The sequence below is a fragment of the Lygodium microphyllum genome, chromosome 29 (genome assembly GCF_053477565.2).
Source record: "Lygodium microphyllum isolate KBCC chromosome 29, Lygodium_microphyllum_v1.1.10, whole genome shotgun sequence".
NCBI classification, from domain to species: domain Eukaryota; kingdom Viridiplantae; phylum Streptophyta; class Polypodiopsida; order Schizaeales; family Lygodiaceae; genus Lygodium; species Lygodium microphyllum.
Window position 1 is genome coordinate 58173828 of NC_141163.1, and position 121896 is coordinate 58295723.

A 121896-nucleotide genomic window follows, 5' to 3' on the forward strand; every position below is an offset into this window, starting at 1 on the left:
ATTGTTGCCAAAGTAAGTTGTAGTTTCTGAAAGAATAGAAGTCCATCCAATGTCCCGATTGTTATGTGTTTAGCTCAACATTTTGGTTCCGTTGCCCAGACCAAGGACATTGTAACCATCGAGGTTCTCACACTCCTACCATGCAGTGGAATAGGAGGCTTGTGCATGGGCATGGATGGGATCGATGGGGTATTGATCGTTCACATTTATGGCTAGCATTTTGAAATCCATATGGCTAGGTTAAAAAGGTCGATTTGAAAGGAACTGGTTCGCTAGATTAAGATTGAAGAAATAGGAATTGTTAGGATAGGAAAAAATACAAAATTCAAACTAAAAAACACAACAAATCTATTTTTAAAAAAACACAACTCAAAACTCAAACTTTTCTTGCTTAAAATAAACCATGTGACATTTTTGTGGATTGAAGATGCATCACACTTGTCACATTTATTGGGTTATGTATATATTGAAGCAAAAGTAACACAAAAACACAAAACACAAAACTCAAAACTCAAAACTTGAACTTTTCTTGCGTAAACAAACCATGTGATATTTTTGTGGATTAAATATACATTATGCTTATCATGCTTGTTGGGTTGTGTGTGTATTGAAATGAAAGCAACACAAAAATGCAAAACTCAAAACTCAAAACTCAAACTTTTCTTTACTTAAATAGACTATGTAACATTTTTGTGGATTGAAGATATATCATGCTATCATGCTTGTTGGATTGTGTATGCATTGAAGCAAAAGCAACACAAAATGCAAAACGTAAAATGCAAAATGCAAAATGTAAAACTCCAAACGCAAAACTCAACTCTTTTTACTTGACCAATCCATCTATCAGTGTTGTAAATGCAACTTTCTTATTATGGATGATTGACAATGTGAGCATTGAAGGAAGAAGTGTGAGCAAACCTCAAAAAACTCCAAACTCAAGAAACACAAAATACAAAAGATAAGGCAAAAACTCAAAACTCAAACTTCCCTTACATGAACAATTTGTATCATATTATTGTGGATTGAACGCGCAATCATGATTTTCATTAGTTCTTTGGTTGTATGTGCTTTGAAGGAATGGACATTATCAAAACTCAAAAAACTCAAAACATACAATGCAAGAATCAAATACATGGCCATTGTTTCATTGTTTGGTTGGTTATTGCTTGTGGTGCCATTTGATAGTTAGGATCTTTGCACCTAGATTTAGAGTTTCTTTACACTAAAAGATCATCATCATCATAGTTCATACTCACACTCAAAGTTTACCCACATTCAAAGTTCACTCACAACCAAATTTCACTCACAATATTTAGTTCACTCACATTCAAATTTCATGGCCCACACATACATCACATTAATCCACTCACTCACACCACCATTTATTCGCACACCACGGCCTATCTTACACTACCTACCTTGCATCACTTAGCTTACACAACCTAGTTGCACCACCTCTCACAACTTGCACCACCCACAAACCTATGACTTGGACCACCCACTTGCACCACCTAGGTCACATTGCACTTGCACCACTAGGTTTGCACCACTTGCACTACCCTCATGATTTGCACCACCCACCTAGGACTTGCATTTGCACCACCTAGGATTACACTACCTACCTACACTTGCCACTTGTATCACCCACTTGCACCATTAGGTTTGCACCACTTGCATTACCCTCATCACAACTTGTACCATGCACTTAGGACTTGTACCACCTAGGGTTTGCATCATCTCATGTCTTGCATCACCTCACCTAGTACTTGTACTTGCACCACCTAGGCTCGCACCCTACACTTTGCACTTGCACTATCTACCTAGGACTTGCACCATTTGTCACTCCTACACATCAAACACTCACTCCCACACACATATACCTCCACTCCTCTAAGATTATCTCAACATGATTGTGATACTCTGAGGAATTATTGCACACATGCATATTGTTTGGACAAAAGAAAGTCTAATTTTGCACATCACACTCATACATTCAAAGTGTTTCGAGTGTCTTGAAGACTACATGTTTTGGAATGAATTTATTGGAAGAAGCATTTAAATGCCTTAGGAATTCACTAAGGTAGCCTAGGAAACACTTTGTCACATCATAAGGAACTGGCACACCTAGCACCAAGGTAGCACACGCTAGGCTAACATCACCTAGGGACATTTAGGATCTTAGTATAAAATCACAACAATCATTTCCATACCTTGACATAGAACACACAACAAGTTGAGGGGGAAAAATCATCCAAGCTACTACCAAGAGCTAAAGTCGAGTCATTACAACAAGAGCCCAATGAGAGAGAAGTTATTGACTAAGTTATCAAGAGTCCAAGATAAATTCACATCATTTTAGAGATTTAGAAGAATAAAAACACGCACAAGAAACCACGCAAGAACTTGAATTTGCAAGAAGAGTTGATAAGTTTTTAATTTGATATTTTAGAGCCTAAGACTTAGTTGATGTGCCTCATATCAGACTAGGCCATAGATCTACAAGTCCTAAAATCTTCATAATCAACACTAAAAGAGAAACCTTCCCATCCATCTATCCATTGGTAATATCCTTTCAAGAGAGATGGGATGGGAAGGAGGCATGGATGGAACACCTTGTTGAGCTCGAACTCTTATCGAAAACTCAGCTTCTAGCCACCCATATCCTAATATGCGAGAAGGCAAGATGTAAAAGTTGGTTTGACAAGCATGTCAAGCAGTGAAACTTTGAATAGGGAGATTTAGTACTATTGTACTCAGTCAAGGGACGTAAATAGAAAATGAAGTTTCGAGGGCTAGGTCCTTTTAGATTTTGAACCATTAGCCAAACTAGCAAAGTAGAACTTGGAACCCTAGAAGGTGAGGGCATAGGCTTCTTCAATGGCAAGCACATAAAGAAGTACTTCCCTCCCACGCACCCATTACACGAGCCTCCAATGCTATCATCCCCTATCAAAGTACAAGTAGCAACTATCACCAAGATGGACAATTAGGACGAGGACGCTATAGAACCAGCTTACCTAAGCATAACGGTCACTAACAAGCACACATGCACCATCAATGCATTGATAGATGAGGAAGCCGACGTTAATGTCTTAACTCATGATCGTTAGATCCAAATTGGCAAATTGCAGTTACAATCCACTAATGCTAAGCTCAGCCTGTGTGGGGGCCTATCATACGCACTCTTGGGAAAGTGCAGAAGCTCCAGTGCATTTAAAGCTAGTTAGGAGACCTCTCATGGAGGCTTTAGTAAATATGGGGTAACATAAGGATCAATGCAAGGTTAGAGCTCTAGGGAATTGGATGAAACATTATTTACTTTACTCACTTGTGAGATATTCATGCCGACATTGGAATTCAAATTGTTGAGGATAAGACACTCTTAGAAAGGCCTCTTACATGCAGAGTAATCAAAAATCTATTGGTGTTATCCAATAGTCATGGGAGAAGTAATGAAGAAAATAACCAAGGAAGAGCAAGCGAAGCATTGCTTGATTGGTATGTTCCACCTTGAGTAGTGCATGGCAAGCAAGAAAGACATTGTAGCATTAGACAAGAAAGCTTAAGGTCAAAGTGAGTTTGAAAGGAAATTGTATTCTAGTCAAGGTTTAGCTACAAGGTATGGCAACCATCTAATTACTATTATTGAGAAAAGAAGGGCACTTTGGACTTCCATACATGATCTGACATATGTAGCACCTATATCTCTAAGAGTGCTTGCAACTATCCACCATGTCAACATTTCTAAACTTGCTAAACTAGATCCCTTATGTGACAAACTCCTTTGAGAGGAAGCGTTACACATTGCAAGTCAATTGGAACAAAGCAACATGATGATTGATGTCATTAGATATATTTTCTACTTCACACATGACCCACAACTTCTTGATGGCCATGCTTCATTACTGTTCAATCCCAATTTCTTTGACTGGTTTATCCCAAGGCTGAATGATGCAACACATCATCTTTCATTTGCTTCTAATACCACACAGAATGACTCTTCATCCTATGATGTGAAGCAGAGTGAAGTACATAAAACTTCTACTAACACTAATATAGTGGCTAAAAGCAGTGTGCTTGAAATTCCAAATCCTAAGGCTGTAGCCACTAACATCCCTACTAATTCACACCACCATTTCAACTAAGTTGAGCCAGTCCAACCCCAAGATGCTCCAAAGGAGCTTGCTTAAACTCACCTCCAGATCAGCCCTACCAAACACATCCCTCCTTCTGGTCTCTAGCCTTTGCTTGTTTGTTGACCACTCAACATTATGGCTATTAATTTGGCCAAGAAATGCGATTCCTCTAAAATAGAATGCCTACTCTGATTTGATGCCATATTCACTACTAATGCCAAGCTATTTTTGCAATGATTGATTTAGGTCTTGTTGATGATGATATAATACAAGTTGCTTCCCAATGGAATCCTATTTGGGAGGAGAGTGAACACCTCTACCACAAAAGCCTCTTGGTTCAAGATGAATATGCTAAAACTCTTTCTAAGAAGTAATTCCAGTCATGTCAACTTATTCCCTCTTATGCTTCTATGACCAATCTCTAAAACCAATCAGCACTTGTTGATGAACTTAAGCAGAATTGCAATTCATCAAGTCTATTCTTGCAGAAATGGTTTTCTTATCAGCTTGAGATTGCTTGCCATGGCAATGACTGAGCAGCATTGTATAGTCAATATGCTTCATTATGATCCAACCTACTATGAGACTACTTCCTTACATTATATCATCTTGGCTCAGCATCTAGGCTTATCACAAAAGTTGAAATACCACCCATTGCTTGATAAGATCTGACTAAAGAGGAGTTGTAGATTACTAGTCGCTTTGCAAGACCATCCTTGCTTGATGATGTGATTACTTACATTTGTGGACTAGCTACAAAACCAACTGACTTGGATGCTTTTGCTAAATTGGAGTACAATGCAAATTTCTATGATTGGTGGATCCCAAAAACTACAAAATATTGACCCCTTGTATATAACTCACCCTTTTTCCCTTGTATATAATTTTCTTTTATTGCACGGACAAAAGCCAAAGACCCTCTAACTTTTGAAACAACGCATCTTCTGTGAGAGCAAGGTCAAGGTATGAGATCATAACTTTTGCTCATGGTACAATGGTGAAATGCAAAATAAAAGTTTTTTTAAATTCTTTATATCTTTTGACTTTTCATCCATTGCATGGTATTCTCAAGGTTTCACCAAGTGAATGCAAGCAAATAATAGGTGACACAGCACTTCATGTTTCAAGCCTACATAATCAATAATAGAGTCTTTTTTTGAAGATTCCAATATATGGAAACATCATGGCAACCAAATCACCTAAGAGACTCTCACAAAGACAAAGACATCAAAGCACCATCGATACCAACATCCCAATTTCTTCATCCATCACATCTCTTGCCTACAACATACAATGGTCATCTATTTCTTGAGGCAAAGTCACACTTGCTTCATCAATACTACAAGTCTTCATCACCTAGTACTAGTTCTTCTTCATTAACTCTATATCACTACTGAGACAAGGTGCTTTCAAGGTTCAAGGCTCTGTCTTCCATTTCCATGTCATCATCTTAACTTCTCCCAGCTTGCCAAAATCTGTGTAATCGTCACCATGACTACAATCAAAGCATCCCTACTTATTTCCCAATTCATTTCTACAACATCCTACATCTCAAAATCCTAGTTTGCATCATCCACAACCGATGAAGGAGTATTATATTTACTAGCTATATGCTACCAAAGATTGATGCATGCTTTAAAATCTTGATTAATAGGCCAAGTTCTTGACCCCAAATTGTTTAATCTTACTAGTTGCATTCACAACTTGATTCTTGATGAACACTCTCTACACTGTCAACAAGCATCTATATCCATTTTGTTGAGCTAAACCACTAAATCTAGCTCCTTGATTGCATTCTAGGAGTATGGACATCACCTCAATTGGCTCTTAGAAGTAGGAAAATATCCCAACTAGATTCATAAAGAGTCATCCAACATAGATAGGTCAATCCACAACATAAACAAGCTCTAGTGATCTATAAATCATCTCTAGTACAAGTTCAAATCATTTGCACTATCCCTAGAACACCTAGGGAGTGAGTGTTTGAGTAATGGACTCATCTTCCATTGAAAGAAGATTCATCACACAGGGGAAAATTGCTTAATTTGTGAGACAACTTAGGACCCACTTCATGGAGCTTTTTCCAAAACTTTACATGCATGTCTAAGCCTAGAGCTCGATCCCTAATTGCCTATCCATCTCGAACACTACTTACATATTTAGACCACTTAGATAGACCTTATTGTGAGTTTGGATATAATTTTCAGCTCACATTGAGTATTTTTGTGAACATTTTTGTACTTGGAGACTCATCATGATCCATTTTATGAAATTTGATTGGCTTCATGAGCATCCTAAGTTATCTACACCCTTTTTTGTGGAATTACCTTTAGGATTCAAATCATTAAGTCGAAATGAGTGCCTTTTACTCCAAACAAACCTAGATATGCCTAGCCCTACCTCAAATCATCAAACTCCAAAAGCAAACCCTATATTGAGTGTAAAAATCAATTCCTTGATCATGTTAACAGTTGCAATAAACTAGAAATTTGGTGGATGGTTCTTGTTGGGGGTTGCATGAGGAGAACCATCCACCAAATTTCATGGATGGTTCTTGTTGGATCAATATATTACCATCATGATGTAGGCTCTATGTAGTGGACTATTTCCTCTCCCTGTTGAAGCAACAAAGACGTGCATCTTGGTGGCAAACTATCTGGGAGAAAACTAAAGTGCAGAAACAGAGAGAATGATCATCCATGTGAGATTTAGCATTCATTGAGAAGTTTCCAAACATCATCAAGTGGGAGATCATGAAGAAGCTTCAAGAGTCGTGGTGCAGGACGTACCAAGAGAAAGAGAGATATTCACTTTCAATTGGAGGATGAATATGCACCAATGTTTAAAAGAACTGTGGAAAGGGATTATGCAATAAGATACAGGATGCAACAAGAAAGAAATGAAAGGAAAAAAAATGTGGACATTTGGGTTGATGGGTGTATTTATCCACTCGATCCACTCACTCAAAGGCCACCACAATTTGAAGGGCTTACATTGAGATCCAAGAGGCAAACCTTCTTTGTGGGGATTTGAGAGAGACTATCTTCTTATTGTTCCTAGATTATATTGTGGTGTGCTTGTTGTGAGAAGGAAAGTATGGTTCTGCCTCTTTCTCCCTTTCATCAAGGGATTCCCTAGACTACAAGTCAAGGTATCCATGAATAGCATAGTGGGTGGGAGAGTGTTGGGCTTGAAGCACAGTGTGAGCTAAACATCATTGATGATTGTGGATATCAAATTAGGTTCTAATAAAACAATGCATACCAAAATCTAAAAGCCATTGTAAGATAGGTTAATAATAGTAGAAAAAGAGAAATGGTAGAGCTAATTATAGTTAATTGTGTGTCCTTTGCTTATTCTTTTTCATTTTTAGTCTAAATGCTTTATCAAAATCTCAAAGCCATTGTAAGATAGGCTTATAAAAGTAGAAAAAGAGAAATGGTAGAACCAATTAGAGTTAATTCTATTTTCTTTTCTTATTCTTTTTCATTTTTAGTCTAAATTGTCATTATAGGTGAAGGCAATCTTGGGAAACTTATTATGTAAAGAAATAGGGTAAAGGGCCCAGTATAGTGGGCACCTAACGAGCCCCATTTTTAGAATTCAGTGCATCTCAAATTTTGTTGGAAAGAGCAACACAAGGTGAGAAAATAACTCTAATATTTTGCACTTCTCCAAGCAACAAGATCGAAGCTTAGGAAATTCCTTTATTGTTGTGAAAAAAGACTACTAAATAGTTGCAAAACTTTACCAATAAAGGAATAGTTCTCATGGTAGCAAGGAATTACTCAACACTTTCTCTTCTCCAATGAAATTCCTATATTCCTGACTCTTCACTCGCTCTCCAAGTCACTTGAAAAGGGGGTACATTGTTGTTGTACAAGGGGTCATTACTTTATTGACCCCCTTACCATATTGAGCAAAAGGGCCTAAGAGTGGAGAAATTAGCTCTCTATTTCAGCCTTAGAGTCACATTGTGATTGGATCCAAAAGTCCAATCCAAGTAGAGTTACACCATGCAATTAGTGTAAATAGGAACAATTGCATTGGTCATGTGACTGTAAGAGCAATCACAAGGTAGACTCTAGAGTCACGAGCATAGGAATAATGGTAGTGCAAATAAAGAAATGAGACTTGTATCACAAAAAATGAAAGGTCTTAGTAAAAGGATTGAGGACCAATTGTGTAGTGGGGAAGGTAAAGTAAGTCACTGTGGAAACACTTGCTTAGGCCACCGTAGTTGGATGCCCAAGGTAATGACTAAGGCATAGTCCTTGCCATTAGCTTGGAAAGTTTTGATAGCGAAGGATCCAAGGCACCAAGGCACCATGAACTTGGTGCCATAATGCGTAAAGGCTTGCTCAGGGGGGAGAGGAGGAGTTAGTGTGGTATAACTGCCAATATCAATGACAAAGAAAGATGAAACTCAACCGACTTTTCATTGTGACTCACATAACATCAAATTGGGAAACAAGTTGTATGTATCCAATCACCTTTACCTAGTTTACCATTTAGACGACCTCTTTCTTTTTGCCACAATTAGGAATATGGAGGAGAAGAAAGGGAGACTATCATGATACAAGGGAGAAACACACAAATGTGTGTTCTCCCAAAATTTTTAAAAGCAAGATGCAAAGAAGAGAGTAATGAGAGTTTTAATATTTTCTTAATGAATTGATTTAATCCTCTTCTATTGCTTAAATATGTGCTTGATAATACCTCTTAAATGGATGTTTAAGGCCTACATCTAGCTTTGCACTTATGTTCAAGCACTTTTTATGTAGGTTTGTCAAATAAGGGATGTACATGCTAGGTAGTTAAACATTTATTCTATTAAAACATATCAATACAAGAGAAAAGTACAAGCATTAAGATTACATAAATAACACTACACATTTATAAATGTCTAAATAAAGTGCCTCAAGGTTGGTATCATTGTGGAGGGAAGGGTGATACTTAGGGTGTCATTGCATGAAAATCCACTTCTAGGCTAGCCTTAGATATGAGGATCATCCAAGTAGCATTGCCAATAGGATTAATCATAGTTACTCAACACTTTTCATAGATTGAGTGGCATGTAAGCCATAATTGGGAAATGATCAATAACTTGATACCATAGCATGTTTTGGAAGGTTAGATTCACATAGGCAATTTGATAATTGAAGATTCCTTTGATAAAGAGAAACATAAATATTTAGCTTGATCATTCACATCTTAAGTGGCTATGAAGGAAAGCCAAGAAAAGTTTATTGAGATGTGTAATGAAGCATTCAACCAGGAAAATAAATCCAACTAAAACTGAAATAGACATGAAATAACAAAAGAACTATTGCACCAAGACATCTTGCCATGTATTAATGATGAGAATTCCAAAAATACATGATAGCCATGGTTGATGCTTTATCTAGCAAGAAGAAAGCTAACATCAAGAAAGTGAACAGTAAAACTTAGTGAATGAGCCAAAAGATGTCTTCTCTTAGCCTCTTGCCTTCTTTATCCTAACTCCTCATCTCCAAAGTTAAGGCCCATTTACATAGGCAAGGGCTGAATTTACAAGGGCTAGAAATTACAAGGTATGGAATTAGCATGATTCCAAAGTACAAAAATATCAAGGTATTTCATTTCATGACAAGATGCCTCCATGTGTGTTGAATAAAGCATGGAAGATTGAGTGGATTGTATGAGTCCAGTTGTGGTTATTCTCATCCCATCTTTCAAATAAGCATGCTACCCTTGAGAGCAAACGAGCTAGGAGAACTTCTTTACTCCTTGTTTTGTACTTGTATTAAGGAGTTCTAGTGGCCCTTTGGGCCTTTTATTGTATATGAAAAGGTTAGCCTTAGGTAATAGGAGGATTCCTATGTCGAAAGAAGAAAGCATTTATTAGTAGTCAACAAACAATGTAGAGAACTAGCCAATGGAGTCATGGCATAGTGGATCATGAGTGGGTTGAGTTCCTAGTGTGAGTGAGTTCAATCCTTGTGACACACTTCCCCTATTGCACAACTGAATTGGCATACATTTTATAAAAAAACAAAAGAAGTAAAAATGACACCTTCAATGAAACACATGGAAAGAATGCCATTAGCATTATCAAGAGACATTGATTGTAAACTCCATAAAAGCAAACATAAACTTAATTTTGGTTCTCACAACGATCCTTAAACAAGTCAAGGATGTTGATGTAAAGCACTCTCTTTGTGCACATGCCCTTATTTAGTAAGGTTGAAGGTCCACTTGCTATGGAGAGCAATTGATATTAGCAACAAAGGCAATACACATTCATGTGGTTTTTAATTGGCACATGTGTAGGCTTCATATATATTCAAACATCCTAGAAGCCTAATTGATATTCTCATATTTAGAAGTTTGCATAAGCAAATTTTGATGTTTCCCTGCCTTGGAATAGAGGGACATTAATGTTCATGCTCATTTCATGGAACTTTGCTTTCACCCTCTTACTCTCTCTCCCACCCTTTGTCATCTTTTGCTTGCAATATCTTGATCCATAGCAAGAATTTTCTAAATTGGTTGCATCAATGGTAAAGAAGCCATCATTTTTCAATGAAAATAATGGCAAAGAAGCACAAATGAGGAACCTTTAGAAAAAGCACACAATGAAGTTGAAGATGACAACCATGATGATGGTGACAACTTTAATGATGATGATGCTGAATAAGATGCATGGGTGACGAGGAGCCAAGGACTTGGGTTCAGATCTCCATGTATCATCGAGGGGAGGATGATCATCATGCATAAATCTTAACAAGAAACCTTGTTATAGTGCTATAATGTTGACAACAATGGTTTTTCAATAGATCCTAATAATTGTTATTCCCTCTCATACCACATACTAATGATGTAGCAAGCCTTTACTTTGAAGGATTGTAAAATGTATTAAATGTTAAAAAGAATACACATATTGTGCCTAAGAATGCTCTTTCCATTGAAATTGAAAAGAGATACATGATCTAAGACTAGAAGACTCCCCCCTTTAAACATAAAGATATCTATACTATGTAATATAATGTGGTTTAAGGGTAGGGTCATGTGGCACACTCCTTCCCCCTCCCCATGCAATTTGCGGTGACCTTGATACAACACTTGCAAACCCTCGCATGCACATATGCACGACCCCGCCTGACACCAATAACCCTTGCATGAACTTGCCCACAATCACACTCAACCCTACTCACATGATACCTGCATGTTGCTATAGAGAGAGAGAGAGAGAGAGAGAGAGAGAGAGAGAGTGTGTGTGTGTGTGTGTGTGAGAGAGAGAGAGAGAGAGAGTGAGTGAGCGTGTGTGTGTGTGTCACTAAATTGATTGCTTATTATGCATTCTCTATTTAATAAATTTATGTCAATAAATTAATGACTCACTTTTATTCAAGTGTTGATGATGATCTAGCATGGCCATGAGATCATTTAGAGACTAGTATTCCTAGTGTATCACTTAATGGGGTGATCAGAGCAATGTGATGGGGATATCTGGTACAGGTAGCAATACAAGTTATGAAGGGGGAAACAAGTGTCTGCCAAGTGTAAGAGTGTACACAAGAACCAAGGAGTTACACATAAATAAAGATGGATTGAGTTCTAAGAAGAGGAAGTGCATTAGCATTATGCATATGTATTTATGTGTGCATCCGAGGACACCAAGGAATGTTTACTTGTGTATAATGAGCATTGCATTCATTTGGGGTCATCCTCTCCCTTATAAGTCAAGGATTAAGGTCTTTTCTTTCATTAAGAAAGACGAGAGAGGTAATTCTCTCACTAAGAAAGACAAAGATATGATCCTTTGGAAGTGAGGAGAGAAGTGATTTTCTCTTTCTAAGGTCTAAAATGACACAAGCTTTTGTGTGGAAGTCAATCTTAAGGTTGAGGCCCAAGGCAATCTAATGAACTCTTCTTAAGGTGGTTGCATGGACCACAAGGTAAGAGTACAAGTTAAAATCTATTTTTCTTAAAATAGACATGGTGAATTCATTTTTAAAATAGCTCGTGATAGAAAGACAATCTCTAAAAATGACCCACGAGGGGTTATCAGAAACAATGAGATCTACAACTTTTGTGTTGAAAGTTTTTTTATCCAAGCAACGCATAGAGAGATATCTTGAAATTGATGAGCAGAGTAGATCATGGAACAACCACATCTTGCATGAAGTTCAACCTTTCCAATCTTGGTACTCAAGTCTCTTTCCAAGAAGAGAAGCTCTTGAAAGCCTATAAAAGAGGAGACTCTCCTTGGGTGTGGGAGAGGTGAAGGAAGCATCACTTTGCATACATCTAAGAGGAGAAGAGAAGGAGCAAGTGCTATGGAAGCCTTGCTGAAATCAAGTTCCAAGAGGAGGAGAGAAGGTGCAAATGCTATAGAAGCCTTGCTGAAATCAAGTTCCAAGAGGAGGAGAGAAGGTGCAAGTGTTGCGGAAGCTCTACTGAAATCAAGCTCCAAGAGGAGATCCCTACACATATTGTGTAGGAGAGAAGGAGAGACTCAAGAAGGATCAAAAGGTGCCAACTTCCAAGTTATGCAAGTGTTAGGCAATTGTATACCGTGCAAGAAACCGTGATCTTCCCAAGATCTACAAGTAAGAACTGGTTTATGTGTAAGGGAGGAGCTTGCTCCTTGTCAATAATATAACTCCACAAGGGGGGGGGACTGGCCCATCTTCCAGTCCCTAGTGTGTTGTCAATCTCTCTATCTCTATCTCTCTCTCTCTACATCTTTCTTTTCTCTCATATGTTCTGTCTCTATGCCAACATAATATTTACCATATATCTTTTAAGTATATAAGAAAGTCGAGCGTGTATATCGGATATTATAACAATGGTATCAAAGCAGGTCTCTTTGCTTTTCTCAAAGTAAAGGCGATCCTTGCAAGAAGAAGGTAAAGATGGCAATTGATGAAGCACCTACAAGTGAGCAATTACAGGCTCAATTGACAGAGTATCGTAGCTTGTCGGAGATTTCCAAAGTACGTCAATTGATTGACAACTTAAGGGTAAGAGAAGAAGCTACTTATGAAGGACCAAATCCTCCAAAAGATGGTGATACTGGAGGAAACACCATTGCGCCAATTGATGGTGAAGGTGCAAAGCATTCAATTGCTAAGAAGCTTCCTAGAAGGAAGAAGGACTCTCAGGTCAAGAAGAGTAAAAAGACCTCACCTCGAGTGAGACGGATAAGGAGGGAGCCATCTCCCTCAGCAACCATCTACTCCTCTGATTACTCAAGTTCCTCCTCCTCTTCATCAACTTCTAGTTCCTACTCTCTTGGTTCTAAGCCTAGAGCAATCCGCAAACGGACAAAGAGGGACCATAAGAGGAGCAAGCTTAAGAAGACTAAGTCTGACTCTAGCTCTGGCAAGAGAGATCCTGCTAAGGCATTAGCCTTTGTCAGGCAATTTGAAGTTGCTTTTTCTGATGGTAATTTCTCAAAAAAGTCCAAGCTCAAGCATGTAGGCATGCACTTGAAAGACACCGTTAGCAATTGGTGGTTGACTCTCATTTTGGAGGGAAGGAAACCTACAACTTGGGAAAAGTTCAAAAAGAAGTTTTATGCTTAATTTTTGCCTCTTGATTTTGAGAATGATATCAAGAAGGAGTGGGAATGGCTAGGCCAAAAAGAGCATGAGAAGGCCACTAGCTATGTGGACAAGTTTTGGTCTACTCTTCTCAAGGTTACTTCTTTCATGGAGATCATCGATGAAGAGAAGAAAAGGAAGTTTGAAGCTAGCCTACTGCCTCATTTACACAAAACCATGAAGGTGTATCACATGAAACCTTATCTCTCATGATGGAGTCTACCATCATAGGTGAAAGTTTGCATACACATGGTACATCTCAAAAGTTAGAGATGAGTTCTTATAGAGCTAGACAAGAGCAGTTCTATGATCAACCAAGCGATAGGACTAATCAAAGAAGACCTACCTCTACCCATGACCAATACTCAAAGCCAGAGGGTGATAAGAGGAAGCACAAGTATCTCTCCACCTCTGAGATACAAAAGAACAAAGAGGAAGGAAGGTACTTTCTTTGTGGTGAGTTAGGGCATATGAAGCCTGATTGTCCTCACAAAAGGAAGGAAGCAAATGTGATTAAAGATCATCCTCCGCCATCCTCAAATTCTATTCTGGATATGCAAGCTAACACTCGTTCAAATGAGAAGAAGAGACAACTCTTAAAGGGTTGGGGGACACTCAATAATCAACAAGTTTTGATACTCTTAGATCTAGGGTCTGCATATAATTTTGTGTTAGCAAATACTGCTGAAAGGTTACAAATTCCATCGGATTGATTGGGAATACCAATTGGATCAAATTTAGCATTTGAAGGACTTACAACCAATTCTACTTCTATCCAGGGAAAGTTGAATCTTAGAATTGGGGATTACCGCAACCAAGAATCTTTTCTACTTGCACCCATTGGTAAATGTGATGTTATCTTAGGTATACATTGGCATTACAAGATTAGACCTATTCTCAATTTTGTTAAGAAGACCCTTACATTTCAATTCAAGGGTCAGAACATAGTATGCATTGCTAATGTTGGAGATTGACATGTGGCAATGGTTAGTCATGTTAGCATTTCTAAAGAAATGAAGAAACTTTTGCGTACATGATTTTTGTGAGAGAGTCAAAATAAGCTAATGATTCACGAGCACTTGATGCCTCTAATGAACACACAATACCAACTAATGCTTCTAAGTCTCAAACTTTAAAAGAACCCCTCTCTTTAATTGATCAAGCCAGACATGATTTTGTTAAACAATATGAAGATTGTTTTAGTGATTCACTCCCAGGAGAGTTACCTCCTAAGCGTTCGAAAGATCACACAACTGATCTTATCCTAGGCAGTTCAACCACCTAACCAACCACCTTACCGAGTAAGTGCAAGTCAGCAAGAGGAGATCCCAAAACAAGTAAACAAACTATTGGAAAAAGGATTAGTTCAACCTAGCTCTTCTCCATACTGCTCTCCAGTCTTACTTGTTCAAAAGAAAGATGGTTCTTTCCGTATGTGCATAGACTACAGATCTTTGAACAAGATCAGAATCAAGAATCGTTTTCCTATCCCAAGGATAGATGATATCTTGGATAAGTTGCAAGGGGCTAGTATCTTTAGTCGCATTGATCTCAAGAGCGGCTATCACCAAATACGGATATAGAACCTGAAGATGTTCATAAGATAGCTTTTCGTACAACATTTGGACTATACGAGTTCGTAGTCATGCCATTTGGTTTGACTAATGCACTCGCCACATTCAATCGAATGATGGAGAGAATTTTCAGACCTCACTCAAAGTTCACAGGTGTATTTTTTGATGACATTCTAATATTTTCACGGTTTGAAGAGGAGCATAGAAAACATCTATCTATTGTTTTTCAAGAGCCTCGCAAGCATAGACTATAGGTCAATGCTAAGAAGAGTGAATTTTTCCTTTCGGAAATTCATTACTTGGGCCATATTGTTTCTCACAATCTGGTGAGAATGGATCCTGAGAAGATTCAAGCCATTGTTGATTGGCCTACACCTACTTCTGTACATGAAGTTAGAAGTTTCTTGGGCCTATGTTCATATTACAAAAGGTTCATACAAGGTTTTGCGTATGTTGCATCTCCTCTACATGACCTTACTAAGAAGCGAATGCCTTTTCGCTGGGGATCAAGGCAACTACAAGCCTTTGAAATAATTAAGTTTCTTGTGACTCAAGAACTAGTTCTCATAGATCCGAATCTTCAAAAACCTTTTGAAGTTCACTGCGATGCTTCTGGGGATTGCATTGGAGTTGTGCTTAACCAAGAGCATCATGCAATAGCATTTGAGAGCCGACGCCTCTAGGACCATGAGCTACATGCTCCAGTATATGAGAAATAGCTTATGGCAGTGGTACATGCTCTTCAAGTATGGGAACACTATTTGCTTGGTACAGATTTTGTTATTAAAATAGATAATCAAAGTCTAAGATACTTCCTCACTTAGAAGAATCTCTTAGAGAAACATATGTGCTGGGAAAATTTCTTATCTATGTTTCATTTTCAAATCCTTCACACATCTGGAATGAAGAATGTGGTAGTAGATGCTCTATCATGGCGACCTCAAGTGAATGCAATCACAACTGTTTACCATAACTAGTTCATGGATTTACCCAAAATGTATGCAAGTGATTCTGACTTCTCAACCATATGGGATCTGCTTGTCGATTACACCTTACTCAATTCGAGATGGTTATTTGTATCATCATCAAGCAATTTGTGTAGCACCACAGAGAGAGAGAGAGAGAGAGAGAGAGAGAGAGAGAGAGAGAGAGGGAGAGAGAGAATTATATATTATATATATTATTATGTAATGTTACTATTGTATTAGTATGTATGTAATTATATAAGAAAAAAAGATATATTATTATTATATAGTATTTTTATAATTATGACTTATTAATATTGATCAATTATTTATTAGATATAATAAATTTAGTTATTATTTTTTAATTTCAAGTGTGTCACAAGACGAGAGAGAGAGAGAGAGAGAGAGAGAGAGAGAGAGAGAATATATTAACGTCTCTAAAAGGCCAATGTGGCCTATGAGACCAAAGCAGTACATACAATGATGGTGTGTTTCACATCTGGAACGAGAAAAAAGATGAAAAACATGCCTATAAGACTGAAAAGGAAATGAAATAGTGTCCCATAAAAGGGAAACATGTCAGTGATCTGAAAGTGAGAGTAGAGAAAGGAAAACTCTCCATCAATGATATGTCTGTTCTCTAGGGAGGTGTATCTCTGCATGGCTGAGGCGTCTTGGCATCTGTCTCCTGTGGCGCTCAATGATGGCTTTAATTTGTTTGTGGTGTGGATGTCTAGGCCTTCGTCCGGGTGGACGTGGGCGCCTAGACCGGCTAAGTGCCACTGCTCTATCCAAAGGGACACCTACAGAAGATGAGGTCCAATGATGATGTACTCCTGTAGGCTGTGTGGCAGTAGTAGTGGTATCTGCCATACTCTGTCATGTATCAATGAAAAAGTCAGTGACTGCTCTCTGTCTATGTGAGCCGAGCTATGGGGGCCTCCTACTCCGTAGAATTGTTGCTCTGCGCCTCTGGAGCTCCAAGAGGAAAAATCCCAAGCATCTCTGATCCTCATACTGCATGATCCGTCTCAGGGGTCCAAAACCCTCTCGAAACAGACAGTGGTATCTAACTCGTATGTCGTAATATGCAGTGCATCGGCAGATATAGTGTTCCTCTGTCTCTGGCTCTCTGTCGCATAGTGGGCATATGCGTTCTTCTGTCTGTATACCCTCCCATCTGCCTATCTCAATCCTCAGGTGGTGGGATGAGGTGCGGATCTCACCAATAACTGTGCGTAGTCCATGAGGTAGCTGTGTGTCCATGTAATTGGGTCGGGTGATGAAACCATCCTCAATACTTGGAGGAAGTGGGTCTGGTAGTGTGCCATCCTCGTGCCATGGGGCGAGGGGGGTCGGATCTAGGTCTTCTCCGTATCTAACTTCAGTATGTTTGCTCTGATCACATGGTTTAGCTCTGATCGGCTTAGGTCAAGTGTAGGGCAATCCAGGCTATAGTCAAAGGGGGGTAGTCTGTCAATCTGCAGACCATGTAGACGCATCCATGTACTCATTTGAGCATACCAACAGTGTCTGTCACCGTCTGCTACTAGTTGTCTAGAAGAGGCCAGGGCTAGCCATGGGTATCTATCTTGGGGGAGCTCCCATAGTCTATGTATGAAAGTCACTGCCTGAACCAAGGCCTCAGTCACCATGGGTGATGCCCCCAACTCAGCTCTGATAATCTCATGTGGGGTCGAGCTCTTCGCTCGTATCATGCGTGAGATCATCATGACCAGTGGTCTTTCCATATGCTCCCATCCATCATAGTATTCCTTCTCTGGTCCATCCTGGTCTCCCAAAGGCTGTATCCTCGTGTGAAACAGACTCGGACCCCAAATAGCTGCCCCATATAGGAGTGTGGGTGTAACCAAGGTGTCAAAAAGCCATAGTTTGGTGCGCCGCTCATGAAATTGTATGTGAGCACATTGCCTCTCCAATGCACCTAAGGCTGCATATGCTTTTGCCAAACGAGCCTCTGATGTCTCTCTCCAAGAGAACTGTGGTCCCTTTAATGTGACCCCCAAATAAACATACTGCCTAACCATCTCCATTGGCTCTCCGTTCAAATAATACAAATGGAGAGAGAGAGAGAGAGAGAGAGAGAGAGAGAGAGAGAGAGAGAGAGAGAGAGAGAGAGAGAGAGAGAGAGAGAGAGAGAGAGAGAGAGAGAGAGAGAGAGAGATTACTAAAATAATAGTAATGCATTCTTATTATGCATATTATTATTATTATTTATACAATCATATTATACTTATATTATTATTATTATGTGTAATGTTATTATTCTATGTTAGTATGTATATAATTATTATAATAGTTTATTTAATAATAATAATAATATATTATATAATATTTCTATAATGATGACTTATTAATTTTAATCAATTATTTATTGGATATAACTATTATAACTAACTACTAATTATATTCCCCCTCCCCCCTCTCTCTCTCTCTCTCTCTCTCTCTCTCTCATCTATCATGGTGCTATTTTTACTATATTTAATATCAATATGTAATATAACATATGGTTGTCATGGAAATATTTTCTAATAAATTTTAAAATAATAGGTCATGATAATTTTAATTTATGTTTAGTTTAATTTTATTATGTAAGTTAACATCAAGTTGTCTTGGAAATCTTTTCATTTATACATTTTAAAATAATAGTTCTTGATCATTTTATGTTTATTATGTTATTATTATATAATTTAACATAATATTTTTAAAATAGTACTTATTAGTATTTGTTTATTATTAGTTTTAAAATTATAGCTCTCTCTCTCTCTCCATTTGTATTATTACTAAATATTAAATAATAATTAAAAAATACTAAATATTATAGAATATAAATTTTGTTAATATTTATGTTATTTAATATTTTATCACACCCAAAAAACACACATCTCTATGTGTGTGTGTGTGTTCGTCAATGAAGGCTAAATGTATGTGTTTCTTCTCTTTCATTTCTTGAAGGCTAAACATATGCATTTCTTCTCTTGCACGAGTTTTAACATTATACAATGTGTGTCTATTATATGTGGTAAGATTACATTATATGCATTTATCTTATATTACATGGAGTTTAACGTGATATAAAATAGAGTTTAGGTGTGTATGTGTGCACATTTATTATGTTATATTATATATTATATATGCGTATTATATTATTGTTATATTATTATATTATATAACCATTTTTTAGAAAAGGTTTTAGTAGTTCTCTCTCTCTCCCTCTCTCTCTTCACAATAACATTTAGTTATTACATAATCACCCATGAGCTTGTTGCCACATAAAATGTGCCTTAGGACATTAAGTGCCCTAATTATTTTTGACATCTATGCTTTGAACACACACAAGAAGTGCCTAGCATGTCTTGAAAGACTTAGTTTCAACATCATGATTATGATTGTAATCATAACTATTGCCTTTCAATGTGAAGATATGTAATGAGTAGAAACTTGATGATTTAGTCACATCTAGGAATGGCACTTGACTAAGGAATATCAAATTTCAACATCATCGACTCAAATTTGAACACTTTGTCATTTTTTCACAAGTAGAAATGACACTTAAATGTGAATATTAGTAATAGGTTTTGGATAGAATTGTAAGTTTCCAAATATCATATGAAATGCTTAATCAAAGGGTGCATTGCTTAAGATTCTGCAATATTATCAGTATCATAATTCTATTGAGATTTGAAATGCTCTTTAACTCATAATGACCACTACTATCAAATTACAATAATGCTCTATGAAAGGGTGCCTTGTAAGATTCTATGGAGTTGGAGATTTTACAGTAACTGCCAAAATACTCAGGAAGCAAGAATTGGATCTATCACCAAGGAGGAGAGAGGAGGAAGGAGAGGGAGCAGGAGGAAGAGGGCTAATTTCACAATCTGACATGTGATTACGCGACATCAGCCCACTGTCCATGGCTGCAATTGTTTTGACTATAGTGGTGCAATTAGTATTCATCATCACTCTGCTTCTCGGCCTCTCGTTCCATGGCCCTGCAGCAGCTGCTCCTTCATCTGATAAGCAATGGGTCCGCCTAACTGGCCAGAATTTCACTTCGGACATTGCTCAACATCGTTTTGTTCTCTGTATTGCTACTGTACCGTGTAAGTGCCTCTCTTATAACCAAAAAGAAACAAAAGAAGGGACTGTTTTGTTTGCATCAATTGGGGAGACTAAGCAGGGCGCATCGCATCTCTCGGGAAAATCAAGCAGGGAATTGTTTTGCTTTGCCCAAACCCAAAAAAGAAAAACGAGCTGCTATCCTGGCTGCTTTCAGCTAAAAACAATAATTTAATCTCCATGAGATCTCCTCGTGTTACAAATCTCAACTTGGTATTTGTGAGGCTTCGTTTCACGAGGCTTTTACATATTTAAAACATATCCCAGTAAATAGTTACTTCCAAGTACTGCAGCACTCATGCCAACGCGCCAATCGGAGAGATTATGGGCAGAACTAACTACTTCTTAGCAAGTGACATATAAAGGCCTAATGTTGGCAAGTATAGACACAGCCAATAAGCTGCTAGTCCTTCATGTGTAGGGATATAGACGTGTAGAACCTGAAGTATAACCAGCCATTGCATATGTAGTTTAGGGCTCAATGAATAGTCTAGTTTGAGCGAAAGATGCCATACTATACAACTTCCATGCCACAAAAATAATACAGAAACTTGAATTAGTCATCTCCATTGTCCTGCACACACAATGGCTTTCTGGAACGATAAGCTATCATCTATACCAGGAATCAGAAAGCCCTTCGGTTGGTCAATAGATATATCCTTTTAAAATCTCACCATTTAAGAATGTCCATTTCTAACCAGGAAAGCAAGAAGAACCATTATCGCGGTCGATAGATGTATCCTTTTAAAATCCCACCATTTAAGAATGTCCATTGCTAACCAGGAAAGCAAGAAGAACAGTTATCATGGGCATCCTATTGGCAATACAAAAGTCTCAATATAGTCAAATCCTGCTAGCTATACTTTGGGGCCATGAATATGGCCTTGTACATGTCCACAGTACCATTTGAAAGGAACTTCATCTTGAAGATTCAGTTTACTTCAATGGGCTCTTACCATCAAGGCTCAAGTGTGATTAAAATCACACAGAATTGTGCATGGCATGTCTCCACTCAAGTAGTAATAAAGCTTATTTTGATAAAGAAGAGACAATGGCATTTGGACATACATGATGCTAATGATCGATCTGCAACTCTTTGTGGTATTGTGGGACTTGCTAAAGTTCTCGTAGCTAAGTGTGGTACCATAACTCTTGGGAATTTTTCTTTGTGATGGGTAGAAGTTATGCAAAGTTGGGGGAGGGAAGAATGGCCATGCTTAGTTGGGATGGGATGCTCATGAATCGTCTTTCAAAGGGGGACAGCTCTACTTGCAATGAAAGTATAAGTATTAGCTGCCTCCAGCAAGGGGGCTAGTTCATCACAATGATCATTGTCTATTTCATAACTTATGATGTGGTATTTCCAAAGGAATTTATCCTTAGAAGCTCTACATGTCTTTTGGATTTGGTGTGTCCAACATCATTTTTACGTGTTTAGAAACATGAATTTGAGCATTACAACTAAATGCACAAACATGAGAAACTGAAGGCAGGCTTAATACTGAAGCAAGGCCATCATCAATCAACAACCTATGGTAAAGCTTGTGATTCATTTGGAAATTCCACTAGCCATCTCTACAACAATCCTGTTTTTCATTTTAGTACCATGCAACTAGGGATTGGTGATAGGTATTGGTGTCCCTATGAGTAGGACCATTCTAGTTCCCTCATGTTCTCCTTGCTTTTTGATTGTGTGTGACAATTTGTTTTCTACTACCCTTCAACATATTGAAGGCTGGTTTCATGGCTAGTCCTAGTCCATGGAAGAGATTTCAATCTCTCATGACATACGTCTTGACTCGCCCAATCAGAGGTAGATCACTACCAAGACACTGCACATATGGTCAAATCGATGCAGGTTAATCCACACTTGACTAACTTCGCTCCTATTAAAAAGAGCACGCTTTTGGTTGCTACTCCCAAGTAGACAACCAAACAAAATTTCAGATCAACTTTGGATGTGATACAAGAGATATTGAGAGACCAATACCACAATGCTCCCGAATGGTTGGAAAAGGAATGCCATATAAACCAGTTCAGCCTCGACCTATCCAGCATGGAATACTTGTAGTTTTACAACCTATGAAAAGAAGGGGGTTTTGAGACATTGAAATCAGGGCTTGCCTTTCATGCATTAATGCCTAATTTTGCTCCTCAAAAATTGCACCAAAAATTTTATTCATGTTAAAAGGCTTGATTTGTGCAAGGTGGACAAATGCCCAAAATCCCTTATAAAAGGACATGATGTTGGCATTCCAGACTCATTTACACTTACTCTCAAATCATTCACACCCCCCTTAGCCCTTGCCTTAGAGACATGGAAGCCTAAGGCCATTGTATCATCATTTGATTTCAATCATCATTCTTCCATTCTCTATGTTTTCAAGTCATTTTTTGCTAGTCTTTGTCATATTTACTCTGTTGTCTCCACTGCATTGTAAACGCCCCGAACAACGTAGTATGCTTAACAATTAGGATATTCGCTTGCTTTCAAGATTTAATATAAAAGAGAATGAACACTTAAAGCTGAAAATGAAAATTACTCACAAAATTACAGCCATGAAAATGTAAAAGTAATGGAGACAAGATTGAGGGTTGAAGATGGGCAACCCCCCCCGAAGGAATGTATTTCTGCTCAACCCAAGTCCCTTAGGGAAGAGCTCAGTTACAATCAACTGAGAGTGAGGAGAAGTAATTCTCACTCTCACAAGATCATGCAAAGATGTACAAACACACATGCATTATCTATTATGCAATGATAAGAACTGATTTCTTTACAGTATGAGAGAAGAAAGAGAGGAAATCAGCCTTTCTCCATCGTTGAACAGTAGTACATGGATAGGGCTTGCTTCTTGTTGCTAAAATCGAAGAAAGAGCTTGAGAAGGAGGTGCTGTAATGAATTTACAGGCTTGCTGCCCTGTAAAACAGCAGTGATAGAAGAGGGAATATGGAGAAATTTGATAATGGAGAAGTGGGGGATGATGATGGGGATGGATGGGGCCAGTTTCTGGCTATCTGTGGGTGCTGTACATGAGTTTACAGCAAAGAAAAATGATGCTGAATGAAGAAAAACGAGCTCTTATTTATAGGAGAGGGAAGAGCTAGTACAAAAGGGGAAAGTGGAGTAGCACAAGACAAGTGTCCAGCCACATGTCATGAGATGTGACAGGTGGTGGGACACTTGGAAACTTGTGTGACAAGTGTCTTGACACTTGTCTCTTCTCTATGGCCTTCCTTTTTGGGCTGAATACTGTCAAGAATAGAAACAACCAAATTTAGTAAGCACAGTCAGAGTACAGAACTTACTATTTTTAGAATGATATTCCTATTTTTTAGGACTAGCATTTTTAGGCTAATTCGAGGCTCCTAAAATTTAGGGACCCCCCCAATATGGGTGTCATATGAAAGCTTTTTCCGTGTACATCGCAAAAACGGTATCAGAATCTTCATGTGACTTTCCTATGCAAAGAAATGTGCATTTCAAGCTTTCAGCCCACACATGCACATTATACAAGCATTTCAGGATCATGCCATCTTGTTGATTGTAACTGTCTGTTCTGGTGGATCTAGCCCACACTTCAAGGCATCAATCCTTTTTGTGTGCAAGTCTAACCCTGATATGCGTGAGTTTTGGTCACACGCGCCCAATCGGGCCATATAGGTGGAAGTGTGAACTATCTTTTCTCTAAACCACCGCGTGGGTCCACCATAACCTGTGACCACTCATCAGTGGCCAGCTCCAATGCACTTTTCTTTATATCTAATTAGTGCAAAGAAAATAAATTTAATAAATCATTATATAGACAAATTAATGAAAAAGGATACAAATTCTGTTTCTATAGAGTTGTGACATGCACACCCTTCATTTTCATTACATGGTACTAGAGGAGAGGTGCTCTTAGAGCTAAAGCTTCTCATTCTCTATGAGAACACAAGTTCCAAGGAGTGACAAGACCACTGTCAATTCTGATATCATTCTATTCCGCTGCAACATTTAGGAGTGTGTTCCATACCGTCCCACCCTCCCATTATAGGTTTACCACATTGGTGCTATGGCTTCACTACAAAAAACACAAGTTCTAGGGAGTGACAAGACCATTGCCAAATCTGGTATCACTTTATTCCGCTGCAACATTTAGGAGTGTGTTTCACACCCTCCCATCCTCCCATTATAGGTTTACCACATTGGCGCTATGGCTTCTCTCCCTCAGGTCGGAGCACAAAACATTGCGTACAACTATTGTGGCAAGATAGGCAATTCCATCTTAGATTGTTGTCATTGACCATTGCTCCTACACAATTGGAGCACATGTATCTTCTTGAAGGCACTGGTTGTGCCACCTCGGCATTCTAGGTGATAGTTTGTTCTACATTGGCTTTTGGAATTCTATACTCAAGGTAGTAAGACGCCTATGATGTATGCTAAGCCCTTTCGAGCATCTTTAGGCCACGAGACCTCACGAGGCAATAAATCCTCTTGGAGATTGCTGCAATGAGCTACAAAGGTTTCCCCCATATTTATTTTGGGTTCATTGGCTTCCACAACTCTTGGCTAAGAAGGCGTTCCATCTAGGAATAGTGGTTGTTCGCCACCTTTGGCTTTGTAGTCCGCTCCATTGAGATAGGAATTGTCACCTATGCATGGTTTCATAGGAGCTGCACGTTCCCACTCCCTCATATAGCTGCATGGATACAACTTCCATCGTGAACATCCAGGAGATCATTTGTGATACCCCTCCCTCCAATCCCTCTTCTATTCAGCATTAGCAGGCCACCTCTAATACGTGCTTGGAGGATTGTGTTTTGCTTTCTCCATAGCTTCACTAGTCCTAGATACCTTTATCATCTCTCTTGGTAGGTATTCCCTTTTCTTCAAACTACTTGGAGGCCAACGAGTTACTACATTCCCTATTTCCTTCAAAGGGGATCTAAAGGGGTTCACATGTTGAGTAATGGTAGGGGTTTGTGGGGAGGAACACAGAGTAACATTATGACAAAGAATTTGGAAACATAGAAGAAGAGTGAAGCATTGTATTATATTGGCAGCACTTAATATGAGGATGCTCTATGGAGGGAGCGAAATGCAGTCCTTTGGGCAGGGGGATGTTGAAGAAGACATTGATTGCGAAGCACAACAATAGAGGAGAAAAACATGGTCCTTAGGAGCTGTCAGTACAATTGTGCAAGATGGAAGTCACTACACTATTAAACAACCAATCACAATTGTGCCAAAACATGGCTATCAAAGTGACTCTCATTGCTCTAGTGAATATCCAAAGAGAGCTATAGAAACACAAGTGTCTCCCACACTGATCATAGAATCTCAAACCTCACAATCTACAAGACAAAAGGGTACAACAAACCCAATAGCTTTATTTAGGCAATGCAAATTCTTTACGAAGCATCCATCTGTTGTCTCCAAGTTGGCCAAAAAAAGGCTTAATTGTTTTTTTAGTAGCACCAATACCTCGATGCCCTAAAATTATATGCCACAATTGCTTTTGACACCAAAGGCGACCATGCATTTTAGAGAATCCATCCCATTCAGTAGTCAAACTCAGCATAGTATATATGCTTTACTTGTTAGAGGTCCAAACACACTAAGCTATGACAATTAGAGACTCACCCACTCCCTTATTGACGATGTGATCATTATCAAAGCTCACACATACGATCAAATGTACCAAAACAGCCAATCAATATGTGCAAAAAGCCCTCAACACAAGTTCATGATTGAAGCTTGCAATGGATCCCTTATGTATCTGCAATGGAAAATTTGATGTATACTATGATAGCCACTTGTCCTGACATAGCATTTGCAGTGGGAGTTATGGTATGCTATATGGCTACATTTGGCAGGTGGCATTGGGATGCGGTGAAGGGTATCATCAAGTACCTTAAGGTGAACGTAAAGGCTTTGACAAGTTGTAACCAACTGCACAACAATACTTCATGCGTAATGCCATAGCTCTATCCTATGGCGATCCAAAACCATATTTTTTGTGATCAGGCATTCTCTAGTAACACAAATAGACGCAGTAACACAAATAGACACAATATTCTTAAATGCAGGCTCACAAGTAGGAGATGACTGTGCATGACACAAATGATTGCCAACAAGTTCATGCACGAAGGCTCTTAGTTGCATGACACAAAAGATTGCTAACAACTTTATGCTTGAAACCAAAGGGAAGTAGCTTTGATCCTTACCAAATGCATTCCATTAGATCATGCCTTGCATTTCCCTAGTATTCCTATGCATTTCCCATGATAGAAAGTCTACAATCTCACTTTTATATGCTCCAAATTAGTACAAATCATTGTGTTTCAACGATCTCACATGATCAACTGTTTCACAGGTGCTAAATGACCTTGTTGCCTTTGATGTCGGTCTCCAATCAACTTTAAAGTGCTCAAAAATGCAAACTAACACTTAAGCCTATCAAACCCTAAAAATGACATCCAACAGTCAAGTCCATTTTGATGGAGCATTTGCTTTCGCAATTGTCTTGCATAGTCCCCATGCAATCCCACCATGTCCTCTCATGAACATAGGGATTTCTTGCAATGTAATTTTGAGAGAATCACTTTCTTTGTGACAAAGTTGTCTAGAGGGTACATAAGGCTTGAGATCTGAGAGGGGAAGAGAGGATCTCAGCGTGTACTGCTGTAATAACTTGTTTAGATGAGAATCAGCTCAAAAATAGCATACCTTGTAGTAAATGGAGTTACAAAGCTGCCCAACAGATTCCCCATGTTGAGAGGTGAAGATTGTTGCTATTCCAATTCCATACATGTTGTTAGCTTATGATTTACGGTTGAAAGCTGCAATTTTTGCAATAAATAAGAGAAGAATGGCTGTCCTCAAACTTGGGCTACTTAAATGAAAGAGAAAGAGACCTCAAGTGGCCAAATCCATTTTTAAAATGAGTCATGAGTTGCTTCTTAATTAAGCTCAAATTTGATTAAGGGCTATTTAATAAATGGTTGATTAATCATAAGTGAACTGGTCATTGGATCAAACTTAAGCACTAGGCCTGCTTTATAACTTAAATGAGCTGTTTACTAGGTGAAACTTTTCAAGTGATCATTAATTCTAAGGTGCAAAGTTTCAATTTAATGAATGTTTTACATTGCATCTTGTTCCTTTAGGTGTGTCCTTGTACCACAAAGCTCGTACACGTGTCCATTACATGCCTGGTATGAAATCTGTCACTACCAATGCAATGGTCAGTGTGCCAAGAGCTAGGGTAGCAGAATTGAACTTCTTATCTTGACTAAATCATGAAGTCCATTTCTCAATCTGGTGATAGATCTCAAGTATGCATCTATCTTGGATCTTGTCTCAAAGCTTACAATATGCAATGTTTCATGTATGCAAACTTTTCTTATTGTGCCTTTTTTTCCTCTTTTGATACACATTTTTAGAATAAAATAGAATAAAAAGATGGAAAATTTTAAACTTATTAGATTTACCTGCAAACCTGCTCACATGCATAATTACAAACTTGCAGCACACAATTCTAGTTCCATGCCCTGATCTTGCCAAAATTATTGAGAGCCATTGTGAGAAACTTGAGTTAGTTTAGGTGCATGGTGGAAGGGTGCATGGGCAAATATCCTTGACTTGTGTGTCCATTGTTCAGATGTCTACTGTTTTTGAGGAATGTATGTTCAATGATTGTTGGTCAAATAGCTGCGTTTTTAGTTTGTGTGTTGAGAGTATGGGTACATGGGCTATCTCAGTTTGTGCTGCAGTTCTGGTGCATCTTCTGCATTTTAATATGCATAATTATTTGTATACTTGTAGGTGAGAGTTGGAGAATTGCATTATTGACCAAGTTTTCTTGCTGCAATAGCCACATTGCTTGCAGTTTTACTTTCTGCAGCATTTCAGGTTATCATGAAGTCAATGGTTGCAGCCAGCTTATGTTTCTGAGGTTGTTATGCAGGAAGCTGGTAGAGCTTTGTCAAGCTGTAACTTACGTTTGTGCATGAGATGATGTATCCAGTTTCAGTTGTGGCAGCATTTTCATGATCAGGCTGATTGCCTCTCTGCATGTGTTTTGGTAGTGCATGGATCAATGGTGACTAGCATTGAAGCACATGTGTGTGGGCTTGGTAAAGTTGTGTCTCAATTCAGCTAGGGTGTGTTGATCCTTTCACTTATGTTTCGTATTTGTTTTGCAAGTTTTCTCCATCTAGAAAAAAAAATTGCCTCCAGATGAAGTTTGCATCATTTATTCTAGTAAGAAGCAAATAGTCCTTCAATGTTGATCTCTCTGATTCTCTGTACTCTATACCATTCATTTCAGCATATCCAGTTAAAGTGCTGCTGTTTATGATGAAGTGGGTTCCTTGGTACCTACTACCCAGATAACTAGCCTTCCACGTGTAATCCGTATGAGGCATGGTGGGGCAGCACATGGCAGGTTGACATTAAAGACCTGGAAAAGGTTCAATATCTAGTATGAACTTGTGGGTGGTCCCATCAAAAGAGAAAGGGAGACAGACAGAGAGAGGAGGAGGAAGTGAGGACTTCTAACAATGAAGTTTTGGATTTTTCAGGGTGTGGAGAATCAAGAAGTATAATGAAGGAACTGCTGAGCTTTCTAGAAACAACAGATGACAATTTGAGTCATTCAATCCAATTACGAGTTCTTTATGTAAACTTTGACAGAGATTTAGGATTTATGCTTCATGGAGGAAAGAAAACTCCCACCTTTACTCTTTATTGTGATGCAATCCCCTACAAGTATACAGGAAGAATTAGAGTACATAACATCATAGCTGGGATTCGTTATGGAGTCTCTTTGCCCTCTAATGATTTACCTTTCAAAAGGCTAAGTTCATTTTCAGAAGTCCAAAGTTTTATAGAATTTACAGATAAGGCTATTGTACTTTTTGACTTTTGCAACTGGTCTGAGAAGTTAGGACACATACAACCTAAGCTTCAAACAGAAGGCACTAGCTGCAATAATGCTCTAGGATGCAGCGCAAGCCAAGTAGAAGTTGAGCAATTATTGGATGAATCAAATGTTTCTGAAGCGGCAGATGGCATTATAGAGAAACAGATGGCTGCAGGTGACATGGAGGGTAATGAAGCTGGTGAAACGAGGTCTCATAACATGGAAGGAAGCAAGCTTGTGTCTTCAAGTGCAGGTACGTCTGTAGAACCTGCAGGTGCAGATAAATCTGTATCACCAGTGATTTGTTGTGATATCTTTGCAGCTGTCATCTATAGGGTGTACTGAATTAATGCTTGTGTCTGTGTATGGTAGTATCCCTCAGACTTCTGAGATCAAGTTTAATGTATCAGAATCGGAAAAACCAGAGATGGCATATAATTCTGCTATGACTGGAGGCATTGAAGCATCTAGTTCAGGATTATATGGTGAGTCATCAACTGAGAGCCAAGTTGGTAGTGAAGATGCACTATCTACAGACTGTGAGCTCGATCCTTCCTGGTGGATGCCTCCAAATATGGAGAATCATGTCAGAACCGCATTGTTAATGAGGTCAAGCTATGGTGAGGGTCCATACCAAAGTAAATCTGGAAACAAAATTAAGGAGAATATTTTTAGCCATAATCAAGGCTGTAATCATACAGAGTACAAACGTTTCAGCATCTTGTATCGAAATCTGACAGTTATTGCCCAAGCACATGTTCTTACTCCTGAGCAGATGAAGTTTGGGGTAATAACAAAGAAATCTCTTCTTTTTGACTTGGACATTGTCAGGATGCAGAATCATCCTTGGTTTCTAATGAGTTTGATGGCAGATAGGACTGATGCTCCAAATTTCTACTTTGAAGTGGAAGGGGTTGACTATTTTCTTTCCAAAGCAGTGCAGCTTGTGCCTGAGGTGAATTCATGTCCTTCACAACTGCTAGCATGTACCATAATTAATACGAAATCTTGAACTATGCCAGAGAAATGTCACCATTGCTACAATATGTGGTGCCTGATGATGTTCATTGTGCTTGTTTGAGTGCAATTAAGGTTTTCTATTTTTAAGGATTAAACTCTAGGTGCTCATGCATAGATAAGTTATCATGTTGAAGGCCATAGATTGATTTTAGAACAATGAAATTGATTCAAATATATTTGATCTGATATAGAGAGTTTCTGAACCTCCTTGGTGGATCTTTTATGCAGTTTAAGCCAGTCCAAACTTGCACCGTTTCTTACTGAAAGCTTTTCTCTCACTCTCTTGTGTCTCCACCAGTGTTGCTTCTATGATTAAGAAACTAGGTTGTAAGAAAACCTGTTAAGAAAAAATCTCATATTTAAGCATTGAGTGAAATTGCATACTCAAGGCTAAAAAGTCCTTATGCTCACACTATTGAGAGGGGGAGTGTCAGGCTCATGACTTAAGTGCTTTTGAAGTGTGATACAGTTCTCTTTTTTAGAGAGCACTTTCAAAAAATAGTTCCAAACACATGGTGGTGTGGGCCATCTTGAACAGTTTTGACAATTGCTGAGAGTATTCCTCCTTGCACCCCTGCTAAAAAAGAAGAAAGACCACATGAACCCCTGCCCACACCACACCATTGGATACTCCCTTTGCTTCCCCTAGGGAGCACTTTGTATATGTGCTAAAGCCAACCAAGGGTGTGCTAATATGTGCTTCTTTGTTATCTGCCATTTACAGTGTTTGTTGCATCTAAAGGACTCTCATTTTGGAAATGAAAAAGATAGTTCAAAATCAAAAACATTGAACAGTCCCAATGCAACACTTAAATGAGTAATGTACAGTAGAGTTTGTCGCATCTGAAGGATGCTCATTTTGGAAATGAAAAATATAGTTCGAACTCAAAAAAATTAAATGGTCTGAATGCAACACTTACACTCAAATGAGTAATGTACAATATGCATGCATTTGCAAGGAAAACTTTAAAGACCGAGTCTAGAGTGAGAGGAGGGTATCCCTCACAAATGTTGTAGGTATTTGCAATGAGACAAATGAAATAACAGGCCAAAAAGTAGATGCTGAAACTGCTATGCATACAGAAGGTGCAAAAGAATAAACCCCCCTCTTGATGTATCCAACCCCAACACTGAGGAGTTGCTCCAAGGATGATGGGAAAAAAGAGTGATGAAGGCAAGAACACAAAATTGGAGGTAAGAACATATCTCCATAGTTGCACATGTATGTAGTAGAGACAGGTCCCTATGGTATGGTACCATTTGTATGAATATGGACTTGTACGTAAAACTGCATTCCCTGCCTGTTGGCCCATATCTGACCATTGAATTGGCCATTTTTTGACCTTTTTTTGCCTAATTTTTGCCCCTTCTTTTTATGTATCTACTCCTGGTCTATCTATTTGTAGTACATGTTGTGCATGTGGCATATCCCATAGGGGTTTTGGTTTGTTACTCTCTTGTATGCAGATTATACTGTAAGGGCGTTGCTATTTTGGCTTAAACATGTATTCTATCATCCGTAGTCCATCGTAATACCATTTAGTATCGTATTTTATTGTACCATGCTGTATCGTACATGTCATACTTAACAACTATGCATCTCTATAATGATGTGATAATGAAAATATACGTGGAACATCTATGAGACCAAAAATAAGGCATGCCTTGACACAATTATCATGCATTAATGCCTAATTTTGCTCTATTAAAACAGCCCCAAAAAGATTTATTTGTGAAAATGCATTAGTTTTATTCAATAGGACAAACATTCAAAATTCCCCTATAAAATGACATGTTGTGGGCATCTGGTTTCATCCTCAATTATCTATCATCATTGTTAGACCAGCCATCAGCCCCATCATGTAAATGCAGGGAAGAACGTGATAGTGACAATACTTTGAACAATTACCACCATGAAATTTGAGAGAGAGAGAGGAGAGAGATAGAGGGAGAGGATCGCGATGCCGGAGCTGAGATGGGATGCTGGTGGATCCCTGCCCTGCGCGGAGCCCTGACCTGCGCAGCCCTGCCCTGTGCGCCTGAACCCTGCCGTCGACCTGACCACCTGCAAGCCCCCGCGTGCACGACGACCTGCTGTGTCTGCACGACGACCTGCTGCGTCTGCACGATTCTTCCCTGGGTCGGTGCGCTGGAGAGAGAGAGAGATCCGTCAGGCGTCCCGTCCTGTCGTCACCTGAAGACTGCCGCCTGACGACTCCCACCTGACGCCTGCCGCCTGACGACTGCCTGCGCGCCTGACTGCCGCCTGACGCCTGACTGCCGCCTAACGCCTGTCTGCGCGCCTCAAGACTGCTTGACGACTGCCTGCGCGGCTGAAGACCCACCCGCCTGACGACCGCCTGAGGACTGCCTGCTCCTGCTTGCTTCTTTGTGCGTTTTAGGGTTTCGACCAGAGTCGCCTTTCGTCAAACGTGATGCTGTCCATGGCGCACTGTATACCTGCGGGCCTGTGAGGCGCCTTTCACATACAGTGCAGAGAGGAGCTGCCCTCTGTCCTACCGCGAGCCTTGGAAGGAGACGGCACAGTGCTGAGAGCACTGCTTGCTGCACCTGCTGTCCGTGGGTGTCTGCCCTCTGCAGTTTGTTGTGCCGAGTCAGAGTAAGAGAGCCATCACCTGGCAGCACGCGACTGCAACCCTGCACAGATCAGAGAGCTGATCTGTGCCTGCACACAGAGAGAGAGAGAGAAAGAGAGCGAGAGAGAGAGAGGGAGAGCGGCTTGTGCGTTTCTGCCTCCCGTGAGATCTTCACTTGGCCTCTGTCCGGTATACGCAGTGATACAATATGGCTGGTCTGGATCTGGATTTTATAGACCAAACGGTGGCAGCGCTTGGTCCGGATTCTGATACCGAGGAACCTGAGGATATGGTTCCGTGCACCGAAGAGATGCCCCCTGGTCCTGACATCCAGCCTGCAGGTAAACGCACCAAGCATACTTCGGAAGAGACAATGGATCATCAGGATCGTTCCTATGCTCAGGTTGCTTCGGATTCTGTGGACTCTCAGGATGTTGACTGGGAGCATTTGCTGGAATTTGCCAACACTCTGCTTGGCGATTATGTTCAACATAATCATGAAGTCTTTTCTGACTCTGCACCTGACGATGTTCTGGAAGCCACTGTGGACCCGAAAACTGTCTTGCGCTCCTTTTCAGTGTTTTATGATCGCGCTGTGATACTCTTCTTCACTGGTAGAATCCCACTGCTTTCCCGTATTCGCCAGTGGCTGCACAGTCTGCTACAAGGGGAATGTGTTGAAGAGATTTTTGTTGGGCCCCGAGGTTTTTTTGAGGTGCTGTTGAAATCTAAGACGCACCGTGCTGCTCTCCTGTCTAAACTGCCTTTGTTTTTTGATCGCCGTTTGGTCCATGTTGTACCATGGCGCCCAATGGCAAATTTTTAGCGTCTGCTGCAACGTGAATGCCCTGTGTGGGTTGAAGTGGAAAATTGTTCGGCTGTCTATTGGCCACTGTTGAAGGACGCTATGGCTGCTGTGGGCATTGTTCTGGTCCCTCCAAGTCTAAGGGCCGTGAATCGCAACCGGTTGTGTATGTTATGGGACATTGCAAGGAAAAGGCCTGCTTGGTTACGTCTCAATTGCTCTCGCATGCATCCTTTACACTTTCGTTTGAAATGGGACAATTTTGCAGGACATTGCTTTTCTTGTGGACAATTGGGGCATTTTATGGCCGAATGCCCAGAGCAGCAACACACTTCAGATGCTGGCCATGTTGCGCTGCCCATGGAAGATATGGTGTGTGATGCTCCGTCGCAGGATGCTATCCACCCACCTAAAGTTTTGGACAAAGGTAAACAACAGGTTTCGGGTCTGGATTTTCGTGCCACTGACTGGGTTGAAGTACGCGCAAAAAAAGGCAACAGGGTTGTTGCTGGCATCGAGAATACTGTGCCTACTACCTCACAAGATTCCATGCGTACCTATATGTGCAGGAAAGAAATGTTGTCTTTAGAGCGCTCTGCTCCTGCTATGGTTTCCTCTGCCCCGGGTCCTCAGCCCACTAGGAGAATGTATTCGGATCGTCCAAAGGGTCCACCTGCTAAGCTGGCGTTTGATACCAGAGGCAACGTCATTACCCCATGGGATCGTCGTTATCCCCGTTCCATCCCCAAGCCAGCAGATATGCCATCTATCTCCAAATCTGGTCCTCAGAACTCTTTTGCTGTGTTGGCGGATTTCTTGGATGAGGGAGTCCTGGACATTCTCGCAGAAAAAGTTAAATCGAGGCAAGCTGTGCCTCGTACCTGATTTTGTTTTGAATACACATGAAAATAGCCACGTGGAATGTGCGAGGAATTTGTTCTCGCACAAGCAACATGCCATGTGGACTGTATTGCATGGGAATCAGTGGGATGTCCTGTGTGTTGTTGAGCATAAGAGTCACGGAGAAGCCGGAAAAGTTGTGGATTGCCATGGCTTTCGTTTGTTCTATGCAGGGACACAGGCCATGCATTATTCGGGTGTGCTCATGATTGTACATGAAAAATATCAGCCTGTTCTTATTAAAAATGATGTACATGGCGGTTTTCTAGTGATTGAAATTTTATTCGAAGGGGAGATCTTATGGTTACTTGGCCTCTATGCTCCGAATGATCCTTTATCTCGCCGGGAGCTTTGGCAGACTTTGCAGACTTCCTTGTTACTTGGTAGACGGGGCTTCTTGATGGGGGATTTCAATATGTGTGTTGATTCTTCCCAGTCCACATCGGAGCATTCGGTAATGGACGCGCCGGAAAGTCATATGTGGCATGAGTTGGCTCTTGCTGTTCTTAAGCAAGATCTTTGGTCCTGGCTACACTCGTCTTCTACAGGGTTTACTTTCCATTTTGCCCAGTATGCAACAACATGGTCGTGGTTGGACCGCATATACATCATGCAGAATGATGATTTTCTTCGTGAGATGCTCGAAATGAAAGTGTTGCAGCAATATGCCTTGTCGGACCATTTCCCTCTGCAGCTTGAGCTGCTTCCACAACCCATTGCACCTTTTAAGCAATTTCTGGAGAGTCTCCCTTTGCGTTTCAACTTGTCTTACTTGAAGTATGCAATCTTTCAGGGCTATATGCAGCAATTGATTGATAGATTCTTATTGGACTTCTCCTCTCGGGGCATTGCTTCGTTTGAACGATTGCTCTCTAATGTGTAGCGGGTTGCTCGGCAGTATGAGATCCATCATGCCTCTCTTTGTCGGCTGCGTCGACAAGCAGCGGAGGACCTGCTAGCTTTGGTTCGTTCTCTGCTGGTGGACACTCCGGATGATGCATTTCTGCTAGCATTGGCAATGCGGGTGGCTGATCTTATTAAAGAGTTTCAGTTGAAATCGTATTAGCAGGCCAAATTGCAACATCTGACGGAGACTTTGCAAGATAGTGCGTGTGAGACTCATAAGTTCTTTCGAGCTCTCCATGCCTCTCTTGCTCAAGAGAATATGACCAGACTCGAGGATGCAGAAGGCCACCTGGTCCTTGATCCGCAGACTATTGTGCATATGTATAGGAATTATTTCCTCGACCTTCTTGGTTCCACTTCTCCACCTTCAGCCCAAACTACTCAGGCCCGTTTGGTTTTTTATGACTTGGTCCGCAATCAGGTTCCGCAGGACATGCAAGCTACTATGGAGTCAGATATTTGTGAGGCAGAGGTTATGGACGTTTTGTTACACTTGCCCAAGGATAAAAGTCCGGGTTGGGATGGTCTCACCAATGAGTTCTTTGAGGCTTTTGCTACCCAACTGGCGAAACCATTGAAGGCTTTGTTTCAGCAGGTGTGGGAAACGGGGATCATGCCTTCCTCATGGAAAGAAGAACTTATTAAACTGCTTCCAAAGGTTCCTTCGCCGTCTACGTTGAAACATTGGCGCCCAATTTCTTTGATGGGTTCTATGTATAAAATCTTTTCCAAAGTAATGGCGAATCGGCTCCATAAGCATCTCCCTGCCATTGTGCACCCTCTTCAATATGGTTTCATTAAGGGCCGAAACATTCTGCACAATGTATTAAATGCGCAACTGGCGATTGATTATGCAAGGCATTCTAATCAGGAGGTCGTACTGATTCAATTGGACTTGGAAAAGGCTTTTGACTATCTGGACTAGTCTTTCGTTGCTGAACTTATGTCTGCTATGGGCTTTGGTGCTCGGATGTCTCGTCTAATCTACACCATCAGTGCTGCGGCGTCTTCGCGAGTCATGCTGAATGGAGGCGTTACTGAGCCATTTGTCCTTGCCCGCTCTGTCAGATAGGGGTGCCCTTTGAGCCCTCTCTTCTTTGCCCTTGCGACTCATCCAGTTCTTTCGATGTTATCTCATATGGCAGCTTCTACTCAGTTGGATGGATTGTCGCTTCCTTCTGGACAACACTTCATTAGTCAATCCTTGGCTGATGACAGCTTTATGATTTTGCGTGCGGACAAGGATAACCTTCGAAAAGCATTGGATGTTTGGGCTTTCTTTGGTCAGGTGTCCGGACTTCGCATCAATGCGTTGAAATCAGCCATTCTCAGCTGCACGGAGTCGGATTTGCAGTCCTTGGACTGGCAGGGTATGGTTGTTCCTCGTGGCTCCATTGTCAGGCATCTTGGGTACCCTCCTGGCCCTTCCATGTTTGCCTCAAAGTAGCCCAGACAATTATGTTGCCAATGCTCACATATTTCTTGCAAATTCTGCCTTGGACTACTACGACTTCGAATGCTCTTACTCAGTCTATTCGTTTCATGCTATGGAAGAAGGATTCCTTGCATGCAGGTATTTCCTGGATTTCTTGGTCGCATGCGTGCACCCCCAAACGCATGGGTGAAGGGGCTATTTTAGATGCCCAAACTCACATGCTGGCACTCCGTTGGTCTCTTTTCCGCGCCATGTGCTCGGATCATCATCCGTGGGTCGTTATAGCCGGTTATTTCCTTGAGGATCATGGGCTTCTGCATGGCAATACCCAAATCCGGAGTTCTTGGTGGCATGTTCTTAATGCTGATTCGCGGTTCTGCAGTTCTTCTTCATTGCTGCTTACCCATTTGGTATGTTCCTGGAAATTGGTCCTTCGGAAGGCTCAGTGGCATCCAGCGGAGGATCGCTTAGCTACTAGTTCTTTTCAATTGGAATTGCTGGCAGTCTCGCGGTTACTTTCATGGGAAGGTAAACACGAGCTTAGACCACAATTCAACCGGATGGCACGTTTGGGATTAACTTCAGTCGCGGATGCCACCCTTGCCAGTCGCAATGTGCTAATATCGTTTCGTACAGCTAGGAGGCTTTTCAGGATCCCTCGTGGATATAGGCATTAATGGAAACAGCTTTTGATGGTGCTCCAGAGCAGACAACCCTTTCCTGCCCTTGCTTCGGATCATCCCTGGCAGGATTGGGACTTCGAAGGCCGGCTGAATTTAAGCAAAGCTTCCACTAACCAGGTGTATCATCTTCTGATTAAAGATCATCAATGGCTGGTTACTAAAGCGAATACTCTATGGGGATTGCGTAAATCCCGGTCATGGTGGAGGGCAACTGTGATGGAGGGCTGGTTGAACAAGATACCCTTCAAATATAAGGTCTTTCTTTGGAGGGTAATGATTGGTGGTCTTTCGCTTGCTTCAGCTCTTTCCAAGCGACGAATCTCCAACGGCAACTGTTTCTTTTGCACCACTACTGTGGAATCCGCCCGGCACCGATTTATTTATTGCCTCATCGCTAAGAAAGTCTGGTTATTCTTGTCAGCCGTTTGGCGAGTGGTGGTTGGTTTCTTGCTACGCCCCTTTGATTAGGTTTTTGGGCAGCCCAAATACCCCACTCCGGCACAGCCACATATGAAGCTCGTGTATCACTTTCTTCGATATTGGGGCTGTTGGCATAACTGGACCATTCGGAATGCTTTTCTTTTTGATTCCGCCTATATTGTTCAACAGTATATTGCTAGGCTTAAGGGCCTCTTGTATTGGTAGCTAGATCTTCTCCAGCATTCAGACATGCTCTCTAGGGAGGACTTATGCCCCTGGCATATGGCAATTTTCTCCGCGTCTTTGCCATGACTTTGTAACTCGTAGTACTGGAACCTCTTCACATGATGGCTTAGTGTCATCATGTATCTTGTAATCAAGTAATCTTGTATTTTTTCGTAATTAATACAATTACCTTTTACGAAAAGAGAGAGAGAGAGAGAGAGAGATGTCCCCTCCCCCTTTTCAAGCTTTTATTGGAACAAAACACAGGTACCAAGTGCTTGAACCATGTACGATGGTCCGATTTGCTGAAATTCTGAAAACTGGGGTTTTGAAACCATAGTTTCTACACAACCTAGGCAACACGTAGATTTTCTTCTCATAGCTTCTTAGATGAGTGCTAGATAAGTGTGAACAAATCATGTAGCTAGAATTTCAATATTAAAGCTTGTTGGAAGTGAAGAGAGAGAGGCCTTGAAGATATAGATGTGGGGTTTGGGTGGTCAAAAGTGGAAAGTGAAGGCTACAAGTGACAAGTGTATGTTTAAAATGACAAAGTAGAGACACTTGTTACTTTCAAAATGACACGTGCTATTCTAAATGCCACATGTCAATTAGATAGGATTGTTTCTTGCAAACTTTTAGAGCCTTTGACACAAACATAATTTCCATTTGAGTAATTTTCAAAAATAGTAATCTCCTAAAATTTAGGAGTCGATAAATTTGGATTTTTGAGAGCTTAATTGTATAGGTTCGTCGGTTCATGGTTTGTTTCTTTGATCATGAGCATTTGGTATCACCTTTTGAAACCACTCATCATGTGAACTTCTAGTCAATGTGACTAATCTGAGTGAAAAAGTCTCAATCATCTAGGCTTTCTAGTCAATCTAACCGTCTGACTTAACTTTTGATTCCTTTTGAGCATCTTGTCAATGATAACCCAAATATAATTATAGGGTGTTTTGGCCATTCGCTACCCTTCAACGAAAAGATGAGCATCAATTGTATTTTTTTGAAATACTCAAATAATACACAATTACGCTTCAATGTCTATGAGCATAAAAGTAATTTGAATCATTGAGATAGTACTCTTTTGACTCCAATACCACTCGCAGCTCACCTTTGCCATGGTCCTTGAGACATGAAGGTTTGAGGATTGGTTCGTGTCTATATTCCTATATACTCATCTTTTTTGAGTATTCACTAGATTGTGTTTATTCTATTGTCATATTGTTTGCATTCCTCTATATATGACTTAGTATTTCTTTATGTGGTATCAAAATTAGATGCTCTTGATTGACACCCCAGTCTTGATGAATGAAGCTTGGCATTTATGAGCATGTGAGAATACTCTCATAGATGTGTCAACCATCTTCACCAAAGTAGTCCCCCTCAAAGTCTATATTCTCCTCACTATAGGTTGTGAGGGAATAGAAGCTTGACTATCCTCCACAAACACAAGGGAATATATTGAAGATGTTGGAAATTGCGGATCTAGAGCATGACACAAGCTATGGGGGTTGAAAGATGGAGACCAAACTCATAATGACATGAATAAGTAGAGATAAATTATTACGCAAGTGAATTAGGTTCCAAGATAGATTAGCTTGGACTCATAAACACAATCTTGTGTAAGATCGACAATGAAACTACAGTTAATTGAAAGTACAAAGCATCATGACATTGTATTCATTTCATAGTCAAGTACAATACTTTATAGACTTTGAGCTGTTCCACTCTCCTCACTGTGCATATGGGATTTAGGACAACTCTTCTTGGAGCATACATCATTTGTCTATTTCTCAAACACCCCCCTCAAATGATGAGTCCCTACACTTGTTGGCTTTTGCCTCCCCTACATGATAACATGGCCCGGAAGACTAGCTCATAGGCAACCTAGTCAAGTTAAAGCTTGAGACTTTACATCTTTGGCAAGAGTTTTACAATCAAATCCACTAAGGGAAACATAGAGATCCACTATGGGAACAGATTTCTTAAAACAACCTGTTAGAGTTGATGGTAGCTGAAGTATCTTTTTCTTCTTTTTCATTCATAAATTGACTTTGGTGATGGTCATTCTGCATCTGTTGTGCTCTTTTCTTGTGGAAGCATTCACTAACAATATGGCGAGTTTTACCACAATACTGACATGTCATCCGACTCTTGTTGTCAGTGTTAAATCCTCGACCTCTTCCCTTGGGTCCAGTAGCTCCTCTAGTGTATAAGAGGTTTTCCCTTGAGCTGGTCTCTTTTACATCTTTGCTTTTAAATTTGCTTTCTCCATCAAGCAGTAAGTGCTCAATATCTTTGAGTGAGAGACTCGGAACATTACTTAGAGTGAACACAAGGTTCTCATATGGATCCTTGTTTACACTTGCAAGCGGTACGGCTATTGCTTCATCTTCATCAATATTCTTCTTAAGAGTTGCAAGTTGGGTTTTTAGGCTCTTGAACTTGTTAATGTGTGTGGTCATAGAAGCACTGTCTTTGATATTTAGTTTATAAAACTGCATGAGGAGTTTTATCTTTGAGTTCTTTGCTTGGATATCAAACATTCTGTCAAGTTCTTCCCAAGCGGTTCTAGCATTTCTAATGCCAGATATATGATGTAGTACATCATCACTTAGTCCCTAGGCAATGATGCCTAGTATCTTGTTATTCATTTTCTTCCATTCTTTGGTTTTGAGCTGGTATTCTTCAATGAATCCGTCTTCATCATCTTCCCCCTTGCTATCTGCATCATCTTCAAACAGGTCCCACAAGTCCTTTCGCATCAGGTGATACATGGTCTTCTCCTTCCATACATGAAATCCTTCACCATTGAATTTAGCTATTTGCTCAAGCTCTGCCATGTTGCTAAACTTTAGTTAACTAGCAAAAGTTTGTATTTTAATGTGTCAAGAGACACAAGAGAATCAGTGTCAAATTGACACTAGTTGAGTGTTAATGAATACTAGTCGGTACTTGATCTGCTTTCTCTCTCACAAACTTCTTGGATGGCTTCTGAGCATGCTTGGGCACTTCCAGAACAGTAATGAACTTCAGAGAATATTGCTCAGTGATTAAAATCACTGTTGATGACTTCAGTGAGAAGAACCTGTGAAGAATGTCAAATTTTGAAGCTTTGGCTATGGCTTCTTGGATTAGGGTTTCTGTAGCAGCCTGGTTTTTTGCTCTGTGTGGAATGCACACTTGATCATTCTTAAAACTTTTTACATGGCAATGAAGCTTATCTTATGGGCTACAAAAGCCCTATGGTGGCTGCGAGAATTGCGCTGTGTATTGTGAGCACAGTTGTATGAATCGTCACGCTGTTGCAGACTGCGCTGTTTCTGAAGATCACGCAATGCCGCCTTTTGTAGATGGTAATGTCGCCGTCCAATGTGATAGCAGGGAATGCCTTAAGCTAAGGAGTAACTTTGGTGAAGGAAGCAAGAGCTGACATAGCCTATATGGTGAGATCTGAATGCTCAACTGAAGGTAGGTGTAGTTTGGCTATGGCTGCCAAGCAGGGCATTGAGAAGGAGTAGGAACTGAGGCTCCAGACTTGTCCTGAGTTGATCTGAGCTCAAGTTGAGCTAGATAAGAGTGAAATGAAGTTGGAGGATTAGTGCTATGCCCGACTGGGCTCTGAAACCATGTTAGAAACTGCGGATCTAGAGCATGACACAAGCTATGGTGGTTGAAAGATGGAGACCAAACTCATAATGACATGAACAAGTATAGACAAACTGTTATACAAGTGAGTTAGGTTCCAAGATAGATTAGCTTGGACTCATAAACACAATCTTGTGTAAGATTGACAATGACACTACACTTAATTGAAAGTACAAAGCATCATGACATTGTATTGATTTCATAGTCAAGTACAATGCTTTATAGACTTTGAGTTATTCCACTCTCCTCACTGTGCATATGGGATTCAGGACAGCTTTTCTTGGAGCATACATCATTTGTCTATTTCTCAACAAAAGAGAAGGATTATTATTCTCTCTCTTGTGAAGTATACAATAAAATCTTGAGATGGAGGAAATTGAGATTGTTTGAAGATGTAGGTTTAAGTAATCCTCTGTGAAGATATGCTGGAGTTTGCATTGAGAAAACATAGCACGTATGACCGAGACTGAAACACAAAGACTCAGACAGAGACAAGCAAAACTCAAACCCTAAACGCAAAACGCAAAACACAAAACACAAAAGCTCAAAACTCAAACACAAAGATAAACAAAGAGAGAAGAAACTCTGAAGTGAATGAATGCTGTAAATGAATGTAAGAGTGTACAAAATGCCCAAGGGTGAGCAATGCAGTATTGGAGAGTGATGTCCACTGGAGATGGATCCCAAGTGCAACAACCACCAGTTGGAGATGAGAGAGTACTGAGTAATGAAGGACAATAGGCTGGTCACCAAAACACTTGGAGATTGAAATTTGGTAAATGTAGCAGTGTACCACCAAAGGAAGATTGAAAATTGATCACTCGAGGTAGAGAGTTGTCAGGCAACAACAGGAGAGGTGTTTGCTGATGTAGATGGCTTGCTAGATAGAAAAAACGCAGGTACCGCAGCAGTCGCATTGTGGGAGAGATGGTAGTAGTCTTTCGCCTAGCACCAGATACTGAAAACGCAGGTTGATAAGGCACTATCATGATGTAGTAGATGGAGACCTCCAAACAGTAGGGCGATGGCTGAAAACAGGCTGCCTAGGGCTAGATAGTGATGGGCTGTAGTTGGTGATGGCTGGACAGTAGATAATAGGTGGTTGATGGCTGAAATCTACATGGTAGAGTGAGAAACTTGCACAAAATGATTAGGCTAAATGGTGGGCAACCTGTTTATTTATAGATGTTGAAGGGCAACCCAAAAAATTAGGGTTTTGGGGGACCATTGAAACTCTCTTGAATTATGCACAAATTTTGTGTTTTTCATTAATTAAGCATGTTTTGGGGCTATTTAGAAATGCTAATCAACTATAAAGAGTGTTTTAGCCCAACATCCTCTTACCTCAAAATCCTTCTTGTAGTAGTTCTTTGATTCCTTCAGTATACCATCCTAGTGAACGATCCTAAAATACGGAGGGAGTGGCATAGGATATCTAGGTTGCAAAAGTGTATTGCATTGTCTACTACAGAGGCAGAATATGTGGCTGCCACTGAGGCATGCAAAGAGGCTTTATGGCTTTCACGCCTGGTGAGAGAGCTTGGTATTACAGAGGTTTCTATCCTTTACTGTGAGAGTGAGAGTGCTATCATGCTAGCATGAAATCCTGTCTTTCACGCAAAGACAAATCATACATGTGAAGTATCACTTTATCAAGGATATACTTGACAACAAGGGCATTGAGCTTGTCAAGGTATACATGAATGATAACCCTGTAGACCTTCTCATGAAGGGTTTTCTAGCCAAGTGGTTTGCTCATTGTCTCCAGATGATGGGGATTGGATAGTATATGTGTCTTCTTGGCCGCCATTGTGCCTCCCTCCTCCTGCCTGTTCGCCATTGTGCCTTCCCCCTTCCCTTCATTATGCTATGCGCCACCACCTTCTTGACGCGCTGTCCCCCTTGCTCGTCAGCTTCTTCTCCTCATGCTTCACCCCCCACACTCCCTCCTCCCCCGGTACGTTGCCCTTGCATCCCTCGTCTTGCGGCTCCGTCAGGCCCCCACCCGTGGGATTAGGCCACCAGTTGAGTCCAACACTTTTTCCACCGCTGGAAAATAGAATCCCCTCCCCCCCTGTTGCTCCCTCCATTTGTCACAACACTCTCCTTGCGACAGTACAAAAGTGTGATTGGCAAGTTCTCAATAGGGACGTGCAATGGAAGCCTCTGGTCAGATGCCGGTGCATTCTGCGAGTGCCCCCAATCAAACACCTTGCACGTCCTTCTCTCTGAGGAACAACTCTTAGCAGTTTGTGCCATAGAGCTGGAGCTAAAAGAAATAGGGATCTTTGGTCAAGTCGTAGGACACTCCCCATCCAGGGCCCAGCTTTGGGATTGGCTTCACTCCACATTACACATTCGCACTGCTTAGATCGTGGAGGCGGTTCTCATGGGGCAAGAGATCTTCATGGTACGACTTACCTTGGTAGATGCAGCCCGTGAGCTAGTGGCCAGTTCACCCTATGCTTCCATGAAGGGGGTCATCTACATGGTTCCCTGGTATAGTGGCTTCATAGTGGAGGACTTTGGACGGCTCTTCGGCACTGTCCTTCCCGCCTCCTTTGCAGACGTAGCGACAACAACAGGAGTCCCAAAGGTATGGGTGGCAGTGGAAGGGACAAAGAACATACCACAGTTTCTGGAGATTGAGACAGGCGGACACTCCTTCAGGCAGCAGGTTATTGTGATTGGGCAGCCAGGGCAGTGCCTGTGTTGCGATGACTTTGGGCATTAGGCAACAGATTGTACACGCTTCTCGGAGCCAAGGCAGCTTCGCCGACAGGCCCACAAGTGGACGCAGATGGCTTCACACGGGTCCAGAGATGATAGAGATGGAGGGAGGGGGGCCGCAGTCAGCCCCCCCTCAGACAACCATGACAGCAGGGAGTAGGAGGGCGAGCATTCCCCCCGGCAGAGCACCACGTGGCCCCCCCTGCTCGCCCCACCCGGTAGGATCACAGGCCTCCACATCCACCCCCCACGAAGGTGTCACACGCCACCTCACCCGAGAGTCCACATCCCCCACACCCTCCCCCCTCCCCTCCCCCCCACGGTCCCCCCCTGACCCTAGCCCACAACCTCCTCCCTTCCAGAGCCATCGGCCCCCCCCACACCCTCCTTGCGTCTTTGACCAGCCCACCATCTCTTGATCCTCCCCCTCACCACCATTCCCCCCGCCGATCAATTTCCTTGATCCCCATCTAGTACAGGTGGCCCCTTTTCCCCCCCTCCAGGAGGTGAGGAGCCCCATATGCCAACAACCTCCACTCACCAGTAGCCCAGTCTCCCCCCCCTGACCCTACCGCTCATCACACTTTCCTGAGATAGGCACAACTGTTACCACAGGAGTTTTTTTGCAGTGGTTCGTGGTCTTACCTGGGAGTTGTGAAGCGCGGAGAGTTCCCACTACCGCTGGAGGTGGGAATCTTCGTGGTTCGTAAGTCAAGGAGCGGCAAGGTCCATCTACTAGCACCACCGGTTGGACCAAACTATGTGTTCTTTCTTCAGACCTCTCATACAGGAGACTGGACGATGACATAGATGGAGGAGGTGAAGAATCAGGTGGCAGATCACATCTCCCAGTGGATGGGAGAAGGAGGACTAGCACTCTTCTCCCAGCAGTGGCCAAACAGGTTGCATGATAGACATAAATTGGTGGGCCGGGGCTGAGGTCCCACATCTGAGCATTATCTTTTGAGCCCCTCTGCAGTGGAGAGCTCCAATGGATGTGATCAAGTGGCCCTTGGCACAGGTGGCCCGTTTTTACCAGTGTACAGAGTCACGCCACTCAGCCTGGTTGATAGATGCCCTGGTGGTATCACTAGGTGCATCTATCACCCCCTAGAAGGCAACAACCCAGAGGCCTTAGAGGACCAGTAGGGCAGAGGCAGAAGCTACTAGGGCATGGCTAGGGAGGAGCGAGAGGCATGGGAGGTCTTGCTACTAGCAGTAGGAGCACGTGATGCTTGGAGAGACTCTGCTTTCCACAAGGGGGAGAGATCGTTGGATTTCTCTTGGGGATACAGGCGGCTAGGCGGAGTTTTGCTGGAGCGGCTGGACAGGTTTTATATGGGAGAGTGGGAAAGCTCTCACGGAGGCCAGGTAGGGTAGTTGGCAGGCACCACTTTGTCTGATCACTGTTCGGTTCTCCTGATACTTGATCCCCCAACCTTTGCAGTGGGCAGAAATGCCCGGGAGAGGATGGCCTTTCCAAGGTCTTCATCACTACCTATTGGGAGGTGGTGAAGGACCCCCTATTGTTGGCCTTCTAGGAGATCTTCAGCTCAAGATGGATGCCAGGGAGTCTATCGACAGGTCTTATTAATCTCCTCAGGGGAGATCGGTTGGAGCTATCCCAGTGGAGACCAATCACCTTGTTGTCAGTGGCCTATAAGGCACTGGCCAAGATGATTGGTAGACGACTCCATCCTATGCTTCTAGACATCATCCATGACACACAGACAGGCTTTGTCCAGGATAGGAGCGTCCTAGATAATGTCTTCACCTTCTTTGAGGCGACGGAGTGGGCCCAATATAGTGGTCAGGGATTGGCAATACTAGTCCTGGATTTTGAGAAAGCCTATGACAGGGTTGATTGGGACTTCTTAGAGGGTACCATGGTGAGGTTGGGCTTCCCCTAGGCATGGATCCGCGGGGTCTCTGCACTTTGGAGATCGGCTACTAGCAGGGTTCTCATAGATGGCAGGCGACGAGAGGAGTTTCGGCTGGGGAGATTGGTCTGGCAGGCCTGCACGCTAGCCCCGCATTTGTTCATACTCTTTGTAGAGGCGATGTCTTACTTCCTCGGGTCACGTGTGAGCGGGTTATGTGGCCTCTGACTTTTGGTGAGAGAGGAAATGGAGGTGCTAGTCTCGAAGTATGCAGATGATACAACACTCTACATAGAGGACAATGAGCTGATGCTAGAGAGAGTGAGACTAGCTCTTGAGATGTTTTGCACTGCAGCGGGAGTGAAAATCAATTGGCGAAAGTCGGTTGGTTTCCTTACAGACCCGGATTCTAGCACGGAGTGGGGCATCCACTTGGGATTTAGATGGGTGTGTAGAGGGCAGACCATCCGTTACCTAGGGTTCCAGGTGTGCGGGAGTTAGCGAAAGTCGGTTGGTTTCCTTACAGACCCGGATTCTAGCACGGAGTGGGGCATCCACTTGGGATTTAGATGGGTGTGTAGAGGGCAGACCATCCGTTACCTAGGGTTCCAGGTGTGACTCGACATCATTGTGGCCCAGTAGTTTCGTCTAGTCCTTAACACTATTCGGCGAAAGCTGACTTACTGGAGCACTGTTCGCCTTTCCCTGGCGGGCCGAGCCCTGGTGGTTAACGAGGTCCTCCTAGCGATGGCTTGGTACATTGCCTCGTTTGGTACTTTTCCTTGTTCTGTGTAGTTCAACTTTGCTGCCTCGTGCGGAATTTTCTTTGGGCAAGGTCTGACGGTTCCAGGGACTCCCGGGCCAAGGTGGCATAGGCGACCATCATCCGGCATTGGTCAGAGGGAGAGCTTGGGATCGTAGACCCAGAGTATCAAAGTCTAGCCCTTTTGGGCAAGCTAGTAGTCTGCGGTCTCACACTAGGAGGATAGACATGGAAGGTCCTATTGCAGGAGGGCCTCCAGGAGTGCAGACGGAGGCTTGGCGGTGATTGGAGGCCGTCTTTGAGGTGGCTCTACGATTGCCCATATCACGCCCCCCTCAGATCCTCCTTCCTCCGTAGCCTACTTCATGTGTGGTAGGGCCTCCGTAAGGCCCTTATTCAGAGCCCCTCAGGTTGTCAGGAGGAGATAGACTGGCCGTCGGTGATCTGGAATCCCTAGGTTAGAGATCAGGAGGGGGTACAGATTGGCGAGTACCGCCACATCTAGTGGGTTGGTTGGGAGGCCGGCCCAGCTCGTACCATCAGGACATGGCAGGAGGTGTAAAGGATGGCAGACCAGGAGGTGTTGCAGCGGGCATCAGGATGCCAGAGAGTAGTTGAGTTGAGGAGAAGGGAGATTGACGCTACGGTACCTCAGGAGTGGCTTGACCCCCCGATACGAGAGTCGGTAGAGCTTGGGGAGGTATGGGCTGCTAGGTTTTCACCAACAGGTATCCCCCTATAGGTGGTAGGTAGAGTGGGCGGCGCCACACATGGGACATTCTTCACTGTGCAGGAGGGGGGGGCGTTTGGTTCTTGATAGTGGGCAGCAGGATAAGGGGATAGTTGTCCTTGCGTGGAGGAGGATTCGGATGGTTGGTCTTTAGGGGAAGACATGGCATCTGGACCCTTATGTGTTCTGGGAGAAGTTCCGGGAGTGACGCCTTTGGATATGGGAGAGTAGGCCCCTTGATGAGCTCGAGTAGGACCCTGGAGAGTGGCTATGGCCGGCCATTGCGGTTGCCAAGAAGCCACTGAGGTTCCTAGAATACACAGCCAAGATTGGTAGACACGTACTGATGCAGGAGGACATGGACTGGGCATCGTTGCGTAGCAGGTATTGGGCGGAGTATAGCTTCATGAATGCTTTTCGGCAGATTTTTTGGCACCGCCTATGGGACAGCTGGAGGCCGAGGAGGGTATTGCATTTCTTATGGTTGTTGGCACATGGAGGCCTGGCGGTGGGGAGTTGGCTAGCCCAGATGTAGAAGGATGGAGATTGTAAACGCTGCCCATAGCAGTCTCTGGAAACTCCAAAGCACTGCCTTTGGATGTGTGGAGAGGAGCATGCCGCATTCTCAACTGTATAGTAGCCAGCCTTGGATGTATCTCATGGGGAGCTTTCTGCTAGTAGGCAGTCAGCCAGGGCTGTCACCTTTTGTATGAGGCTGGGATGTAGGACACAATCTTCATCATTGAGACTAGGTTGTGCATAGTGGTCAGCTTGGAGCCACTACATCAAGCACTAAACCAGTAGTGGTTTTACCTTACTTTCCCTTATTATCATCCTTATTATCATTCTTTTCAGCTTGCTATTTATTAGGACAGCTACGCGCCATGTGCCCTTCCTGTTCACAAATATAGCATTTATTTGCAGCCATCAGCTCCTTACATCGTGCATCACTTTTCCCACTCTCTCTCTGCGATCTGTTCCTCTTTCCAGCCTTGTTCTCAGATCTGCCCTGATTTTCAGCTTTATTTTCAGATTTACCCTTTTTCTCAGCCTTTGCCTCTTTGACATGTGACTTGGCATCATCATCGTGAAATCCTGCATGGGGGGCAGGGAGGGGGGGATCCCATTGGGGGGGGATGTCATGGGGGGGGGGGGGGGGGGGGGCGCGTCGCGTCGTGTCGTGTCATGGGTGGGGGGGGGGGGGGGGGGGGGCGCGGCACGTCGCGACATGGTGTGGTGTGTGTTGAGGGGGGAAGGGGGAGGGGGGGGGCGCCCCGTCACCCTACTTTTTCCCGGAGTGGCGATAGAGTATCGTAGTTAGTGGAGGACTTTGGACGACTCTTCGGCACTGTCCTCCCTGCCTCCTTCACGAGCGTAGTGACGGCTGCAAGAGTCCCAAAGGTACGGGTGGCAATGAAAGAGACAAAGAATATACCACAGTTTCTAAAGATTGAGGCAGGAGGAAACTCCTTCAAGCAACAGGTTATTGTGATTGGGCAGCTAAGGCAGTGTCTGCGTTGCCATGACTTTGGGCATTAGGCAGCAGATTGCATGTGCTTTGGAGCCAAGACGGCTTAGTCGACAGGCCCATAGGTGGATCGGATGGCTTTACACGGGTCCAAAGAAGACAAAGAAGGAGACGACAAGGGGGGCCGCAACCAGCCCCTCAGATAGAGCCGCGACAACAGGGAGCAGGAGGGCAAGCGTCCCCACTCGATAGAGTACCATGCAACCCTTCTCCCCCCCCCCTCTCCCCCCCTCTCGCCCCATCCGACAGGACCACAGGCCTCCACATCCACCCCCAACGGAGGTGTCATAGGCCACCTCACCCGAGGGCCCACATCACCCACTCCCTCCTCCCCTCCCCCCATCCTCTCCACAGTTCTCCCCCCGACCCTAGCCCATAGCCCCCCCTCCAGAGCCACCGGCCCCCCCCCACATCCGCCTTGTGCTTTCGACCACCCCACCATCCCTCGATCACCCCCCTCCTCACCATCCCCCCCGCCGATTAGCCCCCCTAATCCCCACCCAGTTCAGGTGATCCCCCCCCCCCCCCCCCCCCCCCCCAATTGGAGGTGAGGGGCCCCATATGCTGACATCCTCCACTCACCAGCATCCTAGCCCTCCCTCTTCCCACAGCCACCAGCTCATCCGTCCATGCCGCCCGTCACACTTTCCCGAGACAGGTGCAACTACTATCACATGAGTTTTTTTGCAGTGGTCTGTGGTCTTACCTGCGAGTTGCGGAGCGTGGAGAGTTTCCACTACCTTTGGAGGTGGAAATCTTCGTGGTATGCAAGTCAAGGAGCAGCAAGGTCCATCTACTAGCACCATCGGATGGACCAAACTACGCTTTCTTCCTTCAGACCTCTCACACAGGAGATTGGACGATGACACAAATAGAGGAGGAGGTGAAGAGCTAGGTGGTAGACCACATCTCCTAGTGGATGGGAGGAGGAGGACTAGCACTCTTCTCCCAGTAGTGGCCTGGTTGCATGATGTACATTAACTAGTGGGCTAGGGCAAAGGTCCCACATCTGAGCATTATCTTTCGTGCCTCTCCGTAGTGGAGAGCTCCGATGGATGTGATCGAGTGGTCCCTAGCACAGGCGGCCCGCTTCTACCAGTGTACAGAGTCACGCCTCTCAGCCTGCTGATAGATACCCTGGTGGTATCATTAGGTGCATCTATCACCCCCATGGTACCATGGGGGAATGGAGTTCACCCCCTAGGTCTACAGCAAAGCGTATGTGCATGCCTCATAGCTCTTCTTCCTCGTCAGTAGCTTCCACGTCGAACAAATGCGTGTTCGATCAATCACAAGTTTCCCCATGAGTTTACATCTTGCATATTGGAATGTGAATAGCCTCCACTACGGTGGGACACGTGGTTCTAGGAAGTTGATTGTTCGGCAGGAGCTGCAGTCTGTTGCCCTTGCCAGATGGATCGACATCTTACTTTTATAGGAGTACAAGCTCATGCCCACCCAAGCCCAGTGGGTAGGAAAGGTACTCCCAAGTAGTTCACACACCTACTGGGAGCACGCCATTGGTGCCCACGGTAGGAGTGGAGGCGTATGCATCTCTATTGGCCCGAACCTCATCACCTGTGTACAAGACCACGTGACAATTGTGGTAGGGAGGGTTCTATGGATGAGATTGGATATTGGGGACTCATGCCTTGGAGTCCTCAATGCCTATGCCCCTACTAAGGTTAGGGCATGCAGCAGGTTCTGGGCGGAGATTGCAGCAGGACTCCCAGAGGTGGACTCGTGGATTGTTGGAGGAGACTTCAACAACCTGGAGGCCTTAGAGGACTAGCAGGATAGAGGCAGAAATTACCAAGGCATGGCTAGGGAGGAGCAGGAGGCATGGGAGGTCTTCCTACTGGCAGTAGTAGGAGCACGCGATGTTTGGAGAGACCCAACTTTCCATAGGAGGGAGAGGTCGCTAGACTTCTCCTGGGGATATAGGCGGCTAGGTGGTGTTTTGCTGGAGCGACTGGACAGGTTTTATGTAGGAGAGTAGGGATGCTCTCACAGAGGCTAGGTAGGGCAGTTGATTGGCACCACTTTGTCTCATCACTGCCTGGTTCTCTTGACACTTGATGTCCTAGCCTCTGCCCTAGGCACACGATCTTTTGTCAGATCCCAGATTCGATCTACAGGAGGGGGGAGATGAAGAGACAGATTGAGTAGATTTGGACTAGGGAGTGGGGTAGGAGGGACCGGATCGCAGAGGAGGTTGTAGAGGTCCTAGCCGAGTCGAGCAGTATTTGCTAGGAGGCAGCCCTATAGGCCAGGTAGCAGAGCTGGGAGGAGGAGAGAGCACTCCGGCGGGACCTAGCAGCCACGCAGAGACTACCACAAGAGGCACCGGGGGATCCCACCCTCGCACAGGAGGTGCGTGCACGAGCAGCCCTTGCTGGCCTAGAGGACACGCGCTTGGAGTTTCCATCCACACCTCAGCAGCCTTTTGGGCGAGGAAGAGGGACACGATGTGCAGAGAGTTTTTCCAAGTACACCAACCTCGTGTCTCAAGAGAGCAGATACGCGGCCTTCGGGATCAATATGGGAGGATTCGCTCTAGCCCAAATAAGGTGATGGAGATTGCCACTAACTACTACAGACACATTTTCCAGCTGGAGACAGCCCCAGCCAGAGGACAACGATGTAGACAACAAGCCTGGGATCACATCCCATCCCTCATCACAGAGGAGATGGGACGATCCCTCCTAGACCCCTTCACAGAGAAGGAACTTGAGGAGGCTTTCCATGCACAGGATGGGTAGAAATGCTCGAGAGAGGATGGCCTTTCTAAGGCCTTCTTCACTATCTACTGGGAGGTGGTGAAGTACCCCTTATTGTTGGCCTTTGAGGAGATTTTTAGCTCAAGAAGGATGCTAGGGAGTCTATCGGCAAGTCTTATCAGTCTCCTCCCCAAAGGGGGAGATCGGTTGGAGCTATCCCAGTGGAGATCGATCACCCTATTGTTAGTTGCCTACAAGGCACTAGCAAAGATGATTGGTAGGTGACTCCGCCTTGTGCTTCCAGACATCATTCATGACACACAGACAATAGACTTTGTCCAGGATAGGAGCATCCTAGACAATGTCTTCACCTTCCTTGAGGCGACAGAGTGGGCCTAGCACAGTGGTCAGGGATTGGCGGTACTACTCCTGGATTTTGAGAAAGCCTATGGTAGGGTTGACTGGGACTTCTTAGAGGGCACCATGGTAAGGTTGGGCCTTCCCCAAGCATGGATCCGCAGGGTCTCTGCACTTTATAGATCGGCTACCAGCAGGGTTCTCATAGATGGGAGGCGAGGGGAGGAGTTTCGGCTGGAGAGATTGGTCTGGTAGGGCTGCCCTCTGGCCTCATATTTGTTCCTACTCTTTGTAGAGGCGATGTCGCACTTCCTCAGGTCACGTGCGAGCGGGTTACGCGGCCTCTGACTTACGGTGAGAGAGAAGACGGAGCTGTTAGACTCAGAGTATGCAGATGATACAACACTCTACATAGAGGATGATGAGCTGATTCTAGAGAGAGTGAGAGTAGCTCTTGAGGTGTTTTGCACTGCAACGGGAGCGAAAATCAAGTAGCAAAAGTCGGGCGAAAGTCTGGTTTCCTGATGGACCCGGACTCCAGCACGGAGTGGGGCGTCCACTTGGGATTTAGATGGGTGTTTAGAGGGCAGCAGACCGTCCGTTACCTAGGATTCCAGATAGGACTCGACATCACTCTTGCCCAATAGTTTCTTCCAGTCCTCGACTCTATTCGGAGGAAGTTGACCTATTGAAGTACAGCGTGCCTTTTCCTAGTGGGCCGTGCCTCGGTGGTTAACTAGGTCCATCTAGCGACAGCTTGGTACATCGCCTTGTGTCGGTGCTTCTCTTCATCCTGTGTAGTTGAGCTTCGCCGCCTAGTGCAGAATTTTCCATGGGCCGGGTGAGACGATTCCAGGGACTCTCGGACCAAGGTGGCGTGGGCGACTATCATCCAACATTGGTCAAAGGGAGGGCTTGGGATCATAGACCCAGAGTATCAGAGTCTGGCCCTTTTGGGCAAGCTAGTAGTCTATGGCCAAACACTAGGAGGGCAAACATGGAAGGTCCTATTGTAGAAGGGTCTCCAGGAGTGTAGACCAAGGCTTGGCGGTGATTGGAGGCTATCCTTGAGATGGATCTTCACGATGGCTCAGATCATACCCCCCAGATCCTCCTTCCTATGCAACTTACTTCTTGTGTGGCAGGGCCTTCGTAAGGCCCTAATTCAGAGTCCCCGAGTATGCTAGGAGGAGATAGACTGCTAGCCGGTGATCTGGAATCCCCAGGTCAGAGATCAGGATGGTATACAGATTGGCGAGCGCCCCCACATCCAATGGATTGGTTGGGAGGCCGGCTCGGCTTGTACCATCAGGACATGGTGGGAGGTGTGCAGGATGGTGGACCAGGAGGTGTTGCAGCAGGCATCAAGTTGCGAGAGAGAAGTTGAGTTGAGGAGAAGGGAGATTGATGCAGCAATACCTCAGGAGTGGCTTGACCCCCCGATACGAGAGCCGGTAGAGCCCGGTGAGGTATGGGCCTCTAGGTTTTTACCAACAGACATCCCCCTACATGTGGCAGGTAGAGTGGGTGGTGCCCCACATGGGACTTTCTTCAACGTGGAGGAGGGGAGGCGTTTGGTCCTTGACAGAGGGCAGCAAGATGAGGGGTTATGTGTCCTTTTGTGGAGGAGGATTCGGGTAGTTGGCCTTCAGGGGAAGACATGGCGCCTTGACCCTTATGTGTTCTGGGAGGAGCTACGGGAGTGGCGCTGCGGTTAGCCATTGCGGTCGCCAAGAAGTCATCGAGGTTCTTGGAGTACATAGCAAGGATTGGTAGAGACGTACTGATGCAAGAGGACATGAACTAGGTGCCTTCGTGTAGCAGGTACTGGGCGGAGCACAGCATCACGTATGCTTTCCGGCGGACTTTTTGGTTCCGCCTATGGGATAGCTGGAGGCCGAGGAGGGTTTCATTTTTCTTATGGCTGTTGGCACATGGAAGCGTAGCGGTGGGGAGTTGGTTAGCCCTGATGCAGAAGGATGGAGGTTGTAAACGTTGCACACAGCAGGTTCTGGAAACTCCAAAGCACTGCCTTTGGTCGTGTGAGGCAGCGCAGCTCGTGTGGAGAGGAGCGTGCGGCATTCTCCACTGTATAGCACCCAACATGGGATGTATCTCATGGGGAGCTTTTTGCTAGCAGGCAATCAGCTAGGGCCGTCACCTTTTGTATGAGGTCGGGATGCAGGATACGATATTCATCATTGAGGATGGGTCTTGTGCAGTGGTTGGTTTGGAGACTCTACCCATCCACCAGGTACTGGAGCCCACAACAAACTACTCTGAGGTATGGGAGATCGTAGGGAGTCTTACTGGATGGCACATCTGGAAGATGCGGTGTCAGGAGGTTTTTGGCAGGGGGGACTTTCAGTACACGCGACTTTGGCAGAGTTGTGGTTCCTCCGTGGCCGATGGGACCAAGTGCAGACGAGTCTCGAGCTCGTCAAGAGCTCCGTTTTCATTCCATGCGCAGTTGGGGCGGCTAGGACCTGTTCTTCATGATGTAGGCAGACAACCCCAAATGATGATACCCCCACCCCCTCCCCCCCAGGCTTCTCACCCTCATCTCCCCCAGACCGCCTTGAGAGGCTTGTACACATGATTTATTTATGACCTTGCACCAGCTCCAGCTAGTCTGTCGAGCATGAGCATCCCGTTGTAATTAGTCTTTTCGAGTAATATAATCAGCCACATTTTATTTGCAAAAAAAAAAAAGCATGTCACATAATCAATGCAAGACAAGCAAATGACAAATGACAAATCTTATGGACAAACTTTGAAGATCAATGTATTACTACAAAGGAGCATCTGTCCACTGGCATGATTCATGTGGCATGAAAACTCGAGTCTAAACTAAAAACAAAATTTAAAGGATAAATGTCAAAAATACTAATTAGTAAATGTAATTGTTGATAATACATAATGACATCTGACATCACATACGAAAATGACTATGAGGTTGTTGATATCACATAGGCAAATAACAGTGAGGTTGTAACGAGCCATAAAGCAACATATAAAAGAAAACATCAACAAGGATCAATCCCAAGTCTAGAGGGCATTGTCATCATCAGTACCCCATAAACAATGGCACTTGCTATTCTATTTGTGGGCTCACCATCAACCACAAATCCAACTATGAGATGTGTTCCAACAATCTCAATGGCAAAGATCCACTTAGTTGCAAGTTGATTTGTAGACTTCCTAGTCCCTAAAGCATCATGGATGGCATGAAATACATCTACCCTTGTGAGTAAGCCACAATGCTATGGATAGATCTCTTTCTTGTGCCACTCCATCCATTGGCAATGAGTGTGACACCATTCTTCTCCCAATCTCTCTTTATGTTTGTTTTGCAACTTGCTTCACAATATGCTTCTCCTTCTTAAGTAGGGTAGTGTGTAAAGTCTTAGAAGAGGAGACACTGTCCAAATTGTACCTACTGCACATGCAATCTCATCATGTAGCATTATTCTTTGCATCTCATTGTACAGAGCACTTCTTAGTGGATCTTGAGTTGTTTCCACTAGCGGTTCTTCTACCACCTTATCACCACATCTTCCATACTTCTTCCCCCTTTCTTCTCGTCCTCAACACCCTTGAACGCTCGGGATAGCTTGTTTGTTTTGAGATTTAACCATCCCTTTTCATTCAATCCACCTTTGCATGTCTTGGTAGGCCATTGGGCAATTGATGAGCACCCTTTGTCCGATGCCTTGGTCTCTTTGGGGTGATCACTTGGGCTTCCTTGGTAAGATAACCATTACCTTTGTAGGCTTGGTGGGCCACTGGGTAGTTGACGTGCACCCTTTGTCCGATGCCCTAGTTGCTTTGGAGTGGGATGCCTTGGGGTAAAAATGGGCTTAAGCTTTTCTTCCAGTCCTTGCTTTGTTCCAATTTTGGGCCCAAGAGGGGGTGTTGAGCTAAAAATGCATTACAAAATTGATTAGCTCTTTAAAATAGCTCCTAAAACATGTAAATTACCAAAAGTTTCATTAAACGGTGCACGGTCATAGAGTGTTTTGTCCCATAAACAAAACCCTAATTTGGGAGGATCCTTTTGCATCTATAAATAGACACACTGCCCACCATTCAGCCCATCCTTTTTGCTGGTTCCATCAATCTTGACACCCTCTTGGGTTGTTGGCGCCCTAATATCAGCCATTGTCTTGCTGTCTAGGAGGGTCCTACTACTGCATTTGCTGCCCTATTGCAGGTGCCAACTGCCATCGTCATCTCAGCCCATGTCAAATCTGGGTTTGCTTTTCTTGTTGCCAAAAGACAGGCTGTTCTTCACATCTCCTACTCTGGACAGACTCCAAGACGGTCTACAGCCCTTGATCTGCCATTTTCAGCTGCCATCATGTTCTCTTAGAGTGCCAGAACTGCTGCATTTTGGTGCAGGCTTGGTGTTACAGCTGTTGCCACTGTTTTGGAGGTCTCTATCAGTATCCACGCACCTCTATAGGCTGCGTTTTACTGCCTGCCCTCTCCAACTGGTTGTTACAACACTTGGGATCCATCTCCGGTGGATGTCACGCTCCAACTACATTCATTGCTCTGCCTTTGAGCATTTTGTACACTCTTTCCTTCATTTACAGCATTGATTCATTTAGGAGTTCTCTTCTTTCTCTCTGTGTTTGGTTTTTTGTGGTTTTGAGTTTCGTATTGTGCGTTTAGGGTTTTTGCATTATTGTGTTTTAGTTGTGTTCGTACGTTTTGTGTTTTCTCAATGCAAATCCTAGGTTATCTTAACAACACCCCCATACCAAGCACCTATAGGGACCTACATACAACACTGTCCATGTCGAGCATATCAAACCCCTCACATCACTCAGTTGGCCATAGAGTTTGCTCAATTACCAATGCCTAGTGAATCATGTACCTTCTATCTCCTCAACCACTTTCTATAGGTCAACTATCTAGAGTCACCATGTTGAACACCTTGGTACCACATGTAGTAGCTGGCCAATCACTTGCCTACCCCAATCCCATCCACTTATTTGACACCTCGTTACATTTTCCACTCTTCCACTATGGCCAAGAATGTGTCTAGTGATGAGAATAGTTTTATTTCATATAAGGTTGTTGGCTCTTGGAAAAGCAGAAATGATACACCTATAGTTGAGCTTACATAGGGTCTGATGTCCAAATTCCATTTCGAACTTTTGCACATTGACCTCACCTCTCATTGATCGACTAATTTGACCAATCAGTGATCACTATGTAGCTTGAGATAGGAATTGTTGAATTAATCTTGGCCATGAGCTCCAAGAGTTCAAAATCATTGACAGGCATGATATAAAGGTCAAATGGCTGAATATCAGTAATTTCTTGCTGAATTCACCACTATTGGATCCCCTAAGCCAGATGATGACCAAGCTACTCTATTCTTACATAAGTTGCAAGTAAATATTGTCACTTCATGCAACAAACTATATCAGAGTCACAGTTACCTACTTTCTATGATGTGTCAACTATTGTAGTTTGCAAGGTTGTTTGATTAAGTTCATACGAAATCCCCTTTGCTATCTTCAAGGGAGCCCTAGTTTGCACCCCTTAAGGGAAAGGAAAGAAGAATGGCAAAAGTAAAAAGATTGGTGAGGAACATAGTAATTCCCAATAAGGATTAAAACAGGTTTGGTAGGGTGTACCAAGAGGAATTGATTTTGTCAACATTGTTAGAAAGCTGGCTGTTTTGACAATGAGTGTTGATCTAACATGGAGGACACCTAGTGGAAAACCCCCCATCTCAGACCTCTATCCCACCTATTGTGGGTAGTCCCCCCTTAGTGGAGGTAGAGCGGTGTCAACCCTCGAGTCCATTCCTATTTGAATGGTAGAAAAGGCTCATCAAGACCTAGGATCATGCAGCCACTAGCCACCATCTGTGCCCTTCTCGATGGTGGAGGGATATTGAATTGGTTTGTTGGATCATTGATGGACTTCGGTCCACAAATCCACATTGTCTCCTTGGACTCATGAGGATGAGAGCGTGTTCCATGTCTAGGAGATGACTCTTGACAAGTCTACCTTTGTAGAGGCCCATCCTATCCTTACATGTGGCCATATAGCCAAGTAGATCATGTATATTGGAGCTACATATCACATGTGTCTCTTTTGAGATATTTTCATCTTGTAGGAGCTTACAGTTGGGGGTGTTCATTGTGGTAATAATTCCTTGGCCAAGATCCAAGAAGGCATTAGGACAATCAACTAAGGCTTAGATATCATTGTGATAGACAATGTATGTTATGTTGCCCAGTTAGGGGAAAATTGTTTTTCTACCAGCTTTGCGTCTTGGAGAGAGCTGTCTTCTTCATTAAGACCATGATTGAGATTCTTGATGATACTATTGGAGTGATATCTCAAGACAAGATACAACCTAAAGGCCTCTATTTGATGTCATAGTTATTATCCCAGCTGATAGCTGAGGGCTTTGAGTTCTATAGATACATGGCGTAGCTATGGCTAAAGCATGCTTATTGCCTTTGATACTTTAGGTCAGGATGCCTTGGCTATGGCTCTTTTTATGCATTATCTAGGGACCGATTAGTATAGGGCCTTCCAAGCCTAAAACTAGCTAGGGATATGTGTGTGGGGTAACACCAAACCCCTTTTCCACAATGGTCTACTCATAGAGTTGAGGAGATATTTTAATTGATTCACCTTGACGTAAGTGAAAAAATGTTCAAACCATGCTTAAACAGTTCCCAATGTTATTTTATTATCATGGATGATTACTCTCGGTACATGTGGTTTATTTTCTTAAAGAAAAATCTGAAGCCTTCACGCAGTAGCAAAGTTTTGATAATAATTTGGCAATCAATCCGATATCATGGAGATAAGAGATGTATCTGGAATATTCTTATTAAAGTTGGCCAGCTGCTCCTTGCGACCTTTGATTTGTGTGATATAGGAATCCATGTTATGTCCTTAGTCATGCTTTGTTTCCAACTGCTTACACCAAGCATGTGACATATGCTTTGTTTTGTACCAATACAATGAAGCAAAAAAGAGCATAAATAGCTTAACCATTTAAAATATCACAAAAACTGCTGGAAAGTATGAAAAAGCACAAAACATGGGTAAAAAGTGGAAAAAACACCAAAAAGCTAAAATGCACAAAAATCAACCATAGCCATGATGGTATAAATGAATAATACGGCATCATCTAAAGTGAAAAACACACCACCAAGTTGGAATTTGAGAAAAACTACAAAAAAAAAGTTTATGAGATCTCAAGCAAGCAAACTAGCATTAATTTAATCTTTGGGATGAGTAAACATGCAAAAACCATTGTCAGTGGGCAGAATTTCTGAATGAACAAAGAAATGAAAGCAAAAGAACACAACTGCTGAACACTAAGAAGAATGATTAGTGAAAGAGAGAACACAAGAACTTAGCAAATGAATGAATGGCCAATGGGATTCACTGGAGACATGAGATATGCCATACAAACCATAGAGGTGATGGCATGTGTGATGACCAGGACGAGACCCAAGATGAATAGACTAGCCGTAAATGAGCTGTCCGGCTGCCCATATAGGCACCCAAATGAATATGCTTGACACTCATGAAGTATACACTACTAACTCCCTCTCTCAGATCATGAGTGATCAATATAATAATATATACATTGATGGGAACATACAAGTCCCTAGGGACCACCACCATGTCCCATACCACAACAATGATCTATTGGAAACTTGTAATATCACGATTCAAATGGCATATAACAATGAGAAGTGATGCCCGAAGAAGATGCTTAAAGTACCCGAATGCGCAACCGGAAGTACTCCAAGGCTTTAGCTGTGGGTCACGACTCTGATTCCCAATCCAGAAAATACGAAAAGAAGAAGCACCAAGTGGATATTGATGATACTCAAACCCTGATCACAGAAGGTGGAAATAGCTGGATCTCAAATGTCTATCACGAACAGCCCTACAGAGTACATCATTCACTAAGGATGTGGCAAATAAGTTGTACTGTCTTCTACCATCACTTTTCATCCCCACCAATATGGATTCATATCTTTGTTGCTTTCATTTGATCCGACTTGTACTTAACACACTCTTCACAGCTACACTCGTAATCCTTGCAGACAGGGTTGAAATAGTTACGTCTCATCATTCATGTGACTGATATTCTTTTACAGCGGTGGTGGTTGGACTCTCGTTCTATGGTCCATGTTATGTTCAAATTCCTGCTGTGTTGGTATATGCTATGTTTCTCTTTACATTCGGCCCTGCTAGCAACTAACTTTATATGCTGTTTGATTTTATAGGGTTTTAGTAGCCCATATTTGAATTATGGCTTTTGTTTGCTGCAAGTAGAGGAAGTGTGCTTAGCGTATTGTTTAAGCGTTTATGCTCACATCTAGTGAAGTTTGTTATCATGATGAATACGTTCAGGTCTTTTGAAGTCCGTTGACTTGGCACTATTCCTTTTTGTATGGAAAATCATATACTATCTTGATGAATTTCTTCGAAGTTCTGTTGATTTTCAAAAATTCACATTGAAAAGCATGTAATTTGGATGGACATAGTTTGCAAACATCATTTTATGTCATCATCTGATTCTTGTACTTGACTCTGTTTTACAGTTGCATGCTGAGCTCTCAAGCTATCATACTTCTTTGTCCAATGACACTCCGACCATGATACTTTTTATTGATAGGGCTTCACCTTCTGTTGACATAAGAAAATGGAGCTGGGGGTCTTTGAAAGTATTTCAAACCATTGTCAGGGAATATGTTGGGAATGAACAATTAGGACATCAGTCCATGGGTGAAGAAATAGCACGTAAAAATGAACTGTTCAGTCAAAAGGAACAACATACTGAAGGTCAGGAAGCACCAATGCATCGTTGGCTTGTGTCAGAAAGCTTGTTTAGCCATCTGGCTCGTGACAACACCTTGAAATGGTCTATTAGAGATTTTCAAATAAAGAAACAGGATAAAGAAAGTGACAGTATAGCTCCGCAAATTGATGAACCAGCCTCTAAGATGTTTATACACATACTTGAAGGTGATGAAAACATGCAACTACAAGATAGTCCATCAAAGATTTCATTTAAAGGTTTTCCTAGTTTGGAACTTGACAGTGATATGTCTCAAAATGATGATATGCCACTTAAAAAAGAAGATGATGTTATTGGAACTTGTAATGATATGAATGAAAATGGGATTATGGAAGGGAAAACAGAGAACACTGCAGGGGCTGATACTGAGTTGAGAAAAGAAGTTGAGGTAGACCTCAGAATTGAGAAAGAGAATTCAAGAGATTCACAGACTGATGGTGCCTCATTTGATGGCAGGGTGGACAGCTCGTTTGGAATGCCTACCAGTATCAAGAATGCTGACCAACTCACAAGCTCAGTCAAGCTGTTTGTCCTCACAGGAGCTGGGAAAGTTTTGGGAAATAGTGAACTAATAGGGCAAAGTGCAGTTTTAGACTCGCTACTTAGTAAAGGTGATTTGGATACTGAAGCCTTGAAACCAGACAATGATGACATATCCAAGAGTGAACTTGAAAGTGAAGAGGAGCAGGGTATGTCCTTTTTCTTTGTTGATGGACAAGACCATTTTAAGGATATGATTTTGCCTGGTCTGACTTATCCATCTATCATCATCCTTGATCCCCATCAAGGTGGACAGTTTGTTTTTCCCAACAATCAATCAATTAATTATGATTCTGTAAAACGTTTTATGGTTAGTTACTCTGAGAAAACCCTTAAAAGTACTTATCGTTCAGAGTCTCAACCACAGAAACTGAGACAAAGGGTCAAGCCACCATTTGTAAACCGGGATTTCCATGAGGTTAATGGTGTACCACGGGTTACTGTTGATACTTTTTTGCAAACCGTGTTTGGATTTGAGCCTGTGAAGAGTTCTTCAGAATCAGGCCCACAAGATGTTGCATCACAGACCAAGGAAAAGAAAGTTTCTATCAAGAACAATGATGTTCTGGTACTTTTTACTGTTCCATGGTGTGGCTTTTGCAAGAGAATAGAGCTTGTTTTCCATGAGGTGCATCAATTGTTCACTGAGCATCTGCCTGGTATTCCTGAAATTGTATGGAAAGCACAAGAAGGCTACAGGCAGATGTCAAAGACAGATCTGAATGTGCAGGATCAGTATGGGGAAGATTTTGCAGGTAACTGCAGCTGACGTCAACCTGCTTTTGCCTGAGAAGTGAACTAGAGATGTGCATTGCTGAGCACCTTTTTTAGAGCTGACTTCTTTATTATGTCTTATACATGTGCATGCAACCTTCCAGAAGGCTTGAAAGATAAGTTTTGGGCTGGTGCAATGGAGACTCTACCTTTACTCGCTCAAATGGATTGTTCTGCAAACGACTGTTCTGATTTACTGAAATGGACCGTTCAGGTTCTAACCTTGATAACTACACAGAGCTATGCTAGTCTCAAAATAATTAAATGAAGTAGTTTTAACAAAGGACCCTGAAAAGATGATATGGATTTAGAGTTATGCTAGTCTGCAAATATTTAAATGCATGGCTAATGTATACAAACCTGTTAAATTGGTTGCACCATGTTTCAGGTTTGTGGAACCAAAGTTTGCACGAGTATTGCATATCTACTTACTGAAGGACCTGCATTTACATTTCATTTGTTTACTAAGTCTTTTGCTTGACAACATGCTATACTAACAAAAAGATAGGGTACTTTTTGTATTGTGTATTTTCTGTAGCAGCAATTATATATGCTCATACTAATTAGTGATCTGGTGGTTCAAAACATCTATATGTCAACATGATGCTAACACTTTTTTTTTCAAAGAAGAGAAAAAATCTATTAATAACCCTCCTTGGAATATACTATCTCAAGTCAAAATACAAGTTTAAGCAGTCTTGGCAAATGACTTCCATACCAAAAAATATACAATAAGGGAAGTTTATTACAAGGACTGAATGAATAACTAGTTGGGAGGTGTTAAGAGTGCATTTGGAAGCATATGAGTGGACTGAAAGAAAAAGAACACGAGAAGAGGGAGGGTAGAAAAGGGACAGCAGAATGCAATAGATGAATGCTGAAACGAAGAAGGTAGATGTATACATGGGCTGTAGAATGTTTCTCTGTGAGCTGATTTCTCTAGCCACCTAAAAAACCAAGTGAACAACCACCGGGGTAGGCTACCTATAAATAGGCAAGAAAAATACACATAAAATAATCAGGTCAGCTAGTTAAAAATTGGTCAATTGCTGCCCAAAGAGCAATCACTGAGTAAAATAATGCATAAAATGCAGTGCAATAAACATGGCTGCCACATGGCATCCTGCACAACTTGTCTAGTGTGTGTGAATTCAAACTTTCATCGCGAGAAAATGGAAGAAATCAGCTACTGCCCAGTCTAGACAACCATGAAAGTTGTCTCCATTGATGGAATACATTGAATATGATATTTGTTTGGTTGAAACAACCCTCAAACTGCTGTAGTCTCTTCAGGGCATGTTACCAGCTTCCGGAGGCTCTCTTGTTCACTCGAAACGGCCTATCACCTATTGTAGTAGCTATGGCAGCCTTCTCTTTGTCTCTCTCGGCTTGCACAAGGTTAAAATCACACACACACACACTCTCTCTCTCTCTTTTTTCGTAAATATAAATGAATTAGGTAGTGAAAATTTACATCAGACCATCGGGTCAACATTCTCTCTGTATCTCTTACTTTCTATTACATCAGGCCATCAGGTCAGCATACTCTCTCTCACTCTCTAAAACTAATATTTACATGAGGCTTGCAGGCTCACAAAACAACCAGAACAACCTATTACATGAATAGTTTTAATAGATCACACAGAAAGAACAACTGGAGTAGAGTGAACAATCGCCAGCCAGGGAGCAGCAATATCTGAAAGAACCAGGTCTGCTGACATCATAGGGGAGATTTGCCATAACACTAGTCCATGCACACGGGCCACATGCCCGTGGATGCCCGCTGCTGAATCAAAAATAAAGGCATTGCGAGTACACCATATATGCCATAGGGCTGTCCATCTAAGGAAATGAAATAGGCAGGAACAATGTGAACTCAAAAAGAGCATGGAGGACATATTTCTTATAATCCACGAATGAATTGATAGGTGGTGCTAAGTCATCGATGACCACACACAGGAAATGGAATTCTAGATGTGTCGCACAACAGGGCAGGAGACAAAGAGGTGAAGCAATGTCTCATCACACGTAGTGCAGAAAACACAACGCCCAGTAGAGATATTTCGGGCACGAAGCACTTCTCCCGTTGGAAGGCCCCCAATGAGCAGTCGCCACATGAACACTTTTTCCTGATACGGGACCTTAGACTTCCAAAGCTAGATAAATCTTTCCTGCCACTTCTTTTTACTGTCCCTACGATGTCCCCATGACCCATCTCTTGGCTTCCACCATTTGATGATATATCTGATTAGTAGACCTTTTCTCAAAATCATCAGGAAGCACAAACATCCAGTCACGCCAAGGATCCAATGGCCGTAATGTAGGTAAGGGAAGGAACCTCTAAAGACTGTCGTGTATGGATGACCAAATGTCCCTATATCCACGATGCACCCTAAAATACTAACGAATACGCCTAAAGGAATAAAGACGGAGTTGCCCAGGAATAACATCATCACTGATATCTTCAACCCCAATCTAGCCATCCGATTGAACTTGTCTTGCTGCAGATCTTTTTGTGGCCAATCCAACAACCTTGAGAAAGCTAATATTTCTCCTTGCAGCGAATTTTCCTCTTTATGAATATTCGGGGGACGCCAAACTGCAAAACGAAGCATCTCCTGCTAGGAAGCTATCAAGTGAGAAAGGAGAACGGATTGGGAGACCTTCAAAGGCCTCGTAGAATTAAGCACATGCCACCGGGAAGCATGAATAACCGTGCTACCATGAGAGATGCCAGTCTTTTATATGAAGAATTTGGCAATATCTGACCAAGGATGATGTTGAATACATAGACTTTGCAACAAGGATAGCCTCAAAGCAGCCATATGCAAATTAACATCTACCAAAGCTGCACCCCCCATCCTTTTCAGAGTGGTCACATGCTGCCATGAGATCCATACCTGCCCCAAACGATCGCCTTTCTTTTTCCAGAGCATAAATCTGATAGGCTGAACCAAATCCGAAATGGACTTTTGAGTCCAAGGAAGCAATGGCAGAAAGAATGAGATCATACTGATCATAATGCATTGAGCCACTTTTAGTCTAACATGTAGTGGCCAACTCTGAGATTTCCAGTACATGAACCTGTCATGAATTCGGGAGGCCATCCAATCCAGCAAGGCACGGGGAGCAACCTCCACACCAATAGGATATCCCAAGTGTACACACACACACACACTCTCTCTCTCTCTCTCTCTCTCTCTCTCTCTCTCTAAAGACCGATACCCTAGACTAGCCCTGGAGTCTTCAAGACAGCTTGCAGCAGAGGGAGATAGACAGTGTTGGTATGCACATATGAGCACGTGGCTGAACTTACATGGCATGAGTACAGATAGACTGCCACCGTTCAATTACAGCCTTGATTTCCCTAGTTTGATCTCAGTTGTGTAGAGCTGAATAGTGTGATGAGAGCAGACATCACTAAAGTGGAGATAGGAAGGACTTGGTCCAAGCCCCCTTTCCCATTAGGCACAAAAATGGCACAATACCAATGTCACTTCTTGTAGCTCTCTCATGATGGTTTCATAGTGAGGCCGAGATACATGGATGCTCAACTTTCTCATGGACTTCGAGTTGCTATTGGTCAGATTCACACCTCATCGCATTAGTTGTTGATTGAGATAGGTTGATGAAGCGATATTGTAGCCAATGAGAGGATGTGCCAGCTTTGTGGATGGGAGTAAAAAACGGAGGAGCACTACATTTGCAGATGTATTGTATACTATGATATCCGAGGCCGCTATCTTTAAGGAGGGCTTTGGACCACTAAGATGGGTGATGGACTATGAGGACCAAAGATGTTTGGGCCTTTTCTTATTGGAGCTCCAACGGTGCAAAGCATTATTGTTACAGGACAGGAGGCGACCCTAGCCTCATCCACCCCTCCAGAGAGCAATTACAGACTTTTTCAGTGTAGCTAAACCCCCAGCCGTTGCCACCCCAAACACTACATCTCCTACTGATATGCGTCATCAAGGGACATTATCAAGCGGCATCACAGTTGACAGAGCTATAGCATTACGCAGAGCACGATACCCTAAAGTACCTACTTGGCGACATAGGCATGCCCATATGCGTCACATTCGCATCACGATTGCTCGTTATAGATGTAGATTGGTGTGCTGACTGAGTCGGAGGTAGCTTGTAGAGTCTTGGTGGATTCCATAGACTGAGGGGGAGATGCTCTACACTCTTTTAATATTTTTAAACCTAGTTTTTTCAGCTTTATCAGTTTTCCATACTTCTCATTCTAATCTACCATGTAGACCTACACATAAATTTATCTCCATCTCTTCTTCTATGATGAGATATGATGATACCACTTGTATTGGTTATGGTCTCATAGACCATTCTAGCCTTATAGAGACGTTAATAGATCTTATATTATCTTATCTCTCCCCAAGCCTAAAAAATATCTTTTCTACTTTCATGGGCAAGTTTTGCCAAGTGACAGACTTCTAATCCTATTTTGCAACATTATTTGCATTATTAAATTAGTTTTCAGCTTTAAAATTTTGAAAATTGTTGTAGTGCTTAGAAAATTAGTCTAACCAACCAATAACTAAATTGGCTAGGCCATTTCATCTCCCATGTGTCCTTGAGTCTTCTTTAGCTCCTTGATTGACATTAAGTATCATTAAATGCCAAATCCCTAGTGTCACCAATTGAGACTTATGGCTAATAAAATGTCTTAGGTCAATTTTTGGCATCAGATACTATGAAGAAATGCTCTAAATGCAAAAAGCATGAAACCAATCGTACGAGAGAGCACAGACTGATAAACTGAGAACACAGTTAGGGTTAGGGTAACCGAGAGACAATGAACACAATGACTAATAAAGTAAATGAATAATGAATACACAGTGCTCATGTAGTGAATACTGAATCTCCAACTCTCATATCTTTGGAATCAAGGCAGAGGTTATGAGTTATAGAGTGTGTCGTACTCTAAACGGATCCTGAATCATAGCAAAGGAAGCCTCCAAGTGTTGAATAGTAGCAAATGTAGCCAAGGATAGCTAGATCTGATGCAAACCGTGTTGGAAAATGACAGCCAGCTATGGAGGAGAGAAAAGAGAGACAATGAGAGTGTACTGAAGCAAAAGAGTAGAGTGTACTTGTTGAATTGAAAGAATGAGAATGAAAGGTACAAGATAGGTCTAATATAGACCTAGCTCTAAACTCAACTAGAGTTAACCAACTCTAACTCTAACTCTAAGAGTGGTGACACAACTTATAACTTTAGTTGTGTTCACACCTAAGAACTAAAAAAGAACTAAAGACTAAAACATTGGCACTGCCCATAGAATTGGCAAATTCTAACATCTCCTTGCAGTGCCAATGTAGTAAAGTACAGGAATGATCAATCACTAAAGGGTAGTAAGTTTAAGGACTTGCAAAAAGCCTCAAACTTCTGCCTTGGTGAAAATGTTTGCAACACTTTCTTGTGTAGAAACATACATCAAGTTGACCTCTGCTATATAGCATCTCTCTCTGACATAATGGTAATGCATCTCAATATGTTTCGTGCGAGCATGAAACACAGGATTTCATATCACTGCAATAGCACTTCGACTATCAGAAAGAATGGGTGTAGGACTCTTCAATGGTAAATGTAGATTAGCCAAGAATGTGCGCACCATACGCATTCCATTGTTGTTGTAAAGGCTGGCATGTACTCAGCGTCACAGGATGAGGTAGGCATTATAGGTTGTTTCTTGCTTAGCCATGAAATGCATGAATAGCCCCAAAAGAAATAGTGTCCACTTGTAAATTGCCTAGTGTCTGCATCACCAGCCCAATCTGAATCACTATAAGCCTATAATTGCAAGTCTCCCCCCTGGGAAATAATAATGCATGTGACTAAGTACCTTGCAAGTATTTGGATCAATAAATGTAACAAAGTAAAGATGACCTCCAAGTGCATGTGTCCTCATGGGACCACAAACATTAGAGTGAATAAGCTGCAATTTTTGGACAACACGCACTACACCATTATTTTTAAAGGCAAATCTGTGCATCTTGCCCAAAATACATCCCTCGCATGCATGAGGAGGTGCAATCTCCATTGGAGGCAATGCATCTACCATATGACACCTTTGAAGGGTCATCAAACTCCCAAAACTCATATGTCCATAGCGGGCATGCCATACCTCCTCATTCTGCATAGCGGGGCGATAGAGTAGTGATTGCCAGAGTATCATGAGACTGTACACCATAGGTATCCAACAAAAACAAACCCTTATACAAGGTCCCAGACAGCTTGAGTGCATAATCCATCTCCCTGTCTTTGACAATGTATTTTTCATCCTCAAAGATGACCTGAAAGCCATGTTTGTTAAAAGCAAAGATAAAAAACAAGTTCTTTGTAATGTGAGGCACGAACAAGACTTCTGGAAGCATGAAGTTAGAACTATCTAAAGCAGGAATAGTGATTGTCCCAATGCCACAAACATCATAACTGCTACTGTTCGCACATGTAATATTTGCTTCCCAGTAGGGGATGAATGCAAAGAGGAAAACAAACACTTCTTAGAAGTGATATGCTTTGAAGCTCCATTGTTAAAATACCATGTTTGCTGTGTTTCAGCAGCATTAAATGCTGAACTGGCCATTGAAGAATCATAACTGCAAGTCAGAAATGCATAGTCCTCCACAATGTTGGTTGAAGCATCACCATCAGCACATTTGATGGCTGATGTCTCTTGGATAGTCAAATTGGAGTCCTTTTTATTCTCTTTGGCTAATCTCTTATGGCATTCATTAATATAGTGGCTTGACTTCTTGCAGTAATGACATTTTTTCTTCTTTTTAGACTTTTCCAATGTTGGATGAAGAAGAGCACAGCTGAGAGAGATAGAAGTCGAGCAGGAGTGAGTGAGAGAGAGTGTGATGGCTGGAGAGAGAGTGAGAAGAGTGAAAGTACTATTCGGCTAGAGTGTACCAACAATGTGTTGGTACACAAAGAATAAAATGTATTTTTACTTAGGACACGTAAAGGGTGCATTCACATGTACAATGTGCGTGTACTATACACGGGGGGTTTCAACTAGACCTTTATCCCAACAACCTCCCACTTAATGGTCCGATGTGAACCTCTAGCTAACCAACTCCCACTAGTCATATGCAATGCTCGTGCTGAGCTTTGCTTAGACTTTTAGTAAGAACATCTGCAGGGTTGTCTAGTGTTTTATCTTCCAGAATCTGTCTGATGAAATGATATCGCACATCTATATGCTTTGTGCGTGAATGATACATGGCATTCTAAGCTAAATACACAACACTCTGGCTATCACATCCCAAAATTGCAGTACCCATAGACATGTCGAGATCTTTTGCAAGTCTGCTCAACCATATAGCTTTCTTAGAAGCTTTAGTAGCTGATATGTATTTAGCTTCAGTGGTACTCAGTGCAACAATGTTCTGCAACTTGGAACACCAAGAAACAGCCCCACCAGCAACTGTAAAGACATACCTGTTGGTGGACTTATAAGTGTCCAAGTCACCTACCATGTCTACATCACAATAACCCTGCAAACTAAGTGCACCCTGCCCATAGAAAATACTTTTTCTTTGTGTACCCTTAAGGTATCGAAGAATACACTTGACAGCCTCCCAATGTGCTTTGCCAGGATTTGACATAAACTTGCTAACAACTCCCACTGCATGAGCAATGTCTGGACGAGTAGCAACATAGCATATATAAGAGAGCCACAAGTTGATGCATAAGGAACTCCCTTCATAGCATTTGCTTCCACGTCATCTTTCGGGCTCTTGGCTTTGCTATGCTTAAGATGAGGTAAGGGTACCCCAAAAGGCTTAGCTTCAGCCATGTTAAATCTGTCCAGTACCTTTCCAATGTACTTTTCTTGAGAAAAAAACAACAATTTCTGCATTCTATCTCTATGAATCCTCATGCCCAAAATATGCTCTGCATTCCCCAAATCTTTCATGGAAAAGACTGATTTCAGCTGATTTTTAGCTGATTTTTGAGAGCATCCAAGCTAATCTTCCTTTTTCGAGCTAGCAAGATATCATCCACATACAAAACAAGTATGATGGGGCTGCCATCTGTATCCTTTTTCATGTACAAGCAATGATCTGCATGGCTGCGTGTAAACTCATGAGATAGCATAAAAGTGTCAAACTTTTTATACCATTGCCGTGGTGCTTGCTTCAGCCCATACAGGCTGCGTTTTAGTTTACACACCATTTGCTCTTTTCTAGGAACTACAAAGCCCTCGGGCTGTTTTATGTAAATTTCCTCATCAAAGTCACGATGCAAGAAAGCTGTTTTTACATCCATTTGATACAGCTCTAAATCTAAAACAGTAGTGAGAGCAAAAAGCACACGTAGAGTGGTCATCTTCGCAACAGGTGAAAAGACCTCTTGGAAGTCAATCCCTTTCTTTTGTGCATACTCTTTGGCAACTAATCTTGCCTTGTACTTGGGTTTCCCATCAACTGTCTTTACTTTGTACACCCATTTGTTTGGAAGTGGCTTCCTTCCCTTGGACAATGACACAAGATCCCAGGTATCATTTGCATTTAGGGATTTAATCTCTTCTTGCATAGCAAGCTCCCACTTACTGCTGAACTCACATGACTTGGCCTCTTTGTATGTAAGAGGCTCACCCTCATCTGTAAGTATCACATAATACAAGGAGGGGTCAAACCTATGCAGTTGCCTTTTTACGCGTGTAGACCTGTGTACCCAGTGATCAACATTTTCAGGAATTGGGTCTACATCAGGAGGTATATTATTTTCAGCAGTTATTGGTTGCTATAAGCCATTTCAGCATGCTGTTCATGCTGTGCAGCACCTTTATTTTCATTTCCAACACCTACATTTTCATAATTAGCAAGCCTATCTTGCTGTCCATGACCTCCTTGTGCTTCTATTTGCTGTCTATCATCATCTGGCTCAAAAATAACCAGCTGATCATCAATTTCAGCCTGTGGTACAGCACCATGAGGCTCATTTTCTGAAGTAATAGGTAGCTGCAAACTTTGAAATTTCACCTTTTTCATATCTTCATTAGAGGCTAAAGTACCTTTCAGCAATTTTACCTCATTAAACACAACATTATGGTTGCAAATAATTTTCTTGGACTAAGGTAACCGCACTCTGTAGCCAAATTCACCCTCATCACCATAGCCCATGAAAATGCCTTTGGTGGATTTTGGGTCAAGTTTGTTTCTCAACTCATCCCTAACATGCACAAAAGCATCACAACCAAATATGCGTAAATGGTCATATGAGGTCAATTTGCCAAACCAAACCTCCTCAGGGATGCCATTATTTAAGGACCTGTTTGAAGAGCGGTTGCAATGTGAACCGCGGTTTTGAGTGCCTCTCCCAAAAATGCATGAGGGAGATTAGCAGTGGATAGCATGCACCGCACTCTTTCACATAAAGTCCTATTATATCTTTCAGCCACCCCATTTGAAGAAGGGTTGTAAGGGGTTGTAAGCTCCCTCTTAATACCATGCAATTCACAAAAGGACTTCAATTCTGTGAAAAGCACGGATCTAGAGCATGGCAGTAGCTATGGAGGATGGAAGATGAAGACAAGAATCATGCTGACATAGACAAGGAGAGACCAATTGTTACACAAGTGAATTAGGTTCCAAGTTGGAAGCTTGGACTCATAAAGATAATCTTGTGTAATGGATTGACAAAGACAAGACACTTAACTGAAAGTACAAAGCATCGTGACATTGTATTCATTCTATATGAAAAGTGGTAGTCAAGTACAATGCTTTATAGTTGTTGGATGGCTACAGTTTTCCTCTTTGTATATATAGGATTCAGTCTGTCTACATGTCCTAAGCCCAGAATTGCCTCATACAAAGAGGCTACAATAGGTGTGATTGCAAATATCTTAATACCCCTCCTCAATCACAACCAGAAAGTACAAAGTGTGTAGAGGCTTTAGTGAAAGTAACACCTGCAAAGTGTGGGCACACCATAAACATGGTAAAACACCAGAGGTTGTCACAGAAAAGGCTAAGTGTGGATACCACAAACATGATGGTCATCTAGAGGCTGTAGCAGGGGTCTTACAAAGGCTGTAGTACAAGGCTACATGAGGAGTTTACAAGCTTATGATAAAGACATTTGGGCTAGGCAATACAAAGCTAAAAAGTCAGTAAAAAATAGGATCAATGACAATGAGGCCCTTGTGGTTTTTAGCATTTCTTTTGACATAGATATTCGATTCATTAGAGTTCTTCGTGTCTAGCTTCCTATACTTGTACTTCACTTTGTTTGCCACTTCAAAGTCTTCATGATTTTTATGCTTCTTCTTCTTATTATTTTTCTCTTTGATCTTTTGGTCCTCTTGCTCTGCTTCTTCATTGACTTTGCTTGCACTAGTTGTATCAGTCTTTATGTCTATGTCCCCCTCAAGCAAAGGTATCATCATCTTTGAGGCAGCAGAAATGTATTCAAAATCTTTCAATAAATTCATCGATTGCTCTTCAAAAAAAGTAAATCCATCCATTTCTGCAAGCAGAATAAACAAGTTTTCCATGTAGTTGAATTGAACAACAGGAGTAATGTTACTCTTCATGAGAAGCATCTTCTTAAAAGACTTGATTTTGGTCATTCCCATGATGGAAATCAGCTTCAAACGACTGAGAATAACCAGCAATGAGTTTATCTTTGTATGTGTCAAAAGACACAAGCTTGATGTTTGTTGCTTGAGTTTGACTTGATGATCTTCAAAAACTCTTCATAGCTTCCCCTCCTTGCTGATTTGATGGTTGAATACTTGCTGAAAACTTCAGATTAGAGTGGCCTTGGCTTGGTTTAAGTGGCAAGAGAGAGAAAATGAAGGAAAAATGAGCTTGAAGGTAAGTGGCTATGGCTGTTCTGTCAAAACAGGGACCAGGGACTGGTAAATGAGCTCCCACGAGCTCCACAGGTTGAATCTGCTCAAACCCTTTGAGATGGAGGACCCTCACTAATGGGTCTAACTCCCCCTAAGAGGGTTTGTACTCGTTTTGCCCGAGTTGAGAGATCTAAGCCTTCAAAGTGGTCGCTGTCAAAACTGCGCCCAGATTTGGGAAAATGCAAATGCCAGGCATGGTGTGCATCAATCTCCTTGATTTTTATGCCAAGAAGTTGCGCCTTGACCTGAAGATCAACTCTCGAGAAGAAATCTTGAAGAGATATAGCCTGGTTGATGAGATATGGCTGCTCCAACAGAGGTAGGTAGGTGCTGTCCACAGACACAGTTATGGCAGCGACTCTAAAAAGAGGCAATCTAAAGCTATAGTTGTCCAATCTCAATGATTGAGGTGCCAGGGAGGAACTCTGAAGTAGAGAAACACTTCTCTAGAAGAAAGTTAGAGAGATTTGGCCTGTGGAGAGAGATATAACAGCTTCAAGCTGATAGGGTGCTGCTGGCTATGGCTGCCATAGAAGCTTCATTGAAGGTAGGAATGCAAATGAAGTTGGAGGTAGGGTCCAGTACTCAAACTGAGCTGAGCAAAGATGGAAAGGAGCTGAGAGGAGTGAAAGGAGAGTTGGGCCATGCTCAGCTGAGCTCTGATACCATGTGAAAAGCACAGATCTAGAGCATGGCAGTAGCTATGGAGGATGAAAGATGAAGACAAGAATCATGCTGATATAGACAAGGAGAGACCAACTGTTATACAAGTGAATTAGGTTCCAAGATGGAAGCTTGGACTCATAAAGACAATCTTGTGTAATGGACTGACAAAGACAAGACACTTAACTGAAAGGACAAAGCATCATGACATTGTATTCATTCTATATGAAAAGTGGTTGTGAAGTACAATGCTTTGTAGTTGTTGGATGGCTACAGTTTTCCTCTCTGTGCGTATGGGATTCAATCTGCCTGCATGTCCTAAGCCCAGAACTGCCTCATACAAAGAGGCTACAATAGGTGTGATTGCAAATATCTCAACAAATTCAGCTGATGTGAATTCACCCCCATTATCAGTTCTCGAGCATTTCAGCTTTCTACCTGTCTGAGTGGTCACAAATGCATGAAAAGTTTTAAAAACAGCAAACACTTCACTTTTCTTTTTCAGTAAGTACACCCAAATCTTCTTGGAACAGTCATCAATAAAGGAGACAAAATATATAGCACCACCCAACGATTTCACAGGCATACTACATACATCAGAATGCACTAAGTCCAAGACATTGGACTTACGAGAGATACTAGAGTAAAAGGAAATTTTTATTTGCTTTCCAAACCGATACTCCTTACAAAAGTCAAGTTTAGAGCCTTTTCCATCAACCCTCTTCAGAGAGGTAAGGACATCAAGCCCTTTTTGGCTCATATGGCCTAATCTCTTATGCCATAACTCCAAATGGTTGCAAATTTCAGCAATTGCAAGAAATTTGCCATTCAAGGCTTTACAGTGCAAAGAATATAAAGTGCCCTTCTTGGTTCCTTTTACAATCAGCATGGAACCCTTTTTCACTTTTCACAAACCACCACCAAATAGTGAGGTGTAGCCATGCAGGTCAAGCTGACCAATGGATAGTAAACTCTTTTTAATGCCAGGCACATATCTGACATCTTTCAACACAAGTTCTTGACCATTGTCCAAAGACAAGTGTACTGTGCCAATCCCATCAATGTTGCAAGCATGGTTATTTCCAAGATACACCTTTCCATAATTGCCTGCATTGAACATAGCAAAACACTCCAAGCAAGGAGTTACATGGAAAGAGGCACCAGAGTCTACAATCCAAGTCTGAGTGACACCATCATCAACTGACAAGAGTGCATCAATTAAATCAGCCTTGGTAATCTGCATATCTTGTATGTGACATACAAGGGCATCATAATCAACTGCACATAATACATCAGCCTCTATATCTGAAAGCTCCTCTATGACCACACTAGAGGCCACATTGGCCTTTTCTTTGCCTTTGGTTGTCTCTGATGCATCTGTCTCATTTTTCTTCTTCTTTTATCTCCTGCATTCTTCTTTCTCTCTTGTTCCTTCTTGTAGTACCTGCAATCAGGTTTCTTGTGGCCCTTCCGACCACAATGATAGCAAGTAATGTCACTCTTTTTCTTTCCTTTGCTTTTGCTCCTGTTTCTGTGCCTTGCATTTGCATTTTTCTTTTCAGCCCTGCCTCTTACATTATAAGCTGAGTTGCTACCTTCTCCACTAGACATACGTCTAATTTCTTCATTCAAGATAGAACCCCTCACCCCATCATATGAGAGATTGGGGTTATTGCTGAGTGAAACCACCAAGGTCTCCCAAGAGTCAAGCAGTGTCATGATAAAAAAGATCGCCCTCAACTTATCATCAAAGTCCAAATTTGCATCTTTGAGCTGATTTAAAATCCCTGTAAATGCACTCAAGTGCTCAGCTCCAGGCTTTTACTCATCCAGTCGCATATCCACAAACTTGCGCATTAAATGCACTTGATTAATAGGTATGGTGATCTCATAAGAAGTTTTTAGCTTCTCCCATATTGCATAACCTGTATCTAAACCCTTAATGTTTGTTAGAATGTCATTAGTGACACCCATCTTTATGTAAGCCACAATCTTTTTATTCACTCTGGCCCAATCTACATCAGACATTAGTGCGGGCTTATCTTCTTGCAAGGCATTCTCACAATCCTTTAGGAACAAAATGCCCTGCATACGGTCTTTCCAAAGGTCAAAGCCATGACCATCAAACCGTTTGATTTCCATCAAACTCTTGATGTCTGAATTGGAAGAGGTTGTAGCCATTTTATCACGAACACAAGAGTAAATGCACTAAATTGCAGAAACACAAGTTGAACCAGCAAAATAAACTGCTGTTCTTCTCATCTAGAACTAAATCTCTGCTGTTTATGCATGAACGAGCCACCACACGGGAAAAAATGCAGAAATTTATCAAATTCTGCCCAAATCCCCGAAATTTCAAGTACAAAATTGCATGAATGTCAGCCAATCTGACCTAGTTGAGAAAAACTTTGGTAATACATGAAAAGCCCCAAATTTTTGGGATCCAATGTTAAGAAATTTTACTCAAAAGAGCAAAATTTTGACTAATGTGGCAAAATCCCCAAATTAATTGAGGTCACCGCTCGCCATGTTTGCAATTTCTGACTCGAAAATCACTAACAGGCATGAAGGATGCCAAAATTGAAAAAAAACCCAAATTTTAGGCTCGATTTTGCACATAATTGAGATCTATGCCTCCAGTGCGTGAACTGCCACTAAGAAGGAGGAATTTCCAAAAGAATTTGAAATAAAATGAGGATTTTTTAAATTTTACGAAATGATTGACAGGTCTGTTGACCCGCCGGCAGATATCTCCTTGCGGGACTGGTGATGCCTACCACGCTGGCCCTCTGATTTGCGTTGGTTGCCACCATTGGTAGCAATTCCGCAATAGACTTCAGCCGCCGGCGCATCACACTGCACAGCTGTCGCCTGCACTTCGTCACGCTGGTTGCCGCGTGTGCTTGTCGCCGAGTTGTCGCGACCTGTTTGCTGGTTCCTTGCTACCGTCGCCTGGTGATTGCTGCTACAGGCCTATTGCCACACGCCTGCTATTGCAAGCCCAGGAGCTGTCGCCGGGATCTCGGGAAGTGTGCAGAGCCTTGGCTCTGGTACCATTTGTTTGATGAAGAAGAGCACAATTGAGAGAGATGGAAGTAGTAGGAGTGAGTGAGTGAGAGTGTGACGGCTGGAGAGAGAGTGAGCATAGTGAAAATACTATTCGGTTAGAGTGTACCAACAATGTGTTGATACACAAAGGATAAAATGTATTTATACTTAGGGCACATAAAGGGTGCATTTACATGTACAATGTGCGTGTACAATACACGGGGGGTTTAAACCGGGCCTTTATCCCAACACTCTATATCTTGGACAATCTTATTTGATGGTTGTCCAACATCACCCTTTTACTGAGTTTTTGCATTTTACTTAACTTTTCCGTTGTCTTTGAACTTGGAAAGCGTAGCCATATCTCCTGACGCAATGCAACATTTTTTCGAGTCAGTTCCCCCCTCCCCCCCAAAAGACACCATCAAAGAGATGTGGAAACCAAGATACAACTTTGGAAGAGAGTTCAGTGTGATGTTTACAAATTCAACATCCTGAATGATTTCATCCATATTGAGTAGCTGCTTGTGGAAATCCTGTATGTGAGTAAGGTGATCTACTATGCTATCACCCTTATCCATGTTTACATTGGCCAATTCTCTATGGAGATATGATATTCTAGCCTCATTACGTGCTGTAAACATACACTCAAGTACATCCCATGTTGATTTTGAGGCTTTACAAGACCGGATGTGTGGAATGATTGATCTTTTCACTAACAAGGCAATCAAAAAAAGTGTGTATGCATCTTTTGAGTCCCATCTTCTTTGATCCTCGGTAGGAGGGGGAGAAGAGGTAGCAGCACACCAGTAGCGTGTCCTCTAATATTATGCTAATGTGTTTAAGGTGCAAGACCTCTTGATCACTGTAAATCACCTGTAATATAGTCCCACAAGTCCTTTGCTACAAGAAGGTTGTGGACCATAAAAATCCACAACGCGTAGTTTGATTCATCAAGTTTGTCCTTCTGGGTGAGGATAGCAAGGATTTTGCTTTGATCATTAGTTCCTTGACGTGCCATGCTGTCATAAAAGGACAAAATCTATAGCCAGATACTTCTCTGCTGAAGTATAGATTGTATTACTCAAAGTACTAAAATTCCCTTGCGATTTTGCAACAAGTACCAAACTGTCACACAAATGCCAAAGTGTGCCCAATTTGACCCAAATTAGTCACACTCAGCCAATAAATAACAACAATGCATTGTTGCACCACACCTGCCTCGTAATACGTGTCCTCAAAAGTACAAATTACAACAACTTAATACTGATTCTTACCAAAATTTACTGAAATTTTCCAAATTTTTTTGTTCAATTTGACTATTATAGCAATTAAATACTGCTGTACCGCTTGTTTGCTGCCTTGGAATGTGTGTCGAGCAAAAGCCCTAAATTTCTTCCTAAAATTTCAAAGAAATTGAAGAAATTTATATCTTATTGCATTGTTTTGTAATAATGTCACTCGGGGTATGTACCAACCATGAACAACAGCTAGAATTTGCCTCATGATGCATATCGGAGCCTCTAGGACAAAAAGCCCCAAATTTCTTGCACAAATGTTGATGAAATTGTGCAATCTTGGTGTTTCCAATGAAGATTTGCACATGGGACTGCAAATCAGGCAGTTTTTGACGGGAATGTCAAAAAAATTGTGAAATATCTGTGAATTGGTTGTCAATTTGAACTCTGGGAGCAAAAATTGACAAAAGCTCCAAATTTTGGGTAGCATGAGCTGAGATTCGGAAAGAGATTGCCAAAATGGATGGGAAATTGTAGGAATTTGGAAAGAACCCCAAATCTGAAAATTAGGGGTTTTGCACTTTTTAGGGTTTGCAGAAAATCGCAGGCAGGGCTAAGAATATGGCTGGCAGAGGTGAGAAAATAAGGGGCAGAGCTGAAAACAGCAGCAGCTCTTCTAACACAGTAGCTCCTCGGGTTGTGTGCAAGTTGCATATGGGGCTGCGCACAGGTTGAAAACAGCAGCAGCTCGTCCTTCTCTTCCTCGAGTAGAGAGTTGGCTAATAACAATAGGACCTTAGACGGGGCGGCACCGTTTGATAGTGGCTGGACTGAATCCATGTGTAGAACCTACTTTGATACCAAATGTTGGAAAATGACAACCGGCTATGGAGAAAAGAAAAGAGAGACAATGAGAGTGTGTTAAAGCAAAAGAGTAGTGTACTTTGCTGAATTGAAGGAACAAGAATGAAAGGTACAAGATAGGCCTAAGATAGACCTAGCTCTAACTCAACTAGAGTTAACTGACTCTAACTCTAACTCTAAGAGTGGTGACACAAGTTATAACTTTAGTTGTGTTCACACTAAGAGCTGAAAAAAACTAAAGACTAAAACATTGGGAATTGCCCATAGAATTGGCAAATTTTAATAGACGGCAGTAGAGGAGAGAGGAAGACTAAAAACACAAGTACCTGAGAAGAGAGAAAATCTACACAATAGCTGTTAGGTGCAAACATAGATGATGTGAGGGCGGCAACTAGAAATTGCAAATGCAGCATTCAAAGGAGAGTGAAAATCTTGGTGACAACAGCCAACAAGTGGCGACAACACCCAACTTTGGGCGACAGTACCCAACTATAAGTGACAGCTCCATAGGCCTGGCAATAGTAGCAAACATGTAAAGAAGGTTAGAATCAGGTGCCAGATGGTAGTAGGTGGTTGGTGGAAGCTCTGACCGCGAGGTTCTTTGTGAATGGGGTGTGTGTAGCAAAGTTATGGCTCTTGAAACCTGCAAAAACAAGATTGAGGCAGAGTGGTGGACTACATGCATATTTATAAAAAGTTTGGGACACCCAAATTAGGGTTTTGCATGTGGAACATAATAACTCTCTCAGATCATGTTTCTTTTAAAATAAGAGGTTTTCTTGATTAATTAAGCATGTTTTGGGACTGTTTAAGTCAAGCTAATGCATTTTTAGCTCAATTCCCTCTCTTAGGCCCAAAATTGAGCCATGTGAAATAAGCCCTTGATATATATTTTCTTCTAACCCAGGGCATCCCACCCCAAAGTAGTCAGGGCATCAGGCAAAGGGTGCGCACATCGGCTGCCCAGTGACCTACGAAGACTACAGAGGCAATGGTTATGTTGCCAAGGATGCCCAAGTGATTAGCCCAGAGAGGCCGGGGCATTGGACCTAGGGTGTGTGTTGACTACCCAGGGACCTACCAAGGCCTACAAAGGTGGATCGAATCAGCAATGAACTTTTTGAAAAAAAATTTAATGATCTTTTTCATGAAAGGGCTTTTCGTGTGATTTGTTCAAAAAATCAAGTGATGGTTTCAAAGCAGTTTTCATCCTATTGAGTCATTGTGCCTTGAAGTACAAGAGTATAAGGATGGATAGCTCCATGACCTTCAGAAAAAGCAAAACAATAGCCCAGACTATTAGGATAAGTGCTTAGGGAGACCTAAGTGTATGTGCCAATCATATGGAGAGTATGTGGAGAGAAAGGCAAAATGGGGAAGCCAGCAAGACAAGCAAAGCTAGCATGCAAGCATAGAAAAAGAGTGTCTTCGGAGATTGCCATGTGCAATGCCACGATTATGGTGGATCCAAAGGTGACCTTTCCAAGGGTGACCAAAAAGGGATAAATGCGCACAAATGCATGTTTACATGAACAAAATGCTGATGCATGGGGTAATGGAAAGGAGAATGCAAATATTCATGCTCATGTAGAATGCGATGCAATGGTGTCACTTGGATAGTGCCCTTATAGGGGAATTGTTCACTTACCCAAGCATTCTTTTACAATCATGTTATCTTGACAGGGGGATGAAGCTACAAATATCCAAAATATACAATACATAATAAATAAATGTCTAAGAGTAAAAAAATTTGTAAACATCATCATTGTCACTATCAAGAGAAGGAAACCACCCCCTCTCAGACTAGAAGGAGAAGAGGGAAGCATTTTCTCCCTGTCCATGTGAAGAAGTAGAGGAGGGTGTACCCAAGCCAATTCGTGGTAGAAGATATTGAAGAACCGGCCGGTTGACCACCTTGGTCAAAATATCTGCAAAATTATTGCTTGATGACACAAACTCTAGGCGAATGGTACCTAGCTCAACCTGCTCTCTGGTGAAATGGTAATGAACCGCCACACGCCGTGTTTGAGGGGAGATGATAGGATTGCCCGCAAGGGCAATGGCACTCTGGTTGTCGTAGTAGACAACTGTAGGCAACTCGCAAGGAAACTGAAGTGCAGCCAGCTAGCAAGTTTCTCAAATAGATGGCCTCCATAGAGCCATCAAAGAGAGTCTGATACTTTGGCTTGGCCGTAGAAACCGCCACCATCTCTTGCTTGCGGCTGGCCCAAGAGATGGGTGCTGTGTCTAGGGTGTAGAGGTAGTGTCCGTGAGAATGCCGGGTGTTAGGATCTCCCAGCTAGTCACAGAATCAGTGTATCTGTGCAAGCATAAACCATGTCCATAGGTTAGTCCAAAATTATAGGTACACCTTAAATATCTTAACATACGAAAATAAGCAGTCTAATGAGACATTCTAGGTGCATTAAAATATTGACTAAGCAAACAAACTAAGAATACAAGATCTAGTCTAATATGAATCAACTAAAGTAATTTCCCTATAACAGAATGATAGATATGAGCATCAAAGGGCAGACCCAAGGTATTCTTGTGCAGATGGACAATGGAATCAAGAGATGTGGCCATTGGCTGTGTTTGATCAGTGTGATACTCTTTTAGGAGCTATAGGGCATACTTTTGCTGTGATAGAAAGATACTTCTCTTGGATCTAACAATCTCCATCCCCAAGAAATAAGACAATAATCCTAAGTCTATCGTCTTGAAGGTAGCACAAAGCTATGCCTTAATCTCTGCGAGAGCTGCAGAATCTGAGCCAGTGAGTAGGACATCATCAGCATATAGCAAGATATACTTGACCCCATGCTAGTGATGTGCATGTATCGATTTGGATCATAGGTGTTAGAATGGTATCCATAAGTTCATTAGAACTCATCCATCCTATGGTACCAAGACCTCGGTGCTTGCTTTAGCCCATAAAGAGCTTTCCACAAGCAAAATACCTTGTTAGTCTCGTCAGTAGAAGAAAACCCGAGAGGTTGCTCCACATAGACTTCCTCCTCCAAATAACCATTCAGAAAGGCACTTTTGACATCCATCTGATAGATTGGCCAATCGTGGTGGTGAGCGGCGAGCGCAACCAATAGATGAAATGATGTCAGCCGAGCAGTAGGTGCAAAGATTTCTTCATAGTCAATATCGTGGTTTTGCCTGAAAACTTACACAATAAGGCGAGCCTTGTATTTGTCTAAAGTACCATCAGCCTTTAGCTTGGTCCTAAAGATCCACTTCATCCCGAGGACCTTCTTGTTACTAGGATGATCCACTAGGGTCAAAGTCTCAATTCGGTCAATACTGTCCAGTTGCTTTTCTATGGCATCACGCCATAGAGGATCCTAGAGAGCCTCTTGCCAATTGTTCTCGGCTCAAAATGTGCAATTTAATTTGGTGTAAACAGCGATGCATATGAAGGATGAGGGGTGAGCCGAGCAGACCTTCTAGGGCTTGCCAGAGAATGAGATCCGCTGGAAGGATTCTCGAATCCATATTGTCTGTTGGTACTAGCAAGGTAATGGGTCTTGCGAAGGAGGCTAGGGAGCTGAAGTAGCTACAGGAAGGTTAGGAGCGGGCAGTAGACGTGACTTAATAGGTATGATCTCAAATGATGTGAGCGAAGGGGAGGACAAAGAGTCTAGTGTAGAGGATTGCGTGATGTCCCTCTCATCAAAGATGACATCCCTCCTAGAGATCACCTTGTTCGTTTGAGGATCGAACAAACGATAGGCTTTTGCTTCAAAAGAATAGCCCATCAAAATCAAGAGATCTGCTCAAGGGGTGAGCTTTTCTATCTTGTCATCAAGAGTGTGCATATAAGCATGACTACTAAAAACTCTAAAGTGAGAAATAACATGCTGAGACCAAAGAATGGCTTGTACGGAGTCTTTCCTAGGACCGATACAATTGGACATTGGTTTTTTTTTGCAAATAAAGTGTGGCCAAATATATTACTTCAAAAAAAACCTGAATACAAACAAGTGTTCATGCTCAACTGACTAGCTGAAGCTAATGATGAGTCACAGATATATCAAGTGTACAAGCCTCTCACGGTGGTCTGGGGGGAATGGGGGCAAGAAGCCATGGAGGGGGGATGTATCGCCATTTGGGGCTGCCTATCTACATCATGAAGAATAGGTCTTGGCCGCCCTAGGTGCACATTAAGTGAAAATGGAGCTCCTGACGAGCTGGAGACTCACCCTGCACCTAGTCCCATTGGCCGTGGAGGGAATGGATGATGGAGGTCAAGAGCTCTACCAAAGTCACCTGTACTGAAAGTCTCTCCCCACCGAAAACCTCTTGACACCGTACTTTCCAGATGTGCCATCCAGTAAGACTCCCTACGATCTCCCATACCTCAGAGCGGTCTGCTGTGGGCTCCAGTACATGGCAGATGGATAGAGCCTCCAAGCTAACCACTACGCACGACCCAACCTCAATGATGAAGATAGTGTCCTGCATCCTAGCCTCATACAAAAGGTGATGGCCCTTGCTGACTGCCTACCAGCAAAAAGCACCCCAAGAGATACATCCAAGGCTAGGTGCTATACAACGGAGAATGTGGCGTGTTCCTCGCCACACGAGCTACGCCGCCTTACACAACTAAAAGCAATGCTTTGGAGTTTCCAGAGACTACTATGGCCAGCGTTTACAATCTCCATCCTTCTGCATCTGGGCTAACCAGCTCCCCACTGTGAGGCCTCCATGTGCCAACAGCCATAAGAAATACGATACCCTTCTCGGCCTCCAGCTGTTCCATAGACGGTGCCAAAAAATCCGTCGGAAAGCATCCATGATACTGTGCTCTGCCCAGTACCTGCTACATGAGGGCGCCCAGTCCTTGTCCTCCTGCTTCAGGACGTGTTTGCCAATCTTAGTTGTGTACTCCAGGAACCTCGGTGTGGCTTCTTGGCGACTGCAGTGGCCAGCAGCCTAGAACGCATAAGGGTCTAGACGCCATGTCTTCCCCTGAAAGCCAACCACTTGAATCCTCCTTCACGGAAGGCCAACTATCCCCTCATCCTGCTGCCCTCTGTCAAGAACCAGACGGCCCTCCTCTTATACTGTGAAGAAGGTCCTCTGTGGGGCACCTCCCACTCTACCTGCCACCTGTAGGGGGATACCTGTTGGCAAAAACCTAGCGACCCATAGGCCCTACCGGCTCTCATAATGGGAGGTCGAGCCACTCCTGGGGTATCACAGCGTCAATCTCCCTCCTCCTCAACTCCACTTCTCTTTGGCAACTTGATGCCCGTTGCAACACCTCTTGGTCCGCCATCCTATACACCTCCTGCTAAGTCCTGATGGTACGAGCCGGGCCGGCCTCCCAACCAGCCCACTGGATGTGGGGGCGCTTGCCAATTTGTACCCCCTCCCGATCTCTGATTTGGGGGTTCCATATCACCAGCTGGTAGTCTATCTTTCCTGGCAACCTGGGGGGCCTTGAATAAGGGCCTTATGGAGGCCCTGCCACACACCAAGTAGGTTGCAGAGGAAAGAGAATCTGGGGGGTGTGATGTGGGCCGTTGTGAAGATCCATCTCAAGGATGCCCTCCAATCACCGCCAAGCCTCGATTTGCACTCCTAGAGGCCCTTTTGCAATAGGACCTTCCATGTCTGCCCTCCTGGTGTAAGACCTTGGACTACTACCTTGCCTAGAAGGGCCAAACTCTGATATCTGGGTCTATGATCCTAAGTCTTCCCTCTGACCAATGCCCGATGATGGTCGCCCACGCTACCTTGGCCCTGGAGTCCCTAGATCAGCTTGGAGTGAAGCTGACCTACTCGATATCTGGATCTATGATCCCGAAGGAAGCTGACCTACTTGTTATCTGGGTCTATGATCCCAAGCCTTCCCTCTGACTAATGCCGGATGATGGTCGCCCACGCTACCTTGGCCTTGGAGTCCTCAACTCTATTCGGAGGACTCCAGGGTCAGCTTCCTCCGAATAGAGTTTAGGATTGAAAGAAATTGTTGGGCTAGAGTGATGTCGAGTCCCACTTGGAACCCTAGGCAATGGACGGTCTACCCTCTACATACCCATCTAAATCCCGAGTGAACGCTCCACTTTGTGCTAGAGTCCGGGTCTGTAAGGAAACCGACCGACTTTTGCCAGTTGATTTTCGCTCCTGCTGCAGTGCAAAACACCTCGAGAGCTAGTCTCACTCTCTCCAGCATCAACTCATTGTCCTCTATGTAGAGTGTTGTGTCATCTGCATACTCTAAGTCTAATAGCTCCGTCTCCTCTCTCATCGGAAGTCGGAGGCCACATAACCCGCTCACACGTGACCTGAGGAAGTGGGACATTACCTCTACAAAGAGTAGGAATAGATACGGGGCCAGAGGGCAGCCTTGCCGTACAGATCTCTCCTGTCGAAACTCCTCCCCTCGTCTGCCACCTATAAGAACCCTATTGGTAGCCGATCTGTAAAGTGCGGAGACCTCGCGGATCCATGCCTAGGGGAAGCCCAACCTCACCATGGTGCCCTCTAAAAAGTCCTAGTCCACCCTATCATAGGCTTTCTCGAAGTCCAGGGGTAGTACCGCTAGTCCTTGACCACTGTGCTGGGCCCACTCTGTCACCTCGAAGAAGGTGAAGACATTGCCTAGTATGCTTCTATCCTGGACAAAGCCTATCTGTGTGTCATGAATAATGTCTGGAAGCACAAAGTGGAGATGCCTACCAATCATCTTTGCCAGTGCCTTATAGGCCATTGACAACAGGGTAATCGGTCTCCACTGGGATAGCTCCAAACGGTCTCCTCGTTCGGGGAGGAGACTGATAAGACCTGCCGATAGACTCCTTGGCATCCGTCTTGAGCTGAAAATTGTTGGGTATCTCACACGCCTTACTTACGCCTACGCTCATATGGGAGTGTGCGGGTGATCACTAGGACACTGGGGCACTTTTTACTCTCGGTAGGAGAGGTTTTTTCCCCCAGATTATGTGTACTATTTTGTATGTGTTTGTGGTGCACACTTACGGGCACTTACTGTGTTCGGGTGTGAACAGCCCCTTATAACTCTAAGGTATAAGGGTTATCATTTGTACTTTCAGTGAACACACTATTCAGTACTATTGCATTGGGTGTCGTGCTCAACTCTGTCTCTCACTCTCACACTGTCTACTGCACTTCAGCTGCACCTCGATCCTCTCCCATCTGACATTTGGTATCAGAGCTCGGCTCAGAGCAATCTTCAGTCTGCAGTCTGCAGCCCCCGCCAGTTCTGCCCCAGCCGCCTGTTCCTGCTCAGTCCGTCAGCGCGCAGCACCAGACGACTCCTCTGCCCAGCGTGCAGCTCCAACAATCAGCGCGCCACCTGTACCTGCGTGCTGCCACTTCTGCCCAGCGAGTCCTCTGCCCTGTGTCTGCCCAGAGTGCCCCTTCGCCCAGTCCTGCCTGCGCAGCCTCCCTGCGCTGAGCTAGCCTGTGCCGTCAGCTCCAGCTGCCAGCGCGACACTTGTCTCCACCACCCAGTCCTGGGTACCGCCTCCTCTGCCCAGCGCGCGCCCAGTCCTGTCTGCGCGTGTCACTGGACCTGCACGCCTGTACCTGTGCGTCAGTCCGACTGTACCCAGCAGTCATTATCTCGGGAATCGTGCCCGTCGTCAACACGCAGAGGTAACATTCTGCACTTTTCTTTTACACAGGAGTTCGTGCAACAGGTTCAGGTTCAGCATTGGGAAACGTGCTGAACAGCAGGTTCAGTTTTCAGCATTGGGAAACGTGCTGTGTCTGTCTGTGACACATTGAATGCACATTTTGGGGCTTTTGTAACAGACATTTGTGACAGAAATTTTGGGCAGAAAATTTTGGGGCTTTTGATGTTTTAGTGCTGCCGAGCACTAATTGCACCTTGGGAAGCGTGCATCAGTGACAGTTTTTTTTGACAGAGTACCCTTTGCACATTAATTGCAGACTTGTGTTTGCTGCAATTTCTGGAAATTTGCAGATTTCCAGCCCGTACTGCATTGACATTGCTCTATTACCTTTTGGGAAATAATGGCAAATCAGGGAGGAGATGTATTCACCTATGTGTCCAAGGAAGACCGATTGGATGGGAACAATTATTCCCTTTGGTCTTTCATGATGAAGAATGTATTAGTGGCCAAAAATTTGTGGGATTATGTCAGTGGAGAGGAAGCACGACCGGGAGTTGTGGCTCCCGCTACTCCTCCTCCAGGAGGACGTGCAAGAGGGCAACCTCAGCCCCCTCCACCTCACCCCGCTCAGCCACTTCCCCCAAGAACTGCAGCTCAGAAAACTTGGGATACACGGGATGCACAGGCTATGTCGCTGATTGCATTGGCAGTTCAGCGTTCTATCATTCCTCATATTCGTTCAACAGCTTCTTCACAAGAAGCTTGATTGATATTGGAGCAGATGTTTGCAGGAAAGAACGAGACTCGCATCTCTTTCTTGAAGAAAGAGCTAGAGACTCTAAAGATGAATGAGGGTGATTCTATGCAGGATCATCTCAACAAAATTCAGGACTTGCGGGAGCAACTCATGAATGTGGATGAGTACTACTCAGATGCGCAGCTGATTTCTACGACATTGAATTCACTGCCTCCCTCTTACTTGGCTTTTCATACTGCCTTGAACCTCACTATGAGGATTTCGAAAGAGCCCATCACTTTCATTCAGCTTGTCAGTTTGCTTCTAGAGAAGGAACAAACTAGACGGAACAGTGGTGTGGATGGTATAGCCTCTGAGCAGGCTTTTATGTCAAGGCAGAAGGGTAAAAACAGCCAAGGGAAAAATGCTTCGCAGAGTTCTGGTAGTAGTAACACTTCACAGACAAGTCAGAAACAGGGGGGCACGCAAGCCAAGAAAGGAAAATGCCATTACTGCAAGAAGCCTGGCCACTACATCACTGAGTGCAGGAAGCGCATCGCCAAAGAGAAGAAGAAGGAGTCAGGGATGTCTGTTTCTGCAGCTCCTTCCACTGCTAGTGAGTCCGCGTCCTTTGTTGCAGACAGGGACTATTGTTTTTACACTTGCAGTTATGATGTCTCTTGGGCTGATAGAGCATTTAGCTCTACAGAAGATGCTGACACTTGGTTCTTTGACAGTGGTGCTTCACGGCATATCACATCTCGTAGAGATTTGTTTGCTTCTCTTGGTGCACCTCCCGTTGGGAAGTCTGTTCAGTGTGCTAATAATGCATCATACCCTGTTCGTGGTATTGGGGAGATTCAGCTTACAGCCATTGATGGCTCTATTCTCCGCCTACAGGATGCTTTGTATGTGCCTGGCATTAAGAAGAATCTGCTTTCCATTTCTTCTATGGCACGTTGTGGTTTGCAGGTCACCTTTGATGATGACCGTTGCATGGTCCGTGACAAGGAACACATGACATTGGTCTTGACAGGTTCTCTGTGTCATGGGTTATATGAGTTGGATGCTCTTTCGGTAGATCAGTCTGCATATTTGACATCCACTCTTACTCCTGCTATGTTAGAGGCAGAGTTATGGCATGCTCGTTTGGGGCATGTAAACTATGGCAGCTTGATGCTATTACAGCGTACTCAGATGTTGGATGGATTACCTCTCTTGGAGAGACCTCCTAAGCATTTATGCGAGGGTTGCATTTTGGGGAAAATGCATCGTTTCTCTTTTCCCCGTGATGTTGCTTTTAGAGCAACAGCCAGATTGCAGCTTGTGCATTCGGATGTTTGTGGGCCCATGCAGACACAGTCATTGGGTGGTTGTTACTATTTTGTAACATTTATTGATGACTTTACACGTTTGTGCTGGGTCTACTGCTTGAAAAAGAAGTCAGAAGTGTATGATGCATTTTTGGCTTTTAGTGCACTTGTGGAAACTCAGTCTGGTTGCAAGATTAAGACTCTCCGTTCGGACCGAGGGGGGGAATACATGTCCTCTATGCTGAATTCTTATTTGCAGCAGAAGGGCATTATCCATCAGTACACTACTGCATATACTCCACAGCAGAATGGGGTAGCAGAGAGGAAAAATCGGTCACTCATGGAGATGGCCAGATGTATGCTGAAGGCAAAGAGTTTGCCTCATAGTTTTTGGATGGAAGCCGTCATGTGCGCTTGCCACATTTTGAACAGATGCCCTACCAAGGCCTTGAAAACCGTCACACCTTTTGAGGCTTGGCACAGCCGCAAACCTTCTGTTGGCCACTTCCGTACTTTTGGGTGTCTTGCATATGCCCATATTCCACAGGTACTTCGAAAGAAGTTGGACAACAAGGCTGTAAAATGCATCTTTATGGGATATAGCAGCGAAAGCAAAGGCTACAGACTCTATGATCCCGTGACCAAGAAGGTTTTTGTCAGCAGGGATGTTGTATTTGATGAAAAATCAGAATTATCCTTGGCTGGTTTTGATACATATCAGGCTGCCCGTGATGTCTTTGAAGGGCTGCTGCCCATCACATTTGGTGATTCAGCTGGTACTTCAGCAAATGAACCTAATGTTCAGCCAGCTGCTCCTATGGAACATGCAGTAAATCAGCACATTGCTGAAACTGAAATTCAGCAGGAACTTGTACACAGTCAGGAAGCAAGACAGGTGCCTAGATGGTACACGCAGACTATGAGAGATAGTCATTTGGAAACACCCTTGGCTGGTCGTACTCGAAGGCAAACTCGATTGCATGATTCAGCACATTCCATGGAGTTGGTTATGGCAGCATGTACTCATGATAATGAGGAGCTTGAATGTTTTGAGGATGCACGACATAGTGTGCATTGGATGGCAGCCATGCAAGCTGAATTGGATTCTATTCATAAGAATCATACTTGGGATTTGGTGTCTTTGCCAGTTGGCAAGCGTGCCATTGGTACGAAATGGGTCTACAAATTGAAAAGGAATGCAGATGGATCCATAGATAAGTACAAGGCACGGCTGGTAGCTAAAGGCTACGCACAGAAAAAGGGCATTGACTATGAGGAGACCTTTGCTCCTACCTCCCGTATGACGACCATTCGGTCTATGATTGCCTTGGCTGCACATTTTGGTTGGAAAGTGCATCAGCTGGATATAAAGACTGCATTCTTACATGGGGAACTTCAGGAAGAAGTGTATGTACAGCAGCCCATTGGTTTTGCAGTTGAAGGCTCAGAAAATTTAGTATGCAAGCTGAAAAAAGCTCTATATGGTTTGAAACAAGCTCCACGAGCTTGGTACGCAAAGATAGATGCCTTCTTGCTTAGTCAGGGGTTTGTAAACAGCCCATCTGAGTCTACCCTTTATGTACATAAAGAGGGGGGATCCATGCTGATTTTGTGTCTATATGTAGACGACCTTTTGCTCACTGGAACACGTGCTGATCAGATTTCAGCATTCAAAAATAATTTACAGCAAACTTTTGACATGTCTGACTTGGGTATTTTGCACTATTACTTGGGCATCCAGTTTGTACATGATGCTAGAGGCATTGGATTATGTCAGTCAAGGTACATTGGGCAACTTCTTGAGAAGTTTGGCTTACAGGATTGCAAGCCAGTTTGTACACCCATGGAACCTGGGCTCAAACTGTCATTACATGATGACAGTGATTTGTTTGATATCCATACTTATGCTCCAGCAGTGGGATGTCTCATCTATCTATGCCACACTCGGCCAGACATACAGTTTGCCGTTTCAGTTTTGAGCAGGTACATGCATCAGCCTCGTATGTCGCATTGGCAAGCTGTGAAGCGTGTGTTTCGTTACTTGCAGGGTACTAGAGCTCTTGGATTGCTTTATGCCAAGGGGGGACCACTGCAGTTACATGCTTACAGTGACTCTGATTGGGCTGGTGATTTTGATACTCGTCACTCCACTAGTGGCAATTGTTTCTTTCTTGGCTCATCATGCATTTCTTGGCTTAGCAAGAAACAATCCACTGTTGCCACGTCGTCATGTGAAGCTGAGTACAAGGCAGCCTTCACTACTGCAGTTGAGTGCGTATGGCTTAGACGCTTACTTGCTGATTTGGATGTATCTATTACGGAGCCTACTCCTTTATATACTGACAGTCAGAGTGCCATTGCAGTGGCACGGAACCCTGTGTTTCATGCTCACACGAAACACATAGAGATTCACTACCACTTTGTCAGAGAGAGGCTACATGCAAGTGATATCAGCCTTGTCTACTGTCCTACCACCAGCAATGTGGCAGACATCTTCACCAAAGCTCTTCCACGAGACAAATTTGAAGCATTTCGCGATGCTTTGAATTTGACGCCCTTTGGTGGCGGATGATCCTTGTACACTTGATCACTCTTCACTCCAGGGGGGTTTGTTGGGTATCTCACACGCCTTACTTACGCCTACGCTCATATGGGAGTGTGCGGGTGATCACTAGGACACTGGGGCACTTTTTACTCTCGGTAGGAGAGGTTTTTTCCCCCATATTATGTGTACTATTTTGTATGTGCTTGTGGTGCACACTTACGGGCACTTACTGTGTTCGGGTGTGAACAGCCCCTTATAACTCTAAGGTATAAGGGTTATCATTTGTACTTTCAGTGAACACACTATTCAGTACTATTGCATTGGGTGTCGTGCTCAACTCTGTCTCTCACTCTCACACTGTCTACTGCACTTCAGCTGCACCTCGATCCTCTCCCATCTGACAAAAATTCCTGGAAGGCCAGCAGTAGGGGATCCTTTACCACCTCCCAGTAGATAGTGAAGAAGGCTCTGCCCATCCTGTGTATGAAAAGCCTACTCTAGTTCCTTCTCTGTGAAGGGGGCTAGGAGGGAGCGTCCCATCTCCTCTGTGGCGAGGGATGGGATGTGATCCCAGACTTGCTGTCTACATCGCTGTCCTTTGGTTGAGGCTGTCTCCTGCTGGAAGAGACGTCCGTAGTAGTTGGTGGCAATCTCCATCACCTCGTCTGGGCTAGAGCGAATCCTCCCATATTGATCCCGAAGGCTATGTATTTGCTCTCCTGAGGTGCGGGGCTGGTGCACTTGGAAAAACTCCTTGCACATCGTGTCTCCTTTCCATGCCCACAAGGCTACTGAGGTGCAGAATGAGAACTCCGAGCGCTTGTCCTCTAGGCCGGCAATGGTTGCTTGTGCACGGACTTCCTATGTGTGGAGGATGGGATCCCCTGGTGCGTCTTGTAGTAATCTCTGCATGGCTACTAGGTCCTGCCGGAGTGCTCTCTCCTCCTCCCAACTCTGCTGCCTAGTGTGTAGGCCTGCCTCTTGGCAGATACTGCTCGACTCGGCTAGGACCTCTACAACCTCCTCTATGATCAGTCCCTCCTGCCCCAGTCCCTAGTCCAAATCTGCTCAATCTGACTCTTCACATCCTCCCTCCTATAGGTCGAATCAAGGATCCGACATGATCGTGTGTCTAGGACAGATGCTGGGGGGTCAAGTGTCAGGAGAACCGGGCAGTGATTGGACAGAGTGGTGCCAGCCAACTGCCCTACCTGGCCTCCGCGAGAGCATCCCCACTCTCCCACATAGTCCCTATCTTGCCGCTCCAATAGGACTCCTCCTAGCCGCCTGTATCCGCAAGAGAAATCCAGTGACCTCTCCCTCCTATGGAAAGTTGGGTCTCTCCAAGCATCGCGTACTCCTATTGCTAGTAAGAAGACCTCCCATGCCTCTTGCTCCTCCCTAGCCATGCCCTAGTAGTTTCTACCCCTGCCCCCTGCTGGTCCTATAAGGCTTCCAAGTTGTTGAAGTCTCCTCCAACAATCCAAGAATCCACCTGTGGGAGTCCTGTTGCGATCTCCACCCAGAACCTGCTATGTGTCCTAGCCTCAGTAGGGGCATAAACATTGAGGACTCCAAGTCACGAGTCCCCAATGTCCAATTTGATCCAGAGGACTCTTCTTGCCACAATCGTCCTGTGGTCCCGTTCACAGGCGGTGAGGCTCGATGGGCCAATAGAGGTGCATACACCTCCACTCTTGCCGTGGGTACCGATGGCGTGCTCCCAGTAAGTGTGTGAGCTACATAGGAGTACCTCCCCTACCCACTGGGCTTGGGCAGGAGTGAGCTTATGCTCCTGTAAAAGTAGGATGTCGATTTGTCTAGCAAGGGCAGGCTGCAACTTGTGGTGAACAATCAACTTTCTGGAACCACGTGCTCCATTGTAGTGGAGACCGTTCACATTCTAGGATGCAAGATGTATACCCATGGGGAAACGTGTGATTGACCGAACAAACATCTGTTCGGTTTGGAGATTGGTGACGAAGAAGAAGAGCTATGGGGCATGCGGGTTTGCTTTGCTGCAGGCCTGGACAGTGAACTCCATTTCCCCATGGTGGCCCTTGGGTAGGACCATGGGGGTGATGGATGCACCTAGTGGTACCACTAGGGCATCTATCAGCCAGGCTAAAAGGTGGGACTTTGTACACTGATAGAACCGGGCTGCCTCTGCCAAAGGCCACTCGATCACATCCATCAGAGCTCTCCACTGTGGAGGGGCTCGAAAGATAATGCTCAAATGTGGGACCTCAACCCCAGCCCACCAGTTAATGTCCATCATGCATCCTGGCCACTGCTCGGAAAAAAGTGCCAGCCCTTCTTCTCCCATCCACTAGGAGATGTGGTCTGCCACCTGCCTCTTCACCTCCTCCTCTATTTGTGTCATCGTCCAGTTTCCTGTATGAGCGATCTGAAGGAAGAAAACGTAGTTTGGTCCATTCAATGGTGCTAGTAGATGGACCTTGCCACTCCTCGACTTGCATACCACGAAGATTCCCACCTCTAGAGGTAGTGGGAACTCTCCGCACTCCGCAACTCTCAAGTAAGACCACGACCCACTACGAAAGAACTCCTGTGGTAGCAGTTGCGCCTGTCTCAGGAAAGTGTGTCGAGCGGCCCTACTGGATGAGCTGGTAGTTGTATGGGAAGGGCTAGGCTGCAGATGAGAGGAGGATGTCGGTGTGTGGGGCTCCTCACCTCCTGTGGTGGAGGGGAGATGGGTGGGAGGGGGGTCCCTTGTACTGGGTGGGGATTAGGGGGTTGGTCGGCGGGGGAGATGGTAGGGAGGGGGAGGATCAAGGGATGGTGGGGTGATTGGAGATACAAGGCGGGTGTGTGGGGGGGGGGGGGCTAGGGTCAAGGGGGGAGCCGTGGGGAGGAGGGGGGGAGGAGGGTGAGGGGGGTGTGGGCCCTCGAGTGAGAAGGTCTGTGACACCTCTGTGGGTGGCGGATGTGTAGGCCTATGGTCTTGCCGGGTGGGTCGGGGGGGGGGGGGGGACTTCGTGGTATTCTGCCGAGGGGGTGACACTCGCCCTCCTGCTTCTATTGCCGTGGCTGTGTCTGCGGGGCTGATTGTGGCCCCCCTGCTGTCTCCCTCTCTGACGCCTCTGGACCCATGTAAAGCCATTCGCGTCCACCCGTGGTGTCGGCAAAGCCACCTTGGCTCCGAAGCACGTGCAATCTGCTACTTTATGCCCAAAGTCATGGCAACACAAGCATTGCCCTGGCTGCCCAGTCATAATAATTTGCTGCCTGAAGAAGTGTCCTCTTGCCTCAATCTCTAGAAACTATGGTATATTCTTTGTCTCTTTCATTGCCACCTATACCTTTGGAACACCTGCGGTTGTCACTGTGTCTGCGAAAGAAGCGGGAAGGATGGTGCCAAAGAGTCGTCCAAAGTCTTCCACTAATTGGCGATACTCTATCACCAGTTCGGGGAAGATTAAGGTGTTCGGGTGTCCAAGGAAACTATTGTGGAGCGCGAATGCCTCCACTATGAAGCCACTGTACTAGGGGACCATGTAGATGACCCCCTTCGTGGAAGAATAGGGTGAACTAGCTAGTAGCTCACGGGCTGCGTCTGCTGAGGTGAGTCGTACCATGAAGATCCCTCAACCCATGAGAACCGCCTCCACGATCTCTGCGTTGTGCTAATGTGCAAAGTGGAATGAAGCCAGTCCCGAAGCTGGGCCCTGGATGGGGAATGTCCTACTACCTGGTGACCAAAGATCAATGTTTCTTTTAGCTCCAGCTTTGTGGCACGAACGGCTAAGAGCTATTCCTTAGAGAGGATGACGCGCAAGGTGTTTGACTGGGGGGCAATTGTAGAATGCACCGGCGTCTGACCAGAGGTTTCCATCGCACGTCCCTACTGAGAACCTAACAAACACTCTGATGTGATGTCGGAGGGGGGAGTGTTGCTACAGATGGAGGGAGCAATGGGGGGGGGGGATGCTGTTTTCCGGGTAGTGGAGGGGTGCTGGACTCCATGTATGGTTGGCTCCCTATGGGGACACGCAGGTGGCCTAGCGGGTGGGGCTGCTAGACAAGGGAGGCCAAGACAGTGTGGAGCGGGAGCTAGACGGGGGGGTTGGAATAGCACATTTGGAGAGGTTGGGGCATATCGCGATGGCGGCCAAGCTGGAGGAGGAGGACGCGACGTCAGGCAGGCTAGAGGAGAGGGGTGCGAAGGCAGGCAAGTGGGGGTGGGGGGAGGGAGACGCTATGGCAGCCAGGAGGGGGGGTGTGATGGCGTGTCGGCACGAATGGCAGGTGCAGGATCACTGGGGGAGGGGCCGCGAATGGCGGGCATAAGCGTTGGGGGAAGGGATGCGATGGCATGCAAGCAGGGGGGAGGGGGGGTGACACAATGGCGTGATAGGAGTGGGGGAGAGGAGGTGCGATGGCAGGCAAGAGCGTATTGGCAGGGAGTGTATTTTTTCAATCTGAGCTCATCAAATGTAATCGGGCATTGGTTGAGGATGTACACTGGGGAGACTCTCGTGGAGGCCAGATTGGGCAGTTGGCGGGCACCACATTGTCCCATCATTGCCCGATTCTCCTGACACTAGATCCCCCAGCATCTGCCCTAGACACATGATCGTGTCGGATCTCTAACTTGATCTATAGGAGGGAGAAGGTGATGAGACAAATAGAGCAGCTTTGGACTAGGAGTGGGGCAAGAGGGACCGCATCGCAGAGGAGGTTGCAAAGGTCCTCGCTGAGTCGAGCAAAATCTGCCAAGAGGCAGCCATACAGGCCAGTCAGTAGAGCTAGGAGGAGGAGAGAGCACTTCGGTGGGACCTTACAGCCACGCAGAGATTACTACAGGAGGCACCAGGGAATCCCACCCTCCACACACAAGAGGTGCGAGCGCGAGCAACCATTGCTGGCCTAGAGGACAGGCGCTCAAAGCTCTCTTTCCGCACCTCAGTAGCTTTTCCGGGCGCGGAAGGGGGACATGATGTGCAAGAAGTTTTTCCAGTGTACCAGCCTCACACCTCAGGAGAGTAGATACGCAGCCTTCGAGATCAATATGGGAGGACTCGTTCTAGCCTAGAGGAGGTGATGGAGATTGCCACTGACTACTACAGGTGCCTTTTCCAGCAAGAGACAGTCTCAGCTAGAGGATAGCGATGTAGGCAGCAGGTTTGGGATCACATCCCGTCCCTCCTAGTCCCCTTTCACAAAGAAGAAACTAGAGGAGGCTTTCCATATAGAGGATGGGCAGAAATGCCGGGAGAGGATGGCCTCTCTAAGGCCTTCTTTACTACCTACTAGGAAGTGGTGAAGGACCCCCTACTACTGAAGGCCTTCCAGGAGATTTTCACTTCAGGATGACAGATGCCAGGGAGCCTTTTGACAGGCCTTATTAGTCTTCTCCCCAAAGGGGGAGACCGATTGGAGCTTTCCCAGTGGAGACCGATTACCTTATTGTCAGTGGCCTATAAGGCACTGGCAAAGATGATTGGTAGGCGAGTATGCTCCGTGCTGCCAAACATCATCCATGACACAGAGATAGGCTTTGTCCAGGCTAGGAGTATCCTAGACAATGTATTCACCTTCTTTGAGGCGACAGAGTGGGCTCAACACAGTGGGTAGAGACTGGCCACACTACTCTTGGAATTCGAGAGCTTATGACAGGGTGGACTCGGATTTCTTGGAGGGCACCATGGTGAGGTTGGGTTTCTCCTAGGCTTGGATCCGTGGGGTCTCCGCACTTTACAAATCAGCCACCAGCAGAGTTCTCATAGTTGGTAGGTGAGGGAAGGAGTTTCGGTTGGAAAGATTGGTCCGGTAGGGCTGCCCCCTAGCTCCGTACCTGTTCCTACTCTTTGCAGAGACGATGTCTCACTTCCTCAGGTCCTGTGTGAGCGGATTACGCGGCCTCCGATTTCTAGTGAGAGAGGAGACTGAGTTGTTAGTCTCAGAGTATGCAGGTGATACAACACTCTACATATAGGACGATGAGTTGATGCTGGAGAGAGTGAGGCTGGCTCTTGAGATGTTCTGTTTTGCAACGGGAGCGAATATCAACTGGCAAAAGTTGGTTGGTTTCCTCACAGACCCAGACTCTAGCACGGAGTGGGGCGTCCACCTAGGATTTAGATGGGTGAGCAGAAGGCAGACCGTCTAGTACCTAGGGTTCCCCGTGGGACTCGACATCACTCCTGCCTAGCAATTTCTTCCAGTCCTCGATTCTATTCGGAGAAAGCTGACCTATTGAAGCACGGCTCGCCTCTCACTAGCTGGCCGAGCCCTGGTGGTTAACCAAGTCCTAGCGACGGCCTGGTGCATCACCTCATATTGATGCTTCTCCTCATCCTATGTAGTGCAGCTTCGCCGCCTAGTGCAGAACTTCCTTTGGTCCGGGTCAGACGACTTCAGGGATTCCAGGGCCAAGGTGGCGTGGGCGACCATCATACGGCATCGGTTAGAGGGAGGGCTTGGGATCATAGACTTAGAGTTTCAGAGTATGACCCTCTTGGGCAAGCTAGTTGCCCGCGGCCTCATACTGGGAGGCAGACCTGGAAAGTCCTATTGCAGGAGGGTCTTCAGGATTGTAGACCGAGGCTTGGTGGTGAGTGGAGGCCGTCCCTAAGATGGATCTTCACGTCAGCCCAGATCACCCCCCCCCCGCCCCCAATCACCTTTCCTACGCAGCTTTCTCTGCGTGTGGTAAGGCCTCCGTAAGGCCCTAATCCAGAGCCCCCCAGGCTGCCAGGAGGAGATAGACCATCAATCGGTAATTTGGAACCCCTAGGTCAAAGATCGGGAAGGGGCACAGATTGGCGAGTGCCCCCACATCTAGTGGGCTGGTTGGGAGGCCGGCCCGGCTCGTACCATCAGGACATGGCGGGAGGTGTACAGGATGGCGGACAAGGAGGTGCTTCAGCGAGTATCAAGCTACCAGAGAGGAGTGGAGTTGAGGAGAAGGGAGATAGACGCAGGAATACCTCTAGAGTGGCTTGCTCCCCTAATACGAGTGCCGATAGAGCCAACGGAGGTATGGGCCGCTAGGTGTTTACCAGCAGGCACCCCCCTACAGATGGCAGGTAGAGTGGGCGGCGCCCCGCAAGGGACTTTTTTCATTGTTCTGGAGGGGGGGCGTCTAGCCCTTGATAAAGGACATCAGGATGAGGGGATAGCTGTCCTTTCATGGAGGAGGATTCGGATGGTGGGCCTTCAGGGGAAGACATGGCGACTGGACCCCTACGTTTTCTGGAAGGAGCTTAGGAAGTGGCGCCTTTGGATCTAGGAGGGCAAACCACTTGATAAGCTCGAGTGGGATGCAAAAGAGTGGCTATGGCCGGCCACTACAGTCGCCAAGAAGCCACCGAGATTCCTGTAGTACACTGCCAGGATTGGCAAACACCTACTGATGTAGGAAGATATGGATTGGGTGTTGCACATAGCAGACACTGGGCAAAGCACAGCATCACGGAGCCGTTTCGACAAACCTTCTGGCGCCGCCTATGGGATAGCTGGAGGCTGAGGAGGGTATCATATTTCATATGGCTGATGGCACATGGAGGCTTGGCGGTGAGAAGTTGGCTTACCTAGATGCAGAAGAAGGGAGGTTGTAAGCGCTGCACATAGCAGCCTCTGGAAACCCCAAAGCACTGCCTTTGGTCATGTGAGGAGGCGCAGCTCGTGTGGAGAGGAGCATGCCGCATCCTTCGCCGTATAGCACCCAGCCTTGGATGTATCTCATGGGGAGCTTTTTGCTGGCAGGCAGTCAACCAGGGCCGTCACCTTCTGTATGAGGTCGAGATGCAAGACACGATATTGATCATCGAGGTAGGGTCGTGCGCAGTGGTCACTTTGGAGGCTCTACCCATTCTCCAGGTACTGGAGCCCACAGCAGACCGCTCTAAGGTATGGGAGATCATAGAGAGTCTTATTGGATGGCATATTTGGAAGGCGCAGTGTCAGGAGGCTTTTGGGGGAGAGAGACTTTTAGTATAGGCGACCTTAGCAGAGCTTTGGACCTCCATCATCCACTTCCTCCGCAGCCGTTGGGATCAGGTGTAGGGCGAGTCCAAGGCTCGTCAGGAGCTCCGTTGTCATTTCATGCATACTTGGGGCGGCTAGGACCTGTTTTTCGTGATGCAGACAGGAGAAGATTGTGGGCAGCCTTATCTATTTGACAATCACTAGGCCAAACCTAAACTACACAGTTGGTTTGGAGAGTCAGTTTATGCAGCTTCCATAGAAGCCACACTTGGATGCAATGTGACGGGCATTGTGTTATATCAAGTCCACATTGGACTATGCTTTATTCTATGGTGCAGGTGTACCATTGGTTTTGCATGGTTACACAAATGCAGATTGGGTTGGTAGTATTTTAGACAGGAGATTTACCAATGGTTTTATGTTTTCCTTTGGGAGTGCTGTTATTACTTGGAGCAGCAAGAAACAACTGACAGTTGCCTTGTCTAGTATAAAGGTGGAGTACAGAGGTGTTGCAATTGGAGTATGTGAGGTAGCTTGGTTACGCAAGCTGCTTGGTGATTTGGAAATGCAAGTGGATAAGAAGGTTATCATCTACTATGATAACCTTAGCAACATTCAATTGGCTAGAACCCAAGTGTATCATGTACGGACCACACATATAGAGGTCAATTATAATTTTATTCGGGAGCAGGTTCTAGCAAGTGATATTGATTTGATTTATGTCAGCACAGACGATCAAGTTGCTGACATTTTCACCAAGGCCTTGGGAGCTAAGAAGCTTCAATGCTTTAAGATTATGCTTGAAGTTTACGAGCTCATGTTGAGCTCGGCACTCGAGGGGGAGTATTGAGATGTCAAGCTCTACATGAGTTGGCATCCATTACGATCCTTAGTCATGTGGCATGATATTATTCACTAGCGTACTAGATAACCAACATGAGGATACCCCAGTGATTCTACAGCTAGACTATACCCATGTACTCTATCCTTGGTTATGGCACATTCATTGTGCCACTTCTTCTTTCCTAGGGATTCACACAGTGTGACCGCATGTATATACGTTGTGGTACTTTCATATTAGTTTTTAATCATGTTGTAGACTTAGTTCTTTTGTGTGGAAGAAAAAGAAAGAAGGAGAAGAAGATTTCAGTCCTATCTCTTTGTGTTCTCAAGTCTCCATTACTTTTGTGTGTGTGCTCTTGGGTGCTTTACCTCTCTCCCCTCTTGTTTATTTTCACATAATATCTCATACTTAGCTTTGGGTACAATCTCTCTTTGCCCTTCATCTTTTTCAACGTTGCCTTTTCAAAACGCAGCAATACATAATCACCCTCTACAAACTGCAAAGCACGTCTATGATGATCAACTGCCCTCTTTTGCTTATCCTGCTATCTTTGAAGTACATACTTAACCTTCTCATAAGCTACATCCATGCACTCCACATAGTGATCAGCCTCAAAGATCTTATCCTTTGTGTGAGAAATAGGGGGTACTTTTTTACCACCCTCTACCACGTCAAAAGGAGCCTTACTAGTGGAACTATGCACTGTATTATTGTATGCAAACTCAACCAACGGCAAAAATTGTTTCCACTGTGCTTTGTGATATGATACATAGCACTTCAAAAGATCTAAAATTGTGGAGTTAACCTCCTCAGACTGACCATTAGTTTATGAATGGAAGGATGAAGAGAATTTCAATGTAGTACCCATGTTCTAAAACAGCCCCTTCCAAAACAAACTAGTCATCCATAGGTTTCGATCATCACTGATGATCAACTCTAACATACCATGGTACTTCAACACATGGTGCATAAAAAAGGTGTGCCATGTGATCAACCTTTATCTTCTTCCTCATTGGAATAAATGGGTCTGCTTATTGAACTTGCAAATTATAGTCCATGTCCCATCATTTCTTGTAGATGTATGAGGAAACTCCAAGATAAAATCCATAGCAATGCTTTGCCAAGGCATGTCTAGAATAGGCAAGGTCTATAATAAACTTGGTATCTTTTGCCTATCATACTTCACTTTTTGACACAATGCATTTCTTGGCAAAGTGCTCAACATCATGCCTCAAAGCTAGCCAATAAAAGAAGTGCTCCACAGCCTTAATTGTGGCATCAATACCTCTATGGCAAGGAGGAGCATGACGCAGTCATCACCTGGCTTGCAACTGCTTCGTGACACATAGTTGTCCATGCATCATCAGAAAACCCTCTCTAAGCATAGAGTGTTTATACTTCTAGCCATTGCAAAGCTGATCATATACATTCCCAAAGTCTGAACCAGCAGCATATTAATCTCTCATGGCATCCAACTCAATATGGTAAATCATGCTAATAGCTGATAACTGAGGCTTATGTGACAATGCATTAGCCACTACATTCTTTTTCCATCAATATTTACAATCTGAAAATGAAACATAGAGAGAGTTTTCCCATCTCATATGCTTCTTTGACAACTTCATCTGTGTCAGATAGTACCTTAATGTTTGATGATTTGTCTGCACTTTGAAATCAGCCCCTAACAAATAGTGTTTCCCCATAGATAGTGCATGAATTATAGGCAAGAACTCTTTCTCATAGACCTATAAATTTCTCTATGCACTATGGATAACACGACTTTTATAAGCAACTACATGGCCATCTTGCATTAAAACAACCCCAATGTTGTTTCCACATGTATCACATTGCACAACAAATGACTTCCTGAGATCAAGCAACACAAGCGCAAGATCTGAAGTCATTTTGTCTTTCGACATATCAAATGCATGGAATTCTGGGATTTTAGGGCTAATCTTCTTCTCTCTCTCACTTCTCTTTTTCGCTCCTTTCTGGGCCTGAGAGGGGGTGTTGAGAAATTAAGTCATTCAATACATTTCTTCTCCTTCATTCCTATTTTGGTTTCCATTTATATCCCCAAAAAGGCTTTATTTGGATCATTATTTCAGGTCTAGGCCCCACCCAAGAGAGCCAAGGCACCACTTGAGAGAGTTGGGGATCTGGGGTGCCACTCGAGATAGTTTGTGCTTATATATACACCACTAACTTCCCTCATTACACATCCTACACATTCATTCCTTTTGACACACTGTCACTCTCTTCCATATTCTTCTCTCCTTTCTCCATCCTCTACATTGCCATTCACACCTCGTGAGGAGGACATTAAGATTCGTGGCTGTTGCATCCATCTCCACCAGGCTTTTTGCAGCCTACATCATCTGGCATCAGCCCTTCTCACTTGGCGTCATCATCAAGCTTGCATTTGTAGCAGTTTTAGGCCATCTGCAGCAGGTCACACCCTTTTTATTAGCCCTACACGAGATACATGCATTCTTTTTGTTTTCTTCACTCCTGAAGGGCTGCCTAACAATCGCCTGTCTGCAGTCACTTACACGGAGAGATCTTGATCATGTATTCTTTCCTTTTCTTCTCTAGCTGGCTGCCAAGCAGCCCCCTTGAGAGCAACCATCATCTCAGAGATATTTCAGCATATCGTTCATCTCTGATAGCTCTTGAGGACTGCATTTCACTCCCTCTATAGCTGGCTGTCCTTTCCTTCACTGTTCAGCACTACCTTCGATATGCTATACAGGTTCCCTTCAAGTGCTGCCTCTTGATCATACATGACAGCGGAGCCACCTTCAGAGCTGTGGTTCCATTGTATCAACTTGATTCACTTAGCATGATTTAGTGATTCATCATTCATCTTGTTCTTCTTCTAGTGTTTTCTCCGAGTTTCTCCCGTTTTAGTGTTAGTGTTTGTTGTACACTTTGTGTTTCTCCCCACAAAACCTACTGTCTCTCTAATATGGTATGAGTGCATACCGTTCCATCACACTATTTTGACAAGGAATACCAGAATTAGAGTTATAAAAATAATAATATTAGGTGCTTGGATGAAGTTTAATTAAATCATTAAGTTCATTTCTTATTTTGGTGACATCTCTAGTGTGTTTTGGTGACAGCTCTCCAGGATGAGTTTGTAAAATAAAATTCACAATCTCCTTTGAGAACTTTTTGAAAAATGTAGACAAGATCTTGAGTGCAGACTAATTATTATTAATGCACCCTTATTATTAATAGAGCAAGTTCTAAAGGGCTTTGATACCTCTATTTGTTTGTTCTAGAACTTTTATATAACATAAGGATATAATGGTTTCTAGAAAGGGCTTTGTGTTTATTCCAATTACCTTCATCTTGAGAGTGTACCCCAAATCATGAGGTGTTACTTGATGCTTGTAATCCCATCATTGCAAAAATGGGCTTCGAATTGGAAGCTTCATTCCATTATTAAACATCCCTGCTAGACTTTGAACAACATGTCTCTTAGGAGGCCCTGTGATTACATCACCTTGTTTTTAATTTGTATCTTGGATTGCATCATAATTGCTGAGTATTGTGATGTCTATTAAATGCAAAATGCTGTCCACTTAAGCGTAGAATGCTCTTTTTCCTTTTGGTTCGATTGTATTAATGAAGGTAGGATCAAACAATGCAGGGGGAGTCCTATCCTTCAGTTATCATGTTCCCAAGTAATAGAAAAGATAATCCTATAGTCTATGAGGGAGGACCAACTGTTTATGAGATACTGAAGTTTCTTGCAGCCGGAGGAAATGTTGGTGCTAAGGCCTTGCAAACACTTCAAGGTAACTGACTGTGTTAGAACTTCTTTAAGGAAACATAGACTTCGAGTATATGTGTTAATGTGAATGTGACATTTATATGAACAAATAACACAATTGTTTGCTTCCTGATGGTGCACAGCATGGGGAGTAAACCAAAATGTTTGTTACATTGTCATTTTCATTCTAGGGGTAGAGACAAAGAAATTATTGACCCATTATTTTAAGGGAACACGTCCTTTATCTGCTTATAATGTTCTACATATGCGATAACATCGGCTAATAGCTCACAAAATTTCTTATGGGCCAGACGTGTAGAAGTCTGCACTCAAGATCTTGTCTGGATGACCCCATCCCTGATCTATATTATGGAGGAGCAGTTTGCTGACTTGCCCCTCACGAGCAGTTTGTTGACTTGCCCTTGCCCCTCACCTTCTCTATGAGGTACACATGTAGGACATTTTTTTAACTTGTCTGTTGAGGTCAGAGATCAATAAGTATACCAGAATCAAAGTTTTGCAAGTTTACTAGACTCCAGAGATGATCTATAGATTTAGCTAGATTCCAGAGGTCTATATATTTAACTAGACTTCTATCCTTGGCTGGTAGTGCCTTCTATCTCATGACCATGCTGAGGACATGTCCTTGGTGACTATGCCACACAAATATCATGAGTGATAGTGAATGCACCTATTGCATAGAAACTTCTAGTTAGACAGTCTCATGTGTACAAAGGCACACAGATTTGAAACAGAGACAAAGTGGCCTAGAAGGCATGCACAAATACCATGCTAGCTGCAACTGACTAGTGTATGACTCCTTGCAAGTTTTGTTAATGAAAGTAAGATCACATGAGCACACTAGCTCGAAGCATGGTAGCATGCAATCCGTTCAACTTCTTCATGTCTTCTGTTCTTTAATCATCAATCCCATATTAGCAGAGGGTAGTGATGTAGGCTGAAAATAATGAGATCCCTTAATAGACAGTTGCTAGTGATGATGATTAAACATACAAGAATAGCCGTATAAGGGCCCCTAAAGTGTCCACATGCCAAGTACAGACTTAAGACATACGAGCAGCAAGGACAAAGCAATCCCTCCAAAAGCTTAGCCATCTAGAAGGCTTTGCAAAAGCATTTCCGCATTGTAATCAAGTTCTGGGTAAAAGGCCTAACAAGCCTAAGAGTTGCATAATCTTCCCATGCTATCACCGACAGGACTCAGGTTGATGTAGTAGAGGATGAGAGAACATTAAGAAAAAGAGAAAAACAACCATTTGACATTGATAGACAGCAGCCCTTTCCTTCTTTATGACAGCCCTTTAGACACAACGGCAGTTTTTGGGACTCTAAAAGAGGAAAAAAGTAAACATGAGTGAGGGTTTCTAAATCTTTAATAATCCATCTATTTAGTTTCAAGTAACAATGATTTAAATCTAATGTGTTTAAGCTTTTTCAACTAATGTGTTTAAGCTTTTTCAACCTAAAATTAAAAATTTAACTCGCTTTCAAGGACCTCAGTTCTTACTCATGCGATTGGGTCATGAAACACACACACAATGCACCTACACGTTTTATGTCCCTTCAGTTCATTATCAGTCCACGTGCATGCACATGGATCATGTGTGTATTTGTCAAAATCCCCATCACCTCTGTTGTATAAGCCATTTGATGCATGCACTTGTGTCATTAGGAGGTTCTAAAAATAGGGATGTGATTTTGTTCTGATGCAAGTATACTTGCCACCTTCATACGAGAAAACTATTCAAGTTATTCCTTAGAGTGGCCAACTCTTAAGGCTTGAGTCATGGAAAATAAGTTTCAAACAACTAGTAAAAGTGTATACAAAACACGGAAATGAACATAGGAGTAAAAATGTAGTCTTGATGATGGCTTCGCGAGGATTTGCTGTGCTCATCAGGTTGCTTTCTTCATGGTTGTCATAGCCAACTCTTCAGACGCATATCCTGCCTTAGCTCACACATGAGCAGACTAATAGTACGGATGCCACTTCTTCTTCAATGAGTAATAACTTGTCATGTTATTGTGTGAAATAGAGATCATTACAATGATTCAGGCGGTACAACATTGTGGCAAATGTTGTATACATTTGGAAGGCACGATTCATCATTTGATAACGCCTTACTTCTGTAGATTATAAAACGTGCTAGATTAGTGGATGCCTTCAGTACTATTTAAAGCAAACACTACTGCGAAAAAAGGAAAAAAGATAAAAATTAGTACACGAAGGGCTGGCAAACTTGAGATAATTATTCAAAAGATGAGATTCTAGAAGATTTTACTGAAAAAATGACTCAAAAAGTTTTACAAAGAGACCGTGGCCCATGAACAGAAGGCCACTCTTTCAAGTTGCATTATCTCTATCTATTATTATCACTTTCCTCACCAAATCTATCTCTTCTCTCCCTCAGGCTTCAACTCTTAGCACCATAATTGGAGCTTTTTCATCAGCCATCATCCCTTAACTTGCCCGGGAGATCAGGCCCTTGCTGATGCATTGTTTTGGTGGACTGCATACTCATGTTTCTACTCCATCTCCAAGCAGTCTGTTTGCTGCCATTGGCTCATCCAGGCGACCTCCAGCTACTGCACTTTGCTGTTTTTCTGCTCTATCACCAGTTGACAGCCTCAGGATTCATTGCAATTGCGGCCTACTGCTGCATTTTGCTGACTAGGACCTGCACGTCTTCATCAGATTTCAAATAGGCTGCACCCTCTCCAACAAGCCTTGAACAGCTGCGTTTTGGCTATCCCATCTTGCCTGCAGCTGACCAGCATCATCTTCGTGATCCACCCATTTCTCGACATCAGGATCTGTTGGAGTATGGCAAATTCGTTCAGCATCCCTCAGCCCACTCCCTTGAGAGATAGTGGCTGTTTGACAGCCCTATTTGTGTAGGATTTTCTCTTCAGGAAGGAGGAAAGGTTGTGTTTTCGGCCTTTGGCAACAGATTTCAGATTTTAATCACCTTCGACAGTTAAAGCAGGTTTAAGACCATTAGGGATTATTTAATTTGTCCTGCCCCAGGTGCAAATAAACCAGTGCCTGCCATGTGTCATGGACCACTCCTCCATGAAAAAAAATCGCTTCATGTAATGATTACACACTCTTGTGGGTTTTCAACCCAAGAGCTCCCCTTTATACGGGCCCACCCTTACCACTGGGCTAAGCCCAATCACATGAAGACAAGATGACTGACAGCCCTGTTAAGCACAATTTCGAGAAAATTTTCCCCCTTATATTATGAAACCACCTAATCTATAGGTCAAAACCACTTTTTCTCCTCATGATGACACTCGATTCCACTCTAACCAAAGTTTAGAAAAGTAATCATCCTTCTAATCCACTCCTTATGAGGCCCTTTTGAGAGTCCATATTCCCCCTAGTGGACCAGAGAAAGCCCTAGCAAGTTGCCTTTTTGGAGGCAAAGGGGGCTGCTCATTTTCCTTGTATAGGTTATTTAAGCAACTATGTCTTCTAATATTGACATGGAGTTTCGAGCTATTATCAATTGTAAGGTCTCAGTGCTATTGGCTCATCCACAAGATCAAAAGCTAGATAGGGAGAAATACCGCATTTGGTAGGTGATGATGTTGTCATCTTGGACTCTTATGATTTGGTGGAGCTTGTAACTGAGGCCATTGACTATCTAACAACCAATGATCCTTCCAAACTTTCTTCTTCGGAGAAAGCAAAGTTGGCAAAGGTACATGCCTATAGGACAAACTGAATGCCTCCAGTCGCTCGTTCTTATTTCCATCTTGCACACAGGTTATAATTACTCACATCGAGCATTTGAATAATGCTTAGGAGATATGGCTGGAGCTAGATCAACTCTATAATAGGATGACTGTCATGAAGAAGGTTTCTTTGGAGATTTAGATGTGGGCCTTAACCCCAAGCAAGTTTGCCTCTATGCATGAGTATATGAACAAGCTTCGACAATTATAGATGTAGGATCAGAATGGAGGCAAGGTAATTACCTCCATGACAATTACTTTGTTGTCCCCTAGATTCAATGCATTGTATTCTGCCTTGATTGCTTCCAAGCAAATAGATACCTTAAGAGGGAGGAGTTGGTTCCTATGGTCTTGGACCAATAAGAGCAATGAAGGATACAAATTCTCATAAATCTGAGGCTCTCACAAGTCAGGCTTCTCAAAAGAAGGGGAAATAGAAGTAGAAGAAGGAAGTGGTGGTTGCTCCTTCATCAGTGGATTTTCTACACTTGAGGTTATCAAGTCTTCTTCACAGGCTTCATATGCAGCATTGATGGCCTCACAATCTTGAGAGTGGATTGTGGATAGTGGTGCTTCTCGCCACATGGCCCCTTCTCCAAAGATGCACGGGCACATAGTGATTGGTGATAGTTCTTCAGTTCCGATACAAGGCGAGGGTGATATATAGCTGATTCCAGATGGGGATGGCAGTGCTCACATTGTGGGGGTTCATTATGTTCCAGGCTTGGGCTATCATCTACTTTCAGTGAGTAAGATTTGTGGACTTTGCCTCACGATTGAGTTTGATAGGGATTCCAGCCACGTCATCATATGCTTGGATTGCTACACGTAGTGTTCTCCTGCTAGGTAGTGTTCTTCACCTAGTGGGATGCATTTTGCTGCTGTAGTGGATTATGCTGATGTCATTAACCTCTCTTTCATCTGCTGAACATGGACCTATATCAGCCAGTAGACCTTGTGTTTTGCTGCCCGAAGTCATTATTGACATCCTACCAGCTAGACTATATTTTGATCCCTCCATTACTGCCCTTATCATTCCTTTTGTTGCCCGGAGTCTTCTTTGACATCCTACTGCTTAAGAGGACTGCGTTTCACTGCCTCCACACTCATTCCACAAGTGATGTCACCCTTTGATCAAATGGGACAATGTAGTCATCTTGAGCCACTTTCGTGTCATGGACTCCTTGGCTCTCTCAACCCCAATCTTGGAGACATGGAGGCTTGAGGTTATTGTAACACTGTTATTTAACCATTCATTCTTTGAGTTTTTGAGTTTATCCATTGCTAATGTTTGTCATACACTCTCTTGTGTGCCTTGTCTCCATTGCAAACCCTACCGTGTCCTTACGGAAATTCTTTTTATATTTTTCTCCCTTCACACCCTTTTATTCAGGTTTCCCAAACTGTTGTTAGGGCTTCTTTGTGTCAGGTTATATCACTAACCATTGGGTGCTAGTACTATAGCAAGAAGTCACTCCATGCGAGCTTCTCACCAACAACCATTACTCCCTACCCCACTAGAGTATATGCACCTCCCCAAAGTACCCCTTGTGTCAACTTCTTGTTCTAGGCAACATAAATCGTTTTAAATTGGCTATCAGCATACTATGCTTAGGGCAATAAGATACCTATAATGCACACTAAGTCCTTTCAAGCACTTGGAAGCCATGAGACCCGATCATGTGATAAGCCCTCTTGGAGATGGATGCAACCAATTGTGTAGGCTTACCCTAACCTATTTTTGGGTTTAGTGGCTTTCATGATCCTTGGATCTATAGTCCACTCCATCAAGAGAAAGAGGCTGGTGGATGTCACAACTCTATAGAAACAGAATTTGTATCCTTTTTCATTAATTTGTCCATATAATGATTTATTAAATTTATTTCCTTTGCACTAATTAGATATAAAGAAAAGTGCATTAGGAGTTGGCCACTGATGAGTGGTCACAGGTTATGGTGGACCCACGTGGTGGGTTAGAGAAAAGATAGTTCACACTTCCATCTATATGGCCCGATTGGGCGCCTGCGACCAGAACTAACGCATATCAGGGTTAGACTCGCACACAGAAAGGATTGATGCCTTGAAGTGTGGGCTAGATCCGCCAGAACAGACAGTTACAATCAACAAGATGGCATGATCATGAAATGCTTGTACAATGTGCATGTGTGCGCTGAAAGCTTGAACTGCACATTTCTTTGCATAGGAAAGTCACATGAAGATTCTGATACCGTTTTTGCGATGTACACGGAAAAAGCTTTCATATGACACCCATATTGGGGGGTTCCTAAATTTTAGGAGCCTCGAATTAGCCTAAAAATGCTAGTCCTAAAAAATAGGGATGTCGTTCTAAAAATAGTAAATTCTGTACTCTGGCTGTGCTTACTAAATTTGGTTGTTTCTATTCTTGACAGTATTTAGCCCAAAAAGGAAGGCCGTAGAGAAGAGACAAGTGTCAAGACACTTGTCACACAAGTTTCCAAGTGTCCCACCACTTGTCACATCTCATGACATGTGGCTGGACACTTGTCTTGTGCTACTCCACTTTCCCCTTTTGTACTAGCTCTTCCCTCTGCTATAAATAAGAGCTCGTTTTTCTTCATTCGGCATCATTTTTCTTTGCTGTAAACTCATGTACAACACCCACAGATAGCTAGCTAGAAACTGGCCCCATCCATCCCCATCATCATCCCCGACTTCTCCATTATCAAATTCCTCCAAATTTCCTCTTCTATCACTGCTGTTTTATAGGACAGCAAGCTTGTAAATTCATTACAGCACCTCCTTCTCAAGCTCTTTCTTCCATTTTAGCAACAAGAAGCAAGCCCTATCCATGTACTGCTGATCAACGATGGAGAAAGGCTGATTTTCCCTCTTTCTTATCTCATACTGTAAAGAAATTAGTTCTTATCATTGCATAATAGATAATGCATGTGTGTTTGTACGTCTTTGCATAATCTTGTGAGAGTGAGAATTACTTCTCCTCACTCTCAGGTTGATTGTAACTGAGCTCTTCCCTAAGGGACTTGGATTGAGCAGAAATACATTCCTTCGGGGGGGGGGGAGGGGGAGGAGAGGGGGGTTGCCCATCTTCAACCCTCAATCTTGTCTCCATTACTTTTACATTTTCATGGCTGTAATTTTGTGAGTAATTTTTATTTTCAGCTTTAAGTGTTCATTCTCTTTTATATTAAATCTCGAAAACAAGCAAATATCATAATTGTTAAGCATACTTCGATGTTCGGGGCGTTTACAGTGGTATCAGAGCTTTGGCTCGGTCCTCACCCCAACATTGGTAGTGCTTACAATTATAAGTTTGTTTATTTTCAGCCCTTGCATTGAGTGCTTGAGCATATTTTTCTTAGAGTCTCAATGGATCAGTCAAGTGCTATCCTTCAAGCCATTCAAAGTCTTAGAGAGGAGAATCAGCAAATTCGTGAGCAACTTCTCAAACTAGAAAAAGTTGAGAATCCCAAAAAATTCAAGGAAAGAAGCCCATCTGCTTCAAGGAGACAAAGCCATACCAATGAAAGGAGCCAATCAAGAAGTCCAACTGCTTCTAAGAGGCAGTTCCATTCTACTTTAAGACAAAGAAAGAGATCGCGTCGAAGCTCATCCTCTTCTTCAAAGTCAACCGGCGCCTACTCTGATGGACCCTCTTCTAGTGACGAAGAGTCACACCCTTCTCGTGGAAGACCTCATCATCGTCAAAGGCATCGACATTCTTCACCCTCGTCTCCATCTTCATCCCCATCAAGTACTTCATCATCTTCAACCTCAAGATCCGGGCATGGACGAAAGCATAAGAAGAAGAAGAAGACTAAGTCACTATCTCAACTTGAAAAGAAGATCAAGTTCAGTATGTATGATGGTTCCTGAAATCTTGATCTTCTTCTGAATTTTATTCGTCAATTTCAAATATTGTATGGTCGTGACAAGTATAAAGAAAAAGAAAAGATTAAGTTTGCAGCTTTACATTTGACCGATTTAGCCCATACTTGGTGGACGGGGTTGGAATATGATCATGCTGCCCCAAAATCATGGCGGTCCTTTGTTCGCATGATACAAAGCCAATTTCAACCTGTTCATTTCAAAAGAGATGTAAAAATGGAATGGGATCGGCTTTGGCAAAGGAAAAATGAGTCACTTGGTGACTATACCAAGAGATTTTGGGAGCTACTTTTGAAGGTCCAACATTTCAAGAAGATCAGCAATTCGGAAAAGCTTAGGAAGTTTCAAGGAGGTTTGCATTTTAAACTTCGTACTGCTCTTAATCATTATCATTGTTCTAGTCTCAGGGAACTCATGGACCATGCTGAGACATGGGAAATGGAGCAGAATGGCAACAAATCATTCCAAAAGAATGATAAGAAGAGAGTAGCTGATGATGAGGAGTATTCAGCCCCAAATGAAGGACAAAAACAGTGGCAAAAGCAGCCATCAAATCAAAAGCAGATGAAGCCCTATGTAGCTCCTAATGCTCCTCAATTTCGCTCCAATCTATATCCACAAGCAAAGCAACTTTCCGAAAAAGAAAAGCAGTGCTTCATGAAAGAAGGAAAGTGCTTTAAATGTGGACAAACAGGCCACATAGCGAAGCAATGTCCAAACAAAGGACAAAGCAAGGTTTCTAACAACAAGTCTAAGTCGCCAGTGAAAATCAATGCTATCAGTGATGTAGTTGCAAACACAACTCACACTCCAGAGATGCACAAATTATTAAAAGCTTGGGGACAGTTGCAAGGTAAGCAAGCACTATTCTTGATAGATCTTGGGGCGAATGAAAATGTCATTTTCTTGCAATTAGCTAAAAAGCTTGGATTAAAGAATGAAGAGATGGATACTCCGACAGAAGTTCGCCAAGCTTTAAATGCCGATGAAGGTGACACAGTGAAGACTGTGACACCCTACATTGACAAGCTCAAGTTTCAAATTCAAGGCTACAGTGACGAAGATACCTTCTGTATCGGAGACCTTCATGGTTGCGATGTGATTCTTGGCATGCCCTGGAATCATAGAGTAGATTCAACCATCTTCTCTCAGAAAAAGAAGGTAGAACTCACCAACAAAGGCAAAAAGTACGAGATCCAAGCTGGAGTTTTTGGAGACACTATACCTATGGTAAGCCATATGCAAGTCTCTAGAGCAATTAAGGATTGTGTTCAATGTTGTTTGCTTTATGTCACTGATGTAAAAGATAATATGAATGTTGAAAACCAAGAGCGACTTCAGCTCTTGGAAAAGTATAAAGATTGTTTTTCGAAAGATCTTCCTTATCAGCTTCCCCCAGAAAGGCCAAAAGACTATCATATCGATATTATTCCGGGCAGCTCTCCTCCTAATATAGCACCATACCGTGTGAGCCATCCTCAACAAGAAGAAATCAAAAAGCAAGTCGAAGACCTACTCAACCGTGGGCTAATTAGGCCAAGTAGCTCACCATTTTGTTCACCGGTTCTTCTTGTTCAAAAGAAAGATAGCACATTCAGGATGTGTATTGATTATCGAGCCCTCAACAAAATCACTGTGAAGAATCGGTTTCCTATTCCCAGAATTGACGACATTTTGAATCGTCTAGGAGGCTCAAAGGTTTTCAGCCGCATTGATCTAAAGAGTGGTTATCATCAAATTAGGTAATACCACAAGATGTACACAAAACTGCTTTCCGCACTTCATACGGTCTTTATGAATTCTTGGTGGTTCCTTTCGGATTAACCAATGCACCAGCCACCTTTAATCGAATGATGGAGCGCATCTTTAGAGAGCATCGACAATATGTCGGTACTTTCTTTGATGATATTCTTGTCTTTAGCAAGAATGAAGAGGAGCATCATCAGCACTTGGAGATTGTTCTACAATTACTTCAACAAAATCAACTCTTGGTAAATGGTAAAAAGAGTGAATTTTTCATGCATAAAATAAATACATTGGGCATGTCATCTCTTCTGAAGGGATTCAGATGGATCTTGAAAAGATCCAAGTAATCCAAGAATGGCCTCATCTTCATGATGTACATGAGGTGTGATCGTTTCTTGGCTTATGCTCTTATTACCGCTGCTTCATCAAGCATTTTGCACATATGGCTTCTCCACTTCATGACCTTACAAAGAAGAAGACCTCTTTTCAATGGAAGGAAAAAGAGAAGGCAACCTTCACAAGGCTGAAAACAGCTCTTACTTCTGGACCCGTTCTTATCATTTCAGATTTGGTAAAACCATTTGTGATGGAAGCAGATGCTTGCGGTGATTGTATTGGTGCGGTGCTAAATCAAGAAGGCCATGCCGTAGCCTTTGAAAGCCGCCGTCTAAATGATGTGGAGAAAATGTATGATATTTATGAAAAGGAGCTCTTAGCAGTGGTTCATGCTTTGAAGATATGGAAACATTATCTTTTAGACAATGAATTCCTTATTAAAACTGATCATGAGAGCTTAAAGTATTTCAAGACTCAAAAGCATTTGCAAGAGAAACATGCAAGATGGGAAAATTTCTTGTCTATGTTTCATTTTCAAATTATGTACACTCCAAGGAAACAAAATGTAGTTGCTGATGCACTTTCTAGAGTGCCTCGCATTGCAACTATTACAGTGGCTCATCATGAAGATTTTCAAACGATGAAGAATACTTATGATGAAGATACTGATTTTGCAGCAATTTGGTCAAATTTACAGCAAGGAGGTTCTCATCCAGATTATTCCATCAAAGACGGTTACCTTCTCATGAACAATCGCCTTTGTGTCACTCTTCCTATTCGACAAAAGGTGCTTAAAGAAAGTCATAAACCCCCTTATGCAGGGCATAGAGGGAGGGCAGCCACTCTTAAGTGCAATTGAGCGCTACTTTTATTGGCCAACATTACGAAGAGATACACATAACTTCATTGAGGCTTGTCTAGTATGCCAAAAATCTAAGTATGATAGGCAAAAGACTCCAGGATTGTTGCAACCTCTTCCGGTGCCCAAAGATCCATGGGAATCTATCAAAATGGATTTCATCTCAGGTATTCCAAGAATACCTCAAGGTCATGATATGATTTGGGTCATAATTGATCGATTCAACAAGCAATCACATTTTATTCCATGTCATAAAACATTGAAATCCGCACAAGCTGCAAGACTTTTCATTCAACATATCTTCAGATTACATGGTATGCCTTTTGAGATCATTTCAGATAGAGACTCCAAATTCACAAGTAACTTTTGGCGTGCTTTATTTGAGAATTTGGGAACCACTTTAAAGTTCTCCTCAGCTTTTCATCCTCAAACTGACGGCCAAACAGAGGTGATGAATCTCACTCTTTTGGATATGTTGAAAGCTTATGTTAGTGAACATATGTCACAATGGGAGAAATATCTTCCATTATTGGAGTTTGCTTACAACAATACAGTGCACTCATCCACAGGGAAAGCTCCAAATGAAATAGTACAGGGTAAAGTGATTCCTCCTTCAATTATTCACACTAAAGATAAGATTTTTGTTGCTGATGAGTTTGCTTCAGATTTAAAAATAGCAATGGATCAAGTTCGAGCCACTATCAAAGTTGCCCAAGAGCGACAAAAGAAGCAAGCAGATAAACGAAGAAGACCTTTGGCTTTTGAAAAAGGTCAATATGTCTTGCTAAAGTTTGATAAAAGCAGGCTCAAACAAGGTTTCGGTCAAAATTTATCTTTTCCAAAGCTCTCCAGTAGATACTTTGGACCCTTCAAAGTGATTGAGAAAATAAATGAAGTTTCTTATCGACTTGAAAAATACACAATGCTTTTCATATAAGTTTGCTAAAACCTTACATAGAACCAGAACCAAAGGAACCCATTACTAAAGATCCCCCAAAAGTTGAAGAAACAGAGCAACTCTTGGAACCTGAACAGATTTTGTTTCACAAGGATCGAACCACGAGAAGTGGCCTTGTGACACGAAAATTCTTACTAAAATTCAAGAATCTACCTACAACAGATGCACAGTGGGTAGATGAAAAATTCATGAAGAATTACCTAGACATTCTTCAGCCAGATCAAGAAGCTTTTCAGCTGAGGATACCTGAATAAAAGCCAGAGGGCTGTCACAACTCTATAGAAACAGAATTTGTATCCTTTTTCATTAATTTGTCTATATAATGATTTATTAAATTTATTTCCTTTGTACTAATTAGATATAAAGAAAAGTGCATTAGGAGTTGGCCACTGATGAGTGGTCACAGGTTATGGTGGATCCACGCGGTGGGTTAGAGAAAAGATAGTTCACACTTCCACCTATATGGCCCGATTGGGCGCCTGTGACCAGAACTCACGCATATCAGGGTTAGACTCACACACAGAAAGGATTGATGCCTTGAAGTGTGGGCTAGATCCGCCAGAACAGACAGTTACAATCAACAAGATGGCATGATCATGAAATGCTTGTACAATGTGCATGTGTGGGCTGAAAGCTTGAACTGCACATTTCTTTGCATAGGAAAGTCACATGAAGATTCTGATACCGTTTTTACGATGTACACGGAAAAAGCTTTCATATGATACCCATATTGGGGGGTCCCTAAATTTTAGGAGGTCCCTAAATTTTAGGAGCCTCGAATTAGCCTAAAAATGCTAGTCCTAAAAAATAGAGATGTCATTCTAAAAATAGTAAATTCTGTACTCTAACTGTAATTACTAAATTTGGTTGTTTCTATTCTTGACAGTATTCAGCCCAAAAAGGAAGGCCATAGAGAAGAGACTTAAGTGTCAAGACACTTGTCACACAAGTTTCCAAGTGTCCCACCACTTGTCACATCTCATGACATGTGGCTGGACACTTGTCTTGTGCTACTCCACTTTTCCCTTTTGTGCTAGCTCTTCCCTCTCCTATAAATAAGAGCTCGTTTTTCTTCATTCAGCATCATTTTTCTTTGCTGTAAACTCATGTACAACACCCACAGATAGCCAGAAACTGGCCTCATCCATCCCCATCATCATCCCCCACTTCTCCGTTATCAAATTCCTCCAAATTTCCTCTTCTATCACTGCTGTTTTACAGGACAGCAAGCCTGTAAATTCATTACAGCACCTCCTTCTCGAGCTCCTTCTTCCATTTTAGCAACAAGAAGCAAGCCCTATCCATGTACTGCTGATCAACGATGGAGAAAGGCTGATTTCCCCTCTTTCTTCTCTCATACTGTAAAGAAATTAGTTCTTATCATTGCATAATAGATAATGCATGTGTGTTTGTACATCTTTGCATGATCTTGTGAGAGTGAGAATTACTTCTCCTCACTCTCAGGTTGATTGTAACTGAGCTCTTCCCTAAGGGACTTGGGTTGAGCAGAAATACATTCCTTCGGGGGGGGGGGGGGAGGAGAGGGGGGTTGCCCATCTTCAACCCTCAATCTTGTCTCCATTACTTTTACATTTTCATGGCTGTAATTTTGTGAGTAATTTTCATTTTCAGCTTTAAGTGTTCACTCTCTTTTATATTAAATCTCGAAAACAAGCGAGTATCATAATTGTTAAGCATACTACGTTGTTCGGGGCGTTTACAGTGGACACCCTCATCTCCATAGTCCACTCCCCACATGATAGTGGTTATCAGCTAGCTGTGGTTACACAATAGCTTCACATCCCTACTCACTTATATGACTCTATAGACAAAAATGCCACCATCAAGATCAAGGAGATCATTCATCATACCCCCACCTCCTAACCCTCTTCTACCCAACATGCAAAAGGCAACCTCTCATAGTAGAATGCCCATGATAGATGAATTGATGTTTTACTTCAGTTGCTTGAATTGATCAGAGGGACATGTTAGGTTTATCCTACATACTCCAACATATGGGAGACCATTGAAAAAGGGGATCCAAATTGAGGGGCCTCCACCCAAGATGGAACATGAAGGGATGTTCTTTGGAAGACCTTTGCACAGAGGATGGCTATTTACTGTACAAAGGTAGAGTATGTCTTGTGCAGTTAAGAACTTTGGTACCGGGTACTCTACGAGTGTTATGATAGTCCCCGTGCTTGACACCCAAGAGTTAACAAGGCTATAGTCTTGTTAATAGGTAGTTCTGTTGGCTTATAATATGTAAGAACGTCCTAGATTATGTAATTGCTTGTAATAAGTGTTGGATCAATAAAGCTCAAAGATGAAAGCTGGGAGGTCTTGTCACCCTTCAGAAATTCCTACGAGCATCTCCATGAAAATGGGAGAGCATCTCCATGGATTTTATTGTTGCATTACCTACGATACAAAGGGGACACTGCTCTATGTGGGTAATTGTTGATAGATTGACCAAAATGGCTAAGTTCATTTGAATCTTATTTGATGTGAAAACTCACAAACTGGCTAGACTGTTCATAGAGAGCCTACACCAATTATATAGCCTGCTGGAAAATATAATCGCTGATTGGGATAGTGAGTTAAATGTTCAATTTTGGAGAGCTGTGTTTAGCAGGAGGCTACACACTAAACTTAGCATGAATATAGTGGATCATCTGCAAACTGATAGGCAAATTGAAAACCTAGAAGATATGCTTTGTGCATAGGAGTAAAAGGCAAGCTGATTGGAGTTGTGCTTACCTGTAATAGACTCTCCATATAACAATGCCAATCACACTTTTGTTGGATATAGTTTCTTTGTGCTAATATATGGGTTTTAGCCTAGAGCTCCTTCTGCAATGGGATTGCAACGTGAGAAAGTTCAAGCAGCTAAGGATTCTTTAGAAGATATGAATGAAATGTTAAAGTTGCACAAAGTAGCATTAGGAAGGCACAATATAGATCCAGAGCCTATGTTGAGACCTTTAGTGCTTGAGGAAGGGGAGTGCAAACGTACTTGAGCAATCTGAAACCGTGAAAATGGGAGACTGTTCAAAGCTATCTCCTAGGTATTTGGGCCCATTCACCATACTTAATAAGATAAGTAAATTGGCTTACAAGGTCCAACTCCTTGGGAAAAATAAGATATATCCAATTTCCCATGCACATAAGCGAAGGAAAAACTTGGGTGAGCTGATAATATCGTTTCATGAAATGAGATAGTGGAGCCCTTTGATAAACAATCCCTTTCGCTTGAGCTTGAGGACTTTACATGTTCATAGTAGATGAAGATGAAATGTTGTTTACAATTGCAATTAGACCTTTCCAGTTTTCTATTTGAGGATGAAAATAGTTTGTGACATACAGTAAAACCTTCCCAGTTTTATTTTCAAGGATCAAAATAGTCCTGAAGGGGGGAGGAGGTTTCACGTACATCGAAGTGCTAATCAAGTAACATGACATTTATGGGGAAACACGTTGAGGAGCTATGACCATGTGTCTATTCTAGAATATACATGCATGGGGTTTAGGGTGTACAACCTATAGCAGCATGGTAGGCAAGGGTTCATAGTCACAAGTGATGCAAAATGGGATGGGGGATGGGTAGGAATTGCTGTTAGTCACATGAAATGGGATGCGGGGTGAAAAGAAGCTACCATCCCTGCAATCTTCAAGTCCAGAAATGACCGTCAATTGCGACCATGGAAGGGTTACCAAAAAGCAATGGTATTGGGGTAAATGGAGAGTTATACAATCAGTCTATCACCAAACATGTAGTCATTCACACTCTCTTTCATTTGAAAATGCAAAGTCATTCCATCAGTCTATCACCAACCATTCGGTCATTCTGTCCCTCTTATCATTGAAGATGTAAAGTCATTCAATCAATCTATCAACGCACATGTAGTCATTCAATTATCCTATTGTTGAACACTTCTGTATCAAAATGTTGGCCTGAAAGTAGTAAAAATTAGCCAAGGAAGCATCGGGTTAATAGGAATCAAACACACGTAAGAGTATAAAACATGTAGTAATGTTGTTAACGCAGTAGTGGCCTCACAGTGTAGAATTTTTTCCCGTTGTCCGACACTGAGAATTGTTACAGATAAGTGATCAAGGCTAAGCTCGCTTTGTTGTTGCATTTGCAGAACGTACTTGGAAAAGTAAGTCTAGTGCTGTATTCAAAACAAATCGAGGCTACTCTCCCTACCCTTCATCCTTGGAAACACAAACTCAAATTGAATCGCCCAATGTAGATCGGCACATCTACCCCTTCACTGCAGAAGAACCTCGCCTAATGGCAGCCCCCAGTAACATTATGTCCGATGTCCGCAACAAGCATGATTCTTCACGACCTATCAACTACCCGACTGTTGGATCTGTCCTTGTTGCCACTGACTTGCTGTCTAAAACAGTAACTGTTTTCAAAGACTCAACAATCTTGATTGTCAAAGCAGATGGGCAGGAAGGATTTCAAGGCTTGATTGTTAACAAACCTGTGCACTGGAAGAAGGTTTTACCTGGGCTTGAGAATGAAATGGAGCCATTAGTCAATCAAACAGTCCTCTGCTATGGTGGCCCAGTCATTATGCAAGGACAGCCTTTTCTGAGTCTCACTCGGGTAAAAGGGCTTGAAGGGTTCACTGAGGTTGCCCCTGGTGTACACTTTGGAGGGCCTGTGACTACAATGAATATATTGCAGTCAATCAGAGATGGTCAGACAAAAGCTACTGATTTCTGGTTTTTTGTAGGATCTGCAAATTGGGGCAGGCAGCAATTGTTGGATGAACTGGCAGCAGACGTTTGGCAACTAGCTAATTATGAAGAAGGGATCCTTCAATTACCAGTGCAGGAGTGGCTTAATGGGTTCGATTTCAGTGTTTTAGACTTACAAAGTCGAATAAAAGTTACTTAATGAAGGGAGTTGTATGAAGTTTTACTTTACATCGAGGTACAACAATTTGTACACAAATTTTGTGCGGGAAGGATTGGTTGTGAACTGGTGCAATGTCTACGCTCATATGTCATAATGTCACATACTCACATCCTGAATGTTAGTGGAGTGAATCATAAGATATTCAGCACAGATTCACAAAATTCCTAGAATCAGAAAGACATGGGGATAGCATGTCCAAAGTAGTGGCCTAGATTGTTAAGTCTTGAGGCTACAACCAAGATTAGTAGATTCGAGTCCCTCGAATGCCGTCGAATCGTGTGAGAAGTGAATGGGGCATATTGAGATAGCAACCAAGTATTAATTCAGAACTAAAATGAAGAGAGAACATGTGCTTGATTGATATATGAACAATTGCAAAGTACAATGATAGTAATCCCAATCAACTAATAATTAGGTTGAGGTCAAATCTTAATTTTTTACAATTTTATGCTATCCATTATGCTAGCTTAATATTTGGAATCTAAGTTGGATTTGGATGATCCCAACATCCAAGTTATAGTCCACATTAATAGGAATATCTTATCTTTCGACATTAAATAATTTTAATAGTTAGATCTTGAGACATTGTACTTGCAAGATCGGCCTTCTGAAAGGATTATTGGTTGAAACTTTTGCTCTGATGTGGAGGCACTTTTCAAAGCTGGCTAATACTCATTTTCAACTTTTTGCATCAAGTATGTGTAATCTTTATTGACCTTAGATATTACTTGTAAGTTTTGAGCACGATGTGAACTTGTAATCTTGAATGTTGAACCAAGATGAGCATTCTCTTAAGAGCCTTCCCTTATTGCTAAGTCATCCTTCTATTAAATGAAGCTCCTTCATTCCAAGAAGAGCTCTATGTCGATAAAGAGAATTTCACCTAATGGCTTGGAAAAGATGGCAGTTACATTCTCCTTTGTGTTGCAACACAAATTTTTCATCATATATTTGTTTCCTAATGAAATGTTTTGTTATGACAATTTTTGCACTACATATTTGCCCCCTAATGAAATGCTCTTTCACAACAATATGCTTTGTTATGTAATGATGAACTAGATTTCTTACAT

At 43.2% G+C, this 121896-nt stretch overlaps 1 protein-coding gene across 3 annotated transcripts; it reads left to right on the top strand.

Moving 5' to 3' along the window:
- The first annotated feature begins 20039 nt into the window (after positions 1-20039).
- Positions 20040-121269, top strand: LOC148010676 (uncharacterized). 3 transcript variants are annotated; one of them, XM_087671163.1, is made up of 8 exons: positions 20254-20392; positions 28725-28841; positions 28978-29571; positions 29729-30273; positions 61275-62826; positions 62950-63059; positions 104219-104366; positions 120039-121269. In XM_087671163.1, the coding sequence occupies exons 2-8, from the start codon at positions 28820-28822 to the stop codon at positions 120803-120805; spliced, it is 3738 nt and encodes a 1245-aa protein (XP_087527289.1). In that variant the 5' UTR covers positions 20254-20392; positions 28725-28819; the 3' UTR covers positions 120806-121269. The 3 variants fall into 3 exon arrangements, with proteins under 3 accessions (XP_087527288.1, XP_087527289.1, XP_087527290.1); XM_087671162.1 differs by lacking the exon at positions 28725-28841 and having other exon boundaries at positions 20040-20392; XM_087671164.1 differs by lacking the exons at positions 20254-20392; positions 28725-28841 and having other exon boundaries at positions 29365-29571; positions 29701-30273.
- The last annotated feature ends 627 nt before the right edge of the window (positions 121270-121896 follow it).

What these genes read in the sequence shown, in the direction of transcription:
- LOC148010676 (XM_087671162.1), top strand. Translation starts at nt 20,203, where the DNA reads ATGGCTGCAATTGTTTTGACTATAGTGGTGCAATTAGTATTCATCATC. An exon ending in CAGTGCAGCTTGTGCCTGAG is followed by an intron (nt 30,274 to 61,274) that starts GTGAATTCATGT and finishes TCTGTTTTACAG; the next exon opens with TTGCATGCTGAGCTCTCAAG. An exon ending in GTATGGGGAAGATTTTGCAG is followed by an intron (nt 62,827 to 62,949) that starts GTAACTGCAGCT and finishes GCAACCTTCCAG; the next exon opens with AAGGCTTGAAAGATAAGTTT.